This window comes from Piliocolobus tephrosceles, chromosome 14 (assembly GCF_002776525.5).
Source record: "Piliocolobus tephrosceles isolate RC106 chromosome 14, ASM277652v3, whole genome shotgun sequence".
Taxonomy (NCBI): domain Eukaryota; kingdom Metazoa; phylum Chordata; class Mammalia; order Primates; family Cercopithecidae; genus Piliocolobus; species Piliocolobus tephrosceles.
Genome location: NC_045447.1, coordinates 86,176,519 through 86,301,219, shown reverse-complemented (window position 1 = coordinate 86,301,219; position 124,701 = coordinate 86,176,519). Strand labels below are relative to the sequence as shown.

General features: G+C 40.5%; 1 protein-coding gene across 5 annotated transcripts; it reads right to left on the bottom strand.

Annotated features, from left to right (window-relative positions):
- Window positions 1–5,209: 5,209 nt before the first annotated feature.
- GDA (guanine deaminase) lies at window positions 5,210–119,629 on the bottom strand. 5 transcript variants are annotated; one of them, XR_002731858.2, is made up of 16 exons: window positions 119,298–119,621; window positions 62,912–63,000; window positions 53,498–53,669; window positions 45,248–45,335; window positions 43,257–43,362; window positions 38,143–38,170; window positions 34,313–34,420; window positions 32,146–32,253; window positions 29,925–30,022; window positions 27,935–28,002; window positions 17,772–17,918; window positions 14,102–14,232; window positions 11,624–11,651; window positions 10,668–10,802; window positions 8,207–8,299; window positions 5,210–5,522 (listed from the first exon to the last, which is right to left on the bottom strand). XR_002731858.2 is itself a non-coding variant. In XM_023213417.2 (16 exons), exons 1-16 carry the CDS (start codon window positions 119,418–119,420, stop codon window positions 5,474–5,476), a joined length of 1,503 nt encoding a protein of 500 aa, XP_023069185.1. In that variant the 5' UTR covers window positions 119,421–119,621; the 3' UTR covers window positions 5,210–5,473. The 5 variants fall into 5 exon arrangements, 4 of the variants coding, with proteins under 4 accessions (XP_023069185.1, XP_023069186.1, XP_023069184.1 ...); XM_023213417.2 differs by having other exon boundaries at window positions 10,736–10,802; XM_023213418.1 differs by lacking the exon at window positions 34,313–34,420 and having other exon boundaries at window positions 10,736–10,802; window positions 62,912–62,996; window positions 119,298–119,629.
- Window positions 119,630–124,701: the final 5,072 nt, after the last annotated feature.

Here is a 124,701-nt window from a genome sequence, read left to right as displayed (position 1 = left end):
GGGGTTTCACCTGGTTAGCCAGGATGGTCTCGATCTCCTGACCTCGTGATCCACCCGCCTCGGCCTCCCAAAGTGCTGGGATTACAGGCGTGAGCCACCATGCCCGGCACCGGGTTCAAGCGATTCTCATGCCTCAGTCGCCCAAGTAGCTAGAAGAAATATTTAATAAAATAAATGTTATGAGACCCAGGCCTTTGAGAGCCTTAACTGAAGGCAAAAAAAAAAAAAAAAATGTTATTAAGAGGCCAACCCAGCTTCTGTTTTTCTCTGGGGCCTTGAAGTCTCTTCCACTTCTGATTCTACCTGCAGTTTGAATCTGCTTTGTCATCTGGCCCATTGGTGGCTCCAAACAGCCACAGGCAAATGGGAAGCTTGGCCCCGGAATTCAAATGTCATGTGTGTCCAGTGACTCCAGCAAACTCTCTGAGCTTATTTGAGTCCTGAATCCAAATGCCAGTGTCTAGCTCATTAATAATCCTCTTGGAGCTAGTGTCATGCCAAAGGAGCATGGGGTCGGACAGAACCTTAGCTTTCTCATGTACTAGTTTTGCAGTGGCCTAACCTCTCTGAGCCTCAATTGACCCAACTGTAAAATTGGGGTAGTACAGATTCACAATTCTTATCTGAAACCCTTGGATCAGATGAATTTTAGAATTAAGAACTTTCCCCCCAAAATACTGTGCTTCGACCTGCAGGTTGAATCTGCTTTCTCATCTGGCCCATTGATGGTTCCGAACAGCCACATGCAAATAGGGAAACTTAGGTCCTGAATTCAAATGTCATATGTGCCCAGTGCCTCTAGCAAAGCAAACCCTTTCAGCTTATTTGGGTCCTGAATCCAAATTCCAGGAAGAGAGAATTGCACTGGTCTAGCTCAGATCAGTACTTATACTTGACCAATGAGCATGTATCTCATTTTTCCAAGACAGCATTTTCTCATTTCTTCTTAAACTTTCTACCCCAACTTCTAGCTTAAGGCCTCCCTCATCTCATACTGCAAACTGCCCTCCATTTATTTCATTAAACAGCATCTCACTCTCTTAGTGTTTCACCTGGGATTCTGTCATGACTGACTCATCCTTCATCCTCAGTATCTTTTTTTTTTTTGAGACCAAGTCTGGCTCTGTCACCGAGGCTGGAGTGCAGTGGTATAATCTCGGCTCACTGCAACCTTCATCTCTTAGGCTCAAGCCATCCTCCCACCTCAGCCTCCCGAGTAGCTGGGACTACTGGTGCTCACCACCACATCCAGCTTATTTTGTATTATTTTGTATTTTTCATAGAGAGAGAGTTTTGCCATGTTGCCCAGGCTGGTCTCGAACTCTCGCTCAAGTGATCCACCTGCCTCAGCCTCCCAAAGTGTTGGAATTACAGGCGTGAGCCACCACCTGTAATCCCATCCTCAGTATCTTTACAAAAGAACTGTCAGCAGAGGCTGGTCTGGGGTCTTGGAAGACTCCAGGTTCAGGCTCCAGGGGCCCAGTGGAAGTGGAGAACGGCATCTCTGGCCAGGCTTGCGGAAGGGTGGAGAGTGGTCACGTGCCTAATGAAGGAACAACAGTTTATCATTCATTTAAAAAGAAAATGGTCATTTCAAAGTTTATATCCTATCTCTAAAGAAGGTACAGAAACCAAGCTGGAGGCAACTTAAGCCAACATTGGCTATCAAGGTGCCCCACAACATGTGGAGCAGCAGGAGCCACGGCAGCCCTGGGGCCTCATGGGAATCAGGGAGTCACCCGTGCAGGGGCTACTCTGTCTGTCGCTGGTCCTAGAGTCAGGAAAAGGCCTCCGGGCATTGATGGGTAGGGTTCACGCTCTCAGGTTTCTGCATGTGGTGGGAACTTGGCCGGCATTTCCTTTCCCACCTGGTGCGGGAAGGCCTCTAATCAGCTGGGCACAGTAGCTCACACCTGTAATCCTAGCACTTTAGAAGGCTGAGGTGGGAGGATCACTTGAGACCAGGATATCAAGATCAGCCTGGGCAACAACAAAAAGTTATCTGCCAATGAATAGGAAAACCACCAACGTTCGTGAGACCCACAGTTGCTACACTCAGTGAGCCTGGTGCCTCCTCTTCATTAGCTTACACACCTGATTACACCTGGTCCTTGTCATACCCAGGATGGTTCTCCTCACTACACCCATTCCCTGACTATACCAAGGTATTTGTTGATAATACAAATTCTTGGGCCCCAGGCCAAACCTACTGAATCAGAATGTATAGGGACAAGGGCCTGGAAACCTTCATTTTGAACCAACACCCATGGTGATTCTTACGAAGACTGGATTCGTCCACTTCATTCTTACCTTTTCCAGAAGTCAAGTCTTTATGATGAGCTGCTATTGCTCATGCTGAATGCTCTGCTTGAAATACCTTTTCGAGCTTTCACATGGAAAATAAATTATTATTCTTCTTCCAAGCTTAGATGTCACTTCTGTGAAGGATTCACCCCCACACTTAGCCCTCTGTAATCTCTGCGGACTATATACCCAAAAGAACCTAGTTTCCCCTTTAAACACCCTTAGCTCTCTATACATCTGTCATAAACGTAATATATTGTCTATGTATTGCCTCTCACCTACCATCCCAGACTGTGAGTTCTTCAAAGAGATGAAAGTTATTTTTAACCCTCAGAACTGACCTGTACCTGGTATTTATTATGCATTTGATGCAATGTTGCTTAAATGAATGTTGATTAAAATTTACAACTTCATTAGTAAATTAAATATGACTTAGTAGGCCATTATTTTATGCTTTCTGCATGTACAGATTTCTGTCTTTCAGAAACCAACTAATTAATCATTTTTAAGTATGAAATTTACAAAGACATAAAAAGCATGAGAGAGCAGCCAAGTACACTTCAGCGCAAACTGACTAATTACAATTTCTTTTGGATTAAATTATGCCATGTTAAATGGTCTACAGTACTACAAAACAACATTAAATGAGTATTTTATATGCATTTATACTGACTTCTTATTTAATCAGGGCAATAATTTTCTAGGGAATGTGAAGATTTTCTATGAGTCTCATCATGAGTTTCCTCCGTAAGTTACAATAAATAATACATCCATAAGAGATTGCAAAATTGTCCTGGATGACATAAAAAGCCTATTACCCAGCTTTAATAAATAAACAAACAACCTAAACTCCATAGCTTCTCTTTTACCCCCATGTTTCTGAGTCACTACCATGAGATTTTACAGGATGGATAGCATGCCATTGCATTATGCCAGGACATATTTATGATGCTGGAGGGTTTGTTGTGGTTATATAAATTAGTCCAAAATACATAAGTTGCCAATTCATCTTTCATAGTTCTACTAAGAAAGTTTATGAATTGAAAGAAGTGTGCACTTGTATTTCTGAGCCCCTTAATTTATGCTTTTGAGTATCCTTTTGAGGTAGGAGACAGGCAGGACTTGTTTTCTGGTCACAACCTTGCTGACCAAATCAGGATCTGGTCTAAACAGGATGAAGTGAAGAAACTGGTAGGAACCAGCAGATGGCTACCAAAGCAATCCATAGATGCCCTCATTGCTCATTAGCATAAGACACTCCCACCAGCACCATGACAATTTACAAAAGCTATGACAATGACCTAGAAGTTACCACCCCGTTAGAAAATCCTAAACAAACTACCCTTCAATTTGCATTCACCCACCCCTTAATTTGCATGTAATTAAAAGTGGGTTTAAGTGAGTATACAGTTGCCAAGAACCCATATGTTGTCAACTTTAGTTGCACTGCCTATGAGTTATTCCTGCTCTGTAGGGAGCAGTACTATTCAATAAAAGATGCTGTCAAACACTGAATCCTTTCCCGGTTAACCTTCCTGGGCAAAGCTCCAATTTGAGGGCTCATTTGTTCTGCAATACTTTGATAAATTAAGCCTTTCTTGCCTTTATCTGTTTCTGTGCTTCAGTCAAGGTTTTCAAAGTGCTTTACAAACACAAAGCCATCCTTCACTTGTTCCTTAACTCAGGTGCGGATGAAACCAACTTTTGTGGAAGAAAAACAAAAACAAAAATCACCAAGGCCATTTGAAGTCTCTCAAGTGTTCCAGGACAGCAAATTTAGAAATTTGGAAAACACACACACACAAACAGAATTCTTGCTTGGGTTATTCATTTATGGGTTTTATTTGACAGCAGTTAACCAAAAGTCTGATCTGGAGAGTGACCCAGACTAAAAGGACAGAAATTAATTTCACAGTGAAGCTACAAGTTCCAGTTTTCAAGCGAGTGGATGTCGTCTGACCAAATAACAATCTTCCAGGGCCATTATTTCTGCAGTTTGATTTGACTGCTTATGACTTTGGGTTCTCTTTCTACAGACAGGGAACAAATGTTTGCTTGCTCTCTACAGAATCCAGGCAATAGCAGAGGGCTCAAGTGGACTATGAAATTCTGTGTGATCTGTTTTTGTTTTTTTTTTTAATTGCATTTTGTACCGGGGAGAAAACATTTATTTTTTACTTTTTTTAGTTACCACTGAAGAATTTCCCCAAAAAGTTTTTGTTAATAGAGAAAATGCTTTTAGCTCTCTATCTATATTCCTGCTCCAAAATTTAGATTCAACTATTATAGAAGCATGAACCATTTTTTAAGTATGATAAATGCAATGTAGTCTTACAATGATGTGGTAGTAGGTTAGGGCCGGGCTGGAGATAAAAGTGGTAAGTCTGAATTAGTTTAAAAAATTAATTACACTTTAAAATGCTGTCCTATCAAAGACAGAGAACATTTCTCTTTTGTCCTATTTTAAAGTAAGATTAAAACAAAACACCTGCTGCCACTGGTGAGAGTTACTTGTGAGTTCCGGTCCAGTAACTAAGTGGTCTCTTGATGGAGTCTTGAAACACCGTAACACAAGTCCTGTTTTGCTATTGAGAGGTGTTTATCTTATATCCAAATCTTTTTTTTTTTAATTTAAATCCTGAATTTAGTACCATGTAATAATCTGCACATTTATATATTATCTATTGTAATACCCAGTGTCCACAATGTGCAAACTGGACATACATTATTGCTAAATTATGCATGTGAAATTTCTTTTCTGGATATTTTATACTAAATTGATCTTTAGGAGAAAATAAGCGCTTAGTAAGTTATGGGAAGCAGTTTCATCATGCCCACTGTATCTGGGGACTGCAATTTCCACCCCTTGCATGAGTCTGGTGAGACAGAACAATCACACAGCAAAGTAAGTGAAGCAACTTTATTCCTCACAGATAGGCAGCAAGGGACAATACAAGCTTAATATTCATGGCAAGTCTGTCAAGGCTCAGGATAGTTTCCCAGGGCAGATAGAGTCAGCTACATCTGCACATAGCTGAGGGACCTTTGAAGCATGCTTCACCCTGGGTTTTATACCTTGAGGATACTTGACATGCTGGGCTAAGGCACCATAAGATCCTGTTTCAGGAGGGATGAGAACACAGTCCAGTCTGTTCTGGCTAGTTCCTCCTTATCTGAGAATGTTCCATTTCCAGCACATTCTACAGTTATTCTGAGAACTACAAGAGGAGGGGGGGGGATGAGCTGGGTCACCAGTGCAATTGAAAGATTTGTTCTGCAAGCTGCTCAGACATTGGAATGAATTTATAGACCTAATCTACTACTCTATGTTTCATATTACAAATAAAAAAAATGAACATACAATACTGTTGAAAAAATCAGATGCAAAGTGTTTCTATGTAAAGGAGGATCCATAATATTACTTGATTTAGATTGTAAAATATATACTGATAAAAATATTTATAAAATTATTTCTATTTTCATTTGGTCTATATTCATTTTTAGGATAATAGCTACCACATAGTGAGCACTCACTGTGTTCCAGCTGCTAGCTTAAGTGCTGTCTATGTATCCTTTGATTTAATCTTCATGACTGTAAAGCAGGCACTCATGTTATCTCCGTATCACGGAATTAGAAATGGACCCGTGGAGACTTAAAGTAACATGTCTGCCACCCAGCGAGGGAATGACCAAGCTTACACTCAAACATACTGGAATATTGCTTCTGAATTGCAGGTGATTCATTAGAAGCTCAAGAAACCAACTGGGGAATCATCCACAGCATTAAAAAGTAGAGAATAAAATAAAATGTCATAGAATAAAATGTATAGAAAATAGCCCAAATCTCCCTCAAATAGAGAAAGCATTATTCTGTGAAACTTTTGTTTTAAATACACATGCACATATGTCTGTGTGAACTGATTCTTCATATAGAGTGCATTACTCACTCTGGGTAACGTCTTAAAATATATAAAATATACACTATGCTGAAATCAAAAGCAATAGCAATCTGCTTCTAAAAGGCTGAACATTCGAGCTTAATTTTTAAAAGCTATGTATAGTGACTATCATAGGATGTTAGATACGTGTTGGCTCACAGCTAAGTATTCTATTCTATTTTTTAAAATTCATGCTAAAAGAAGAAAAACACTGTAAAATCAATTCCCCTTCCAGCAGATTGATAGAATTCACAACAAAACCAAACAGAGAGAACTCACAACAAAAAATAACGTAAACACAAAGTCTCATTTATTTTTGTCTGAAGCACATAGGAGCTCACTCAGCACAATAACAGTAAGCGAATCATACAAATATTGAGAAAAAATGTGCCTATGAATACATACATATATATTCTTAAGAGTAGCGATCAGGAGTTTAACAACAAATGTAAACTGGTTTTCTCTAAATAATGCTTTCTGACAGGCTTTTGGGTTGGAAATGGTATGGACAGGTAAATCACTGTCACATAACAGATAAGCTAAGAATAACTTCTGTTACCCTCATTGTGATGTTTCTGCCCCACCCTAAATGATCAATGTACTTTGTAATCTCCCCCACCCTTAAGAAGGTTCTTTGTAATTCTCCCCACGCTTGAGAATGTATTTTGTGAGATCCACCCCCTGCCCACAAAACATTGCTATTAACTCCACCGCCTATCCCAAAACCTATACAAACCAATGATAATCCCACCACTCTTTGCTGTCTCCTTTTTCGGACTCAGCCCACCTGCACCCAGGTGAAATAAACAGCCTTGTTGCTCACACACACAAAAAAAGAGTAACTTCTGTTACCCAAGTCATTTGAACCCCATGGACTGTGAAAGTCCTCTTGGAATTTACATTTAATTCCACCATTGGCCTAGTTGACTTCCACATTTCACTAAATTCAGACAAGATCCACAAAGCAACCCCTCAACTCTCAATCTCTCACACTCAGGGCTGTGGGAAGGAAGGTTAGGTGAAACCAGGTGTGAACACATGCATGGGGAACCAATGTCAGGATTTTCTAACAGTGTCCTTCTGTTTCCGCACTTCCAAAGTCATACCTAAACTGGCTAGTAGATCTGAAATTGCTAACATCTCCTTGAAGCCGTACAAAAAAAAAAAAAGCACTTCACAAATTCTTCACAATCCAAACAATTTAAAAACTATTTCAAGTCATTACTTTTTCATTTACCTGTTAATAACTCACACCATTGCTTTTAAGCATGTGAATGTTTCCAACCATCATCATCAATTTTAAAAATGGACAACAATGAAAAAGATGTCCAAGAGTCTCCAGAAGCATCCAAATTTTGGATCTCTCCCACGTATAGCACAAGGTAGAATTGATACAATGTGCCTTCCAGCTTGCCTTTAAAGCTCTCCATATGTCTGGTTCTGAGGTGAAAAGATTAAAAATAGGAAGAGCCTGGTAGGGAGTGAAGATTCAAAATGCATTGCTAGATCTCACACCCGTTACATTTCCTCTGTAAGATCTCAGCTGCAGTTGCCAGTGGGGATATTGGAGGGTACACTTTAAAGTTGGCTAAGCATTATGGGGAGAGTTTCCCACCATTTCTTTCCCTTTAACCTGTAGAATTCTTTCTGAAGTAAAAAAGAGTCTTAATGGGGGCTCAATACTCACAGCATTAACTTAGAAAGACCCCTGGCATGAAGGGAGCTTGTTCCAAGATCTCCTCTTGGGGTCTGATAATTCAACGAGAGAACCAGCCAAGAGAATAAATTAGGGAACAGTCTCCTTGGTCTGTTCAGGACAACCTTTCACATCCTAATCTTTTACTTCCCAGGTTTCCCTCTCATTTGAAAATGAAATTCACCTTAGCTGATCAGCCTGCTTTTGTGTTTTGGTTGCAAAAATATTTTGTGAATTTATGATAATCGATACTTTTGATGGTTTTTACCTTTCAAAGAGTAATTCTGTTGAAAACACCATGGAACATGAAGGAAATGGTGGAGGGTGGGGTGAGGAGGCTGTGAAGTTAATTGTTTCTTTCCTGTCAGAGAGCAAGATATTCAAACAAAAAGTGACAAATAAGATTGGCTTGGAAAAGTGCCACTCCAAAATTCAGAAAGTCAACCTACATTAGGCAAAGGCAACATTTCAAAGTGCAGAAAATCTGGCCCCAGGTATAGCTAATGCCTGTGGTACAGAAAAAAAAAAAAGCATACATAACATTCAGGAACACCGCACTTGGAGAAATAGAACACATAAGTTATAAGCGATGCGGAGAGATCAAAGTACATACAAACATTTCAACACATCCTATTTTTACCAGGAAAGATATTCAGGTCTTAACACACTATCAGAGCTAAATTTAAATGTTTAACAGGATGGTTGTATACGGCCATTGCTACTGCTTCTGATGCTACACTTATTTATATTTACTGCACATGAGTCCTAGGCCTACATGAAAACTGATGTTCAACATCAAAATGTACACCCTTAAAGAAGGTAAAAGTGTAGGATCTTGCAAACACTAGAAGCAGCTACTGCCTGTAAGTGGATATTACACATCTCATCTAAATTCCTAAGCCTACTCATTTGGTTAGACACCATGTCATCAAGTTCCTTTGGCAGTGATTGAGGGATAAAGCTGAAGATTCTTGCTAGCCCCGTAGAGAAATGGGGAGAAATTTGGCAAGGCCTCTTTGACATGGCTCAGGAATTAGAAATATTAGAAATACAGGCTAAGACTGGAAATTGGGTTTAATAAGCTACTTATCTCACGAAACAAACTCTGTTGTTTATTAAAAAAATAAAACTAAACTTCTGTTCCCTCTTTAGGTGTCACGTATATATAAGCAAATCTAAAAGTACTTCTATTAGGGAAAAAACCTGGGCCAATTACTGCTAAATTAGCGTTTAAGTGTGTGAAAATAAAATTTACACTATAGGAGGGGGAACTATGTTTTTTGTTCTGTAAATACGGAGTTAGCTATATTACATAAAGTTTTCTACTATAAGGTAATATTAAAGAGTCACCCCTAAGCTCTAGGAATGAGTGGTACAATATATTAAGAAAGTCTATTCCTTTTCCTTGCTCATTTATAGTATTTGCAATTAAATAAGAAAAATATAGAATTTAAATAACATTCACACCAATACTTAAAGATTTATCATAAGGTCATAATTTGGTTTTAATTCTAGGTTATGGGAAAACACACTGTGTTAGGAAGCATAAAAATATTCTTTGCTTTGTAATGTTCCTAAATATCTCGTAAGAATTGTCCTGTTAACGTAAATATTAAGTAGGACATTATGTACTCTTCATTATCCTAAAATTCTAATGTCCTAAAAATTATAGGGAGTTAAACAGAAAATTGGCTAAAATCAGAAAATAGAGTCCTTTCAATACACAGGGTTTAAAGATTTTTAACAGTATTTCTTTAACAGGATTTGTCCTTTATTTTAAAGTTCTAGCAGACTGATATCCGAGTATGGAATTTCCAGAAACTACAATATATTGTTTGGGTGGAATAGGCCATGGCAATGGAACCTGTCCTGTTAGTATTGGCGGCTCCTGGATGCCCATCACTTGCCCCGGTTCATGAAGACTCCAGTCTACATAAATTTCATAAAGCACGGAATTTGTTTCTCTTCTGATAAAATGGAAGCAATGACATCTCACAGTTATAAGTTGATTTTAAAGTGCACAAAAAATACAACTATTTATGCCGTGTAGTTACATGAATAATATTAAGAGACTTTAAATCTTTAATACCCAACTTCTGTCAAACACTTTGAAGCACAAAACTATATTAAGAAAGCATGTGGCATTCAATTTCTGACATTCATCCCCAAAGAAGGCAAAGCACAACACTAACACATCTCTGAAATGCAAATTCCATTAAGTGCAAATTTCTAAAACACAAGGTCAACCTAGAAACACGTTTTGAAATTCAACAAGTTCTCTTTTTAAATTAGTATGCTCGGTATATAATTTTCAAACACAATCTGAAGTGATTTTCTAACATTTGTTCGCAGTCTAACTTTTGCTCCCTCATAAAAATATACTCTCATGGGTCCATTTTCCGTTTTCTATTTTTTGCATTTATTAGCTCAAAATATCTAACTTTTTAGGAACATCTTTTCTTTCCACATTTTCAAATATGAAAAAGGCTTTGCTTCAGTTTTATCGTAGGAACACCACCAGTAATAGCATTCCCTTCTGTTTGAGCTTAAAGTACGTCTGAGCAGCTCCAAAGGGAGACATTTTCATGAAATTTATGAACCCTCTCAACCAGAGTTGAGAATTAGTGCAACTTCCTTCGAACTATTTGTCAAGTGAATACTGTAACTAGACACAGAAAGGGATAGTCATCCCAAGAACAAGGTACTATTTTTTGACTTTCTAACTCCACCTGGGCACAAGGGAGATGCAGAACCACGCTAATCCCAGGAGAATGTCGTAGATGCCCGAGGGTCTTACACCGAGCTGGAAAACGGAACCACCTGCTTTCCGCCCACATAAACCTCCTCAATATTTCGATCATCTCCTGAAAGAAAAATCAAGGAATCATGTATAAAATCCTTTTGTATCAATAAGTATCTTCCTTGCCATTGGGAGAGATTTTTTTTTAAGATACTTCTAGGAGAGGAAATACTAAAAGCTGCTTTCCCCCCAACCCTCAGATTGTTTATAGTCTGAACAGGAAGATGTGACCGGTAGAAAATGTCATAGCTAATTTGATGATTAGGGTCTGAATTCTGTGTCAGAGGCAGAAATCACATAAAGTTGACTCAACCCCCCATAGCTGTCCTTTCTCAGCTGAAGTGGTTGGTTTACATTTTGCCCCCACTGAGAAATAAATACTACTCTTTACGCTCCAGAATCAGCTCCACAAGAAGTAACACATGTGTCTTTCCATCTCGAATTCACTCAGTCCTGAGCTCACTCAACAGAATGGGAGAGAGAGTAGAATCTTCCGCATTACTGTTTCTGTCTCTGAATGGAATTGAATGTGAGTACATCACAAGCACATGTGGTGAGACTCTACTATATATTTGTCACAAAAACATGGTAGGGGAGAATGTCAGATACCAAATGAATACAAGGGGGTTGAACATGAAGATCTCTTCACCTTTGGCCTTCCATTCCTCAGCTTAGAATTTATGACTAGAGATTTCAAATAGAACCTTTAAATAATGTGCCACCAATGGGCTTGATGCTTCAGAGTGTTAAAAAAATAATGAATTAAAGCAAATTATCATACATAGAGTTTAATATATGGTATGGTAAATATATAGAGCCATACCCAAGAAAAAGACACGGAAAGGTTTTATTTAATATTTAGCATAGAGACATACATCTACCTACCTAGATAGAGGAACTTCTGGATAACAGCCTAAAATGGAAAATAAAAGTAATAAGAAAGACTAGTTTGTGCATTTAGAAAAGTAAATTCACAGGCAATAGTGGTTGGCAAAGCCCAGAAATATGAATTTATTTCTTAATGTCAAAATCTACTTCTATTAATTAAAAAAGAAGTGGCTATGGGCTTCATAAAAACCTCCCAGAACAACAAAATAATACACTGGCAACTCACAGAAGTTTACCTATTGTGGGAAAGTTCTGGGTATGTAACTTTTGAGTTATCAGAGAAATGGTATTATATAAATTAAAGAAATTAATTTAGTAAAATAATTCAAATATTTCAAGAGCGGTATGATATAAGACAAGCTCGTCCAACCTGCCTTATTTTGTTTTTGTTGTTCTGTTTTGTTTTGTTTTAGGCTTTTAGCAGCCTGAAGCCACAGTTTTTAGTTTCTGTCTCTACTGATAAGCAGAAAAGAGGGATGAGGGAGGGGGCTTTACTGGCACAACCAGAAACAGAAACTAGGACCCCATGACTGTATTCTCTCCCTTGGACACCCCTGATGTAAGAAAAATGACTAGGACTATTCCCTATAGCCCTATTCCCAGAAATGTACTCTAATAAGAGAGTAAAATAATAAACAATATGAAAACAATGATGGGGTCAGGACACATTACCTCCAATCAAACACAGGAAGGTCACTCTGACCCTCCCCTCCCCCCTCACCCAGATGCAGGTCGTAAGACCATTAAGTAAAGGGGTGCCCTCCCTATGCCAGATCTCTGAAGACAAATGGTCACAGAGAAGAATCTGAACCAACAGGCCTTGCTAAGTTCCCTCTAGCTTATTATCACTGGATCACACTCTTTGTCCTATCATATTTCTCTACAATTTTCCACTCTTCATCAAACCTAGCATAAAAATACCCAAGTTTACCTGTTTCTTTGGGTCTTCACTTCCTTATGAAGGCTCCTGTCATGTAAAATTTATATTAAGTAGGCCGGGTACAGTGGCTTATGCCTGTAATCCCAACACTTTGGGAGGCCAAGGCAGGTGGATTACCTGAGGTCAGGAGTTCAAGACCAGTTTGGCCAACATGGTGAAACCCCGTCTCTACCAAAATTACAAAAATTAGCTGGGTGTGGTGGTGGGCGCCCGTAATCCCAGCTACTTGGGAGGCTGAGACAGGAAAGCTGCTTGAACCCAGGAGGCAGAGGTTGCAGTGAGCTGAGATCGTGCCATTGCACTCCAGCCTGGGCGACAAGAGCAAAACTCTGTCTCAAAAAAATTTATATTAAATAAATGTGTATGCCTTTCTCCTGTTAATCTGTCTCTTGTTATAGTGACCTCAGCCTTTACCCTAAGATGGGTAGAGAAAAAGATATTTTTCCTCTTTTATAATAACAAATGGTACAAACGTCACATAATACAGAATTTTTCTTTTAAAAACTTTAATGTATTTATTATCACATTTACTCTCATAAGTAGATCAATTTAGAAATAGCAATAGTTAATTCTGTTTTTAGGAAGAACTCAATATCTTACAAGGAATCATTTTTCAGGTAAGATGAACTAGTATATTGTATCCATAGAAAAACATTTTATAATAAGAGAAACAAAGTTCATTTTGTTAAATTAAAACCATTGACATAGCATCGCGGTCAAGAGCCCTGCCTCCGGTAGTCAGAAAGTCCTGTGTGTGAATCCAAACTCTGCCTACTAATCACTGGCTATGAGTCTTTACGTAAATCACTTAACCTCCCTTAAGTCTCACTGCCCCTATAAATTAACATGGCAATATTAATAGTACCTACTCTCTTAGAGTTGCTCCGATGATCGAACAAAATTAGATATGGAAGTGCCTAATCCCATGCCTACCCAGCACATAGCAAATGTTCAATGAGTGCTAATTACATTATGGCTGTTTGTGGCCAAATACATTCAAATATACAAAAACATTCAAAATATAAAAGTTTCGTTGGCTGGGCACAGTGGCTCACGCCTGTAATCCCAGCACTTTGGGAGGCCAAGGCGGGTGGATCATGAGGTCAGGAGATTAAGATCATCCTGACCAACACGGTGAAACCGCGTCTACTAAAAATACAAAAAATTAGCCAGGCATGGTGGCGGGCACTTGTAGTCCCAGCTACTTGGGAGGCTGAGGCAGGAGAATGGCGTGAACCCAGGAGGTGGAGCTTGCAGTGAGCTGAGATCATGCCACTGCACTCCAGCCGGGCTAAAGAGCGAGACTCTGTCTCCAAAAAAAAAAAAAAAAAAAAAATAGGTTTTGTTAATACCATTATTTTTAACATTGCTGTCATAAAATTATAATAATTATTAAAGGGCTCTAGTGTCCCTTTTAAGATTTTTCCTGCATTCCATTAAAATGTTTCAGTTTCTATTTTCTTTTCTATAGGGAAGCTATTATGACAAGGACTTTATGAAATAAATGCCTTTTGATTAACTTTTTTTTTACTTACCTCCGAAATATCACCCAAAAAATCCCCATAAAACAGATCAATGGGAGAGTCGGATGCTTTGGGGTTGATCAGGAGGGCATCAAATTCCTTGCCTACTTCAAAGTTTCCAATCTCACCATCCAGCCCCAGGGCTATTGAGAACAAGTGAATAAACAGTCAGGATTGCAAGCCATCAGACCACACTAATGTCTCAGTTTGTAAGGACAGATTTTGCCAACATGTCGCTAGGAGAGAAAAAAATAGTATCTTAACAGTGAGACAGAAAAGCACTCTCATTCTAATAGGTCACAAGACTTCCACTTACATAAAGCGGAGTACGCACAGGAAAGCAAAATCTGAGAATAAAAACAGTTCTCTTCATTACTGTATCATAACTCTGATATGTCTCTATTTCAGCTCTACCAGTGCATTTCATTTCATAGCCCAGCTGGTCTATGCTTTTCATTTATCCCTCTAAGAAACGTGATGATTAACATAATACCTTTATTCTTCTTCCCTTCTATTCTCCCCCCAACACTCCAAACTCCTTGCATTGCCTTTTTTTATTCTTTCTGTTCCATGAAATAGCTGACAAGATTTATTTTCACGGAAGTGAAATGAACCTTGAATAAATAAAAAATAATTATCCTTTTGCATATTTGTCAATGCAGGCATATCCATCAGAAATTCCTTAGTTTAAATCCTTTGAATGGAAAAAAAAAAAAAAAGCTCACTTCTCAAAGTGAACAGATTCTGATAACGCAAAAGTCCCAATGGCTTTTGAAAATAGACCAATCTCTTTCCAACCCTGAAGGTTTTCTGGTCACCAGAGAAGAATGGTTTTCTAAAAGAGAGCACAGGCCAATAATTATCTATTGACTTGGCTCATCTCACAGCTACAACTCATGTTCCAAGATTACTGGATACCAAGGAAGAACATCTCTCATTTTTATGATTTAGTTTCAGAAAGATGGGGGTAGTTGGCTTTCCTCGCCAGCGGAGGTATTGGATCTAAAGTTCCTTAAAGCCTGTAATCTGAGGAAGGTGTACACTGGGGTCACAAATCGAAGCATGAATAAAAGGAAGGTTAACCAGAGTGCAGTATTATTTATTTCAATTTTCACATGTGTTTGTTGCATTCTATCACTGCTAAGATACACTTTCATGTTAAAATATTGAATCGATTACCTTTGTTAGGAAATATCTAATACATTATATTTCTACCTGTAGGTATCCAAAAGTTGTGGCATTTCTCTAAACACTGACTTAGAAATCTTACTTGTTCTTAAAAGGTTCTTTAAAGGGCAACTCTTTAATTCTCAGAAAAGAAAAATGGCTTTTTAGCTGAAGTACTCTCTTTAGCAAGACAGGGGTATGAAAATAATCCGAAATGTTAAAAGGAGCCAGGTGACTTCTTCTAATTGTACGGGGAAGGACTGAATGTAATAGAAAATCATTGGAAATTCTCTCCTCCTTCACTGATTACTCGACTTCTTTTTGCCCTTGACAAAGAAGCATGTCAAGTATAAGTTTTTAATGACTGACTTCAACATAAAATTGTTGCGCATTTAATAGACCAGATAACCAGGTGCAGTGACTAGGCTTTAGACAAGGTTGATGGTATATATAAACCAACTGGGTTGTTCAGTAGAGCCTGGAGACTTCAGGAATGAACTAACCAAAAAAGACACAATTCTTTTCAGTGAATTTGTAAACTGATATAAATAAAAATTGTTGCCCAGAGATCCCATTGGGCTGGTAAGTGACTCAAATGCATTTCAGGAAATGTGGTTTTGCTGCCTTTGGAGTAAATGTTGGTTCTGTGAAGATCATTTTTGCTCATCTTGATCTTCTTGAGAATGAATGTAAAGGCCATGGCAGTGCGGGGAAAATGCCACACTTTAAATACGGATCCATTCATCTCATTTTACTCTGACTATAGTAAAACAAACTAAGGAAGAGAAATTCCATGAGTAAACCCAGTGACCCAGAAAATAGATTTAAAAGCTACACAGCAAAGTACAAATGATTTCGTAGGCACTCATGCTGGCTTGATCAAAGAAAGAGAATACTGATGAAGTAACTCACAGAGAGCCTAGAATTCAAAAAGCATTATTTAAATACAACTCGTTTGTACCATGAACATAGATGGTAGAATAACTACTCAAACTCAAATTCAGATGTGAAAGGACAATGGTGGTGTGGGTGAAAGGTTGTAACACTTATTAAAATAGTGGGTGATTTGAAACTTGGGATTTTGGAAAATGAACCATAAGACTTTGGGAAATCAAAAAAAAAAAAAAAAAAACAAAACAAAAACAAAAACAACCCTGTATTTGTTTTTCTTGAAATGTGCTTATGGTGTTCATCCTAGTCCCCAACACTCAGAGAACATTTGAGAAGTTTCTCTTCCCAGGATAATCTTGGCTTCGATCATCCTCCAGTTGTAAGACTCAGGGCATCTATCATAAATCTACACCCAAATATCTTTCTAAATCTATATCTACATTTTAATTTCTCACTAGCTACCTATGGTTTCATGCTGTGTTTCACTATCATCCATTCCGATTACATTTATAATTCTAAAGTGACTTAAAGAAATACAATGACCAATTTTTATTTTTTTCCATAACAATACAGTTATACGTGAGAACTGGGAAAAGCTGATGAGCAATATTTGCATATCAACCAACTAAATTTTTACATCTTTATCCTTTAAAAGAGGTTTGAGGAATTAGTGTACTTAAGTATATGAACCAAATGCATGGTCTGGGCAGGGATTTATACAGGAAGTAGTGGAAGGGCAGAAGGTAAGAAATCTGCATGCTGGCATCAGATTAGGTGGATTCAAATCATAGCACACTGTGGCTTGATAGCTGTGTAAGCCTCACTCAGACTCCTTGTTTGTAAAACAAAATGAATAACAGTGGTTGTGAGGACTGAATAACAACACATATAAAGTATGTTGTATGATTCCTACCACAGGGAAAGAGCTTAGTAAGCCTTGGCTACTATTTTACTATTATGATCATCACTCAGGCCACTGGAGAGCAAGTTACCTGACTCAGTGGAAAAACAGATTCGTTAATTTATTTATTTGGAGACAAGGTCTCACTCTGTTGCCCACGCTGAAGTGTAGTGGTGCAATCACTGCTCACTGCAGCGTCTACCTTCCTGGGTTCAGATGATCCTCCCACCTCAGCCTCCCAAGTAGCCGGGACTACAGGCACACTCCACCAAGCCCAGCTAATTTTTTTATTTTTTGTAGAGACAGGGTTTTGTCACATTGCCCAGGCTGGTCTCAAACTCCTGGGCTCAAGGGATCTGCCTGCCTCAGCTTCCCAAAGTGCTGGGATTACAGACGTGAGTTACTGTGATTCTTAGGCGCTTGGCCTAAGAATGGATTATTTTAAAGAACTCATATCCATGTAACCAATGTAATATCCATTAAAACAATATGATAACTGTGTCTCAGACACCTATTCTACCAAAGACAGTGAAATCACTGAAGGAATGATTCCTCCGTCAGTGAACTTCACTTTACTGGCTGAGTTCTGGGTATGTTACATGAGATGAGATCATTATGAATATTGGATTTTCCTAATATCAATCATGCACCTTCACACTACATCCAAGGACGCAGATCAGCATGGTTGTATATTATGTGAGAGAAAAATGTAATAGTCATTACCTTGGCTTCCTCCAAGAGTAGCTAGTCTGAAGACTTCTTTGAGTGTGAGGCTTTTCTCATTTACCTTATTAATTAAAAGGATATTGGAAACCATCACTGCTCTTCTGATTGCATCAAGCATGGAATATGAATAGCCACCAGCCACGTCTACAGTAGGTAAAATAAAACCAAAACAGTAACCTTGTGAGGATAAATGGTATAATACATATATAGCATTGTTTTTATGACAGACATTCAGTCCTTAATATACTTTTTTTAAAAAGCTCTTTACTATAAACACAAGATAGCCATAGACTAAGATTTAAAGCAATTCAAAAGCTGCAATTAGTGTCAAACGCATATTTGTATTAATTTCCTACGGCTGTTGCAACTAATAATCACAAATTTTCTAGCTTAAAACAGCAGAAATTTATTCTCTCACAATTTGAAGGTCAGAAGTCTGAAATTAAAGTGTTGGCAGGGCCACAATTCCCACAAGAGCTCTAAGGAGGAATTCTCCTTTACTTCTCCCAGCTTCTGGTGGCTCCTGGCATTCTTTGGCTTGTGGCGGCATCACTCCAATCTCTGCCTCCATCCTCAAATAGCCTTCTTCTCTTCTCCCTGTGTTTTCTATTTGTCTATCTTTTCCTGTCTCTTCTAAGGGTATTGATCACTGGATTTAGGACCCATTCTATTTTAGAAGGATCTCATCTTGAGATCTCTTCCTTAATTATATCTACAAAGAACTTTATTCCAAATGAGGTCACATTTACAGATTCCCATAGACATATTTTAGGAGCCCACACACAACCCACCACAATACTCAAATGGTTTAAAGAGCCAAAAGAAACTCTTATCTCTGAAGAGTCCATGAACCCTCATAGAAATTGTTGAAATATGCCTGCACAGTTATAAAGATAATTTAGATAATATGTGGTTTAAAATAAGCTCACGGTTCTGTTCACTAAAAATTTATCCTAACCTTGTTCTAATCCAGATGAGAACTTTGGGAAATTAAAAAGCCACTTCTTTATAATTTTTATGAAGAGCTTTTAGAATAAACTTGTATATTTTGGGAAATTAGTGTAATAAATGAGCAATGCTAAGGTAGACAGCTCTATATTTTGGTAGGCATCATTAAATGAGGAATAAGATTTTAGTGATTTAAATAAAGTCCCTAATCATAATCAAATGAAATACAACCTTTAACAAGAATGAACATGGAGTTAAGTGAGTTTATGTAAATAAATTTCAAGTAAGTTAGTATGTTTTATTAAAGGAAAACACATTTATAGCTAACAAAGTAAGCTTCGTATTTCAAGTGTTCCTTCTGTCATTTCTAGGTAGACATACGTAATTGTTAGTGCCTCTATATATGTTGCCAAAACAAAATAATTGCCTGTTTAGTAGTAACTCTAGATTGTAGCTCAATTTTATGCTCAACTATCTTACATGTCCTTAAACTTGTATTTAAATCAGAGAATCACCCAGCTCTCTAAAAAATTTCATTACATCTACTTAAGTTACTAGTCTGTGTTAATATGTAGTAACCATCCCTTAAATCTTCATTTTTATCATAGCTAGGAAAACAAATACTAAGGAAACAAATACAATTTGGGAACAGCACACATTAAGCTTTGAAATATTCTGTCTGCTGCTTCCTTCTTTATTGTTAAAACAACAAAAATGTTAAATATAAATAAAAGTGGAATAAAAATTATATCACTATGTGGTATGAAAATATGTAAAGACTATATTTTATAATATATGGGTAAAGACTGGAAGTAAACATAGAGAAACGAAAGCAATGCAGTTAGGATGGTGTGAATATGGAAGATTTAAATACCTGCAGTTATAAAAATAAGGTATAAAATATCACAGAAAGTAGCATTTTCCTAAATACCTACTCAAAATTAACCTTACAGAAAGAATAAGGATAGATTAGGAAATAATGCTATGCAATTTACTGGAAAAAAATTGAGAGATGCCTTATGATGTTGATTTAATCATCCTATATTCTTCTGGTTGCCAATGTTATATCAGTAAAATAACTGTAAACCAAGAAACAATTTTGTGCTCATCAAAGAAAGAACCCTGGGCTGCATAATTTCATGGTATTTAGTCAGGATCATTTGTGTAAGAGTCAAGCCTTTTTTTCCAAGGATTTCCACTGTGATAGTAACTTGCTGATTCTTCCCAACTGGATTAGCTTTGTAGTTTTCCCCTTCCATCTGTAACACATTTAATGTCGGTGGAATCCCTACTTTATCATACGGCTAGAAGCACTGTGGTAGGCTGGAAGGAGAAATCATGAATATCTACATTTTATTGACCTGGTTTTAAACTGTGCACATGGACCTTTTGGTTTGTGGACCTTTGATCAGTAACTTAAGACCTATGAACCTCAATTTTCTCAGAAAATAGAAATAACATCACATATCTTAATAATTGCAGAGAAAATTCAGTTACATAACCAAAGTGCTGAAGAATGAGGGCCAAAGGGCGGAAACTGTGTGGAGGAGGGAGGAAAATTGAAGGATTTTCTCAGAAGATCTGTCTCCTTACCTCAAGACTACCCCAGGACCACCACAATGAAGATGGTACCATTACTTGCTCGTCAGAGTCAATATTTGGACACTATTATTTATAGAAAGACTTCAACAAAATTATACAAGAGCAAAAACTTAAGCCAGAGGACAATGGAAAGACTAAAAAATGATTTCATATGTACGTACTCATTTCCTAAGCATTCATTCACTTACTCAGCAATCATTTACTACACCCCTTACATGTACTTGATTTACTGAAGCACTTGTAAATAAAACCTATGGGTTCTCCACATGAATGAGCTAACTATCTTGTTGGGGAGAAAGAAAAGAATCATATAAACAGACACATATTAGCAATACATTTTTTTCACTTTAGTGATCAAGAAAATGGAGATGAAGGGCCCATATTGATTGGATGGTAAGACAAGACCTCTTTAAGGAAATGACGTTTTAATCTAAGACAAGAACGAGAAGAACTCAGCCATATACACAGAGGCAAAAAGGGCATTCAGACAGAGAAACAATGCATACAGGACTTTTGAGAGAAGGGAGTGCAATTTATAGAGAGGATAGCCAGGGTATTCAAAAAGCCAAATCTATTCATAAAAGATAGCCAGGGTAGGGAGGAGAGAGTAGTGTGAGATGAGGCTGGCAGTGGATGGGTGTCAAACCAATGTGGAGCTTTGTAGTCTTTGTAATGAGCCTTACACATTCAAAATCCCATTGAAGGGTGATGAGCACGAGGGGGTGCCATGATCAGATTTTCATTGTGATTCTTTTGTAAAGAGGAGAATGGACTGGAAGGCCCTAGGATGGGTATGAGACCCATTAGGAAGCTGGTGCAGCAGTTCAGCAAGAAATGATGGCAGCTTGCATCAGGTGGTAGTGACCAATGAGGGGAAAGAGGATGGTTCCAGGAGATACTAAGGAGTCATGAGGTTGGGCATCATGCTGGAGAAGAAGTGAGGAAGAAGAAGGTCCCAAAGATAATGACCAAGTTTCTAGTTAGAGAAAATGAATTCTCTAAAAAGGAGAGCTATTTTAGAGAACTAGGTTTGAATGTGTTTTGGGATAGAACGAAGTTTGGGGGTTCCTTCAGGAGGGTCTAAGAGAAGGGAGAATGTAGTTAGTTGAAAACATAGGTTTAGAATTCAGAGAAGTCTGGGCTGGATATAAAAACCTGTGTGTCATCTGAGTATATTAAATCACATGAAGCCATGGTTGTAGATGGTACCTCCTAAGAAGAATGTGTAAAGTCAAAAGAGACTGCCAAAGACTGAGCCTTGTAGCAAGCTTTCAAATGGCCAGGAGGAAGAGAATCAGCCTTCAGAGAAGACAAGGGAAGAACAAAGGTTCTTCATTGGATTCAAGATAAGATTATTTGGACAATGGAGAGAACAGTCAATCATGGCAAATACTGCTGAGAAGTCCCATTTGCATGGATGAGGATAGAATGGCAACCTTTGGAGTTGGCAGCAGAGATCCCAGTGGTATACCCACAGAAGAAAAAAGCAAAGGCAGTTGTCATGGAGGGTGGGGCAAGAATCCAGACTGAATTTGACGGAAGAATGGAAAAGAGCCTAGAAAGTGGTGACAGTGTGGATCCCCACTCTTTGAAGAAGCTTTGCCATGAAGGGAGGCAGACAGGTAGAGCAGGAGCAAGAGGAGGATGTCTGATTAATAATGGGTTTTGGGCTGGGCATGGTGACTCATGCCTGTAATCCCAGCACTGTGGGAGGCCAAGGCAGGTGGATCACCTGAGGTCAGGAGTTCAAGACCAGCCTGGCCAACATGGCAAAACTCTGTCTCTACTAAAAATACAAAAATTAGCTGCGTGTGGTGGCATGTGCTTGTATTCCCAGCTACTCAAGAGGCTGAGGCAGGAGAATCATTTGAACCGGGGAGGCTGAGGTTGCAGTGGGCCGAGATTGCACCACTGCACTCCAGCCTGGGAAACAGAGACCCCATCTCAAACAAAGAAACAAACAAACAAACAAACAAAGGTTTTGTTTCTTTGCTTAAATGTTTGTGTACCAGCAGGAATGATCTAGCAGGAAGGAGACACTGATGATATAGGACGATCTAGGGCCAAAGGAATTAGTTTATTGAGATGCTGGGAGAGGGAAAGACAACAGAACACATACTGGGGTATTTTGGTATTTTTGGCTTTGATTGGAAGAAGGGCTTTGTTGTTTTGTTTTTGCTGTGACAGGGAAAAGAAGAGAAAATGCCAGCAGATGCAGAAAGGTGTGTGAATTTGGTGGGAGATTGAGGGAAGGATTTCTGGTTAGTTCTATTTTCTCAATGACTTATGAGATGAGGGAGGCCTTAAGCTAGAAGTTAGGGTAGAAAGTTTAAGAAGAAATGAGAAAATGCTGTCTTGGAAAAAGGAGATATATGCTTATTACAGACTAATAACTGTCTCTATTGCCCAAGCGGAGGGCCATTTGGGATCTGAGAACAAAATTTAAAATGAAAGCCCACTGGACGATTTTCTCCAGCAACTTCCAGATGCTCCACTGAAGGCACTGAGAAGGGAACTTTAGAGATAGTCAAGGGTGGGGCTTTTGTGATGTGAATACCAAGAAAATGAGAGAAATATGGGAAGCAAGGATGTTTTCAAGGGAATGATGACGGTGATGTACTCTGACATCAAAGAATTTGAATTAGAATAATGGATTTTGAGAAAGCATGGAGTCACTGGAATAGCGTCTGTAAGAGATCAAAAAGCTGTTGTTTTTGTCATAATGGAAGTAAGTTCAGATAGGGAACTGTCACTGAAAAGTGAGGGACTGGCTCCACGTATGTTGCTTGTTTTAATGAGTTTAAAGGTCTTGTTGATGTAAATTTTTTCTATACGTTTAAATTTTTCCTTCAGATGACTATTTTTGGTTATTTGCTATGTTTTCTTTGTTTTTATTTTGTTCATATTTCACCTAGGAGGTATCCTATCTTTAAAATTCTTCAAGTAGTTATCTCTAATATTTTTATACTGAAAAGTCTATAGTAAAATATATGTAATTCCCTTTTTTTCTGACACAAGAATTTTGTGTGTGTGTGTGTGTGTGTGTGTGTGTGTGTGTGTGTCTGTCACCCAGACTGGAGTGCAGCGGTGCGATCTTGGCTCACTGCAACCTCCACCTCCTGGGTTCAAGCAATTCTCCTGCCTCAGCCTCTCATGAAGCTGGGACTACAGGCACGTGCCACCACACACAGCTAATTTTTGTATTTTTAGTAGAAATGTGTTTCATCATGTTGGCCACTTGCCAAATACATCCTCCTCTCAGCCTTACACATAAACGACAACTTCTTGGGTTTTGTTAATAAAATTAGAAGACAGAATTATGTATTATACTTGGAAAATTCTTTCTTGCAGAGCATATATTATTTTTTAAAATTTTGTGATAAAATACTGAAGACATTCAAATCACACAAGGAAAGCATAAAACCAAAACTCAAGGACGTAACACTCAGTTTTTAAAATAAGTGCCATGTATTTAGGTTCCAGGAACCTCTTTCCAGCTGAGGGAAACATCGTCCTGATTTATGTTGCCATTCTGATAGGTTTTTAACATTGTGACTATTCTCTCTTGAGATATATTTTTGGCTTTTACTTTCATTTTTTAAACTCCTTTACAATTCTTTGATCTTCTTATTCTGATTGATGTTAGCTTTCCATGACATCATATTGTACCATTATTTCCCCACATGGCCCTTCACTTGCCTCATCTTTCATTGAACGATGTAGATTTTCAAGTAAGTTTTTCAAAGGGTTCCTAGGGAAAATATTTTCCAAGTCTTTGTATAGCTGAGAATATTTTTGCCTTCCTACGTAAAGGAGAATTTGGCCAGATATATTATTCTTGGCTAACAACTGCTTTGTCTCTAAACTCTTTTCTTGCCTTTTGGTATTCTGTGTGCCAACAAAAACATCTGAAAGCAAACTGCTTTTTAATTGTTTTGTTGATAAGTGACTTTTTTCCTTGTGTCAATATTTTAGAATTTTTAAAATTGCAATTAAAATATTTTGCCACAACATGTTCAGTTATGATTTAGCGTAAAACAGGGTAAGCACTTTCAAGGCAGTTCTTTCTTAAGCTCAGAAGAGATTTACCCTTCAAAGCTCTATCGCATCTGTCCCATTTGTTCTGTGTGCTCCATCAGAAAAAACCCCATGTGTTGGCTCTGTGCTTTCTGGGCTTCACATCGATCATCCTCAAACACCCTCTATCATCTTTGGTTGGCTTTATTCTCCACATCACTGATTTGATTTTCTGCTATGATAATTCTGCTTCTCAGAGCTTCCTACAGGGTTGGTGGGTTTGTCATTTTTTTTAACTGAGGTACAACTAAAATATCATAATACATACAGAATTTAGATGTTGAGTTTGGAGAATGTTAACAATTATATAGCTTTAACTACTTTGCAAAAAAACTAAGATATTAAACATTTCTATCACCCCAGCAAATTCCCTCATGGCCTTTTCCTGTCAATTCCCCACATTCTTTCTTACAACATTTGGCAACCACTTTCTGATTTCTACCAATATCAGTTAGTTCTGTTGGTCTGTGAGTTTCACACATATGGAATCATGCAGTGTGTGCTCTTTAAGCCCACACACTGGCATATATTTACCCACATTTTGCATATATCAGTAGTGTGTTTTTTTACTGCTAAATAATATTTCATTATATGAATATACCTCAACTTGCTTATCCATCCTCCTGCTGATAGATGTTTCCAGTTTGGGGCTATTATAAATAAAACTGGTATAAACATCCTCTTATAACTCTTTCATTTATTTATTTATTTATTTAGAGACAGGGTTTCACTCTGTCACCCAGACTGGAGTGCAGTGGCATGAACACGGCTCACTGCAGCCTCGACCTCCCAAGCTCAAGCGATCCTCCTGCCTCAGTCACCCAAGTAGCTGTGACTACAAGTGCATGCCACCACGCCTCGCTAAGTTTTGTATTTTTGGTAAAGACAGGGTTTTGCCATGTTGCCAAGGCTGATCTCTGAGCTCAAGCAATCCTCCTGTTGTGGCCTCCCAGAGTGCTGGGATTACAGGTATGAGCCACTGCATCCGGCCTCATGCAACTATTTCTGCAAATATATATGTTTATTTCTCTAGGATAAATACCCAAGAGTAAAATTGCTGGGTCATATGTAGATGTATATTTAACTTTATAAGAAACTCCCAAAACGTTCTCCAAAGTAGTTGTACCATCCACTCTCCTTCCAGCAGTGTATAAGAGTCTATGTACTTTTTAATCCGATTTTTTTTTTTCAGTTTTCTTCCTTGATTTCTAAAATTTCTAGCACAATCTTTTCACAGTATCATGTTTTCCTGTACTCCAGGGATGATGGCAATTTTCTGAAATTTTCTTCTGGATCCTAAAGCAGATCATTTTCAGATATTTGTTCACACTCTTATTCTTTGTGGTATCATTTTATCTCGTTTTGCTATATTTCTGTTAAATTTCATGTGGGTTTCTTCTACCTAATATTTCTGCAAGTCAAGATCTGTCTGCACTTGTTATAGACAGTGTGTGAACTGCTCTTGGACTTGCTCTCTATTCATAGTATGAGGTATAATAATCTTCTAAAGTTTACAAACTGAAGGGTAAATTGATACATAAAAGTCATGCTTAGGAAATAGTGGAGTAGAGGGTGATTATTGCAAAAAGGACTAGGTAAAAATGAAACATCATTCTCTGAGTAAATAAGCTAACAGGTCATATTTAATCAAACGTTTGGTCAATACACCAACCTCGCCCTTTCTCTTTTAAGTCAATCTTTATTTATTTGTGTCATGTGTCAGGCAGGCACTGTGCTAACCATTTTGCATGCATTTTAAAATTTAATTATCTAAACAGCTTGTAAGATAGACACAGTTGTAATTGCTAGTTACTATTGTTGCAGAAATCAGGAAGTGAATCCTTTACTAACAACTGCTAGAAAATTAATTTTCTCAAGGTCTTACAGATAATAAATGACAGCTAGAACCTCGACTTGAACTTTATAGACCATCACTAAACAACCCAGAGTCAAGAAAGGAAAGCCATGTGATGAACTTAAACTATGGAGACCAAAATCCTAGAATATCTGAAAACAGTATCTGACTGATTTTTACGCAAATGCTAAATTTTTCATATTAACTGACTATAGTGTGTAACCAAAACTCTTGGCCATTTTTTTTCTTATCCCTTAAAGCTTTTTTGTCAAAGTAAAATCACTGACTTCCTCCTTTGACACCTGTGACTTTATGTAGAATTATCACAATCTTGATGATTTAAGGCTTAAATTAGAATTGTCAAAATCTTGATTACTTTGATTCCCGTAAAATTGGGAAAAACTTCTAATCTAATATATAGCTCTCTTAAAATACTAAAATCATTATGCCTATTGTGTTTTACCAATTAATTGCTTTGTAAAATGTCTCACTACAACAAACTGAGACTTGAGTTACTGCAGAAAGTTATAAAAACCACCAGTGTCAACATGCACATAGCCTGATGCTCTTAAATATGAGGAAGACAAAGGCATCAAGAACAGAAAACACATTCTCGTGCCCCATACCCATTAAAAAAATTTTAATTCAGTCATTCAGTCATAAAAGAAGCCTCACAGAGGACACCTAGACATTTGGGCCTGACTCATACTTTCAAAGCACGCAATGCTTGCACACTTTCAAGAAACACAACTAAAATGTGCTGTGGGGAAAGGAAACATCATGAATCCATCACTAATCCATATGCACTTAGAACGTCCCTCAGCCTAGTAGACAAGCAGGCTGCCTGTGGATATGGAGAGGTCTCATTTGGCTAAATATTGCTTAAAAGCAAAACCAATTCCTAACATACATCAGAATTCTCAATTCTGCCATAGACTGAATCTGTGCTCCCTATGGCAAGGACAAAAAAATTTCTTTTGAGACAGTATTTGTAAAGACACAGTTACTGAAAACTAAAAATATACAAATCCAAACCATTCAAATCTAGCCAGAAGAACAAAACAAAACGAAAGTCAAGGACTGTTTTTAAAATACCTCTGAAACACGTTAGAAGGAATTAATTATCCTTTATAGCCTAATCTTTGAATAATAAACAGGGATAACAGCTTTCAGGAGGTTAGTGTCATCAAAACTTCTCCCTTTGCATACATTTTCTTACTGCTTCTAACTCTGCTCTATTTTGTTAGATACTTATTATCAAGATATTTCTACTAGATAATAAAACTTTTTTTTTTTTGAGACAAAGTCTTGCTCTGTCGCCCAGGCTGGAGTGTAGAGTCACAATCTTGGCTCACTGCAACCTCCGCCTCCCGGGTTCAAGCAATTCTCCTGCCTCAGCCTCCCGAGTAGCTGAGACTACAGGCGCACACTGCCACGCCCAGCTAATTTTTTGCGTTTTAGTAGAGACAAGGTTTCCCAGACTGGTCTTGAATTCCTGACCTCGTAATCCACCCGCCTCAGCCTCCCAAAGTGCTGGGATTATAGACGTGAGCAACCGTGCCTGGCCCAAAACTACTATTTTTTTTTTAAACAGAACAGTCACCCGCAAATTAGTCACATTAGAAAGTGACACAGTAATCAACCACTTTGCCATAGCTCCAAATGGTGAACTACTAACCTGTACCCAGCCCTATCTTGACTTCATGCTTCAGGACTTCTAGCACATTTAGAAAACCACTGCTGAGCCTGTAGAGAGAGGAGACGTCAGAACAAGGAGATCCATGTGGTTCCAATAAAAGACGAACACTAATAACAACGATGGTGATATCACTGAAAATTACGCTTCCCAATATATCAGCTCTAATGTTGACACAAACATATTAGCCAAATCAGACCATCCAAGTCCTGGAGTAAACAGGATCATAAAAGAGCCTAATCCTTGGGCCAAGGTTAATCTCAGGTGGGCACAAAGCAGCAAGAGCCAGAAGGAAAAGCAGGGGATCGTTTGTATGGGAAAAAAATGAAGAAATCAAACCTTGCAATTAATACAAAAGTCTTATCTGTCTTTAATATTTTCTAACCAATACATCCCTTTATGTTAGGAAGTAGAAATTATAAAACATTACCTATTCTCTATGCCTGGAATAATTTGTTACCCTGAATGAGTAGTAACGTACAAGATCAAAAAAGGGGAGTACAACTGGAAAAAGGGGTGCAGCCTAAGGAGTCAGGACCTGACCAAATGCTGCCTCTGAAGACAGGGAAAGTACGAGAGATGGTTCCTGGGCTGAATTTGGGACCTAGTGACCCTGAGTTTAAGAGATGTGCCAGCTTCTTCTTTCTTTTGAGACAGAATCTCACTCTGTCACCCAGGCTGGAGTACAATGGCACAGTCTCGGCTCACTGCAACCTTCTCCTTCCAGGTAGGTTCAAGCGATTCTCCTACATCAGCCTCCTGAGTAGCTGGGATTACGGGTGCCCACCAGCATGTCCCGCTAATTTTTGTACTTTAGTAGAGACAGGGTTTCGCCACGTTGGTCAGGCTGGTCTCAAACTCCTGACCTCAGGTGATCCTCCTACCTCGGCCTCCCAAAGTGCTGGGATTACAGGCATGAGCCACCACACCCACCATGTGCTGCCTTTCTAAAGAGACAAAGGAAAACTAAGGTGATCCTTAGAATTCTAAAAAGTTGCAAAGGTCAAAGTGGTCTGCTGGAAGATGCACATAACTCTAATTTCCAAAGCCCCGGTGCATACACAATAAATCTCTCAGTTGTTAGAGAAAGAACAGCAGTGACCATTTAAACAGAAATATGTCCTAAAGAAATTTAACTTCAAAACTCAATTTGCAAAGCTAGATTGTGCTTTAATTTAGAGGATATTAACACCCAATGGGTGTTAAATCCTTCCACTATCAAGTAACTAGACCATAATTACAGTTACTAAGCTGTACACAGACAAGATTCCCTGTAATGTGTCACTCCTTTAAGTCTGAAAACTCAGACCCTCTGGGGTCCCTAAAGCACTCCAGAAATATGTCACTGTGGCTCTCAGCACCCTTCTCATAATGACACTGACATATATCTTTGGAATTGCAAAGTCCCTAGATTTCCAACTGTGAACGCCTCTAGCTCTTTGCCTAGGAGCTTTCTCAGCTCTCTCCTGTGCTAGAGCCTGCTCTGCCCTTGTTTGGGGAAGACCAGAAGTTCCAGGGAATGAATACTGTGTGGGCTGGCATTCCGTCAAGTCCAACAGGGTAACATACATCACAGTGTATTGACTTTGGTATTGCTGCATTTCCTTCTAACACTACAGCACAAACAGAAATGGGAGTGACTACCCTCTTCCTGAATTTTCTGGCTGACATATGGGTTCCCTTCAGTACTTTCACTAGAAATTTTTTATGTTGTATTCCCTATTGTCCTTTTTTTGTACAAACTCAGATTTCAGAAGATACTGTGCTCTTCACATGTGTCCTCTGAGACAAATACCCTCTCACGTGTTCTCTTTTACTACTCAACAGCACGAGTAAATGTCTATCTATCTGGTTCCTGTCAAACACAGAATAGAGGAGAGATCCTGGAGGAATGACAGAGGAAACAAAGGCATTTGGCTGCTAATCTGCAACCCAACCATTCGTAATCTACCAAAAATCATTGTCTACTTACGATAAATTAGAATTGGGACAGTGTGCGATGGACGCTCCTCGTTCGTGGAATACATTCAGTTCTTCTGCAGAGAGGTAGCAGCCGTGTGCCATCACTGTCTGGAGAGAAGAGTGCCCTACGTGGAGTTCACCGCTCACAAATGATTAAGTGGGTGCTTACTCACAAGGTATTTGAGAGAGAGACCGAAGCTGTAGCTTAACTGTAGGCATCTTTACAAGAACATTTATGATGATCTATATGTACAAAGAGGCTGGGTACAAATTATACCTCAGAAAAGGCTTGTAAACACATTGTCTTACAAAAATCTCAGCAAATTTGTGGTGTTTACTTAGGTTCTTTTTGTTGATCTATAAAGTAATGAGGGTTTTGTCCAGGTGATCTTTAGCACAGAATATCCATCCAGATGGAAGGAAACATGATTTTCTCATCTCTGCTTGAGAAGACTGTCAAGTTACTTTCTTTTCTAAGTTTCCATGGTGAGCGACTGGTAGGGTTGTGCTTGCTCCAATTTTAAACCCTTTTAGAACTGAAAGTCCCTTCTCAGTACGTGGAAGCTGCTGTTCTTTATTTCTGCCCCTAGCTTCAATTTAGGTACCAGTGACCTTGATATTTTCAACTAAATAGACTTTAACTCACCTATGTTTAAATTTTCATAAAAACTAGGAAATTTAACATCTTCTAATCACTAATTCAGAAAGTAAAATTGACCCAAGAAAGCAGGCACTGCACACATACGAGACCTCTCTAAATTTTTAATCTTGGTAGTATTGATTTGTAGATTTTCTTAAATAAGACTTTACTCTTTCAAAATTATTTCTCCCTCAGTACAAAACCTGTATCCAACTTGCTTTCTCCTTGGAGAGGCATGGTTCAGTGATTACACAATTATTATTTTTTTGAGACAGAGTCTCGCTCTGTCGCCCAGGCTGGAGTGCAGTGGCGCGATCTCGGCTCACTGCAAGCTCCGCCTCCCGGGTTCACGCTATTCTCCTGCCTCAGTTTCCCGAGTAGCTGGGACTACACATATCCGCCACCACGCCTGGCTATTTTTTTTGTATTTTTAGTAGAGATGGGGTTTCACCACGTTAGCCAGGATGGTCTCGATCTCCTGACCTTGTGATCTGCTCACCTTGGCCTCCCAAAGTGCTGGTATTACAGGCATAAGCCACCACGCCTGGCCCAGTGACTACAGAATTATTATTAAAATATAACTTTCCCAGTCTCTGTGCAAATAAAATTAACATGCAAATAGAAGGTTAATTTATTAATCATATGGAAATATATGTAAAGAATGAAAATTATGGTGTAGCTTTTACATGATTTATGCAGAGTATTAACCTTTTAAATCAGTTATATTCATATCTCCATTCACATAGTCACTAAGAAATTATTTGCTACAGTAAACTCTCCACGTGGTTTGTACATTTCATTGAAGGCCAAGGCCAAGTAGTACATTATTGTAATGAGGTCTCTTTACACATATTAATTTTAATTATAGAAGTAATGCATACTCATTTTTTAAAAGCACTCTCAGAGTATTTAAAAATAAAAAGCAGAAAGTTCTTCTGCTTTGTCCCTCAGGGTCATTTTTAATACTTAATGTATGTCTTTCAGACAGTTTTTTTCTAAGTAAGCATGCATCTATACATATGTACATACACATCAAATAATATTATACAAACATTCTTCCTTGTAAGCCTGTATACCTCTTTCTTTGGGAATGCTGGATAAAATCCTATGTATTCTCTGTAATTTAATTCCCCACCGATAACAATTTTTAAACCTTAATATATAATTAGCATCCCTATTCATATTAGTTACAGAGTGAATTCTTAGCAATACATCTGCTGACTCGAAGAAATGCACGTTTACATTCTAATAGATACTGTTAAAATGTCCTTGGACCAAATGACATTCCCATCTTCAATGAAGCCTTTAGATTTAACTAAGATGAAACTTCGGGCCCATTTTTAACTACACACACGCGCACACACACACACACACATATACACACACAGTCTGGGCTTTATTCTAGTTTAAGAAATGCATGCATATATACCCCACAGATCTATAAACCTTCTGTGTACCCACAAAAATTAACAATTTAAAAAGTTTTTTAAAAGAAACGTATTCATATAAGAAATCTGAAGACTACTATTGAGATTTTAAAATTTAGATAATGCCCTCCTTTAAACAGATTATGTCATGATATAAAACTTACCTTAGTTGTCAAAAGATTGTTTTTATCATACACATCTGTGTAGTTTTTATAATTGGGGTGTAAGTTTTTCACAGCTTCAACTTCATCACGGGTTTCACTTATATGGCTCTACAAGAAAAGAATAATGTTTTCATTTTTCTTCTGTAAAATACCATTAGAAATTACACTTCCTATCTCAAAATGGTGTGAATGGTTTTCTACTTGCATATTTAAGGGACCACATAGAAAGGCAATGAAGATTGCACGCGCATTTTATTAGAAACAATTATATACATCACAGATAATATAACGTATATGACAAAGAAACTGAATATCATGAACATGTAGTGTATGTGTGTGTGAGTGTGGGTGTGTATGTGTATGTGTACTCTCAAGACAAATATTTCCAACAAAGTCTTTCCAAATTCTAACCTACAGCTAGAACAAATATGAAGTCCTCCTTGTAGATAGTCAGGAGCCTAGCAACCTGCCTCTTCTGGAGCTCACCTTCTTTTTGTTTTGTTTTGAGATAGGGTCTGGCTCTGTCGCCCATGCTGGAGTGCAGTGGCACAATCTCCGCTCACTGCAACCTCTGCCTCCCAGGTTCAAGTGAGTCTCCTGTCTTAGCCTCCCAAGTAGCTGGCATTACAGGCATGTGTCACCACACCTGGCTAATTTTGTATTTTTAGCAGAGATGGGGTTGCACCATGTTGGCCAGCCTGGTCTCAAACTCCTGACCTAAAGTAATCTGCCGACCTCAGCTTCCCAAAGTGCTGGGATTACAGACATGAGCCATTATCCCTGGCCATGCTGGCCATTTAAGAAAAGAGCCCAGTGTTCATAAAAAAGCGGACAGTGGGGTTCACTTATATATGCCCCCACACTGAAAAAGGCCCGTAAGACCCTTTTGTAGGGCACCACAAAACCCAAGAGGGCATAATTAATACTTCCAATAATGGCAATGCCGTTTCTCTCTTTCCACAAGGTAGAACATGGATAACTAAATTTTTAAAAGAAAAAAATAGCAGTGTTCTGAAAACAGGTGTTTTACCCAGACAATGAACTCCATCCCTGGCCTTGAGGAAATCCCAGACCACTGATGAAATGCGTGGACAGCAATAGAAGATAGGCCAACCTGATGATTCGAATCATTTGGATAAATGTGAGTAAATGTGCATACATTCACATGCATCTGTCTGGCAAGGATAAACTTGATTTTGTTGTGTGTTCTTCTCATCTTATTTTTCATGTGTTTCTAAATGTTCATTGTATGTTATTTTGTCAGCGACAGAAACATTTTGTTTGCAAAGCAGAAACATCAGGTAAGTTTTGAATTTTATCTCCAGGAGAGAAATGTGTGGGACTGAATTAAAAATTCAAATATTATAGGCTGCAAATAATAATAATAATAGGGAAGGTGAGAGCAGTTAATGGTTCCTAAGAAAATAGATTTGGGAAACAAAAACCAAAGAAACACCAATCTATAAATGGTAAAGAATGAATGTGTTGTCTGCCCTGATCTGACCTTTCTTATAAGACCATCAACTCCTAAGAGGAGAAATTTTAGTACAGTATGTAATTAAGCTTGGATGGGAGAAGGGGAACTCTCAATTTTAACCCAGATATAAGCTTTAAAAAGTGTTTTATTCCTAAATTGCAACAACTTAATGACAAAGTAAGGTACACTTTTTTGTTCTGATTTTAAATTAAGAAACTCAGAACAAAAGGGGTTTTAAATGCTATTTTGTAAGGTGGAAATTAGGTTATTTTGGTTTTTCAAATAATAGCTGGTTTCTCTAAGAATGAAGGTACAGAACACACTGAGAAAGTATCAAGTAAAAGAGAAGTAGGAAATAAATGCATTAAATGTATCTTATGGAGAATAGATAACAGTCTGTTATTGATCTTGCCATTACTTATAAAGATTTTCTTGTCTTTAGAAGACTGATCAGAAAACTTTGAGGGTATAAGGAACTTCGGGTTTCTTATCTGCAAAAGCAGAGAATTGGATTAGGTGATATCTACAGAGGTCCTTTCTCTCCTGTTATGCTGTGACTCTAGGAGATCTCAGTTGAAGAATTAGAGATTACTCAGTAAAAGAACTATAGATTATTGGAGATGATGATTTAAGGGTGCTAAGAAATCTTGCAGGTCTGCATAGAGGCATAAAGAGAAGAAGAATACCCACCTGAATGTGCAAATCACGGGTTTTAGCAATGCTGCCGAGTTCACCCATCAAAGTCTCAGAGCAGGAGAGGGAAAAACGCGGTGTCACTATGGGCTTCACTCTAGAATACTGGAGATAATTAAAAACAATTGATACCTCTTCCTTATGCCATATACCAAAATTAACTCAAGATGGATTAAAGACTTAAATGTTAAAACGAAAACTATAAAAACCCTAAAAGGGCCGGGCATGGTGGCTCACACCTGTAATCTCAGCACTTTGAGAGGCAAAGGCAGGCGGATCACCTGAGGTCGGGAGTTCGAGACCAGTCTGACCAACATGGGGAAACCCTGTCTCTACCAAAAAATACAAAATTAGCTGGGCGTGGTGGTCATGCCTGTAATTCCAGCTACTCAGGAGGCTAAGGCAAGTGAATTGTTTGAACCTGGAAGGCGGAGGTTGTAGTGAGCCGAGATCGCGCCATTGCACTCCAGTCTAGGCAATAAGAGAGAAACTCGGTCTCAGAAAAAAAAAAAAAAAGAAAGAAAGAAAGAAAAAAAAAAACCTTAGAAGACAACCTAGGCAATACCATTTAGGACACAGGCATGGGAAAATACTTCATGACAAAGATACCAAAAGCAATTGCAAGAAAATCAAAAATTGATAAATGGGATGTAATTAAACTAAAGAGTTTCTGCACAGCAAGTGAAACCACCAACAGAGTAAACAGACAACCAACAGAATGGGAGAAAGTTTTTGCAAACTATGCATCTGGCAAAAGTCTAATATCCATCATCTATAAGGAACTTAGACAAATTTATGAGAAAAAAAAAAAACCCAATTAAAAAGTGGGCAAAGCACATGAACAGACACTTTTCACTGTTTTTCATATGATTGATGCAGCCAACAATCATGTGAAAAAAAAGCTCAACATCACTGATAATTAGGGAAATGCAAATCAAAACTGCAATAAGATACCATCTCATACCAGTCAGAATGGCTATTATTAAAAAGTCAAAAAAATAGCAGATGCTGGTGAGGTTGTGGAGAAAAAGAAATGCTTATAGACTGTTGGTAGGAGTGTAAATTAATTCAACCATTGTGAAAGACAATGTGGTGATTCCACAAAGACCTAGAGACAGAAATACCATTTAACCCAACAATCTCATTACTGGGTATATACCCAAAGGGAAATAAATCATTCTGTTATAAAGACACATGCACACATACGCTCACTGTAGCACTGTTCACAATAGCAAAGGCATGGAATCAACCTAAATGCCCATCAATGATAGATTGGATAAAGAAAATGTGGTACACATACACCATGGAATACTATGCAGCCATAAAAAAAGAATGAGATCATGCCCTTTGCAGGGACATGGATGAAGCTGAATGCCATGATTCTTAGCAAACTAATGCAGGAAGGGAAAGTCAAATACTGCATGTTGTCACTTATAAGTGGGAGCTAAATGATGAGAACACATGGGCCCATAGAGGGGAACAACAAACAGTGGGGCCTATCGGAGGGTGGAGGATGGAAGGAGGGAGAGCATCAGGAAAAATAACTAATGGGTAGTAGGCTTAATACTTGGGTGACGAAATAATCTGCACAACAAACTCCCGTGACACACATTTACTTTTGTAAACAAACCTGCACATGTACCCCTGAACTTAAAAGATTTTTTTTAAAAAAGGAAACTATGGATATCATGAATGTGAAGGGTACCCCAAAATGTGTATCATACAGCAAGATGATTTTATGTCTTTATTTTGGGGAGCAGTCCCCCATTCTAACAGTCGGTGGAAGTACTGGGTTTCATGATAACAGCTCAAAGTGGAGAATAAAGGAGGGTATATTCTTCAGCACCCAATTTCAACAAAAGATCCTATCCCAAATGACAGATGCTCCTCTGCCGCTACATTAAGGCTCCGACGAAGGCTAGACTGGGTAGTCTTTATGAAGAGAAGTGGAGGCTGAAGTTTTAAAAGAGTGCTGGGGAGACTAAAAGTGAAGTGATAGCCTATCCCCTTTTGGGAATACATCTTGTGCAGGTGTGCTGGTTACAGCCTTCCTGAGAACTATTCAGTTGTTGGATTGGCTCTGGTGCCACCTGAGGCGAGTGGCCAGGCAGGAGAGGGGTGGTGAGGATAAGGATCTACAAAGTTTCATCTAAATCTCCCAAGGTTAGATGGAAAGAAATTTTGAGATTTCTTATGATTTCTAATCAGGCCTCAAAAGATGACCAAGGAAGGGTCAGGCTTGCCAATCTAAGAGATCGCTTGATGGAGCCACGTGCAGCCTGTTGGGGTGGAGGCAGGAAATAGCATCGTCTCCATAGGCTCACCAACACCAGGGGACCACAATAGGGGGTGCCTGCTGCATGCCTGCAGCCCATGTGAGGTGTCACGCACATGGGGACCAAGACAGCCAGTGGCAGGGGCATCAGGACTGGACACTGCCTGTGTTGCAGAGCAGGCCAAGGGCACAAGTGGCCAGAGCCAATGTTGAGGTAGCCACCAAGCAGTCCCCAACTTCCAGGTGCCACCAGTCAGCCCATGCCCATCAAGCCCTCTCCCTGCTTGCCAGAAACCAATCCTGTGAAATCAGAAGATCCCAGAGGAGGGTAAGGAAAACCACTGAAGAAGGGAAATCTACCCTGAGACGGTAACTCGAACCTGGGTAGTGACTGAGATTGTCCTAATAAAAATCGGATCAACTAAAAGCTTAGTGAACTTAAGATGAAGTTTACCTGCCTGACAAAATTTAGTTTTTCTGTTGCATGTAGGCATGGGTTTGGGAGCCAAGAAAAGTACGCACAAGTTTAAGAGTAAAGCAAGCTTGATGTTTGCACATATGTGAATGGTGTCTAAACAAATCCACTAAAATCGTTAATATTTCATGATTTCAAAATTTATTTAAAACAAAACACAGAAAGCTAGGTACACAGCTGCCCCCCAGAAAGCAAAAAATGCCTGACCTCTGTTTCTGTAAGTTTGACTTTTTTTTAGATTTCACAAGTAAGTGATATCATGCAGTATTGCCTTTCCGTGGCTAACTTATTTCACTTATTGTAATGGGCTGTAGGTTCATCCACGTTGTCACAAATGGCAGGATTTCCTTCCTGTTTATGGTTGAATAATATTCCATTGTGTTTGTCTATAGACATACCCACTGCATTTTCTTTATTTACCTGTCTACGGACACTTAAGTTGTTTCCAGAGCTTGGCTATTCTGAATGATGCTGCAGTGAACATAGAGGTACAGATACCTTTTCAAGATGCTATTTTGCATCTTTTGGATATACACCTAAAAGTGGGATAGCATGCTGACTTATGTGGGTCAAAAGTGGGATTGGATATACACCCACCAAATCTCACATGCAAATCCCAAAAGTGGGATTGGATATACACCCAAAAGTGCGATTGCTGGCTTATGGGGGTCACCGTGTTAGCCAAAGATGATGGTCAAAGGGTAGAAATTTTCAGTTATAGCATGAACAAGTTCTGAGGATCTAGTGTACAGCGTGTGTGGGAATAGATGCGTTAATAAATTTTATTCTAATAATCATTAAACAGTGTATAAATATATCTAAATCATCACATTGTACACCTTGAGTGGATACAATTTTTATTTGTCAATTAAATATTTTAAGATAATTTTTTAAAAACGTCTGACTTCACTGAGCTGACAGTGACAGTCCACAGTGACACATCAGGCTCTAGGTAAATACTTCTTTATGCATGGGATAAGTCAATCGTACACAGACTAATCACTATCAAGCAACTTTACGAATCCTACAGCTAATGCAACGACAATCTAAAAGCGAGCTCTAAACAAAGTTACTCACGTTCTTTTGAAGCATTTCTGACACAAATCTGAAACAAAGCAACAAATGGGTTAGAAAACTTGAGCATTTTCTTTTTTTCTTTTCTTTTTCTTTTTTTTTTTTTCAGACAGAGACTGGCTTTGTCGCCCAGGGTGGAGTGTAGTGGCGCGATCTTGGCTCACTTCAAGCTCTGCCTCCTGGGTTCACGCCATTCTCTTGCCTCAGCCTCCCGAGTAGCTGGGACTACAGGCGCCCGCCACCACGCCCAGCTAATTTTTTGTATTTTTAGTAGAGACGGGATTTCACCATGTTAGCCAGGATGGTCTCGATCTCCTGACCTTGTGATCTGCCTGCCTCGGCCTCCCAAAGTGCTGGGATTACAGGCGTGAGCCACCGCAACCGGCCATTTTCAAATAAACATCTTAAAAAGGTAAAAATATGATTCTTACATATCCTGATTTTCATGCAAACATTTCTAATGCTGCACATGTTCCACCACTAATTAAAGATTAACAAGTAGTAATTACTCTGCTTTTTTACTTGCAGCCAGAGATGGAGTGCAAAATCACAGGGAAATGTAATCTTATCATCTAGCATCAGTTGGGCTGTTCTCAAATATTCCCACAGCACTCAAGCTGTTCTACTAGCTCAAGCTCTGTTTGGAGAAATGTTGCAATATACTGTGCTCTATGGATGTTAGAGTCATGAAGTCCTATGCACCTGGAAGCTTTCAGAAGCCATGAAGCTCTTTACTTCAAATTCTCCTAAAGTGGAAGCTACTTGTTCCCACAATATCACCATTTATTTCCAAGGGCAGAGTTATCTTGGGGATAAACACTGGAGTAATGCAGAAGGAATAGTCGAGAGGTGGTTGTGAGGTGCGTGGGGAATGGGATGGTAGTGATCCCACCAGTTTATGCCTGCAGGGATGGTGGCAACTGTAAAGACATTGAAATGGCTCCTTCTGCCCTGGCTAGGCAGCTGCAGTTCTCTGCCTTCCGGCGTTTCTTTGTTTCAGAACAAAATGAGAATTAAGCTTTACTATCACCACAAAAATGGATTAATAGATGAGCTGGGCTAGGCCAAGGCTAAAGGAAGGTGGGTACTTCCTCCTCTCTGCGAGCATATAAGCAGCCCCTCTGCCCCCTTTTCAGAGGACACTTTTAAGGGGAAAGAGGTCTGGGGAACAGAAAAAAGCTGAACTTCTAAAACTTGCATCAGAATAAGTTTGGTCTTGGGAAAGATTTATATCTAAAGCATTTTCTTCTGTATCTCTTAGATGTTGAACAGAATAAAATTACATTTTGGCCAGGTGCAGTGGCTCACACCTGTAACCTCAGCACTTTGCGAGGCTGAAGCAGGCGGCTCACTTGAGGTCAGGAGTTCGAGGCCAGCCTGGCCAATGCAGCAAAACCTCATCTCTACTAAAAACATAAAAATTAGCCAGGCATGGTGGCAGGGGCCTGTAATCCCAGTTACTAGGGAGGCTGAGGCATGATAATCATTTGAACCCGGGAGGGGAAGGCTGCCGTGAGCAGAGACTGTGCTACTACACTCCAGCCTGGGCGACAGGAGACTCCATCTCAGAAAAAAAAAAAAAAAAAAAAGAATACGATACAATTTCTTGCCAAATCCTTAAGGTACTATAGAAAAGCCATTTTAAAATATAAGAAAAGTATTTATATGGTCAGTAGAATCTCCTAATGTTATATGAAAAAGAACATAATGAAAATTCATAATCTCAAGCCATAGTATGACTAATAACCAAAAGTAATTTAACGAGCAGGCCGTATGTACTTAAAAGCAAATCCAATCTACAGGAGAAACCCTGATCTATAATAAAGGGTAGGGAGAGGGTAAGTCATTTACTTCATTTTACAAGAGGATTTACCCTGTGACTCCTATAGCAAGTTCCTGGAGGCTTTAAATATAATTTGTTACACAAAAATAATACTGACATGCAAGTTGGACAAACCCATACACTGACCTTGGCAAATGGAAGAATGCCTCAGTGCATTAATTCATCTTTCAACTTTAATTCGACAGAGTGTGTTAATACATCTTGAGCTTCTCAGGCCTTTTTGGTTTTGGCTTCAATGATGCGTGATTAAGGGAGAAAAGTGAGGGGAAGAATACTAGAAGCATCAAGAGAAGCTCTACTGTGCCACAGGAGAAAATCACAGAGAGCTGGAGTCTCTGCAGATATGCTCACAGCTATTTATTCTGTACAAAATCTTCTTTTTAAAAAATCTAATCACTTTCTACTCAACTCTTCTCTAAAGTGGATGTGAACTAGAAAACACAAATGAACACAAACACAATCTCACCCACATACTCCTATTGTTACAAACTATTTCCATCGAAGTATAATTTACATACCATAAAATTCACCTGTTTTAAGTGCACAAATGCATGATGTTTACTAGATTTATTGGGTTTTACAACCACCATCATAATCAAGATTTTGAACATTCTCATCACCCCAGTTAGATTCCTTGGGCTCATTTAATTAATAGTTATTCCTACTTCCAGCCCCAGGCAATCACTGGTGTTCTGTCTCTATGAATTTGCATTTTCTATATATTTCATATAAATGGAATCATATAATATGTGGCCTTTTGTGTTTGGTTTCTTTGTCTTAGCACAGTGTTTTTAAAAATCACCCATGTTGTAGTATGCATCAGTACTTCATTCCTTTTTATGGCTGAATATTACTCCATTGTACACAACATTTTGTTTATCCATTCACCAGTTATAAACATTTTGGTTGTTGGCTGGGTGCGGTGGCTCACACCTGTAATCCCAGCACTTTGGGAGACTGAGGTGGCGGATCACGAGGTCAGGAAACCAAGACCATCCTGGCTAACATGGTGAAAGCCTGTTTCTACTAAAAATACAAAAAAATTAGCTGGGCGTGGTGGCGGGCGCCTGCAGTCCCAGCTACTCGGGAGGCTGAAGCAGGAGAATGGTGTGAACCTGGGAGGCGGAGCTCACGCCACTGCACGCCAGCCTGGGCGACAGAACGAGGCTCCATCTCAAAAAAGAAAAAAAATTTGGTTGTTTCCGCTATTTGGTGCAAGACTAGTTCCCATATGGCCTTGGTGACCCAGTTTTTCCCCTTTTCTTACTTGTAGTTATCAGAATAACTGTAGAATGTGCTGGAAATGCAACCACCCTGAGATATGGAGAAATTGGTCAGAACAGCCTGGGCTCTGTTCCCATTCTTCCTAGAACAGGATGCTTTGCAGTGTTTTAGCTCAGTGAGTCCAGTTTCATCTGGGTATAAAACCACAGGTAGAGCATGCTCGCAGGGTCCCTCAGCTATGATGTGATGTGGGGCATGCACATATGAGACTGCTGAGCAACTTTCCTGAGCCGCGGAGGATCAGTTCACCTAGGCTTCTATTGTCCCTTGCTACCTATCTGTGCATAATAAACTTGCTTCACTTAACTTGTTATATAAGTGTGCTGCCTCACTGGACTCATGCAAGTGGTGTGCAGTACTGGTGAGGTGTTTGGAGTCCTCCTCTGGGACTAACACCTGTATTCAGTGAACCTGCTCCACATTTGTCTTCTATAAATAATGACACTACGAACATTTACCTGCAAGTCTTTATGTGGAAACACATTTTCATTTCCCTTGCACATCTTTACCTTTTATGAGTCTATCTGCATATGGTACCCTGTTCTTTGAGGTGGAAATCTTCCCAAAGTAGGCTGTCCACGACCTCTGGGAATCCAGCTCAAAGGCCAGCAGCAGCAGCGTGGGCCTTGTTCCCTCCCATGGTCTCTCTGTAGCCTGTGTCACCACAGAACATCCTCAGAGCCTTTATTACAGGCAGTAGAGTGAGGCCCTCCTCCCTGTGAGCACAGATGTGGAACCAAAGCAGAAACAGGAACCACACCTTCCCCCCTGTATGCCTGCACTTCAGCTTGCAGAGATGTTCTTTCAGGTCACCTTTGTGGAGAGGGGATATTCTAGCTCCCTACATTAGCATATTATGGCCATTCCAGCATACATCCAGAACAACTTTCCTGTTCCCAAGGTAGGACAAAATAGTAGTGAAGGATGCATATACTATCTTGAGAAAACAATAAAAGATACACAATTATGGTAACTTTTGGTGGTTTCATTACAAAAAAAAAAATTTCTTTGTACCTTTTTGTGCTTCTCTAAGTTCTGTACCATGGAAACATATATTACTTTGGTATCTTTTTAAAAAATCCTTTTGTAGTGAAAGTCTCATTAACCTGTAAATATAACTCATTTTTCCTAACTTCTTATATAATATTTTATTTCATAAGTAATTCTTCACTTCCATCATTTTTAAATTAACATATGCTATAGCAAGTATTCTTGCATACCCTCTATTTCTCTTTTATTCTCTTTATTTACATTGAATATGGGGTGAGATCTGTATCATGATAGAAAGAACTTTGAGCCGGGCACGGTGGCTCACGCCTGTAATCCCAGTACTTTGAGTGGCTGAGGCGGGTGGATCACCTGAGGTCAGGAGTTCGAGACCAGCCTGGCCAACCTGGTGAAACCCCGTCTCTACTAAAAATACAAAAATTAGTTGGGTGTGGTGGTGCATGCCTGTAGTCCCAGCTACTCGGGAGGGTAAGGCAGGAGAATCTCTTGAACACGGAAGGCAGAGGTTTCAGTGAGCTGAGATCGCGCCATTGCACTCCAGCCTGGGTGACAGAGTGAGACTCTGCCTCAAAAAAAAAAAAAAAAAAAGAAAAGAAAAAAAGGAACTTTGAATTTAGAGTCATAGGCCCTGGTTGTGAATTCTGGCTCCACTACTTAAAAGCTGTATGACTGTGAGCAAGCCTCTTAGCCTATGTCAGACTCAGTTTCCTTATCATAAAAGACAGATGCTTCATGGAGATTTCTATAAGGATCAAGTGTGGCACTACAAAGGAAAGCTCTTTGTAAATCATTAATGATTATCAAGTGTTTGATCAAATTCACTGTAGGCTAGCTGACTCATTGCATTAAACAAAGCATTCTGAGTATGTGCCCATCCCAAATGGGTGATAACAGTATCCTGTTTCCTTTTCCCATCTATAACTCCATCAGTGCAGCACAAGAACTAACCTGTAAGAAAAATCAAGACAAATAGGCTTTTTACCTCTCGGTTTCCTTGATTGATTCCTCAGTGGTCTCCTTGTATTCTGGAAAAGTGTCATTCAAATCCATGCAAACTTTGCCCACAAATGCCCGCTGTCCAAATTTATCTGTAAAGCATACACAAAAAGAATAAGAAGGTATGTTTGTTTCTGAAACAGTACTTTTTCTAAGCTTTTAACAATCAGTTTTAAATCAAAATCATTATGGAAAACATGAATGAAAATGTAAAAGAACATCCACCATCACACCACTTAAGAACAATAACCACCACAAACTCCCCACTATATTCAGTAAACAGTAAAAGTTTTTCTATTCATCACTTTAACCCCCTACCTCCCCCATCCCCATTCTCAGGCTGTCAGGTGGGTTTTGTTTGTTTGTTTTGTTTGTTTGTTTGTTTTGTTTTGTTTTTGAGACGGAGTCTCACTCACTCTGTCATCAGGCTGGAGTGCAGTGGCGCGATCTCAGCTCACTGCAACCTCCAACTCCCTGGTTCAAGCGATTCTCCTGCCTCAGCCTCCTGAGTAGCTGGGATTACAGGCATGCACCATCATGCCCAGCTAATTTTTTTATTTTTAGTAGAGACAGGGTTTCACCATGTTGGCCAGGATGGTTCAATCTCCTGACCTCATGATCCACCCACCTTGGCCTCCCAAAGTGCTGAGATTACAGCAAGAAAGTTGAGGCTACATGGGACAATGGTAATTGGTTTTACAGTGTCTCCATCTCTGTCATAAAGAGATTTTCAAAAACCTTTCTGCCTCTCTCCTTACCCTGTAATTCATTTGAATAACTGGCCATTAGATTAATCTTCCTTAAAATACCACTTTCATCACATCACTCACACCTAGACTCAGAACCTGTTTTGGGTCTTTGGTGCGTATTTGAGCTCTTCCACAATCTGAGCCCTCCCATCCCCCTACCTTCTTCTCCCACCGCCCCCAGGTGATGAATCCACTCCTCCCATTAAACTACTGTGGTCCTTGCATCCACTATTGACACTCCTGTTCCCATACCTGTGTCCACGTCATTTCCCCCATCCGGAAGACAGTTTGTCCTCTCCTCATCTTGTCTTTACTTCAAAGCCCAGTTTAAAGGCCCCTTTCATAAAGTCTTCCTAGATGTCCTAGTTCTGGGTTTTCTTTGCCTTCTCTGAAAACTGTACTATCTATTTTCAGAGTCACCCATTAGGTCTTTTGCATAAGCAAACAGTGGCATCAGTGTATCAGCCAACAGTATTTACTGAGCATCTGCTATGTGCCAGGCACTGTGCTGGTTGCAAGTTTTGGACTCATCAACCTAAATCCAGAATCAGCTCTTCTTACTAGCTGTGCAACCCTGGGCATGTTACTGTCCCTCTCTGAGCATCAGTCTAACCATCTGTAACATGAAGACGTCAGTAACCACCTCAGAAGGCTGTTTGCTGCTGAACTAATCCTTACAGAGTGCTTTGCACAACGCCAGATGTCTAGTAACAGCACCATAGAGGTTACTAAGGTTGGTAATCAATGTGTGTAGGTATTCTGTCTGGCTCCTCAAGGGCAGAGACTATTTTTTATCTCATTGTGTTCCCAGCATCTAGCACAGTGCCCTGACTCTAGTCAACAGCTCTACCAACAGCCACCATGTATCTGCTGAGGTAAGAAACTATTACCACAGCTAGAATTAGTAGTTTCCCTAAAAAGCCCTAAACTAATACACAAAATTCAGACTCATATATGTCATTCTATAACCAAAAATTGTAAGTAAATAATCAGAGTACTTAGAAAATAGAAAACACTCTATGATACAGTTTTCTATTTTCTAAGTACTTCAGAAAATTTTCTAAGGGCCACAGTGACACACAGACACTTAATTACTTGCAAAAGAATGTAATGCTCATGTTCTAGCAATTAAAAGGCAGATCTGCCCACAAGGACATGTAAGTTGTTTGCCACGATGGTCTGGCTGTCTTTGCTTGATGTGCCCATAAATCATGCTTCACTTGCTCACCTGTAATTTCAGCAAGGAGCAGAGATGAGTCAGTGTGAAGTGTTCCAAAGTAACAAGCTGTGGTTGTTCCATTCTTTAGTGTTCTCCTCTAAAAATAAATCACAAAAACCATGAATCACGTGTGCTCAGAAAAGTCACATGATACATCCAGAGGAAAACAGAATTTTAGTTTTTAATTTTAAAATGTTTTTATTTGAAGGTATGCCATCTTGATGTAGAGTAGTTAGGTAAATGGCAAAAAGTATTTATATTTCAAAAGTTAGCTGGAAGAGAAGCTGACACTTCTGATATTTTCGGGATTCACACAGTTCTGTGCTTCAGAATTCATTAAAATGTGATACTAATGAATTCCTTCTTTCTTAGGATTGCTTAAGGATATCCAAATTTTATTGCATCTGGGAGTACATAAATAAGATTTTTCTTCTACTACAGAATAAAAATATTCAGCCAGACTTTTAGCTCAACCTGCAAGGTTGATCGCATATACCTCCTTTCCTTCGCAAATTACAACTAACATAACAGTAAAGGAGTACAAACGTTATTAACCCACAAGAAGAACATGAGAGGAGAGGCATGAGCAGAGAAAATATTTCATCATCTTCTCAGAAGACAAAAAACATGGACAAGAACCTGGAAGCAACTTGGAAAGAAGGAGAGAAGTGTGTGGGTTTTAGCAGGGGATTGGGTGGAAGTTTGTGTGGGTATGATTGAACACTGGCAGGAACCTTGTTGAAATCAGCCAACCACCCTTAACCTCTTCCTTGTAGGAGAGATTTACTCTTTATAGAATCTGGATAGTATTTAGAGGTTACAAGCCCCAAAAGAGAAGGTAAAGCAGAGGTTTAAGTGAAAATCTGGCCAACCTCAAGGGCACTCAGTCATTTTCCTCAGAATACCACATGTACTACTCCCCCAACTCCTGGCAGCGGACTAGAGGATTCTTTTCTAGAGAAAATGAATGGCTCTAAAAGAAAGACGTCTTCACAATGACATTTGGGATCCAAATTCACTGCCTTCACTACTCATCCTATAATGAAGTTACCATCAACAAGTGCTACCTCCATCCAGATATTCCCATCAGCACCTTACAGCATCACAGTATGAATGTATGTCCAGGGTTTGATAGGCATTGGAGGGAATCTATTATCAAAAAGATAAGGAGGCGGAGAAAGAATCTGGAAAAAATCTTAGAGGAAACATAATCTATAAGGTCAAAAGAAAACAACTATGACTCACATCCTCAAAGAAATAAAAGACACTATTGCACCCACAAAACAAGAACAGAATGCTATGAAAATCAGAGAGCAGGAGCTCTCCAAAAGTAAAAATATTATAAATGAAATGTGGAAGCCAGTAGGAGGGTTGTAGGATACATTACAAGAGAATTGCTCAGGAAAAGGAAAAGATGAAAATCAAAGGTGAGAACATAAGAAAATTAGGCTCAATCTAGGCAGTCTGACATTTAGAATAAGAAATCTAAATTTTTTTTAATAAATGGAAGGGACAAAAATATGAAAAATAATACTCATCTCCAAAATTAAAATCCTCATAGAATTATCAGCACAGGGAATAAAAAGAGAACCCAAAGTAAGGCATATAATTTTGAGATATTAAGTCCGTAAGTATAGAAAAGATGCTAAAAACTCCAGGAAAAAAAAAAAAACTGGTCACAGATAAATGACAGGCCTCACAAAGACATTGGATTTCTCACTAACAATGCTGGAAGCAGAACAATGTCTTCATATTCAACTCATATATATCATTCTGTAACCAAAAATCCTAAGTAAATAATCAAAGTACTTAGAAAATAGAAAACACTCTATTATATAGTTTTCTATTTTCTAAGTACTTTAGAAAATTTTCTAAGGGCCACAGTGACACACAGACACTTAACTACTTGCAAAAAAATGCAATGCTCATGTTCTAGCAATTCAAAACGAGGTCTTCCCACAAGTACATATAAGTTGTTTGTCACAACAGGAGTTATTTTTTAACATACAATTTTATACCCTGGTAAATTATCAATCAAGTGTGAAGGTAGCATAGAAATATGATTAAGTACCGAATGACTTGAAAATGTTGCTCTCCATGAACTCTTTCTTAGGAAGTTTTTAGAAACTGTCTTTTAGTAAAACATGAAAGTAATCCAAAGAAAAGTAATTCCTGGATCCAGGGAGTGGGCATTAAACGCAGGAAAGAGGCAAAGAGAATACCAAGATTACCATAGTGCCAGAGAGAATGCTGACCAGAAACAAAAGAATGGGAGGAGGTGAGAAGATCCTCAAGAAAGAAAATGGAACTGATATTGCCTGACCTGTCTGAGCACTTGGAAAAAGGACTAGTGAATTGAATACTTTGGGGCATATCTTTAGCAGAAGCTTTTAAAGTGCAGAGGAAAACCCTCCAGCCGGTGGCTCTTGCTGATGTTTTGCCTGTTATTAGCTATGTGACCTTGAGAAAGTTGCTTACATTCCATGTTTCCTCCTTTGTGAAAAAAGAGGGTTTTCTTGACTAGTACAGACATCAGAAGCTCAAATGTCTGCAGGACTGAAATAGTTTGGAGTTAGGATAATAGAAAGGAATATGCCGTTCCTTGGACAGTAGCTTCTAACAAGATTCAGTGTGTTGCATTTTGTTGTTGTTATTTGAGGTTTTGTTTTTTGAGACAGGGTCTTGCTCTGGAGTGCAGTGGTGCCATCACAAATCACAGCTCACCGTAACCTTGAATTCTTGGGCTCGAGAGAGCCTTCCACCTCAGCCTCCCAAGTAGCTGGGACTACAGATGCATGCCACCATGCCTAGCTATTTTTTTTAAAGACAAGCCCTTGCTATGTTACCCAGGCTGGTCTTGAATTCATGACCCCAAGTGATCCTCCTGCCCTCAGACTCCCAAAGTTGTTGGAATTACAGGCATGAGCCACCGCACCTGGCCCAGTCAATTGTTTTAAAAAAGCAAACGAGAACTCAGCAACATTGGTTAGTCCCAAAAGTCAAAAGAATTTGGAAACCTGTCAATTTTTCCAAATATTAAGACAATTTTCATGTAAAACAAAAAGATCTGGCTACCAGTAGAGGATGTTTAGAACTTGTCAGTTACAGACAAGGATGAACTCTCCATCACAAATCCAGGTGAAAAGCCAATACCATGACAAAGGTATCAAATTTAATCTCCAGCAACTAGAAAAGTGTATTGGTTCTAGGAGGTGCTTAGTAAATATCTACTGAATGAACACCTGAGGAAGCAGAATTACTAAAACAACAACAGACATAAAATGAACAAAAAATAGCATACTTCGATGAATAGGACAGGATGTCGTATCCTTGAAAGAGGAACAGGTTATTATAAATAGTAAGAGTGAATTAATGATTTACAAAATTGGCCCATACCATTTCCTAAGAATGTAGTATGAAAGAAAAGTTTAGAGACATGAAAATAGAACAGAAGTCTCAACATTTTTCTAATAATAATTATCAAAAGAAAGAATATATTGAAGAGAGGAATATACTCAGAGAGAGACAGAAGGAGAAATAACAGAATTCCTAGAAACGGAAGGCAGGCGTTCTCTTATTGAAAGAACTATGTATTAAAGAGAATGAACTGAAGAATTAAACTGAGAATGAATTGAGATGATCAACAATTATAATTTCAAAATATCAGGAATGATGTCAGCACACTGGATGCTGATAAATAATTTCAAATAGAATTCTCTCTACAGCTAAGGCATTGCTCAAGAGTCACAAAAAAAAAAAAAAAAGTAAAGCCATTTTTGAGAATTCTAGGTTTTAGAATATTTATCACCCACCTGATTGGAAAGAATTGTCAGAGGATACATTCCAACAAAAATGAATGAAGACAGGGATCCAAGTTGCAAAATAAAAAGCAAAGTTCATTGTTAAATTATAATTATAATTATTATTGAGATGGAGTCTTGCTCTGTTACCCAGGCTGGAGTGCAATGGCGCACCTTGGCTCACTGCAACCTCCACCTCCTGCATTCAAGTGATTCTCCTGCCTCAGCCTCCTGAGTAGCTGGGATTACAGGCACCCACCATCATCCATCATGCCTGGCTAATTTTTGTATTTTTAGTAGAGGCGGGGTTTCACCATGTTTGCTAGGCTGGTCTTGAACTCCTGACCTCAGGTAATATCCGCCCGCCTAGGCCTCCCAAAGTGCTGGGATTACAGGCACGAGCCACTGTGCCCAGCTCTCATTGTTAAATTAAGTGCAGATGTTAATAAATAAAAAACTGGAATTAAATTGAGATAATTTTTTAAAATTAAAAAGTTAAATATTTCTTAAATACAGTATACATGGCAAAAAATGGAACTAAAATCTCAGATGATATAACATAGGACATGGCAAAAAGGGTAGGAATGAAGAGGGAACAGAATGAAAATGCTCTTGTCTCACCATTATGGGAGAATATGGAGCAAAATAATAGAACCGTTCAAGACTTTTAACAGCTTCATCTCATAAAGATAGAAAAAAATGTCAAATCAACAGAGAAAACACAGTCTTCTTTTAAAAAATTGCAGAATAATCATAAAAATTAACCTTTTATTGAGTCATAAATCTCAGCTATCCCCAAGAAAAATGACACATTACATTTACTAACCAAACTAAAATAAAACTCAAAATTAAAACAGACATGTAATTTAAATTTTTCTAAATTTTCAAAATTTTAAGCACGTTTCTACAGTCTTAAAGATGAAATCAAAATGGAAAGCAGGGGCTATTTAGAAGCACTACACAAACACTGACAGTAAGCCCCTTCCCTCAGTGTCGGGCCTAAACCAGGAGGCATGTGGCTTATGTGGGGAGAAGCTTTTAATGAATGAGAAATTGCAGCTTCAAATTGGACTGTGTTAAAGTAAACTAAATTTGGCCTGAGCATGCTTCTCAACTTTGAGTTCATAAGGAACTGCAACCTAACTTAGTATATCAACTCACTGAAAGCCTAATTAGTAATATGCTTTTGTAACAAATAGCTGAGTCTCAGCCAGTCACAGCAGCTGAGCGCTAGCCAGTCACAGGTGCCAAGTGATCAGAACAAGTTTGAATAAGGCAAACCCAGAGCTGTAACAATCAAGCTGTTGCTGTACCTCACTTACATTTTCTGTCTTTTTTTTTTTTTTTTTTGAGACGGAGTCTCGCTCTGTCGCCCAGGCTGGAGTGTAGTGGCCGGATCTCGGCTCACTGCAAGCTCCGCCTCCCGGGTTCACGCCATTCTCCTGCCTCAGCCTCCTGAGTAGCTGGGACTACAGGCGCCGGCCACCTCGCCCGGCTAGTTTTTTGTATTTTTCAGTAGAGACGGGGTTTCACCATATTAGCCAGGATGGTCTCGATCTCCTGACCTTGTGATCCGCCCGTCTCGGCCTCCCAAAGTGCTGGGATTACAGGCTTGAGCCACCGCGCCCGGCACATTTTCTGTCTTAAATGCTGCCTGCCCTCATTGCTGGGCAGAGTTCTCTGAACCTTTCCTGGTTCTGAGAGCTGCCTGATTCTGGAATCGTTCTTTGCTGAATTTACTCCGTTAAATTTAATTTGTGTGAAGTTTTTCTTTCAACAACTAGAATGAACTGAAAACACTAGAAAGTTCAGGAACTGCCCTAATTACAGTAAAGGGACGGGACAGGGAGACCCCTGAGAAAGGGAAGAAGGAAGGGAGGAAGGAAACCCAAAGCTACTCCTGTTTATTCCCACTGAGCCCAGCACATTGAGTAGGCTATGTGGCTAGTTAACACTTCTCAACACCCTTAAACAGATGTCAGCCATACCCTCAGTGCCTCCAGCTTAAAAGTTTGTGGGCCCACACTCATTCATTCTCAGACACATAAGAAACATAGGAGATGTGCTCTCTCTTTATTTATTTATTTATTTATTTATTTATTTATTTGAGACAGAGTCTTGCTCTGTCACCCAGGCTGGAGTGCAGTCGCCTGATCTTGGCTCATTGCAACCTCCTCCTCCTGGGTTCAAGCGATTCTCATGCCTCAGCCTCCTAAGTAGCTGAGCTTACAGGTGCATGCCACCATGCCCAGCTAATTTTTGAATTTTTAGTAGAGATGGGGTTTTGCCATGTTGGCCAGGCTGATCTTGAACTCCTGACCTCAGGTGATCTGCCCACTTTGGTCTCCCAGAGTGCCAGGATTACAGGCCTGACATCAAATACTTAAACCACCACCACACTCAGCCTGACATCAAATACTTGAACAAATCTCTGATGTCAGAAATAATTTATATGGAGTATTGCCCGAAAAATATATAGTCCTTGATACTCTATCTCTCTAAACATAAAAGAATGATCTATCTGGACTTTTTGGTAGTATAGCATCTTTACAATATATATTTTGACAGCATAGTGTCTATCCATACTAAGGAATACTGAGATTAATTTTCTTGAGTTTCAGTATGAAGCATAGATATGCTTTACCTTAACAAATGTGTTTTTTAATCATAAAAGCAGTGTAAATTTCGTAACTGATTTCCCTCTTTGGGTCAGGTTCTAGAAATGTAAAGCCAAATTCATGACAAACTAACAAATGCATGAACCCCCCCACAGTAGACATTGATTTCTTGGTTTTATTTTACTTTTCCCTCCCCCTTATTTTCTTTGCCTTTATTTCATGACTCATTTTCTTTTGTTGTGTATTACGTAATTTTCAGCTATCTCACATTCTTTTAGAACAATGTGAGGTATAAATACATTTTGAGAATAAAGATTTGGTGTGGTTAACACCATTCATTAACACAATGCGCTAGCTACTTTATACACAGCTTTAGTCCTTCTCAGCTTTTCTAGTGTCATGTGGTGCATGCTAAATGTGTAAGATCCACAATTGCACTGAATTTATAATTATGTGAGGCAAGCGTATAAATGTTAGCAACTGCTCGGCCAGGCGCGGTGGCTCACGCCTGTAATCCCAATACTCTGGGAGGCTGAGGCCGGTGGATCTTGAGGTCAAGAGTTCAAGACCAGCCTGACCTATATGGTGAAACCCCGTCTCTACTACAAATACAAATACAAAAATTAGCCAGGCATGGTGGCAGGTGCCTGTAATCTCAGCTACTTGGGAGACTGAGGCAGGAGAATTGCTTGAACTTGGGCGGCAGAGGTTGCAGTGAGCCGAGATCATACCATTGCATTCCAGCCTGGGTGACAGTGAGACTCTGTCTTAAAAAAAAAAAAAAAAAAAAAGTTAGCACTTGCTTTTACTCTTTAAGGCTGGAATGATGCAAGACCAAAAAAACTGGCAAGGTGGTTAGGTCAGTAGATGTGGAAGGCTTATAATACTGCCACCACCACATGTAGTGAACACCTTAGGAGGAATCAATGGGTCCGACAAAAATCCATGAGTGTTCAGACCAAGTGCGCTAAACACCCGAGACGTAATGGTCAGATAAGGCGGCATTTCTGCTTTAGCTCCTTTACTGAAGAAACTGTTTCTGATTCCTGAGTGGATTCTGGTTCTGGGCATAGGATTGGAGTACAAAGAAAGGAACTGATTTTCCTGAAAGAGGAGAAGGAAGGACACTTTCAGAGCCTTCAACATATGGCTGGCACACACTGCTGCCACTGTTCAATGACTGTACTAGCCCCAGAGTTCCCTCTAGTGGTGTCAGTGCTCAAGTCACATTACCAAGTGCCTCCTTGCAAAGCTCCCAGAGTAACACAATATCCCTTCTAACAGTAATTTAAATTTTTAATTTTAAATTTCCTTGCCTATTTTTAAAGCAAACAAATAGAGCTCTTACCATGTGCCAGGCACTATTCTAAGAATTTTACAAATATTAACTTGCTTAATTATCACGAGAATCCTGTGAAATAGGTACTATCATGATCTCTATTTTTTACAGATGGGAAAAGTGAGTCACGTAACTCTGCAAAGGTCACATAATGAATCCATATGGTCCTGAAAACAGCATTATGGATTGGCAGGAGTAGGGAAACACACATATTCAGTAAACCCAAATTTAGTAAAGTAAAACACAGGAAGTAAAAGAGTAACGTAAACCCACCAGATTGGGGTTTTGGAAACTTGGATTCAAATTCTCTCTTTGCCACTGACTAGCTGTGTAGGTGAGGTAGTCACAAACTCACTGGACTGTTAAAAAAAAAAACTTAAAAATTCTCTGTGGCCCATCTTAGGCTTAACTGCCTAGGTTTTATAATTTAAATCTATCCTAGGAAACTGATACTCCTATAGATGACCAAACAGAATATCATACTCACACACAAGATACTTACGACAACTCTGGTATATACTTCTTCCGCAAAGTCAGTGTTCTGGAATCTGTGTTCTGCAGGAAATGTGTACTTGGTCAGCCACTCCAGGAGTGGCAGGTCTACGTTACTTCCAGAAAAGGAATACTGAGAGGCATGGATGTGTGTATCAACCAGCCCAGGCATGAAGAACTCACTGGAAATTAAGATGAGAAGAAAAGTGTTTAATAATATCTTTAGTCATTTTCTGTATTTTTTAAATCACATTTTTTCCCAAGCATGATTTCACTGTTCACCCCACGCAGGTTTATAAGTGATGCAATCAGACAACTGTAAATTCTCCAATTATTTAGAGGTCAGGACATAAAAATGAAGCTCTGCTAGGAGAGATATAGCTGCTAGGTTGGAATAGCTGGTGGGGGGTTAACCAGTGATGATGGAGGGAGGGAAAACACAGCATTGAGAAGAGGCAAAGCAGCGGTGGCACAAGAAAGGAGGGGAGCCCTGATTTAATCCTGAGACTTCGTTCTCACAACGGGTGGCTGTAGGTCAGAGAGCAAGAATGGAAGAGGAGGCCTTTAAAACTTCTATAGCCATGCTGAGGAATATGCACACGAGTCACTAAGGGGGACTAAAGGTGAGAAATAGACCGGCTGCAATTTTAGACTCAGCAGTCATCTTGATCTTGTCTGACCACAAGAAACCTAGTCTTTTCCCAGGTGTTAGAGAAACTGAGTTCCGAAATAGAAGCAGCAAGAGCAAGCTGGTTAGGGACAGGCGATCTCAGGAGAGGGACCACAAACGGGCAGTGGTGTAAGTGGTGAAGTGAAGAGGGAGTTATGATGCTGTGGCAACCACGCTCAGGAGGCTTGTGATCACTAATGCTGCCACCATGATCCACCAATTCATATTCATATTTCTATTAATTCTTAAAATTAGAAAGTCCTGGAAAGTGTTCAGAAGCAGTACCCACAGAATCGAGGCAGTATGGTGCTGACAGACACTTACTGTTTTTCTACAGAGCTAATGCAGTTCACCACAGTCTCTATTAAGTATCCAACCTCATTCAAACAGATATTTGCCAAAAGATGGGACCCTCTACTGCCACCATTATCCTAGGTAAATATTCAATCACATAAGCAACTTGAACTTGAAACCTGACATCACAAAGAATTCCTCATGCTATCAAATCAAATGTATACATACCACCTAACTGTAAGCCTAATAAAGCCATGAGTAACTCTCAATGCTTTATTTTAAAATAAGAGCAAGGAATGGCAGACTCAGTGGTCATCTTGATCTTGTCTGACTATAAGAAAGCCTCTACATCACATGGAAAAGACTAGCTTTTTTGTAGTCAGTTATTATAATAATGATGGGGACGGCAGCTAATGTTTCCTGAATATGTACATTCACTAGGCACTGGCACAGCGTTCTACCTACATCATCTCATCTGCGGGCAGCAGTTAAGTGTCTACATTCTGGTTTTGGCCTGCTTAGATCTGAAATCAGGTTTGACCATAAATCAGCAGTTAGATATTTGACATATTTTTTATTTTTAAATTTCTGTGTGACTCAGTTTCCCCTTATGTAAAATGGAAATAGTAGTAGCATCATAGAGCTGTCGTGAGGATGTATTTAGTGTGTGTAAGAACAATGCCTAGATAATGGAAAGCATCAATAAATGTTATGGATGATGATGATGATGTAATGTTCACAAGAAACTTACGAGTGTGAGAGTACTGTTACCCTCCTTTACATAAGGGTAAGCTAAAGCTCAGGGAATTTATGTAGCTTGAAAAAAAGTAACTGTTAACCAGTCAGCTTTGGAGCTGAGATTCAAACCCGGGCAGCTTGTTGGTTCAGTACTCTTGGTCACTACGTGATGGAATTGCTAATTCACTAACTATGGAAATAAAGAAATTTTAAGGACATCAAGAAGTCAGCATTAAGTGGGCCTATAATGTGGGAAGCACTCCGAAAGGGAAGGTGGAGTATGGATTTCTCTCAGATATCAGTCACTGACCTCTCCACAATGTCAGTCCTTTGGGTCTTTGCTTTCTCTCCCATCATAAAATGGAATAGCAGTGTAACTTCCTCATGCAGTTAAATTGTTTAACCAAATAATATTTCCCAAATGTCTACTATGTTTAGGAAACTCTGCCAAGCCCTGTGGAGAGTCCAGAGAAAAATAAGGCATATTTCCTCAAAGACTTTATAATCTAGTTGGGGAGATTATAGGGTGAATGAGGGAAAGAGAGAGGAGGAAGAAACAGGAGGAAAAAGAAAAAGGAGAGGAGGAGGAGAAGAGGAAAAGGAAGAGAAAGGAGGAGAAGGAGAAGAAAAGGAGGAGGAGGAGGAAGAGGAGGAGGGAAGAAGAGGAAGAAGAAAAGGAGGAAAAGGAAGAAGAAGGAGAAGGAGAAGGGAGAAGAGGAAGAAGAAAAGAAGGAGGTGGAGGCCGGGCGCGCTGGCTCACGCCTGTAATCCCAGCACTTTGGGAGGCTGAGGCAGGCAAATCACGAGGTCAGGAGATCAAGACCATCCTGGCTAACATGGTGAAATCCTGTCTCTACTAAACACACACACACACACACACATACACACAAAATTAGCTAGGCATGGTGGCGGGCGACCGTAGTCCCAGCTACTCAGGAGGCTGAGGCAGGAGAACCATGTGAACCTGAAAGGTGGAGCTTTCAGTGAGCCAAGATCGCGCCGCTGCACTCCAGCCTGGGTGAGGGAGCGAGACTCCATCTCAAAAAAAAAAAAAAAAAAAAGGAAGAGGAGGAAGAAGGGAAAAGGAGAAAAAGGAGAAAATAGAGAGAGGTAGATCTGGTCTCAGACATAAAAAGTCTTAGTGAGCAATTTCACTTCTATTTACCCAAATGCAATAAAACATAGGTTTAAGAAAAGAATTGTACGAGAATGTTCACAGAAGTTGTATGCATACTAGCGCCAAACTGGAAGCAATGTAAATATCTACCACCAGAAAATATGGATAAACAAACTGTGGTTCAATGTAATACTATGCAGCAATAAAAGTGAATGAACTGATAGACACAACAATATGAATATGTCAAAAACGTTAGGTTGAATGGAAGAATTCAGACACAAAAGAGTACATATTGAGTTATTCTATTTATATGATGTTCAAAAATAGTCAAAAGTAATCTGTGTGAGAGAAGACAAACAATGTCTGCCTATCGGGGCAGTGGAGACTGGAAGGGGCTCAAGGGAACTTTCTAGGATAAGAATGTTTTACATCTTGACTGGTGCGCTGGTTATGTGGGTATATACATATTTGCCAAAACTTATCAAATTATGTATCTGAGATCTCTGTATTTTGCTGTATAAAAAGTTTTCCTAAAAACAAGAAAAAAAGTTTTTTTAAAGGGTTTTGAATACTCAATTTAGTGAATTAACATACATGTGTTATTGGGGAACTAAGACAACGGGGATCATGAGAATATGTGTTTGTGTTTTTTTCCTTTGGCAGACTGTGACATATTGAGCTTAGGGTTTAGGATGATGAATCTAGGGGTGTGGCCACGTGTTGAGTGACTCCCGAGTCTCCCAATGGGGATACTTTTAAATAAAAACCATGGTGGTGGATACAGAAAGGAAAAGGATGAATATGAAAAAAAAAAAAAAAAAAAACTTGATGTTTTATTAGCTCTAGGAAACAAAGGAGAGAAGTAAGTCAAAGTGAGTAAGGTTTTTGTTTGTTTATTTGAGATGAAGTTTCACTCTTGTTGCCCAGGCTAGAGTGCAATGGCACGATCTCGGGTCACTGCAACCTCTGCCTTCCGGGTTCAAGCAATTCTCCTGCCTCAGCCTCCCGAGTAGCTGGGATTACAGGCGCCCACCACGACACCCAGCTAATTTTTTGTATTTTTAGTAGAGACAGGGTTTCACCATGTTGTCCAGGCTGGTCTCGAACTCCTGAGCTCAGGTGATCCACCTGCCTCGGCCTCCCAAAGTGCTGGGATTACAGGCGTGAGTCACCTCACTTGGCTGCGAGTAAGTTTTTGAGTACGTGAGCATGAACATATGACATAAAGAATAGAGAATCTAGAAGGAAAGTCTGTTTTTTATGGCAAGAGGGTTATGATGCCATATTAAACCTAGTGTCAAAGTGTGACTGCCAACTGTCCAAGAAGTAATTGGGGATGTGGGATAAGAGGTCACATAAGAGTTAAAGAAAGGATTCGGGGCCGGGCGTGGTGGCTCACGCCTGTAATCCCAGCACTATGGGAGGCTGAGGCCGGCGGATCACGAGGTCAGGAGACTAAGACCATCCTGGCTAACATGGTGAAACCCCGTCTCTACTGAAAATACAAAAATTTATCCAGGCGAGGTGGCGGGCGCCTGTAGTCCCAGCTACTAGGGAGGCTGAAGCAGGAGAATGGGTGAACCCAGGAGGCGGAGCTTGCAGTGAGCGGAGATCGCGCCACTGCACTCCAGCCTGGGAGACAGAGCGATACTCCGTCTCAAAAAAAAAAAAAAAAAAAAGAAAAACGATTCAGATTTGAGGGTCTTCTCTATATAAGTAACTCTAGAAGTTGGTGATGCCAGAGATCTCTGTGGAAGGAAAAAACAAACCAATATCTTAAGGAGCACGTTCGACTTCAGGAGTAAGACTGAGAAAGAGAAGATCAGGATCAATCTTGGCAGAGTTACTATGAGGAGGATAGAGGGAACCCAGGATGGAGAGGTGTCAGGGACAGTAAGGAAGAGACATTCAAGAAGGAGCAGGGAAGTGACTAGTGCCAAAAACTGCAAGGGTCAAAAATGCGTGACCTCAGGAATAATCCTGAGACCCCAGTGCAATCAACAGGGGAGACACCCGGTTTCAGAAGGATTTAGTTCTTCATTTAAAAAGTACTCACTTGGTCTCTAGAATGTTTTGATTACTGCACTAAGTGCTAAAAAGAGAATGTTTGAAAAAGTCCTGTGCAGATGGAGAGTTCCCTTTTAAAATATTTGATAGTGAAAGTTAGGATGCAGAAGAGTTCAAGTCACTCTATGTTTTTCATGTAGGGGAAATGAGCATGTTCTTCATAGCTGAGATGAGAGAGTTAAAGATGATTCAGAGTACAAAGTCTTCAGAGGCAACAGAAGCGCAAGGATTTATTGCATCTGAAGTGTGATTTTTTTTTTTTTTTTTCACCCAGAAAAGTTACAATCCTTTTAAGGAAATAGTAAGCATTGTGAAATGATTATTAATAAAAAGATTCTGAGAATCAAGGTTACAGTCCAGGATTTATTACAGATATATCTGTACACATAGAAGCATGGAATGTGAGAGTGCACATGACATTAGAGGTCAGCGAGTTCACCTACTCATTTTACAGAGAGAAGAAAAGGAAGGTCTGGGATTGCAAGTTTATTTTCGACTTGCAATTTGTTGGTGGCTCAGCCAGGATTCAAACTCGGTTCTCCACTCACAACATCACTTATGGCTAAATTGTAACTACTAACAGCCCAGCTGCAGGCAAAGCAGAGAAGAGAACCGAAGGCTGCAGCAGAAGGTAAAAAAGCTCTCCTTTCTCCCTTCTTTTCAGCTTTCCTCTTCTCACTTTACTTAATCAGCATCATAATTTCCTCAGAGAATCTCAACTTCCCCCAGGTATTCCAAATCTGCAGTGTTGGCCAAGGCACATCATAACCGGAGCAAAAAAAATTATATATAGATATATCCCCCATATATGCTTATCAGAACATCCACCCATCTTTTCACCAAATGGAAAACATTAATAAAGTTTTATCATCAAAAAACAATACAGGTATGTATGAATACATGTGTGTATTACCCAAACCATCATCACCCTCATCAACCTGCCCTACCAGTAATGCAATGGCCCCATGGGTCTGGGAATCCAGGTTATTTGAAAGTGACTGTTCCATTGCACAAAAAAAAAAAAAAAAAAAAAATGCATGGCTGTACAACAAACAACATCCTGTCTTTATTTAAAATGTTGGTGTTTTGTTCATCATGAGTTTTTGCATTTTTTTTTTTTTGAGATGGAGTCTCACTCTCTGGAGTGCAGTGGTGCAATCTCGGCTCACTGCAACCTTCGCCTCCCAGGTTCAAGCAGTTCTCCTGCCTCAGCCTCCCGAGTAGCTGGGATTACAGGCACCTGCTACCACACCTAGCTAATTTTTTTTTTTTTTTTTGAGACAGAGAGTCTCACTCTGTAGCCCAGGCTGGAGTGCAGTGACACTATCTCTGCTCACCACAAGCTCCACCTCCAGGGTTCACACCATTCTCCTGCCTCAGCCTCCCGAGTAGCTGGGACTACAGGCCCCCGCCACCATGCCCAGCTAATGTTTTGTATTTTTAGTAGAAACGGGGTTTTGCTGTGTTAGCCAGGACAGTCTCGATCTCCTGACCACGTGATGCACGCCCACCCAGGCCTCCCAAAGTGCTGGGGTTACAGGCATGAGCCACCACACCCGGCCCACACCTGGCTAATTTTTATATTTTTAGTAGAGACGGGGTTTCACCATGTTTGCCAGGCTGGTCTTGAACTACTGGCCTCAAGTGATCTGCCCGCCTCGGCCTCCCAAAGTGCTGGGATTACAGGCGTGAGCCACTGCACCCGGCCATGCATTCATTTTTTTATTTTAAAATATTGCCTGAAAAGTATTGATCTTGGTTACTGAATTTTTGCCCCTCCCCCGCTGCTTTTAAATTTTGTGCCTGAGGTGAATGCCTCACTCCCTTCACCCTAATCCTGGCCCTGCAAACCTGTCCACGGTCCATGGCCACCGTCTGATTCACTCCTACCACAGCACTGCCCATGGTACTCCAGCTGTGATTTTCATTTTTAAAAAATCCACACGGTACTGAGATAGACTTGTAGACACACTGTGTATTGGGCCAAGTCTATTAAAAATTGTCTGAGACATCCCTTTATGGTATTTTAATCATGACTTAAATTCAACTGCACATAACTTGTGTGCTTGCTGTAAGAATCTCTTTGCATTTTAAAGATAATTTTTCTTCAAAGACTTCAGTCTTCTACTAAAATTTAAATTATTTCTTATGTTACTACTTCTTTGTGTGCAGTGCTTACATACGGCCCCCAGAATCTGCGTTTCTGATGGATTTAATTTCAAAAGCAACCTCATAAAGAGGAAGAAAAGGACGTGAAGACCCACAGTTACGTTTACCCTCCTCCCCATCCTACAACCACTTCCACCATTCTCTCATCCCATCTCAGCCTCCACTTCAACTAGTTCCAAGCCTTCTTCTAATCCTGCATCCCAAAGACACACAAGGAGGAGACTATCAACGTCAGTTGTTCCTCATCACAGATTCTCACGTGAAAACCTGGGAAGAGGAGGTAGACGGTAACAGCAGAAGCTACTATATTCATTACCATGCCCACCACCCACACACTTCCAAGTCCATGGAGAGGCAGCAGGGAGAGGCAAGGAGGCAAGGGATGTGAGTAGAGCTGCAGGTGGAGTGAAACTTTATAAACAGTTACTCTGTCTCTCTGGACTATGACCAGAGATGAGCTTCATAGTCTAGATGAGCTCAAAGAGGGAAAGTGGCTTACTTCACATTTAACATCTGCAAAAGTAGTCTGTGGATTCAAACCAGGTATTTTAATTCCTAGTTCAATGTTTCTCTATTATGTGAAACAATGTTCCTCTATATTATGTGAAAGTCAATTTCCAAGTTATCAGTGTTATCAGAATATAAATGGTACCACTTTTATTGGCCTTGGAACTTATTTGGCCTGAAACAAGATAAAATATTTTAGCTTTAAAAACATCTTCCCATTCATGTCCTTTGCAGGGACATGGATGATGCTGGAAGCCATGACTCTCAGCAAACTAACACAGGAACAGAAAACCAAACACTGCATGTTCTCATTCATAAGTGGGAGTTGAACAATAAGAACAAATGGACACAGGGAGGGGAACATCACACACCAGGGCCTGTTGGGGGGTGGGGGGCAAGGGGAGAGAGAGCATTAGGACAAATATCTAATGCAGTGGGGCTTAAAACCTAGATGAAGGGTTGATAGGTGCAGCAAACCACCATGGCACATGTATACCTATGTAACAAACCTGCACATTCTGCACATGTATCCAGAACTTAAAGTAAAATAAATATCAAATAAAATAAAATAAAAATTATAATCAAAAAAAGGTTTCCCATTTCCATAAAACATATCAAGCAGGCTATGAGGAAACAGAGTTTTTTTTGGTTTTCTGTTTTTTTTTTTTTTTTTGACAGAGTCTTGTTCTTTCACCCAGGCTAGAGTGAAGTGGAGTCATCTTGGCTCACTGCAATCTCTGCCCCTGGCTTCAAGAGATTCTCCTGCCTCAGCCACCCGAGTAGCTGGGATTACAGGTGCCACATGTGCCACCAGGCTAATTTTTGTATTTTTAGTAGAGACAGGGTTTCCCCATGTTGGCAAGCTGGTCTTGAACTCCTGATCTCAGGTGATCCACCCGCCTTGGCCTCCCAAAGTGCCAGGATTATACGTGTGAGCCACCATGCCTGGCCCAATCATTTCTTTAAAAACTGTATAACATATATTAAGTATATGTTATATATAAAATATAACAAATATTAAAAACCACTAAAAGTATTTGATATATAATATCACAGCTCAAGTGGGCTTCTGAACTTCCCCAACCAATTGATTCTCAAATACTCTTTTCTCCCTACTTCTTTTTTTTTTTTGAAACAGAGTCTCGCTCTGTCGCCCAGGCTGGAGTGCAGTGGTGTGATCTCAGCTCACTGCAAGCTCTGCCTCCCAGGTTCATGTCATTCTCCTGCCTCGGCCTCCTGAGTAGCTGGGACTACAGGTGCCCACCACCACACCTGGCTAATTTTTTGTATTTTTCGGTAGAGACGGGGTTTCACCTTGTTAGCCAGGATGGTCTCGATCTCCTGACCTCATGATCCGCCCGTTTCGGCCTCCCAAAGTGCTGGGATTACAGGCGTGAGCCACCACACCTGGCCTCCTCCCTACTTCTTAATAGTTAACATCTATCATACCCACCCCACCTTGTTCCCTTCCTCTGTAGAAGCTACCACAATCTACCATGGTCATGCTCAGGTATCTGTTTGCTTATTTACTGTCTTTGTCCCCCATGAACTGTAAACCCTGTGAGGACAAGGACTTTGAAGATCTTTTTCACCTCCAGACCCTAGGTACTGCACATAGCATGCTCAACAAATATATGCTAAAGAAATGGATGGACGATGGCAGCCTCTAGCTCGCTTAAGTTTCCATCCTTCAGCTTACTATTTACCTTTTCCTTCCCATCTCCTCCCTTAACAAATAATTCATAAAAAATAATTATTTTAAAATTAATATATTTTTAAAGCTTCTCTGTCTCTCAAAGCAGGTGTTCTATAATTTAAGCTTATTAGTGGCACCCAGTAAAAGGGAAGAAGTAACAACTTACTGGTGGCTCAGTTCTCTGATTTCACATGGCTTGAAGCACCATTCTTGGGCCAGTTTTTCTTGTTGAGATGCTTCTTCTAAAAACACTATCTTTAAAAGAAAGAAAGAAAAGAAAAGAAACACATATTAGTGAGTCATAGTCACTTGTTTTTATTAAATATGTAAATCTTCTTAAAAGAGACTATACTATAGCTGAGTTAAAAGGTATTTGATACCAAATGGAATTGCGTTTAGAGGCAAAAAAAAAAAGACAAGGGTTTGCTTTTGGTCATCCAAAGACAAGCTGTGTGTGATTTCTCCTTTTCTGCCATAATATTGATGTAAGTGAGACTTCAAAAATTCTCAGTTGAAGATACAAGGTATTAAAAGTGGCTAATTGGAGAGGCGGAGCAGGATGGCAGAATAGAAGGCTTCACCAATCACCCCCTGCAAGGACACCAATTTAACAAGTATTTATATTAAAAATACCTTCATAAGAACTACAAATCAGGTGAGCAGTCATGGTACCTGGTTTTAACTTCATCTCACTGAAAGAGGCACTGAAGAGATGCAAAAGCCAGCCTTGAATTGCATATGCCACCCCTTCCCTACCCGCCAGGTCGTTGTGGTGTGGTATGGAGAGCATTTATGGGCGCTGATGGAAGAAGAGCATAGCAATTATGAGCCACTGAACTCAGTGCTGTTCTGTTACGGCAGAAGAGAAAACTGGACCAAACTTAGCTGATGTCTGTCCACAGAGGGAGTATTCAAACCAGTCCTGGCCAGAGGGGAATTGCTGATCCCAGCAGTTGGGACTTGAGTTTCCACAAGCCTAGCCACAGACCACAGCGGGCTAAAGTGCCCAGGGGCCCTAATAAACTTAAAAGGCAGTCTAGGCCACAAGGACTGCAACTTTTATGTGAGTCCTAGTGCTGAACTGGGCCCAGAGACAGCAGACTGGGCAGGGGGGACACAACCTCCCGAGACACAAATTGGGGTGGCTGCAGGAGGGGTGCCTCCCCTCCCCTAACTCCAGGCCACACAGCTCATGGCTCCAAAAGAGAGTCCTTCCTTCCACTCAGGGAGAGGGGAGGGAAGAGTGGGGAGGATTTTTCTTGCATCTTGGATATCGGGTCAGCCACAGCAGGATAGGGCACCTGTCAGGGGTGTGAGGCTGTCTTTCCAGGCCCTAACTCCTTGACAGCATTTCTAGACATACTTTGGGTCAAAAGGGAACCTGATGCCTTGAAGGAAAGGACTCAGTCCTGGTAGGATTCATCACCTGCTAACTGAAGGGCCCTTGGGCCCTGAATAACCAGCAGCAATACCCAGGTACTATGTTGAGGGCCTTGGGTGAAACGCAGCACATTCCCAGCTGTGGTGGCTACGCGGCAAGACTCCTTCTGCTTGAGGAAAGCAGAGGGTAAACGGAACCTTGTCTTGCACTTTAAATACCAGCTCAGCCACAGAAGAATAAAACATCAAGCAGGCTCCTGGGGTCCTCAATTCCAGAACTTGGCTCCTGTACAGCATTTATGGATCTGCCCTGGTCCAGAGGGAAGCCCACTGCTCTGAAGAGTGAATCCCAGGCCAGGCAGAATTCACCCCAAAGCAGATATATCTTAGATCACAACACCAAAGTCTTTTGAAATATCTGGAAAGCCTTCCCAAGAAAGACAGGTACAAGCAAGCCCAGACAGTGACAACTACAATAAATACCTAACTCTTCAATGCCCAGGCACAGACAAACATCTACAAGTATCAAGACATTCCAGGAAAAAAATGACCTTACCAAATGAACTAAATAAAGTACCAGGGACTAATCCAGAAGAGAGAAAGATATGTAACCTTTCAGAAAGAGGCTTCAAAATACTTGTTTTGAGGAAACTCAAAGAAATTCAAGATAACACAGAGAAATAATTCATAATTCTATCAGATAAATTTAACAAAGAGATTTAAATAATTAAAAAGAATCAAGCAAAAATTCTGAAGCTGAAAAATGCAATTGGCATAATGAAGACTGCATCAGAGTATTGTTGTTGTTGTTGTTTGAGAAGGAGTCTTGCTCTGTCACCAGGCTAGAGGGCAGTGGCGCCATCTTGTGTCACTGCAACCTCCACTTCCTGGGTTCAAGCAATTCTTGTGCCTCAGCCTCCGGAGTAGCTGAGATTACAGGCATGCACCACCACACCCAGCTAATTTTTGTATTTTTAGTAGAGTCAGGGTTTCACAATGTTGGCCAGGATGGTCTTAATCTCCTGACCTCGTGATCCACCCGCCTTGGCTTCCCAAAGTGCTGGGATTACAGGTGTAAGGCACTGTGCCCAGCCCAGAGTATTTTGATAGCAGAATCGATCAAACAGAAGAAAAAATTCATGAGCTTGAAAATAGGCTATTTGAGGCCGGGCACAGTGGCTCATGCCTATAATCCCAGCACTTTGGGAGGCCAAGGCAGGTGAATCACGAGGTCAGGAGTTCAAGACCAGCCTGGCCAAGATGGCGAAACCCTGTCTCTACTAAAACCACAAAAATTAGCTGGGCATGGTGGTGCGCACCTGTAATCCCAGCTACTCGGGAGGCTGAGGCAGAGAATTGCTTGAACCTGGGAGGCAGAGTTTGCAGTGAGCCGAGATCACGCCACTGCACTCCAGCCTGGGCAGGGAAAAAAAGGCTATTTGAAAATACACAGTCAGAGGAGACAAAAATAAAAGAATAAAAAACAATGAAGCAAGCCTGTAGGATCTAAAAATCCACAAATTCAGTAACTCTTAGATTTGCCTCTAAAGAGGAGGCAGGAAAAGAGATAGGGATGGAAAGTTTATTCGAACGGATAATAAAGAACATTCCAAACCTAGAGAAAGATACCAATATCCAAGTACAAGAAGGCATAGAATACCAAGCACATTTAGTCGAAAGAAGAGTACCTCAAGGCATTTAATAATCAAACTCTCAAAGATCAAGGATAAAGAAAGAATCCTAAAAGCAGCAAGAGAAAAGAAACATGGCCAGGCACAGTGGTCATGTGCCTGTAATCCAAGCACTTTGGGAGGCCGAGGTGGGTGGATCACCTGAGGTCAGGAGTTCAAGGCCAGCCTGGTCAACATGGTGAAACCCCATCTCTACTAAAAAATACAAAAAATTAGCCAGGCATGGTGGTAGACACCTGTAATCCCAGCTATTGGGGAGGCTGAGGCAGGAAAATCGCTTGAACCCAGGAGGCGGAGGTTGCAGTGAGCCAAGATCGCACCATTGCACTCCAGCCTGGGCAACAAGAGTGAAACTCCATCTCAAAAAAAGAAAAAAGAAAAAGAAACAAACAACATATAATGGAACTCCAATATATCTGGCAGCAGGCTTTTCCATGGGAAGCTTACAGGCCAGGAAAGAGTGGCATGACATATTTAAAGTACTGAAGGAATATCAAATATTAAAATAATACCAAAAGATCCTTTTATCCTAGAATAGTATATCTGGCAAAAATATCCATCAAACATGAAGGAGAAATAAAGACTTTCCCAGACAAACAGAAGCTGAGGGATTTTATCAACACTAGACCTGTCCTATAAAAAATACTAAAGGGAGTACTTCAATCAGAAAGAAAAGGATGTTAATGAGTAATAAGTAATCACGTGAATGTATAAAACTCACTGGTACTAGTAAGTACACAGAAGAGCACAAATATTGTAACACTGTAACCGTGGTGTATAAACTACTCTCATCCTAAGTAGAAAGACTAAATGATGAACCAGTCAAAAATAATAACTGCAGCAACTTTTCAAAACATGGACAGAACAATAAGATACAAATAGAAATAACAAAAAGTTAAAAAAGGGAAGGGTGGTAAACTTCAGGCATGGAGTTTTTATTAGTTTTCTTTTATTTGTTTTTTCGTTTGTTTATGCAAACAGTAATAAGTTGTTACCAGCTTAAAATAATAGGTTATACGATAGATACAAAAAGATATAAAAAGATAGATATATGATAGATGATAAATAGCAAGAAACTGAATCACATCACCAGAGAAAATCACCTTCACTAAAGGAAGACAGGAAGAAGGAAAAGACCACCACAAAACTAGGAAACAACAAAATGGAAGGACTAAGTCATTATTTATCAATAATAAGTTTGAATGACAGGACTAAGTCTTTACTTATCAATAATAGCATTTAGTCCATTTACATTCGATAAAAACATTATTACATTCGATAATAACATTGAATGTAAATGTACTAAACTCTTCAATCAAAAGACACAGAATAGCTGAATGGATTTAAACACACACACACACAAGACTGAATGATCTGTTGTCTACAAAAATCACATTTCATCTATAAAGACACAAATAGACTGAAAATAATGGGATGGAAAAAGGTACTCCATGCCAATGGAAACCAAAAAAGAGCAGGAGTAGCTATATTTCTATCAGGCAAAATGGATTTCAAGACAAAAACTGTAAGAAGAGACACAGAAGGTCACTATATAATGATAAATAAATCAATTCAGCAAGAGGATATAACAATTTTAAAAATACATGCACCCAACACTGGAGTACCTAGATATACACAGCAAATACTATTAGAGCTAAAGAGAGAGATAGGCCCAATAAAATAATAGCTGGAGACTTCAGCACCTCACTTTCAGCATGGGAGAGATCTTCCAGCAAGGAAATCAACAAAGGAACATCAGACTTAATCTGCACTATAGATCAAATGTATCTAATAGATATTGATAGAACACTTCATCCAATGGCCGCAGAATATACATTCTTTTCCTCAGCACAAGAATCATTCTCAAGGATAGACCATATGTTAGGTCAAAGAACAAGTCTTAAAACACCCAAAAAATTGAAATGATATCAAGCAACTCTGACCACAATGAAATAAATAACGAGAACGTCTGAAAAGTATACAGACACACGGAAATTAGATAACATGCTCCTGAATAACCAGTGGGTCAATGAAGAAATTAAGAAGGAAATTGAAAAAGTCACTGAAACAAATGATAATAGAAACACAACATACCAAAATCTATGGGATACAGCAAAAGCAGTACTAATAGGGAAGTTTATAGCTCTAAGTGCCTACACCAAAAAAAGAAGAGAAAAACTTCAAATCAGTAATCTACAACGCATCTTAAAGAACTAGAAAAGCAAGAACAAACCAACCGAAAATCAGCAGAAGAAAAGAAATAATAAAGATCAGAGCAGAAATAAATGAATTTCAAATGAAGAAAACAATATTAAAAAATCAGTGAAACAAAAAGTTGGTTTTTTGAATAAACAAAACTGACAAACCGTTAGCCAGACTAAGTAAAAAAGAGAGATGATCTGGCCAGGTGCAATGGCTCACACCTGTAATCCCAGCACTTAGGGAGGCCAAGGCAGGGGATGGGGAGGCGGATCACGAGGTCAGGAGTTTGAGACCAGCCTGGCCAAAATAGTGAAACCCTGTCTCTACTAAAAAATGAGCCAGGCGTGGTGGCAGGCACCTGTAATCCCAGCTACTCCGGAGGCTGAGACAGGAGAATAGCTTGAACTCCAGAGGTGGAGATTGCACTGAGCCAAGATCGCACCACTGCACTCCAGCCTGGGTGACAGTGCGAGACTCTGTCTCAAAAAAAAAAAAAAAAAAAAGAGAGAGAGAGAGATGATCCAAATAAAATGAGATATGAAAAAGGTGACATTATAACTGATACTGCAGAAATTCAAAGGATCATTAGTGTCTACTATGAGCAACTATATACCAATAAATTAGAAAATCTAGAAGAAAGGGACAAATTCCTAGACACATACAACCTACCAAGATGGAACCAGGAAGAACTCCAAAACCTGAACAGACCAATAACAAGTAAAGAGATCAAAGCTGCAGTAAAACATCTCCCTGTAGCGGAGCTTGCAGGGAACCGAGATCACTGCCACTGCACTCCAGCCCGGGCAACAGAGCGAGACTCCGTCTCAAAAAAAAGAAGGAAAGTCTCCTTGTAAAGGAAAGCCTGAGACCCAATGACTTCACTGCCGAATTCTACCAAATATTTAAGAAAGAACTAACACTGATTCTATTCAAACTATTCTGAAAAATAGGGAAGAAGGGAGCACGTCCAAACTCATTCTATGAAGCCTGTTTTATCCTGATACCAATACCAGAAAAGACACATCAAAAAAAGAAAACTGGCTGGGTGTGGTGGCTCACGCCTGCAATCCCAGCACTTTGGGAGGCCGAGGCAGGCAGATCACAAGGTCAGGAGATTGAGACCATCCTGGCTAACATGGTGAAACCCCGTCTCTACTGAAAATACAAAAAATTAGCCGGGCGAGGTGGCAGGCACCTGTGGTCCCAGCTACTCAGGAGGTTGAGGCAGGAGAATGGCGTGAACCCGGGAGGCGGAGCTTGCAGTGAGCTGAGATGGTGCCACTGCACTCCAGCCTGGGCAACACAGCAAGACTCTGTCTCAAAAAAAAAAAAAGTATCTTCAATAAACGGTGCTGGGAAAACCAGATGTTCATATGCAGAAAAATGAAACTAGACCCCTATCTCTCACCATATACAAAAATCAAATCAAAATGGAATAAAGACTTAAATCTAAGACCTCAGACTATGAAACTACTACGAGAAAACATTGGGGAACTCTCCAGGACATTGGTTTGGGCAAAAATTTCCTATATAATACCTCACAAGCACAGGCAACCAAAACAAAAATGGGCAAACGGGATCACATCAAGTTAAAAAGCTTCTGCACAGCAAAGGAAACAATCAACAAAGTGAAAAGATATCCAGAACATGAGAAAATATTTGCAAACTACCCATCTGGCAAGGAATTAATAACCAGAATATGTAAGGAGCTCAAACAACTCTATCGGAAAAAAAACTAATAATCTAATCACAAAATGGACAAAAGATCTGAATAGATATTTTTCAAAAGAAGACATACAAATGGCAAACAAGCATATAAAAAGGTGCTCAACATTCTGATCAGCAGCAAAATGTAAATCAAAACTACAGTGAGATATCATCTCATCCCAGTTAAAATGGCTTATATCTAAGACAGGCAATAACAAATGCTGGTGAGGATGTGGAGAAACGCAAACCCTCATACATTGTTGGTGGAAATGTAAGTTATTAAAACCACCATGAAGTCTGGAGGTTCCTCAAAAAACTAAGACTAGAACTACCATATGATCCAGAAATCCTATTGCTGGGTATATACCCAAAAGAATGCATATCAATATATCGAAGACATATCTGCACTCCCCTTTATTGTAGCACTATTCACAATAACTAAGATTTGGTAGCAACCTAAGTGTCTATCAACAGATGAATGGATAAAGAAAATGTGGTATGTATACACAATAGAGTACTATTCAGCCATAAAAAAGAATGAGATCCTATCATTTGCAACCATCTGGATGGAACTGGAGATCATGCAGTAAAATAAGCCAGGTACAGAAAGACAAACATCACATGTTCTCACTTATATGTAGAATCTAAAAATCAAAACAACTGCAATCATGGGCATAGAGAGTAGAGGGATGGTTACCCGAGGCTGAAAGAGGTAATTGGAGCAGGGATGGGGGAATGGTTAATGGATACAAAAGAGAAAAATATAAAGAATAAATAAGACCTACTATTTGATAGCACAACAGGATGACTGTAGTCAATAATAACTTAATTGTACATTTAAAAATAGCTAAAAGAATAGAACTGTATTGTTTGTAACACAAAGGATAAATGCTTGAGGGGACAGATACCCCATTCTCCACAATGTGATTATTATGCATTGTGTGTCTTTATCAAAACATTTCATGTACTCTGTAAATATATACAGCTACTATGTACCCACAAAATTAGAAATAATTTTTTGGGTTTTTTTTTTGTTTGTTTGTTTGAGATGGAGTCCTGCTCTGTCACCCGGGGTGAAGTGCAGTGGCACAATATCAGCTCACTGCAACCTCCGTCTCCTGGGTTTAAGCAATTCTCCAGACTCAGTCTCCCAAGTAGCTGGGATTACAGGCATCTGCCACCATGCCCAGCTAATTTTTTTTTTTTGTATTTTTAGTAGAGATGGGGTTTCACCATGTTGGCCAGGCTGGTTTCAAACTCCTGATCTCAAATAACCTGCCCACTTTGGCCTCCCAAAGTGCTGGGATTACAGGCATGAGCCACTGCGCCCGGCCAGAAATAAATTTTTTTTTTTTTTTTTTTTTTTTGAGACGGAGTCTCGCTCTGTCGCCCAGGCTGGAGTGCAGTGGCCGGATCTCAGCTCACTGCAAGCTCCGCCTCCTGGGTTCACGCCATTCTCCTGCCTCAGCCTCCCGAGTAGCTGGGACTACAGGCGCCCGCTAACACGCCCGGCTAATTTTTTGTATTTTAGTAGAGACGGGGTTTCACCGTGTTAGCCAGGATGGTCTCGATCTCCTGACCTTGTGATCCGCCCGTCTAGTCTCGATCTCCTGACCTCGTGATCCGCCCGTCTCAGCCTCCCAAAGTGCTGGGGTTACAGGCTTGAGCCACCGCGCCCGGCCCAGAAATAAAATGTTTTAACTGGTTAATTGGCATCTATTTCTCCTCTACCTCTGATGATTAAATGAAACAATTATTTATAGACCTTATACCTTATCTCATATGATTAGTAGATTTTTTGTTAAGCTGTTATGGGAAACCCAAGAGTGCAACCATAGTGGTATCACGGAGCAATTTAACACTAAATATAACTACATGTAATAAATGCCTGACAATTGAGTCTTAGTATAAACGCTGTTGATTTTCTGACACTAGACATCTGCGATACAGAGGTATTTTTCAAGCACCATGTGTAATAGACACTATAATGAGATAAATAAGAGAATGACTTCAAGTTAGGCTTATGAAGTGTGACGCCCACAGAGAACAGCGGAGCAACCGTGGCTGGGTCTCTTAATCTTCCTTCACTAGGTTTTCCCATCTGCAAACTGGGAGTAACTCAAGCACACATTTCACAGAACTATCGTGAGGACTAGCTATGATAATTCTGGCAAAGAAGTTAGCATATCCCCAGAACATGTTAAACGCTAAATAAACTATTGTTGATTCTTTTTTTAGTGAAGTGTGATTGCTTTCTCTAGAAAAATAGATTGCAGAGCAAGAAAGGACAGGAAACAACAAAATTTATATGCAGGAAATAATCCTGTTTTATCATTAAATGTAGTATTATGAGAAAAAATATCCTATGGAACATGAAATAGTGAAAAACTGGAAGTTTTCCCAAACCAGAAGAAAAAATGAAAGTATAATTCTCATGATTAAGGAAAAGTAATTTGTTGATTCTAAAAATATATTAGAATCAATAAATGTTAGAAGAATCATAAACATCAAAGCAGATATGCAATTAACCAAAAAACATAAAACCAGAATTTATCAATGCATCTCAAAGCTGATTTACTGTAAACTCTATAAATAAGCAAAGCACTATACTCACACATTTGAAAATATATTTGAAAAAAAGACTTTTTGTTTGAGACAGAGTCTGGCTCTGTCGCCCAGACTGGAGTGCAGTGGCTTGATCTCGGCTCACTGCAAGCTCCGCCTCCTGGGTTCATGCCATTTTCCTGCCTCAGCCTCCCAGGTAGCTGGGATTACAAGTGCCTGACACTACGCCAGCCTAATTTTTTGTATTTTTAGTAGAGATGGGGTTTCACCGTATTAGCCAGGATAGTCTCCATCTCCTGACCTCGTGATCCGCCCACCTCGGCCTCCCAAAGTGCTGGGATTACAGGCGTGAGCCACCGTGCCCGGCCTTTTTTTTGAGGCAGAGTTTTGCTCTGTCACCCAGGGAGGAGTGCAATGGTACAATCACGGCTCACTGCAACCTGTGCCTTCCAGGTTCAAGTGATTCTTGTGCCTCAGCCTCCCGAGTAACTGAGGTTACAGGCCTGTGCCACCATGCCTGGCTAACTTTTGTATTTTTAGTAGAGATGGGGTTCCACCATGTCGGCCAGGCTGGTCTCGAACTCTTGACCTCAAGTGATCTGCCTGCCTCGGGCTCCCACTGCTGGGATGACAGGTGTGAACCACTGCGCCTGGCCAAAAAACAAAAATTTTTGAGGAAAATATAAATGATAGAAGTTTATTCTGGAGAGAGAGAAAAATTCAATGAACCAGTAAGTTTAGAAGAAATTAAGAAAGTTTCATTAACCCTTTAGGAAAACTCACGGTTCAGAACAGTGCCATCTAATAGAAATACAATATCTGTTGTCCAGGCGTGGTGGCTCATGCCTGTAATCCTAGCACTTTGGAAGGCCAAGGTAGGTGGATCACGAGGTTAGGGAGGCTGAGGGAGGCGGAGGTTGCAATGAGCTAAGATCATGCCACTGCACTCCAGCCTGTGCAACAGAGCAGAATCTCCGTCTCAAACAAACAAACAACAACAACAACAAAAAAAAAAAAAAACAAGAAAAGGAAAGAAAACATTAACAACCTACTCTCACAATAACTAACCCACTCGCTTCATAATGGCATTAATCCATTCATTAGAGCTTCATCCTTATGACCCATTCACTTTTTAAAGGCCCTACCTATCTCTTAATACTGTTACAATGGCAATTAAATATTAACATGAATTTCAGAGAAAACAAACATCCAAACCATAGCATTCTGCCCCTGGCCCTACAAAACTCATATCCTTTTCACATACAAAATATATTTGTTTCTTTTTCCTTTTTTTTTTTTTTTGAGATGGGATCTGATTCTGTCACCCAGGCTAGAGTGCAGTGGCATGATCTCGGCTCACTGCAACTTCCACCTCGCAGGCTCAAGTGATCCTCCCACCTAAGTGTCCGGAGTAGCTGGGACCACAGGTATGTGCCACCATGCCTGGCTAATTTTTACATTTTTGGTAAAGAAGGGGTTTCACCACGTTGCCCAGGCTGGTACTGAGCTCAATTGATCTGCCTGCCTTGGCTTCCCAAAGTGTTAGAATTACAGGCATAAGCCACTGCATCTGGCCTAAGATAGATTCATTTTATCCCAATGGTCCCAAAAGTCTTAAGTTGTTCCAGCATCAATTCAAAAGTCCAGAGTCTCATGCCAGGCATGGTGGCTTACACCTGTAATCCCAGCACTTTGGGAGGCTGAGGCGGGAGGATCAATTGCACCCAGGAGTTTGAGACCAGCAGTATAGCAAGACCCCATCGCTACTAGAAAATCGAAAAAATTAGCCAGGTATGGTGGTGGATGCCTGTAATCCCAGCTATTCAGGAGGCTGAGGTGGGAGGATCACTTAAGCCTGGGAGGTCAAGGCTGCAGTGAGCTGTCATCACACTACTATAGTTCCAGCCTGTGTGACAGAGTGAGACCCTATCTCCAAAAAAAAAAAAAAAAGTCTAGAGTCTCATCTATATCAGATGTGGGTGAGACACCACACCAGACAGGATTCATCCATAGGCATATTCCTATAGCTGTGAGCCAGTGAAATCAAGTAAGTTATCTACTTCCAGAATACAATGGTGGGGCAAGCATAGGATTGACAGTCCCATTCCAAAAAGGAGAAATAGGCAAAAAGAAAGGAGTAACAGACTGCAAATAAGTCCAAAACCCAATGGGAGAAAACACTTTAAGCCCTAAATTTAGAGAATAATCTTTGACTCCATTTTCTGCATCCTGGGCACACAGGTTTTAGGCAGCCCCACTCCTGCGGCTTTCCTAGGCCCAGCCCACATTTCAGCTCTCACAGGTTGGAGTCTCCTGCCTGCTCCTCTCACAGGCTAGTAACATGCCAGTAACAGGCTAGTAGCGGGCTAGTGGTATGCTAGTAACTCCATGATGCTGGAGTCTCAGTGGCAGTCCTGCTCCCAGGGTTCCACTAGGCATTACCCCAGTGAGGATTCTCTGTGGCATCTCTGGCACTAACCCCAGCCCCACATTTCTGTGTAGTATTGCCATAGTCGGGGCTCTCTGCAGTGGCTCTGCTTCTGTGACAAGTCTCTGCCTGGGGCTCCAGGCTATTTGCAACACACTTTGAAATCTAGGTGGAGGAAGCCATGCCCCCATAGATCTTGCATTCTGCATGCCTGCAAACTTAACACCACATGGATGCAACCAGGATTTGCCACTTGCATCTTCTGAAGTTGTGGCCTGAGTCACACATGGACCTGCTTGAGCCATGGTGGGAGCAGTGAAAGAGCACTGTGCTGGCATGCAGGAAGCAGGTATGTGAGGTGGGTCTGGGCACTGAGCCTGTGTAGGTTGCTCCTAGCCCAACCCCTCAAACTATTCTGCCCTCTTAGAGCTCTGGGCCTGTGATGAGCTGGGCAGCCTCAAAGATCTCTGAAATGCCTTCAGGGTCTATCTCCCATTGTATTGATGGTGGTTCCCTTCTGTCTGTGTTAATCTCCTCAGTAAATGGTCTCTTGGTTCCACACTAGAATGCTTTTTTTGTTGTTTACATGGCCAGGCTGTAAATTTTCCAAATCTTTTCACATAGCTTCCTTTTTCATTATAAATTCCATCTTTAAATCATTCCTTTCCTCTAGCATCTTACTATAAGCGGTTAAAAGTAGCCATGCATCAGCCTGAATGCCTTGCTGCTTAAATATGTCTTCTGCTAGATATCCTATTTCATCACTTTTAAATTCCACCTTTCACAAAGCCCTCAGTTATAGACACATTTCAGCCAAGTTCTTTGCTACTTTATAACAAGGATGGCCTTTGTCCCAGTTTCCAATACCTTGTTCCTCAGTTTCATCTGAGACCTCATCAGGATGGCCTTTACTGTCCATACTTCTAGCAACATTCTGGTCACAACCACTTAGGTAATCTTTAAGAAGTTCAAAACTCTCCCCAGTCTTCTCTTCTTCTGAGCCTTCACCAGAATCACTCTCAATGCTCCATTTACAGCAATCTAGGCTTTTTATAGCCTGCTCCTCCGAATTCTTCCAGCCTTTACTCATTACCCAGTTCCAAAGCCACTTGTGTATTTTCAGGTATCTATTACTCCAACAATGCTGGTCTTGGTACCAATTTTCTGTCCCAGTACATTTTCTCCTGCTACAACAGAATACCACAGATTGGTAATGTATAAAGAGCAAAATGGGTTTGGCTCACCGTTTTGGAGGCTAGGAATTCCAAGAGCATGGCACCAGCATCTAGCCAGAGTCATTGTACAGCAGAAAGGTGGAAGGGCAGGCAAGAGCATGTGAAAGAGGGAAGCACGTGAGGCCAGACTCCTTTTATAACAACTCACTATCACGATAACCACTACCATGGTAACAAGATTAACCCATTTGTGGGAGCTCTGTCCTCACCGCCTTATCACTTCTGAAAGGCCTCACCTCATAACACTATTAAAATGGCAACTGAGTTTCAACATGAGTTCCTGAGAGGACAAACATTCCAACCATAGCAGGTGTCTAAATAATGACAGTGGTTATCTCTTTAGGAAAGAAGTTGAGAGTGACTCCACTTTCATCTTTACTCCTTTTTAGATACAAAGTTGTTAATAATACATGTCTTATTCTAGCCAATATAATACAAATATGCATTAAATGTATATGAAAATGCGAAGTATGAAAAATAGAAATACACATGCATAGTCTCTACTCATGGAGCTTAAGGTTGAGGAGTTAAGACAGGCAGAGGTAAAAAATGAATTAGACATGAGACGGGAGGATGAGGAAGTGCAATGGCCCTATGGGTTCCAAATGGAGAGATAGTAAGTGTGATCAGTGAAGATTTCAAAGAAAAGGAAGAACTTGGACAGTGACTGGTAGGATTTGGTACTTGGTAAGTATCTAGGGTTGAAGGAAAAGGGATGGAAGGGGTAACAACAGGAGCAGAGGCAAAGAGGCAAAAAACTACAAGATGTGAAATGGACAGAAGAACTCTAAAAATAATGTGGAAGCACTGGGTTGGGGAAAACTTTAATTCACAAATCAAGTACTTAATAGATTTTTGTCTTGCTTTCATTGATGTTTTCACTCAGAAAATACTTCCTGAGTGTTTCCTGTATGCTCAGGATTATTCCAGAGATTGGGAACAATAAATTGATAAAGATATACTGCATAGTGAGTGTTATGGTGAAAATAAAGGGAGGTAAATAGACTAAAATGTGGAGTGTGATGGTTTCTCTCAGGAATGAAGTTTAAGCAGAGACTTGCATAAAAGGAGAGAGTGAACTACTTAGATATTTGGGGAAGAGCATTCCAGGCAGAGGGAATATCTAGCAAGGACCCCAAAATGGGAGTGTGCTTGGCAGGTTCTGAAACACCAGGGAGGCTAGTGGGGGATACAGTACAAGGACTACAAGAAGGACTGATAGGAGATCAGATCAAGGAGGTAGCCAGGGATCAGCCCGAAGATTTATTTCCAGGAAATCTCTAAAAAAAAATTGGAAAGCAAATGTGGCAAAATTACAAAGTATGATTGATGCTTTCTTCATGGGGCTACTGGTTTTTCATCCCAAGGTTTCCTGGATTTATGCAGGAAACCTGTTCACTCATTCACCATCTAGTGGGTACCCACCATGGCCAATGGGCCTTCCCCTTCACAGGCCACATTCTAGGTGGGCTGTTAAGCATATACACAAGTCATTAAAAACCAAGTTTCACAAAATAATAAAGTCATGGATGGTCCCAGATGGCAGGTACCTTCTCAACTGACCCCTTGTTTTCCAGATGAAATTGAATCCCTTCTGCTAAGCAAACAACTCCAAGTGCTTTATTACTTGAAACTGAGACTATTTAGGATGAGCAATAATGAGAATGCTGGGAATACTAAAGCCAAAAGCAGATGAGTAATGGCTGTCAGCTAATGAAGAAAACTGCTGCAAGATACAGGCTTCAAACACCAGATGGCAAATTTGGGCAAAAGGCTTGTTGCTATGGAACAAAGTAAACTGCTCTTTGAGCCACTGTGAAATAGCTCAGCCATCCAACAAAATAAAATAACATATTTCAATCCATTATACAAAATCCACTCTTACGTCACTGTGAGAGGAGATAAAACCAGATAAAAATATGATGTCTCAAAGATTTCTTGAAGTTTTTGAACAGAGACAAAAAATGCCATATTAGCTCAATTCATGTCAAACATATTAATGGAAAAGAGAGATGAAGTGAGATTGCCTTAAAATAAAAACCAAAGGGGGTGGGGGAAACCCTGTCGGACTAGTACAATGAGGTGAATAATGTTACAAAGGCATCAAAGAATAGTATGAGGCATGAGGGACTTAGATCTTCAGATCCAATATTCTCATTTCATAAATAAAGAAACCAGCCAGGTTATTTTAATTGCCTAAGGTGCAGGGGAAGCCAGGAGTATCTCCTAAACTAGACATGTCTTCCCACAGATTCTTCCAAAAGTTTATGATTGCTTCTCTAATAGTATAAACTGTTGCGGGAAGTCAGGGACCCCAAACAGAGGGACCTGCTGAAGCCGTGACAGAAGAACATAAATTGTGAAGATTTCGTGGACATTTGTTAGTTCTCCAAATTCATACTTTAATTATAATTTCTTATGCCTGTCTTTACTGCAGTCTCTGAACATAAATTGTGAAGATTTCATGGACATTTATCACTTCCCCAATCAATACTCTTATAATTTCCCATGCCTGTCTTTACTTTAATCTCTTAATCCCGTCATCTTCATAAGCTGAGGATGTATGCTGCCTCAAGACCCTGTGATGATTGTATTAACTGCATAAATTGTTCCTAAAGCATGTATGTTTGAGCAATATGAAATCTGGGCACCTTGAAAAAAGAACAGGATAACAGCGATGTTCAGGGAACAAGGGAGATAACCAGTAAGTCTGACTTTCCGCAGCAATAAACCAAGGATCAGCACAGTTTTTCTAAAGGGTGAGGCAGTAAATATGTTAGGCTTTGTGGGCCATATTGTGTCTATTGTACTACTTAAATCTGTCGCTGAATTGCAAAAACAACCATAGACAATATAGTAGCAAATGGCTATGGCTATATTCCAATATAACTTTATTTACAGTAACTGAAATTTGCATTTTATGTAATTTTCATTTGTTATAAAATCTTCTTCCTCCTCTTCCTCACGTTTTTTCAACCATTTTAAAACCATAGTTAGCTCACAGGCCATATAACTCAGGCAGGGAGCTGGATTTGGCCTGTGGCCTATAGTTGCTAACCTCTGATGCGAACTCCTAAAAAGATGTATGTAAATTAAAATTATATAACTTGAAAATCATCCCAGTGGCTTTCACTAGCATTTCTCAGAAGCTTTATATTTATTTATGATTAGCTTCCAGATAGAAATAACATTTAACATTTTTCTTTTTTTTTTTTTTTTGAGACACAGTCTCGCTCTGCCACCCAGGCTGGAGTGCAGTGGCACAATCTCAGCTCACTGCAAGCTCCGCCTCCCAGGTTCATGCCATTCTCCTTCCTGCCTCAGCCTCCCAAGTAGCTGGGACTACAAGTGCCCGCCACCATGCCCGGCTAATTTTTTGTATTTTAAGTAGAGATGGTGTTTCACCATGCTAGCCAGGATGGTTTCGATCTCCTGACCTTGTGATCCACCCGTCTTGGCCTCCCAAAGTGCTGGGATTACAGGCTTGAGCCACCACGCCCAGCCTTAACATTTTCCTTTAACATCAGGGACTGATCAAATGCCCTTGGAAGAGTACAGACTCTGGTGGCTTACAAGTATCATTTTGCAGTAGAAAACACACACTCCTTGATAGATGAAGGATGTACCTTTAGGAAGCAACCAAGATGTCCTTCAGTAGAAGAATGGATAAATAAACTGTGGTACATCCAGAAAATGGAATATTATTCAGCAATAAAAATAAATGAGCTATTAAGCCACGAAAATACATAGAGAAACTTACATGCATATTACTAAGTGAAAGACCCCAATCTGAAAAGCTTCATTATTATATGATCCCAACTATATTACATTCTGGAAAAGGCAAACTATGGAGACAATAAAAAATCAGTAGTTGTCAGGGGTTGGAGGGGAAAGGATGAATAAGCAGAGCAGAAGGTTTTTAGGACAGTGAAAATACTCTCTATGAGACTATAATGGTCAATACATTATTATACAAGTGTCCAAAACCACATAAAATATACAAATCCAAGAGTTAGCCCTAGTGTAAACTGTGGACTTTGGTTGATCATAATGTGTCAATGTAGATTTATCAGTTGTAACAGATGTAGCACTCTGGTGGGGGATACTAATAATGAGGGGGCTGTGCATGTGTCCAGGCAGGGGATACATGGGAAAGCTCTGTATCTTTCCGGCAATTTTGCTGTGAACCTAAAACTTCTCTAAAAATTAAATGTTTATAAGATAAGCGCAAAGATTCAAGATTTGTAACAGTAATTTAATGTAATGCTTATGTTGCAAACTGGTATAAGGTATAGACAGTCAAATCTGAATAAAGAAAATAATATTCATGGCAGAAAAAAAGTAACTTTAAAAATTCTTCTGATCTTTGCAGAAGACACCATTAATAAATCATTGATATTTAACAAATTTTTATTAGAAATATAAAGCAACATATTATAAAATGATGGGATGTCTGATAATAATAAAAGGATTAAATGTATTTCCTATGTGCCAAACACCATCCTACATACTTTACATGCATTAACTTGTTTAAACCTCATAAGAACCCTATGAGGCACTATTACTAGCCCCATTTTGCAGATGATAAAATTAAGGCACAGAGATGTTAAGTACCTTGCCCAAAATTACACATCTGGCAGGTAATAAATCCTGAATTTGAACTCCAGTCTGCCTACAGGCTAAGGGCTATTAGACACTATATATTATGTATTTTTTCATATGAAATATTAAAAAACAAATAGCCTTTTCCTTTTCTTTCCTTTTTTCTTTATAAATTATTTATTTGTGCCTTTCCCTTCCTTTTCCTTCCATTCATACGACCCCAGCAGGTGGGCCTGGTGGATCCAGGAATGCAGAGGCAGTTGGGGCTAAGGGAGCAGTCAAGGCTGAGAATGCTAATAGGGTCAGGGGAACTGGGGTTGGAGAAGTGCAGTGTCAAGAAGGCAGGTGGAATGGGCAAGGCTGTAGCCGAGGAGACAGCTGCCAGGGACTCATTACATATAGGAGTAATATATATTTACATATATTTACATACACACATATACATTACACGTACACACATAATAGCTTTATCTGCTGAGAGGCCTAGAGACAATGAAACTCAGATGCAATTAGCACCCCTAGTTCTCAGATCTTGGTTTCTAAATAACATTCTCCACTAAACAGAACCAAGTGACTCCAGGACTCATTCCAGGGCTCTGGTAAAGAAAATACAAGTTGAGAAGATGGCCGAATAGGAACAGCTCCAGTCTCCATCTCCCAGCGCGAGCGACACAGAAGACCGGTGATTTCTGCATTTTCAACTGAGGTACTGGGGTCATCCCACTCGGGAGTGCCGGACAATCCGTGCGGGTCAGCTGCTGCAGCCTGACCAGCGAGAGCTGAAGCAGGGCGAGGCATCGCCTCACCTGGGAAGCGCGAGGGGGAAGGGAGTCCCTTTTCCTAGCCAGGGGAACTGAGACACACAACACCTGGAAAATCGGGTAACTCCCACCCCAATACTGCGCTATAACACTGGCACACCGGAGAATATATCCCACACCTGGCCGGGAGGGTCCCACGCCCATGGAGCCTCCCTCCTTGCTAACACAGCAGTCTGCGGCAATCTAACCGCAAGGCAGCAGCGAGGCTGGGGGAGGGGCGCCCGCCATCGCTGAGGCTTAAGTAGGTAAATAAAGCTGCTGGGAAGCTCGAACTGGGTGGAGCTCACAGCAGCTCAAGGAAACCTGCCTGTCTCTGTAGACTGCACCTCTGGGGACAGGGCTAAGCTAAAGGAGCAGAAGCCTGTGCAAACGCGAACGACTCTGTCTGACAGCTTTGAAGAGAGCAGTGGATCTCCCAACACGGAGGTTGAGAACTGAGAAGGGGCAGTCTGCCGGCTCAAGTGGGTCCCTGAACCCTGAGTAGCCTAACTGGGAGACATCCCCCACTAGGTGCAGTCTGACACCCCACACCTCACAGGGTGGAGTACACCCCTGAGAGGAAGCTTCCAAAGCAAGAATCAGACAGGTGCACTCACTGTTCAGCAATATTCTGTCTTCTGCAACCTCTGCTGCTGATACCCAGGCAAACAGGGTCTGGAGTGGACCTCAAGCAATCTCCAACAGACCTATAGCTGAGGGTCCTGACTGTCAAAAGGAAAACTATCAAACAGGAAGGTCACCTATACCAAAACCCCATCAGTACGTCACCATCATCAAAGACCAGAGACAGATAAAACCACAAAGATGGGGAAAAAGCAGGGCAGAAAAGCTGGAAATTCAAAAAATAAGAGCGCATCTCCTCCTGCAAAGGAGCACAGCCCATCGCCAGCAATGGATCAAAGCTGGTCAGAGAATGATTTGGATGAGATGAGAGAAGAAGGCTTCAGTCCATCAAACCTCTCAGAGCTAAAGGAGGAATTACGTACCCAGCGCAAAGAAACTAAAAATCTTGAAAAAAGAGTGGAAGAATTGATAGCTAGAATAATTAATGCAGAGAAGGTCATAAACGAAATGACAGAGATGAAAACCATGACACGAGAAATAGGTGACAAATGCACAAGCTTCAGTAACCGACTCGATCAACTGGAAGAAAGAGTATCAGCGATGGAGGATCAAATGAATGAAATGAAGCGAGAAGAGAAACCAAAAGAAAAAAGAAGAAAAAGAAATGAACAAAGCCTGCAAGAAGTATGGGATTATGTCAAAAGACCAAATCTACGTCTGATTGGGGTGCCTGAAAGTGAGGGGGAAAATGGAACCAAATTGGAAAACACTCTACAGGATATCATCCAGGAGAACTTCCCCAACCTAGCAGGGCAGGCCAACATTCAAATTCAGGAAATACAGAGAACGCCACAAAGATACTCCTCCAGAAGAGCAACTCCAAGACACATAATTGCCAGATTCACCAAAGTTGAAATGAAGGAAAAAATCTTAAGGGCAGCCAGAGAGAAAGGTCGGGTTACCCACAAAGGGAAGCCCATCAGACTGACAGCAGATCTCTCGGCAGAAACTCTACAAGCCAGAAGAGAGTGGGGACCAATATTCAACGTTCTTAAAGGAAAGAATTTTAAACCCAGAATTTCATATCCAGCCAAACTAAGTTTCATCAGTGAAGGAGAAATAAAATTCTTTACAGATAAGCAAATGCTTAGAGATTTTGTCACCACCAGGCCTGCCTTACAAGAGACCCTGAAGGAAGCCCTAAACATGGAAAGGAACAACAGGTACCAGCCATTGCAAAAACATGCCAAAATGTAAAGACCATCGAGGCTAGGAAGAAACTGCATCAACTAATGAGCAAAATAACCAGTTAATATCATAATGGCAGGATCAAGTTCACACATAACAATATTAACCTTAAATGTAAATGGACTAAATGCTCCAATTAAAAGACACAGACTGGCAAACTGGATAAAGAGTCAAGACCCATCAGTCTGCTGTCTTCAGAAGACCCATCTCACATGCAGAGACATACATAGGCTCAAAATAAAGGGATGGAGGAAGATCTACCAAGCAAATGGAGAACAAAAAAAAGCAGGGGTTGCAATCCTAGTCTCTGATAAAACAGACTTTAAACCATCAAAGATCAAAAGAGACAAAGAAGGCCATTACATAATGGTAAAGGGATCAATTCAACGGGAAGAGCTAACTATCCTAAATATATATGCACCCAATACAGGAGCACCCAAATTCATAAAGCAAGTCCTTAGAGACTTACAAAGAGACTTAGACTCCCATACAATAATAATGGGAGACTTCAACACTCCACTGTCAACATTAGACAGATCAACGAGACAGAAAGTTAACAAGGATATCCAGGAATTGAACTCATCTCTGCACCAAGCGGACCTCATAGACATCTATAGAACTCTCCACCCCAAGTCAACAGAATATACATTCTTCTCAGCACCACATCGCACTTATTCCAAAATTGACCACATAATTGGAAGTAAAGCACTCCTCAGCAAATGTAAAAGAACAGAAATTATAACAAACTGTCTCTCAGACCACAGTGCAATCAAACTAGAACTCAGGACTAAGAAACTCAATCAAAACCGCTCAACTACATGGAAACTGAACAACCTGCTCCTGAATGACTACTGGGTACATAAGGAAATGAAAGCAGAAATAAAGATGTTCTTTGAAACCAATGAGAACAAAGATACAACATACCAGAATCTCTGGGACACATTTAAAGCAGTGTGTAGAGGGAAATTTATAGCACTAAGTGCCCACAAGAGAAAGCAGGAAAGATCTAAACTTGACACTCTAACATCACAATTAAACGAACTAGAGAGGCAAGAGCAAACACATTCAAAAGCTAGCAGAAGGCAAGAAATAACTAAGATCAGAGCAGAACTGAAGGAGATAGAGACACAAAAAACCCTCCAAAAAATCAATGAATCCAGGAGTTGGTTTTTTGAAAAGATCAACAAAATTGACAGACCGCTAGCAAGGCTAATAAAGAAGAAAAGAGAGAGGAATCAAATAGACGCAATAAAAAATGATAAAGGGGATATCACCACCGACCCCACAGAAATACAAACTACCATCAGAGAATACTATAAACACCTCTACGCAAATCAACTAGAAAATCTAGAAGAAATGGATAATTTCCTGGACACGTACACTCTCCCAAGACTAAACCAGGAAGAAGTTGAATCCCTGAATAGACCAATAGCAGGCTCTGAAATTGAGGCAACAATTAATAGCCTACCCACCAAAAAAAAGTCCAGGACCAGATGGATTCACAGTTGAATTCTACCAGAGCTACAAGGAGGAGCTGGTACCATTCCTTCTGAAACTATTCCAATCAATAGAAAAAGAGGGAATCCTCCCTAACTCATTTTATGAGGCCAACATCATCCTGATACCAAAGCCTGGCAGAGACACAACAAAAAAAGAGAATTTTAGACCAATCTCCCTGATGAACATCGATGCAAAAATCCTCAATAAAATACTGGCAAACCGGATTCAGCAGCACATCAAAAAGCTTATCCACCATGATCAAGTGGGCTTCATCCCTGGGATGCAAGGCTGGTTCAACATTCGCAAATCAATCAACGTAATCCAGCATATCAACAGAACCAAAGACAAGAACCACATGATTATCTCAATAGATGCAGAAAAGGCTTTTGACAAAATTCAACAGCCCTTCATGCTAAAAACGCTCAACAAATTTGGTATTGATGGAACGTACCTCAAAATAATAAGAGCTATTTATGACAAACCCACAGCTAATATCATACTGAATGGGCAAAAACTGGAAAAGTTCCCTTTGAAAACTGGCACAAGACAGGGATGCCCTCTCTCACCACTCCTATTCAACATAGTGTTGGAAGTTCTGGCTAGGGCAATCAGGCAAGAGAAAGAAATCAAGGGTATTCAGTTAGGAAAAGAGGAAGTCAAATTGTCCCTGTTTGCAGATGACATGATTGTGTATTTAGAAAACCCCATCGTCTCAGCCCAAAATCTTCTTAAGCTGATAAGCAACTTCAGCAAAGTCTCAGGATACAAAATTAATGTGCAAAAATCACAAGCATTCTTATACACCAGTAACAGACAAGCAGAGAGCCAAATCAGGAATGAACTTCCATTCACAATTGCTTCAGAGAGAATAAAATACCTAGGAATCCAACTTACAAGGGATATAAAGGACCTCTTCAAGGAGAACTACAAACCACTGCTCAGTGAAATCAAAGAGGACACAAACAAATGGAAGAACATACCATGCTCATGGATAGGAAGAATCAACATCATGAAAATGGCCATAGTGCCCAAGGTTATTTATAGATTCAATGCCATCCCCATCAAGCTACCAATGAGTTTCTTCACAGAATTGGAAAAAACTGCTTTAAAGTTCATATGGAACCAAAAAAGAGCCCGCATTGCCAAGACAATCCTAAGTCAAAAGGACAAAGCCGGAGGCGTCACGCTACCTGACTTCAAACTATACTACAAGGCTACAGTAACCAAAACAGCATGGTACTGGTACCAAAACAGAGATATAGACCAATGGAACAGAACGGAGTCCTCAGAAATAATGCCACACATCTACAACCATCTGATCTTTGACAAACCTGACAAAAACAAGAAATGGGGAAAGGATTCCCTATTTAATAAATGGTGCTGGGAAAATTGGCTAGCCATAAGTAGAAAGCTGAAACTGGATCCTTTCCTTACTCCTTATATGAAGATTAATTCAAGATGGATTAGAGACTTAAATGTTAGACCTAATACCATAAAAACCCTAGAAGAAAATCTAGGTAGTACCATTCAGGACATAGGCATGGGCAAGGACTTCATGTCTAAAACACCAAAAGCAACGGCAGCAAAAGCCAAAATTGACAAATGGGATCTCATTAAACTAAAGAGCTTCTGCACAGCAAAAGAAACTACCATCAGAGTGAACAGGCAACCTACAGAATGGGAGAAAATTTTTGCAATCTACTCATCTGACAAAGGGCTAATTTCCAGAATCTACAAAGAACTCAAACAAATATACAAGAAAAAAACAAACAACCCCATCAAAAAGTGGGGAAAGGATATGAACAGACATTTCTCAAAAGAAGACATTCATACAGCCAACAGACACATGAAAAAATGCTCATCATCACTCGCCATCAGAGAAATGCAAATCAAAACCACAATGAGATACCATCTCACACCAGTTAGAATGGCAATCATTAAAAAATCAGGAAACAACAGGTGTTGGAGAGGATGTGGAGAAATAGGAACACTTTTACACTGTTGGTGGGATTGTAAACTAGTTCAACCATTATGGAAAACAGTATGGCAATTCCTCAAGGATCTAGAACTAGATGTACCATATGACCCAGCCATCCCACTACTGGGTATATACCCAAAGGATTATAAATTATGCTACTACAAAGACACATGCACACGTATGTTTATTGCGGCACTATTCACAATAGCAAAGACTTGGAATCAACCCAAATGTCCATCAGTGACAGACTGGATTAAGAAAATGTGGCACATATACACCATGGAATACTATGCAGCCATAAAAAACGATGAGTTTGCGTCCTTTGTAGGGACATGGATGTAGCTGGAAACCATCATTCTTAGCAAACTATCACAAGAAGAGAAAACCAAACACCGCATGTTCTCACTCATAGGTGGGAACTGAACAATGAGCTCACTTGGACTCGGGAAGGGGAACATCACACAGTGGGGCCTATCATGGGGAGGGGGGAGGGGGGAGGGATTGCATTGGGGAGTTATACCTGATATAAATGATGAATTGATGGGTGCTGACGAGTTGATGGGTGCAGCACACCAACATGGCACATATATACATATGTAACAAACCTGCACGTTATGCACATGTACCCTAGAACTTAAAGTATAATTAAAAAAAAAAAAAAAGAAAGAAAATACAAGTTGAATCTGAAACATAATTTTGTGCCAAAAGTAAGGAAGTGCTAGAATATGGTCAGAAAGTAGTCAAAAGGACAAAGAAGCCACTCTAAACAAATTCCCACTAGGTAAATCTGGGCGAATTTGAGCATCAAAATAAATAATAATACTAACAGATTAAAATTCAATGAATAATATGGGAATCCATAAGTCCACAACGGTAAGTAAATGAGTACTTGAGTGAGAATGTAGAGTTCTTTCTTCCAGTAGAATACCAACTAATATATGTAGAAGAAATGACACAATTAGAAAATGAGCATTTGGCATCCATCATCATGGAAAAAATGATTCATGCAGAAATCATCAATGAACACTAAAACTAGTGGGTGAAAACTTGCTGAGAAACAGGATATTTATATAATTATCAAAGTATCTCCCCACAAAGTTTATTTTACAAAGAGAAGTGCAGAAAGCTGGCCCACACCACTTCAGCCAAGTCACCAAAGTTAACATCACCAATAACAGGACAATTTCACATCCTGTGCCTCCTGATACACTGCACCAAGATCACAGCATCATTTCGCTGATGTCCCTGCCAAAAATGCACAACCTGAATCTTAAATTGTGAGGAAACATCAGACAAACCCAAATAAAGGGACAGTTTGAAAAAAGAAGAAACTGTTCTATATTCTTGAAAATCATCCAGAGCATGAAAGACAAAGAAAATCTAAAGACTCATTACAGATGAAAGGCAACTAAAAGAATGTGATACATAAATGGAGCTTGTGGTTCTGGAGTGGATTCTAAACAACAGGAGGGGAAATAGCCACCAATGGCATTATTGGGCCAGTGGGCAAAGTTTGAATGGGTCTACGGATTATGTGGTAGAATTATACCTATGTTAATTTCCTGACCCAGCTAATCATACACAATTATGTAAGCCAGTATCCTTATTTTTTAGGGAAAAAAATAAAGTATTTAGACTCCAACAGCATGTCTATAACTTATTCTCAGTCCAGAAAAATACGGTGTGTGTGTGTGTGTGTGTGTGCATGTGTATGTGTGTCTACCTATACATGTAGAGAGAGTAGAGAATAATGAAGCAAATTTTGTAAAATATTAACACTGGAGAATCCGGGTGAAGTGTATAGGAGGGTTATTTCGTATATTCTTGTAACTTTTTAAATCATTTTTAATGATTTAAAATAAAAATTTTTAACTGAAAAACTAAATATATTATTTAGAAACACAAATATAAAAAGTGAAAGTATAGGCTCGGCACAGTGGCTCACACCTGTAATCCCACACTTTGGGAGACTAAAATGGGAGGATTGCTTGAGCCCGGGAGTTCAGGGTTGCAGTGAGCTACCATCACGCCACTGTACTCCATCCCGGGTGACAGAGCAAAACTCTGACTAAAAGAAAAAAAGAAAGTGAAAAAAGATAGTGAGGCCAGGAGTGGTGGCTCACGCCTGTAATCCCAGCACTTTGGGAGGCCAAGGAGGGTGGATCACCTGAGGTCGGAAGTTCAAGACAAGCCTAGCCAAGATGGTGAAACCCCATCTCTACTAAAAATACAAAACTTAGCCAGGTGTGGTGGTGGGTGCCTGTAACCACAGCTACTCAGGAGGCTGAGGCAGAGAATTACTTGAACCCAGGAGGTGGAGGTTGTAGTGAGCAGAGATTGCACCACTGCACTCCAGCCTAGGCAACAGAGTGAGACCCCATCTCAAAAAAAAAAAAAAAAAAAAAAAAGGATAGTGAAAGTATAAGTAAAAGGACATGATAAACATAAAATTTAGTATAATGGTGATAAGGGAAGGGATTGGATATTGAGGACACACAGGGCTTCACAGATAACCACAGTTCATCACATCCTTATTCATTACACCTTATACAGACATTAGAACTGTACTTTCTTTACCCAATGAGTTAACTAAAAAGAATAATCACTTCAAAAAAAAAAAAAAAAAAGTACAATGCACAAAGATCACCAGAAAAACATATGAGCAAAACCAAATTTTCTACTCACAATAAATGTTATTTTAAAAAAATCACAATCTGGCCAGGCGCGGTGGCTCATGCCTGAAATCGCAGCACTTTGAGAGGCTGAGGCAGGCAGATCATGAGGTCAGGAGATCGAGACCACAGTGAAATCCCGTCTCCACTACAAATACAAAAAAATGAGTGGTGGCGTGGTGGCAGGTGCCTATAGTCCCAGCTACTCAGGAGGCGGAGGCAGAAGAATGGCTTGAATCCGGGAGGCAGAGCTTACAGTGAACCGAGATCACGTCACTGCACTCCAGCCCGGGCAACAGTATGAGACTCTGTCTCAAGAAATAATAATAATAATAATAATAATAATAATAATAAGTAAAAAATCAAAATCTATTTAATGTGAAATGCACACATTGGTAATCTGTGGAACACCCAAATAACCAAAAGGAAAAAACCACAGGAGAAGCGAAGGCAATGAGGAAACACAATGATATAGGTCTTACATTGGTAGCACCTCAACACCAGCAATCTAAAACAAGGTCATAATCAGTTCCGTGTTTTGATAAGTAGTTGGTAATATGCTAAACAACCCTTGAATATACTTGATAACTTGTGAATCACTTTGGGATGCAAATTGTTACTGCCTAGTTTATTTTTTTTCCCTAAATTCAGAATCCCTTGATGCTTTAACTGACTTACAGAAGAAGGAAACTGCTTAGATGTGTGTAAAATTAACACCAAGCTTGGAGTGAAATTCACCACAAATCTCAGCTCTAAAGTTAAATGACACATTTGAATCCTGAAATCATCGAACAAGCAAATAATTTCAGCAGCTGCCTCACAAAAGACGTCCTCAGAGACTACATTCAGCAAGTAGACAATTAAGAATGAATTTAGGAAAAGCACTCACTCTCTCTTGAAAAACTGAATGGCAGTATCAACTGACCATAAAGTTGATCTCAACAGACTATATCAGATACATAGACATTGATTTAAAAATGCAGGCACACACAAAAGTACTCCCTACACAAGCCTATATTCCTTTGGCTTTTTTTGTTTTGTTTTGAGACGGACTCCTGCTCTGTTGCCCAGGCTGGAGTGCAGTGGCACAGTCTTGTCTCACTGCAACCTCTGCCTCCCAGGTTCAAGCTATTCTCCTGCCTCAGCCTCCTGAGTGGCTGGGATTACAGGTGCCTGCCACCATGCTCGGCAAATTTTTGTATTTTTAGTAGAGATGGGGTTTCACCATGTTGGCCAGGCTGGTCTCGAACTCCTGACCTCATGATCCTCCCCTCTTGGCCTCCCAAAGTGCTGGGAAAACAGGCGTGAGCCACCGTGCCTGGATGGCCATTTTTAAAAAAAAAAAAACTTGAAATCTGCCTTAAAGACCTAGTATGAGTTGAACCTCCCCTTCCACCCCAATTTAATATGTTACAGTCCTAACCCAACCAATAATTCAGAAAGTGACCTTATTTAGAGATAACATCTTTACAGAGGTAATCAAGTTAAAATGAAATCATTAGGATAGGCCCTAATTCAGTATGACTTGTGTCCTTTTGGACACAGGAACACGCATAGAAAGAAAATGATTTGAAGAGACATAGAGGGAAGACAACCATCTATGAGCAAAGAAGACAGGCCTGGAACAGATCCTTCTCTCAAAGTCCTCAGACGAAACCAACTCTGCTGATTCCTTGATCTTGGACTTCAAAATTGTAAGGCAATAAATTACTGTTGTTTAAGCCTCCCTGTTTGTGATACTTCATTATAGCAGCCCTGGGAAACCAGTACAGACCCTATAGGAGGACGGTTATAAGACTGATCTGTCCAAATAAATCAATGATGGGAAAACACTGCAGAAACTCCCTTTTTCTTGCCTGCAGTCACTTTATCTGAGATAGTTTGAGATGGTCAAACATACTGGATTTACTGAAGGATCAAGATTCTGCTATTTACTAGCTCTGTGAACAAGAGCCAATCCCCTAACCTCTCTGATTTACCATTTTTGAAAATAAAGTAATGATATCTGCCACATCTCCCTTCAAATCTATATAAACAAAATGTTTTAAAACAGTGATACACCAAACACTCCAGTGAACTGTGAAAGTTCTCTGTATACATAAGGTATTATCCATAGTGTTAATTTGTGGTAGGGTATCCAGAGTGGCATTTCAGGACACCACTATTGGTACAATATACTTTGATTTCAGAAAGGCATCTGATAGCACCAAACAGGTAACTTTGTTGGACAGGCTTGAAAACATCAGGCTGGATGATAGCAGATTTGGGAAAATTCATAGCTGCTGTATAGTCCTACTTAAAAGGTTGATTAATAGGATGAGGGAAGTATGGCCGGAGAGCTCTTAGAGAGCTCTGGAAACATATCATTGAGCTCAGCCTCAGTCATGTTCTTGCTAATGACTTACTGTGAAAAGGATAACAATTTGGAGAAGACAGTTTGTTTACTAGATAGCACAATCCAGCTTTAAAAAGACAAAGACCCCACAAATATGTACAAATATTATGTATCAGAAAATTTTTAAATGTCAAAAATACAGCCACAAGCTAACTGGAATGTATGTAAAATCCTACACTTACATTTTACACAATTCAAATGCATAGGTAAAGACATATGAGACTTGATCACAGTGAGGACCATGAGCTTAAAATAAGCAGCATAGAACAGTCGCCCACAAAAATCGATTACGGATCGGGCACGGTGGCTCACGCCTGTAATCCCAGCACTTTGGGAGGCCAAGGCGGGGGGATCACCTGAGGTCAGGAGTTCAAGACCAGCTTGACCAACATGGTGAAACCCCGCCTCGACTAAAAATATAAAAATTAGCCGGGCGTGGTGATACATGCCTGTAATCCCAGCTACTCGGGAGGCTGGGGCAGGAGAATTGCTTGAACCCAGGAGGCGGAGGTTGCAGTGAGCCGAGATCACACCATTGTACTCCAGCCTGGGCAACAAGAGTGAAACTCCATCTCAAAAAAAAAAAAAAATCGATTCCAACTCCAGACCAATTCATACGCCTACAGGCAGACTTGCTTTGCATGAATCTTATACACATAAATTTTCAATGCCATGATTTAGTTAAATACTGGTCCCCTAACAATATGGTTCAAATATCAATTACCATGGTATATTAACTGTGAGTAATTGAATGAAGTGCAAACTTAGCTTCTAGTTCTGCAGTCCACAAATCATTACATACAAAATAGACGTGCACCATGATCAGTGACCAACCACACTCCTTATTCCAAAGTATGTGTGGCTAGTCACTGTGCATCTGTTATTCAGGTCACACAGTGATATCAAAGCATGTAGCTGTGTTGCTTCCTTGCTTCCCAGCAGTAAACCCATGTGGCATTTTATAAGAATGGATAATTGAGACAGTGAATTGGTCAACTAAGATGAAAGTACAGCAAAGAAGTGAAAAGTGATAATACAGTAAGTGAGGTGGGAATCAGACCTACATGTAATTATACAGCTAACCATGGCAATGTGGTCACTGCCACTGTCAGAAACTCTAAAGTCTACAGCCAGAGGAACTTAGCAAAGGTGAACTTACCAACATAAATGTGGACAGTGATTAAAGTTGTCTCCAAGGAAATGATACCAGCAAAAACAACTTCACATTAAAGGAACTCTCAAGAGAAATATCTCAGAGATGTTTTATAGCACTGAAAGCTCAAAGGATGTAACGTTGAAAGCTGATACAAATTTTAAAAGCAGGATGACGATTTGCCAAAGCAAAAATACTCACTCTGTATTATAAGTTATATACCAAGAAGAAGGAGGCAGCAAGCACTGTTCAATCTACTATTGATGTTTTTGTTTGGTTGGTTTTTTCTTTTGCAAAAGTATTTTAATTCTCTGTATTTTAAATTCTCTATTTTTAATGTAGTATGTGATATTTTAATTACAGAATACTAACAAATACTAAATGAACACTAGTTTTACTAATTTTTGCATTTAAATTTGAAATAAAATTTTTAATTTTATTTTAACAAGTTTTAAAGTTTTGAAAACAGATATTTTATTTTAGCCAGGCACAGTGGCTCACGCCTGTAATCCCAGCACTTTGGGAAGCCAAGGTGGGCGGATCACAAGGTCAGGAGTTTGAGACCAGTCCGGTCAACATAGTGAAACCACATCTCTACTAAAAATACAAAAAACTAGCCATGTGGTGGTGTGCGCCTATAACCCCAGCTACTTGGGAGGCTGAGGCAGGAGAATCATGTGAATCTGGGAGGTGGAGGTTGCAGTGAGCCGAGATCATGGCACTGCATTCCAGACTAGGTGACAGTGCAAGACTCCGTCTCAAAAAAACAAAAACAAAACAAAACAAAAAAACAGAAGTTTATAAAGGTCTCACAGTGATCATCATTTTTCCCATTAAGGTCATTTTGCATTATTTCAGGTTTCACAGTCATTTTTCAGTCCTCCACTATTATGCAAAGTAAGGAAACCCTTGCTGTGTCCGTTTATACTTAGCTCGGGCTACAGAATTAGTAGTGTGTTTTCAGTTTTGGAAGGATAAACTGAATCAGAATGTTTTCACAAGGAGGTGACCAGAATGTGGAAGAAGCTTGGAATTAAAACATGAGAGGAAGCTCTGAATGGAACAGAAAAAAATTCATCTGGAGAAGAGAAAAGTTAAGATTACCACAGTTGCAAATATTGGAAAAGTCATCATGTAAAAGTGTCATTCTAGAGTAGCAGAACTAGCTTTAATAATGGAATATCCACAATAGAGCTTTCAATTTCACGAACAGAAAAAGCTTCTAATGATTAACACTGGATATATATGGAATTCACTAACTCACAGTGTAGTGAACTCCTCGTAGTTGGAAGTGGCAAGCAGAGGCTGAATGACCATCTGTCAGGGATGCTGTACCCGAAATTAATTCCTACACAGGGTGAGAGGGAAGGCCACCTCCACAGCTCAGATTTCAAACACCCATGTGGTGTTCTAAAACATGCCCACAAAATCTTCAACACTCTTCCCTTCAGAAAGTGGAGCCAAGTTCCCTCCTTCACCCTTGAGGTGGGCCAAACATAGTGACTTGCTTGGAATGAAGCACTCACCACACTGTGATTTTTAAGACTCGCTCATAAAAGGGATGGCTTCGCATCTGGCCCTCTCACTGTTGGGTTGCCTAGGGGGAGCTTTCTAGTCATATGGTATGGACACTCAAGTCGCTCTGAGAGAAGCTCTTGTGGCAAGAAACCAAGGATTCCTGTCAACAGCTAACACTAGCTTGCAGTCATGTGAATGAACTTGAACCTCAGAAGTGGATCCTACAACCTCAGTCAAGCTTTCTTGAAGCACTCGCTGACATCTTGACTGAGACCTCTTGCCTCCTGAGCTCAAGCCACTCAGCTAAACTGCTCACAGATTCCCGGATGCACAGAAACTGTGAGGACAATACATTTTTATTGTTGTTTCAAGCCCCTAAGTTTTGGGGTAATTTGTTATACAGCAATAGCTAACAAATACACTCCCTTTTGACTTGAACACTGAGGTTACATTGCAGTCTTAAGAAGCCTTCTCACACAGCTTTTTTGTTGTTTTTTAGTCTTGCCAGTTTCCCTGTAAGAGACTCAAATCACAATTTCCAAAAACTAGTTCCTATTATTACAGGATAAATGATTATCCAATGGTATTCTGTTGTAAAAGTAGAAAGTGGGGAAGGACTCTAAAATTAATTCTTCCCACTCTGACTTATTTTCACCCCACATTCAAATCTATAACAAAAGATTAATGCAGTCTCATAAGTAGAACTTAAAATTCTCCTGAGCATGACAGAAGTCCTTCAAAAGGTGCATCTTTCAATTGCAAAAAGGCAATGAAACAAGGGCTGAACTTAAAGGCCCAGCCCAGACATCTTCTATGAACTCCGGATCCAAGTATTTGAACTTTTCCTTCACATCTCATTTGTGTTTCTCAAAGTCAACAGGTCCAAAACAGAGTCCATGGTCTTATTCCTGAACGTGGTCTCTTTCCTGGGTTCCCTTTTGCAGAGAATGAGACCACATCAATTCAGGGAACAACCCAGAAACCTCTGACACATCTCTGTCATTCCCCGTGAATAGAACTTCAGTGGGGCTGGGTGTGGTGGTTTACCCCTGTGGTCCCAGCACTTTGGGAGGCTGAGGTACGAGGATCACTTGAGCCCAGGAGTTCAAGGCTGCAGTGAGCTATGATCATACCATTGCACTCCAGCCTGGGTGACAGAGTGAGACCCTATCTCAGAAAAATGAAACAAAACAAACACCCAATGGCAATGGCTTGCTATTGTATTTATGATAAAGAAAAACGTTCATAATATGGCCTATAGGGTCCTGGGTGATTTGGCACCTACCTGCCTCCCCAGCCTAATCCCACTGCAGCCGAATCCTGTATCATGTTTCTCCCTCTGCCTTTGCTCTCTCAGCTCCACCTGGTCGCATTTCAGACCCCCTAAGCACTCTGCTCCTCGCCTCCATATGGCCTTGACACATGACCTTCCCTCTGGATGGAACACTTTTCCTTTCTTCTTGTCCAATTAATGCCAATGTATACTTCCAACTTCAGTTTAGCTGTCCCTTCCTTAGGAAGCTTTTCCAATTCCCCATTCTCTCTCTCTCTCTCTATATATATATATATATACGTGTGTGTGTGTGTGTGTGTGTGTATATATGAACTGTTGAGGATATATAAAGAGAGAGAAGATATAAGATATATATAAGATATATGATATACGATATATATATATAAGATATATAAGATATACATATATATCTTCTCTCTCTCTCTCTCTCTATATATATATATATCCTCAACTGTTCCCAATACAGTTCCAAACAGACCCGGCATACCACCAAGTTGTGTACCCTCCTCAACACGTCACCCATGAGGCACTTTTGCTTCTCTCTGTGCTTCTTTCTACCCAGACTGCACTCCCAATTAATGATCCTCATAGCACCAGGCACTTCTCTTTTATCAAAATATGACAGTGGTTCCATATACAAAATCTGGAACCAAGCTACCTGGCTTAAATCCTCTCCAGCTGTGTGAATTTGGGCAAATCACTTAAACTTTCTGTGCCTCTTTTCTCATCCATAAAGTAGGAAGTAGCAGTTATGAACAAGTTCTGAAGATTATATGAGACAGTATATGTAAAATTCTTAGAATGATGCTAGATGCATGGCAGGCATTACATAAGTCTGAGCTGCTGTTTTATTGTAGTTGCAATTTCACATTTCTTCATAATTATTATTTTATTCATATCTGTCTTTCCTATTAGACAGCAAAATCCGCAAGGGTGGACAAGGCTACTTTTACCCACTATCCTACTCTAAGTGCCTGGCACAGTCTTAACACATAAGAAATCCAGATGAATAAGTAAATGAAGTTGATATAGGTCTTGAACTCCCGAGAACCTTCAAGTGTCATGCTAAGGAGTTCAGAATTTATTCTCTAGAATTCTTTAAACAAGGGTCACATAGAACAGTTAATGGAACAATGCTTGTAAGGTAAGTTGGGGGGACAGCTGAGAGACAGGGAGAACCCTTAGCTGACCATTTGAATGTTTATCCGAATAAGGGCATCAGCCAGTGTAGAGAGGAGCAGAGAGAGAGAAGAAAAAGAAATGCCCCATGGGTGCTATTTTGAGGAAGGACTCACACAACCTGGTAGTACACCAGGTCTGGAGGGAACTGTTGAGGATACACACACACACACACACACACACACACACACACACAATGAGAGAATGAGGACAAAAGAACAGAACTATACAAGTTAGGGATTTATGAATGTTGCCTTATATGGCAAAAGAGACTTTACAGACATGGATAAATTAAGGATCTTGCTATGGGAAGATTATCTCAGATTAGCAGGGTGGACCCTAAATACAATCACAAGTGTCCTTACAAGGGGAAGTCAGGGCTAGGCGTGGTGGCTCACGTCTGTAATTCTAGCACTTTGGGAGGCCGACGCGGGTGGATCACTTGAGGTCAGGAGTTTGAGACCAGCCTGGCCAACATGGTGAAACCCCACCTCTCCTAAAAACAAAAAAATTAGCCGGGCATGGTGGCACACGCCTGTAGTCCCAGCTACTCAGGAGGCTGAAGCTGGAGAATCACTTGAATCCGGGTGGCGGAGATTGCAGTGAGCTGAGATTGCACCATTGCACTCCAGGCTGGGCTACAGCGAGACTCCATCTCAAAAAAAAAAAGGTGGGGGGGAAGTCAGAGGAAGATTTGACCAGAAGGCAATGTGATTACTTAAACAAGATGCTGCACTCATGGCTTCGGAGATGGAGGGAAGTTCCTGGAACTGAGTATGCAAGGAATGTGGATCTAGAAACTGGAAAAGCAAAGGAGAACCTAGAGATTCTCCTCTAGAGCTTCCAGGAGACTGCAGCCCTGTTGACACTTTGATTTTGGACCAGTGAAACAGATTTCAAATTTCTGACTTCTAGAAATGTGAGAGAATCTGCATGTGTTGCTTAAGCCATAAAGTTTGTAATAATTTGTTTTGGCAGCCATAGGAAACTAGTACAAGCACTTAACTCACTGTGTTATAATTTGCAGTTAGGATATTTGTCTCCCCGCTAAAGTACAACCTTCTCAAAAGACAATGATGTTCTTGTACCTTGGTATTTCCAGCACCAAACAGAATGCTAGACACACAAAGGCACTCAAATACACGTTTTGCAAGAGGGTTGGAAGGAAGGAAGAAATTAGAAAAAGAAGAAAAGAGAAGAGGGAGTTTCAAAATAGAGTAAGTGGCTAACAAAAGCTTATCCTTAAACATATGAAACTAACTAATATGGATGCAGAGAAGATGGGCAAGGTTGATTTTCACGCCCTCCATCCCATTCCCCAGGAAGCAGCAATCCTAAAACACACTGGCACAGGCCACATCCAGACATGGTGTAGGGGTTAGAGAGGAGATCCTAGCGCAAACCCTAACCCCAGCCTTTACTCTAACTCTTGTCCTAATCCACTAGAGAGGAGCTAAAGATGTCAACCCCCAGTCAGATCCCTGTGAAAAGCCAAAGTGTGCAGGCCCAGGAACCATGAAGACTTGGGTTTGAATCCTAGCTCTGCTTCTTACCATCTGCAAATTCTTGGACAAGTTACTTAACTTTTGTAATACTCAATTTCTCACTTACAAAATAAAACTAATAATTCCTCAGAAGAATAAATGAGATAATGAATGAAAAGTAACAGGCATAGAGTAAGTATTCAAGAAATGTTACTTTTTGTTATTTTAATTTTTCTAGCAAAATCAGACACATAATGTATAATAAAAATGATATACTATAATATATATACTTGATTGTGTGTTTTGTACATGATCCGTAGAAAAATATGTAAGAAACTGGTAATAGTTGCCTCCCGGGAGGGGAAATGGCATGTCTAGGGCACAGGAACAGAAAAGGACTTATTATTCACTAAATTTCCTATCATGTGCATAAATATTTTAGGTGTTTCTTACAATCCCAGTTCTATTCACTGTGTAACATTATCAACTCGTGTAGCATGTATCAGCTGTGTAACATTGGCAACCTGTTTCTTAATCGCATTGCACCTCAATTACTTCACCTGTGAAATGTGAATAAAAATGTTACTTTTCCTCATGAAGTTGTTGTGAGTGTTCAATGAGCTAACACAAGTAAAATGCTTAAAAGAATGCTTGGCACAGGGTAAGCATTCAATAACATCAGCAATTTCACTTTTAGAAATATGGTGGGCAAGATACCCTACAGAGCCCTTCAAGCTGTAAAATAACATTATAATGTACAAGACCTTTTAGGTGGCACTTTGCAGGACCTAAGGAAGAATATGATGAAGGTTAAAGGAGAAAAAAGAGGAAGAAGAAAAGCGATTCTAAGCTCAAATGGGAGCAGTGAACAATAAACTCAAACAAAATGCATGGCGGCCCCAATGGTCACTATCTCTGAACAGGGAAAAAATATATATATATATTTTCTGGAGAATCACATCTTGAATTTCAGCCTCCAAATTTTCCCAGGTTAAGATTAACCAAAACTGAACCCATTAAAAAAAGGTCACCACAGTCAAAAGGAATAAACCATCCCACGTAAAGGCTAGCTGAAGCTACAAAGTCCAGATTTAGAATCTCAAGGAGTCTAGATGATCTGATACAAAGTATACACAAGTATACATGGTATGCTTAAAGAAATAAAGAATGGAATCATGAAATGGAATAAGCAACAAGAGACAATCAAAAATGATCAAGCAAATTTGAAAAAGAACTAAGTGGAACTTTAGGAATTAAAATTATAGTTGTTGCTGTAACAAGGTCAACAGATGGATTATACAATAGATTAGACAAGATCAACAGATAGAATATACAATAGCTGGAGAAAGTATACATGAACTATAAGAGCTGAAAAAATGACCCAGAGCACAGTGGACAGTGGCTCACGCCTGTAATCCCAGCACTTTGGAAGGCTGAAGCAGGAGGACTGCCAGAGCTCAGGTGCTTGAGACCAGCCTGGGCAATGTGGCAAAACCCAGTCACTAAAAAATATACAAAAATTAGCTGAGCATGGTGGTGCATGCCTGTAGTCCCAGGTGCTCAGGAGGCTGAGGTGGGAGGATCACTTGTGCCCCAGGGGATTGAGGCTGCAGTGAGCTATGATGGCGTCACTGCACTCCAGCCAAGGTGACAGAGCGAGAGCCCATCTCAACAACAACAACAATAGTAATTCACTGGCCTCACTAGATGTCATGGGTAGAGAGACAAGGCGCCTTCATCTTTGCGGCCCCTATCACCTATCGTGGCTCGGTACACAGCAAGCACTCCTTAAATGTTTGCTAACTTGTAGCTCTTGCCGATTTGCTCATGGGAAAACAAAAGAAGTACTCTAAAATGCAAAGGTATCAGGAGACAAATATTTGAAATGGCTGGAAAGGAAATAGTAAGCCTCCCCATATTCATTTCAAATGAGGGAGACAGGCCCACTGACAAAGGATACTGACTAGCCCATGACCACACAACTCCTTGAGTGATACAATTCCTTTTTTATAGCTCAGCTATCCCGGCTTGTGCCCAAATATATTTTTCACATTATTTAATTTGTACAATCCACAAAAATCTAGTTATGTGCTAAGAAAGATCTATACTGGTATGAAGACAGCTATGAGCTTTATTTTTCTCTTTGTCTATATATACATTCGCTGCTTCTTGCTGTATCTTTTATATAGAACTAGAAGAGCCATTTTTGCCAAGCAGGCTTCTATCTTTAAAAGTAATATGCACAAGTGCCCCAGAAGCTACTGCACTTGGTTCATTCCAAGAGCTCAGGAATAATTACGTGCTTTTAAAGCACAGCTTCATTAATCAAATCTGTGGGTCTAATTCAACTTTACTCTTGTATTTTTATGGCAACCTGAAAATGATCTTCTTTGTCATATCCCCTAATATTAAAGGGGAAAAAAATCTTTATGCCTCATTGGGTTTGTTTAATTTACAGATTGTCTCTCTTCATTGCATTTGGTCACTGGGACACAGTTGTATGGAATACAGAGAACACTTCCTCCTGGACACTTAGATACAGAGGACCATTATCTGTCCTCAGAGCAGAAGGATGCATTTTTTAAATTAATTTTTTGGTCTATCATATACGGTGCAATTGAAAACATCTTTGCTTCAATTTTTCTTCTGACACATTAATTACAAAACCATTCCCAGTTCCCCTGGAAAATCAAATGTTTTATAATTTCTAATTCTAGTGTGAGCTCATTAGCCTGTTTGTTATCAAATTGACTGCATATAGGAAGTTGGACGATAACAGAAAAGCAAAATGTTGGTCCAGTTTGTTTCTGCCAAACAGAACTTCCAACACTTCGTGCCTGCAATTTGAGAGAGCTCTTTATAGAGTCGCATCAGGGTATTTAGTCCACAGTTTGATTTACAAAGCCTATTTAGAAAATTTATATCAACCTGCAAAGAAATTATAGTGGCCATGGATAAAGCATGCATTCAGAGTAGCCACGTTAAGTTAGATCATGGCTCTATTTCCAAAAGAACAGATTTAAAACATAAAATCCGAGTTCAGTAAGAAATATTTTATGTGACTTGACACTCCCTCCCTCCTTGTTTATCTATGTCCTCTTCACGGTGGCTCAGAAATAGACTTGGCATTACGTTTCACATGATCAGCATATTGTGAGCTTTATTTACTTAATTCAACAAGCCTAACTCCTGAAACTAATAAAAGAAACTCATAACAAGCCCAGCTACTTGCCTTGCAAACTCCTCTCCTGTATAAAGACGCTAGCCATGCATCAATTACTAGTCAACTTTCCCCCACTCCCCAAAACCAGTATCTATTTCACCTGCTTCTAAAACCCTGACATGAAACAATGTGATAGCGTCAGTGAAAACTGCTTCAGAATTAGCAATATGGCAGTCTTAGAAGGGTTTAGAAAGTTTACTAACAAATTGCCAGAATCCCTTAGGAGTTTGCCTTGGCAAGACAAAAGACAAAAGCAAAAACAAACAACAAACTTGTAACAGGCTGGTGACTATATCTTGGGGCTTTCATGTCCTCCCACATATCTGAATAGCAGTATAGCATTTAATTTATTCCATATGAGAGCTGCTAAATGTAAAGCCAGACCATGTGGATTATAAATCATAACTCTACCAGTAACCAGCTATGTGACCTTCAACAAGGCATGCAAACTGTTGGTGACAACAGTTTCCTCATCTGAAAAACAGAGATAAATAATAGTTAATTTATAGGGTTGTTGCAACGATTAGGTGGGTTAATATATGTAAAAGATTTAGAGCAGTGCCTGGCACATAATAAGTGCTATACATTCTTCATTTGTTTGAAGACAGGGTCTCAGCACTTTGGGAGGCCAAGGTGGGCAGATCACTTAAAGCCAGGAGATTGAGACCAGCCTGGCCAATATGGCAAAACCCTGACTCTACTAAAAATACAAAAATTAGCTGGGTGTGGTGGCGCATGCCTGTAATCCCAGCTACTTGGGTGGTTGAGACACAAGAATCATTTGAACCTGGAAGGAAGAGCTTGCAATAAGCTGAAATCACATCACTGCACACCAGCCCCAGCGACAGAGCGAGACTCTATCTCAAAAAAAAAAAAAAAAAAAAAAGACAAGGTCTCAGTGTATTACCCAGGTTGGAGCGCAGTGGTGCATTCACAATTCACTGCAGCTTCCTGGGCTCAAGCCATACTCTACCTCAGCCTCTTGGGTAGCTGGAACCCACAGGCATGCACCACTATGCCCAGCTCCTGTTTTTTTGTTTGTTTTGTACAGAGGGATCTCACTATATTGCCCAGGCTGGTCTCAAACTCCTGGGCTCAAGTGATCTTCCTGTCTTGGCCTCCCAATCTGCTGGGATTACAGACACAAGCTACCTTACCCTGCTCAATCTTTTCCTTTTATTAGAGAGAATCATTTCCTTATTTAGCCATTCCTCAGATATATGTTGAGCACATTCTATCTCCCAGGTAACGTACCCCAGCACTAGGGAATGATGTGAGTAAGACCTAATCCCTGCCCTCAGGGAGCTTATAGCCTATGGCAGCAGCAACACTAGTAAAAATAAACTACTTTGATAGGTGCACATCTTCATTTGGTCAGCAGTTTTCTCAAAACCACTAACACTTTACTAAAATGCTAAGCTTTGATTATTTTTCAACTACTTCTTGAGAGTTTCTGCATATATGACAAGGGCAAGAAATTACACTGAGGTATTGATGCTGATGAGCAGCAAGGCTCGCTGGCTGGTGAAGGGACACTGATTAGCGCACCAATGTGCTGCTCTTGAATACACACCTCCACAAAATTACAAATTATATTCCAGGTTCATTTGTGAAAGTTAGACCTGTGCATTCTGAGGGCCTGTGAGAGGGTGTATGCCAATCACACATTGCAGGCAGAGGCTGGGGGCAGAAACACTAGGACTGAACAGAAAGTTGCTTAAGCTGTGCTTCTTAGACCAGTTTTTGCCATGTTCAGAAATGCAGCATTTCAACTGATAACAATTCAAGGAATTCTATATTTCTTAAATAGATGCCCATGAAATTGCTAAGGGTCCAGGTAAATATAGAAGAAATTGTTACCAAAACATCGAGACAATGATTATGGGTGCTGCAGCTGAGGAGATGGGAGATCAGTCTCAAATCTGTTTCCCTGATGGACTAAAATTAGGGGTTTATATAGCAGGGAAGAAAGGTATGAGAAAACAGGAACTCCAGAGGGGTAAGGAAGCAATCATGATGAATGAGAGGCCTGGCATTTCATTGTCTGGGAGTATCTGGTTAGTTTCAGTTCTTTGATACTTTTGAGAGGCCTGGGGGTCATTTCCTGAACAAGGAACTCAGATAAAACAAATGTAAGTCTCAGGCTTTAAGACCAAAAGTGTCAATTTTTATGTTTATCAAAAAGAAAAAAAGAAAACCCAACAACAACAACAACAACAACAAAACCTGTCTGTGGAACTATTGGGTCAGTTTCAAAATTATCTTTGCCTTTCAAGAATTTACTTTCTGGTAAAGAAAATTAAATTTACACGCCTATGAAAAATCGAGAACAATGCACAATGATATGTTTCTAAGCACCAAATTGGCATTATGGACTGATCTGTGAAAACTCTGAGAAAAATGAAATTGGTGAGGACAGAATAACCAAAGTGTTTCTGGAGGAAGCGATGAGTCTGGTATATATAGGCGAGAAAACAGAGTAAGGGCATTAAGAGTGTGAACAATAAGATGGAGAAGTCAAAAGACATGAACAAATATAAATTGATACATAAGTTTATATTGGCACAATTAAATTTTTAAGTTTTTTTACGGATAAATATTTTACTTATTTATAGGGTACCTGTGATATTTGTTACATGCATAGAATGTGTAATGATCAAGTCAGGGTATCTGATCCCTCATCTTGAGTATTTATTATTTCTATGTGTTGGGAACATTTCAAGTTCTCTCTTCTAGCTACTTTGAAATGTGTAATAAGTTTGTTGATAACTTCTATCTAGCTGCGCTTGTACCCATTGACTAACCTTTCTTCATTCCCCCACCCTCACCCACACATCCTTCCCAGTCTCTGGTATCTATCATTCTACTGTCTACCTCCATGAGGTCAACTTTTTCAACTCTTGCATATGAGTGAGGACACTGGCGTAATTGTAAAATCATTTCCTTTCCAAATCTTGTTCTCTTATTGTCTTCTCACTTACTCTACCTGCTCAGTGATTTGGCACTTTTGAAACATCCAATCCTGTCTACATCACAGGGATTGTTTTCCTTCTAATTTCCACTGAAATAAATCTAGTAAAAATCTTATTTTTCTCCTTCCCACTTGATTGTCAGGACAGTGGAAAAAAAATGATTATACAAACCTCCATTCATACATACAAAGGTTGTATATGAGTCATCTATGTATTGTTTTTCTCAACTAGATTAAATCTTCATTGTACAGTCATTCACCCGGAAGAGGGGAACAGAAGGAAGGGTAAGATTTTCTCTCTTCCCTTGGGGAAGGGGTACATCTTAAAATGCTTCACTAGGAACAAGCTGCATTTTTTCTTTTTTCTTTTTTTTTTTTTTTTTGAGACAGAGTCTCGCTTTGTCACCCAGGCTGGAATCACCCAGATCGTGCAATGGCACGATCTCAGCTCACTGCAACCTCCACCTCCTGGGTTCAAGCAGTTCCCCTCCTTCAGCCTCCCAAGTAGCTGGGATTACAGGCACCCGCCATCATGCCTGGCTAATTTTTGTATTTTTAGTAGAGACGGGGTTTCACCATGTTAGCTAGGTTGGTCTGGAACTCTTGACCTCAGATGATCTGCCCACCTAGGCCTCCCAAAGTGTTGGGATTACAGGCATGAGGCACCGCGCCCAACCCAAACTGCATTTTAAAATTTATTTTTATTTTATTTTTAGCTATTCCCTATACATACCTCACATACCAATCGCATTTTTAAACACAGAAAACATCTGCTTCTATTGTCTTACCTGGTTTCGCTTGTTTTCATTTCAAACAAGCTCACATTTATAGGAAAATAATGCCTTACTTGCTTAATGTTAATAAAACGAAGTGTTTCACTACTGGTATCCTGTACTTCCAAACAAAAATACTGACTACCTACCGAGACTTCCAGTTATGCTGAAATGCTAGATTATATTTCTGAGATAAAATAGTAAAATTATTATTAAGAAGGCTGTAACTAACTCTAAGCTCTGACACATATATTTGTCAATGTTTTGGCATCCTTTGAAATTAAGTATTTGTAAATGGACAACAGCAGCGTGCTTTCTTAACTTTTGAAACATCTTTGGAAAGAAGTTATTCACCATACAATACAAGAAGGCTGGGAGAAATCATACAAATACAGGAATATGAGCAAAAATGAATTGTATTTTTAGTAGAGACGGGGTTTCACCATGTTGGCCAGGTTGGTCTTGAACTCCTGGCCTCAGATGATCCACCCGCCTCGGCCTCCCAAAGTGCTGGAATTACAGGCATGAGGCACCATCCAGTAGATTGAATGTGCACACTTAAGTCACCTGAAATTTAAAGATTCACAGAAACCTAAGCAAAGTATTTGAAGAACAGAAGACAGCCAGAGCATTTTTGTTTTGTTTTGTTTTGAGACAGAGTCTCACTCTATTGCCCTGGCTGGAGTGCAGTGGTGTGATCTCAGCTCACTGCAAGCTCCACCATCTGGGTTCATGCCATTCTCCTGCCTCAGCCTCCCGAGTAGCTGGGACTACAGGTGCCTGCCACCATGCCTGGTTAATTTTTTTTTTTTTTTTTTTTTTTTTTTTTTTTGTATTTTTAGTAGATACAATGTTTCACTGTGTTAGCCAGGATGGTCTTGATCTCCTGACCTCGTGATCAGCCCGCTTCAGCCTCCCAAAGTGCTAGGATTACAGGCGTGAGCCACTGTGCCCGGCCCACCCAGAGCATTTTTTCCTCAGAATGCTACAAGTGCACATGTTTGTATAAAAGTCCTCTGATAATTTAAGCAATGGGGGGAATAAAATGTATGTAACTTATTTGTATTTTATTAATGTTGGAAGCAATTAATTATTTTTCTCATATGATAAAACATTACACATTTTTTTTAATCTCAAAAGAGTTGTCTGTGATTACTTGTCCTTGTCTTCCACTCTGCATGTCCTTGTCTTCCACTCATTCCAAAACCCAATCCAAGCTGATTGCCACCCTCTCTCTGTGCTAAAATAAGCTTCCTAGGGTCAACAGTTACCTCAGGTTTCTAAATCCATTGGATATGTTTCCACTGTTGTTCTTACGTCTCAGTAACATGACAGCTGCCCTACTCCCTCCATCCTGAAATGTCCCCATCTCTTGCAAGCTTCTAAGACAATACCCTCCTGTGTCTTCCTCTGACATTTGGGTTGTCCTCATCCTACTCATTCTCCTTTACTCTAAACTCAACAACAGGAATTAGTCTAGTTCCTGTTGTCTTCTCAACCTTTACTCCATATTTTCTATCGCCCATTCAGATATCTCCTCTGAGCTGCAGACCAGCAAGTCAACATCTGCTTCAAACCTCCATGTAGATCTCAACTCAGCATGACCAAAGCAGACCTCTGGATCCCCCCTCCCTGGCTGGACCTCTTCTTCTCTTCCCTATGTGAAAGTTAATCAAGAAATGTGTCATTCTTGTCATACCCAACTAAAACAGAGAGATCAGGGGTAAAAGCACTCAGGGAACAAAACATTGCTCCAAGAATGTAATTCTGTGCAAGCCTGGCTGCTGAAATTGCCTCCTGCACCTGAAACTGCCTCCTGCACCTGACACAGTTTTATCTAATAGCTGCTGAAACAATCTCCTGTGACTTTAAGAATAGTTGGCCGGGGTGGTGGCTCACACCTGTAATCCCAGCACTTTCAGAGGCACACATGGGCGGATCACAAGGTCAGGAGATTGAGACCATCTTGGCTAACACAGTGAAACCCCATCTCTACTAAAAATACAAGAAATTAGCCAGGCATGGTGGCGGGCACCTGTACTCCCAGCTACTGGGGAGGCTGAGGCAGAAGAATGGCATGAACCCGGAAGGTGGAGCTTGCAGTGAGCCTAGACTGCACCACTGCACTCCAGCCTGAGCGACAGAGAGACTGTCTCAAAAAAAAAAAAAAAAGAATTGTACTTGTTACTGTCACTTACCAATCAAAACTTGTCAGCTCCCTCAAACCTTATTAGTGCCAATGAACTTTCTCAAAGAGCAATATGCAACATTTCTCTTTTTATAAAACTTCTAACTTTCTCTTTGTTCATGGGACATACTGAAGGCCAGTCGGTCTGTGTGCATGCCCCCCAAATTGCAATTCTTTCTTCCCAAATAAAATGTTTTCATTTCAGAGATTTGTCTCTGTATTTTATTTGACTTCAATAACTCAGTGATAGCCACCACATCCATCCAGTTGTACAAGCCTAAAACCCAAGAAAGCTCTTCCCTCTCCCTCCCTATCCATTCATCATCAAATCCCATTGATTTGCCTCGTTCTCCTCTCACAGGTCTGCCTGTTTCTCTCCATCCCTAGCACCATCTTTTGGTGGTCCACTGCAGTCATTTTCTAACTCAGCTCTTCCAGCAGCTAATCTTGCTCTGCTCCATTCTGCTCCTTACTCTGAAATTATTTTTAACATATTTTTAAATGTAAATCTGACCCATCTTCCTCTAACACCCTTCACAGGCTTTCCATTGCTCTTGGACTAATGGGAATGACTATTATTTCTCTCTGCCCTCATCCAGTTCCACCACCTCCTCTTCCTCCATTCTTTGCCACATGGTTCCTGGTTCCTCCTCCCCTCTGGGTCCTCCCTCTCTGTGCCTAGTTAATTCCCATTTAACCTACAGACTCCGCTCCAACATGACTTCTTTGGGGTTACGTTCTTGAAGCATCTCCTCAAAATAAGCCAAGTCCTCTGATTTACATCTCCAGAGCACTCTGCAGGTTTTCCTTTTAGAAATTGTATACTGAGCCATACTAATTTGATTATTGACTCCAAGTGCAAATAAGGCAGGAACCGCATCTCTTTTGCTTACCATTTTATGCCTAAGACCTTGAGATCCTTGCTCTCCATCAGCTATTGTCAGCTCTCATGAGCTCCAAGCATAGTAGCGTCACAGACCATTGAGTCCACGCTCTGCAGGAAGGTGAGGAGGCACAAGTGTCCCCACTCATGTAGGAACCCGGCATGGCTTCTGTGTTTTGCATTTCCAAAAAGGGTTAAAGGGTACATGAGACCACTCCACACAGGCAGAAAGGAAATAATTTATCGGTTAAGTAGCTCAGGAGAAAAATGCTGCCTCACTGTGTGGAAGTCACCAACAATGTTACTTCTTGTGTTGCACCTTCAAGCACATTGGCTACAACCACCTGAGAATGTCGATTAACTATTTTTTGTCTACTCTGTGCAGAGCATATACCCATTCTGTTCATTGTTTCATTTAAAAGCATGTATTGAATGTTGATTTTGCGCAAAAGCACTGTGTCAAGTACTGTGATGGGCAGGCGATGGATAATAAGAGCTATTGCTTATGGAGGGTCTACCATGTTCCAGGACTATCAATTTTAAGTGGCATTTACAAGCAACATTTCAAGTAAATTACCATCTTATGAAAAAGCTAATAATTAATAAACCATAACAAAACCATAATACAAAACCAAAAGAAGCAAGCAGGCCTTTATAATCTTCATTATTGCAGGTCCTTAACATAGTCAGAGTTAAAGGCCTTTGACAACTTCATGAAGTCTCAGAGTTCTAATTAAAATGTACTCTTCTAGGGTTCTTAATTACTCACCAGGACATAAAACTAATTACAGCTCCCAGTAGCCAAATACATTGGCATTAGACTAGAAAAAAAACAGAGTTCTTATTCAAACAACTGGTTATTTGGATGATAACCTGGTTATCCTGTGGTGAAAAAAATCCAAGCACCGGTTATTGAAGAAATATTCATCAGAGTGCCTACCATGTGTTAAGGGCTGTAAACACAAAGGTGATAAAGTCGTGAAGCAGCCTTCAAGGTCAGGTTTGGGGAGACTCATGAGATCAAGTAAGAGTTGTAAAGAGACACTGAGTAGAAAGTGGGACACAGGCCAGGGGCAGTGGCTCACACCTATAATCCCAGTACTTTGGGAGGCCGAGGCAGGCAGATCACCTGAGGTCAGGAGTTTGAGACCGGCCTGGCCAACATGGTGAAATCCTATCTCTACTAAAAATACAAAAAAGAAAGAAAGAAAGAAAGAAATTAGTTTGGTGTGGTGGCACACACCTGTAGTCCCAGTTACTTGAGAGGCAGAGGGTGGAGAATTGCTTGAACTCAGGAAGTGGAGATTGCAGTGAGCCAAGATCGCACCACTGTACTCCACCTGTGGAAGGAAGGCAGGAAGCTATGTCAGCAATGATCTCATTGAGGAGGTAACACCTAAATTGAGTCTTGAAAGGTGTATCCATCCAGCAGATGGAAGGTGAAAAAGGAGCATGGACACAGACACAAAGGAATGTAACAACATGAAGGTTGGGCAAACAGTCAGCAAGGCCAAGCCTGGGTTTATCACAGGGTTAGGCAATGGGAAGCCATACAAAGATTTTTTTTAACCAGCTGGTTTTTTAAACATGTGCATGAAATATTTATAGCAGCACTGCTGACAAATAGCTAAAGGGCAGAAACAACTCAAATGTCCATAAATTGATGAAAGGATAAACAAAATGTGGTATATCTACACAATGGAATACTACTCAGCCATAAAAAGGAATGAATTGTGACACATGCCACAACATGGATGAGATTTGAAAACATTATGCTAAGTCTAAAAAGCCAGACACAAAAGGTCATGTATTATATGTGTCCATCTCTCTGAAACATCCAGAACAGGCAAGTGGATAGAGAAAGCAGATTAGTGATTGTTGCAGAGGAGAAGAGAGGAAATAAGGAGTAACTGCTTAATGGGCCACGAGTTTCCCTTTGGGGTGATGAATACATTCTTTTTTTTTTTTTTTTTTTGAGACAGAGTCTCACTCTGTCGCCCAGGCTGGAGTGCAGTGGCACAATCTCCACTCACTGCAAGCTCCGCCTCCTGGGTTCACACCATTCTCCTGCCTCAGCCTCCCAAGTAGCTGGGACTACAGGCGCCCGCCACCACATCTGGCTAATTTTTTGTATTTTTAGTAGAGACGGGGTTTCACCATGTTGGCCAGGATGGTCTCCATCTCCTGACCTCATGATCTGCCCGCCTCGGCCTCCCAAAGTGCTGGGATTACAGGCATGAGCTACTGTGCCCGGCCCAATTTTTGTTTTAAATTCATTAATCGATGGGCTGCAAATAAACTGATATTGGCACAGTTGGATTTTAAGGTGGGGTTTGCTGAGAAAGGTTTGTTCTATCAAACTAATTTTTTTTTTCTTATTTTCTTTTTTGGAGACGGAGTCTCGCTCTGTCACCCAGGCTGGAGTGCCATGGCACAATCTCGGCTCACTGCAACCTCCACCTCCTGGGTTCAAGCAGTTCTCCCCCGTCAGCCTCCCACGCAGCTGGGATTACAGGCACCCGCCATCATGCCAGGCTAATTTTTGTATTTTTAGTAGAGACAGGGTTTCACCATGTTGGCCAGGCTGGTCTGGAACTCCTGAGCTCGTGATCTGCCTACCTCGTTTTGTATTACACATCACATTCAACACACTTTACTGACTGCCTACTTTGTGCTAAAACAACATGACAATGTTGAGGGGGCCTTAAAGACAAGAGTTTTGGCCCTCTCCATGACAGAAGACAGCAGGGACTCCTGGAGAGCACAGACCTTGGACATCAGACAGGCATGGCTCTGAGTCTTGCCTTTGCCACTTATTTGCTGTGACTGCAGCCAAATAATTCTCTGAGCCTCCATTTCCTCATTGGTAAGTAGAGATGATGATGATGATGATGATGATGATGATGATGATGATGATTTGTAAGGGATTTGGCAGAGTGTCTGAAATACAGTATAACTTAGTGTTACCTTTTCTCCAGTTCACCTCTCTTTTTCCAAAAACTTTAAATCATTTCAGTGAGTGAGAACATTCTGTAAAACTAAGTATAATCCAAGGCAAATTGGAATAATTACTTCAGAGAAAGAAAAATAACAACACACTATCTCACTTGCCTCACAACTCTATCAAGGTGCTATTAATCCACATTTTCTTTCTTTTTTTTTTTCTTTTTTTTTTTTTTTTGAGACAGAGTTTCGCTTTTGTTGCCCAGGCTGGAGTGCAGTGGCACAATGTCGGCTTACTGCTGCAAGCTCCGCCTCCCGGGTTCACGCCTTACTCCTGCCTCAGCCTCCCAAGTAGCTGGGACTACAGGTGCCTGCCACCACACTCAGCTAATTTTTTGTATTTTTAGTAGAGACGGGGTTTCACTGTGTTAGCCAGGATGGTCTTGATCTCCTGACCTCATGATGAGCTCACCTCGGCCTCCCAAAGTGCTGGGATTACAGGCGTGAGCCACCGCGCCCGGTCTTAATCCACATTTTTAAATGAGGATGCTGGGGCTCAGCTATGTCAGAAAATTTGTCCAAATAAGTAGAAGAGTTTTGATTTGAGTTCACATAATCGGACTCTAGAAATCATGTTCTTAACTACCTGTAAAATACTGATTTGAAATTTATGAAAAATTTTATGGAAGAACAGAGGAAGGGGCAATTTATTTCAACTTGGGAATGGTGGTCAAAAAACCTTTGTGAAAAAGAGAAGATCAGAGCTGGGCCTTAAAGGGAGAGCAAGATTTCATTTTGATAGAAGTAAAATGGAAATAGGGATATAAAAAGGAGGACTATTCCAGGCAGAGAAATTGGTGCCAACAACGTGGAGGCATAAAAAAGGACATGATGTGCTGGAAAACAGGGAGAAATTTGCATGGATAGACATCCCTTGGCTCATGGATACAACATGGTGTAAACCAGTCTTGGTAATCCTATTCCCACTTGCCAGACAGAGAAATGATGTAACAGAAAGAATTAGAGAACATGTTGGGGCCAAATAATGTAATGTCTAGAACATCTTCCAGGACATTTGAACCTTAGAGGCAATAGTGGGTCATAGATGGCTATAGAAGAGGGAGATACTTGATACTACCCATGGTCCAATAAAACAATTGTCAGTAATGTGGGGGAAATATTAGAAAGAGAGAAAACAGTTAAGTGTCTCCTGACATATTTTAGCTCAGAGACAGTAAAGGGCTGGATGGGGGCAATGGAAGTGAATATGCACACAGATATCCCAGAGGAAAATTGGCTGGGCTTGACTATTGATATGGGTGCCCAGAAAGGCCAATAAGGAGATGAAGGAGAAGGTAGCTATTACTGTAAAGTGTAAAATATTGTTCATTGAAAAGCAGTGTAGTAATGAGGGTGCATTGGGCTGCAATGAACCGTACCCAACTAACAGAGATTTGGACAATAAAGACATTTCATATCTCACAAAAGAAGTCTGGGCTGGGTACGGTGGCTCACGCCTGTAATCCCAACACTTTGGGAGGCCAAGGCGGGTGGATCTCCTGAGGTCAGGAGTTCAAGACCAGCCTGCCCAACATGGTGAAACCCCACCTCTACTAAAAATACAAAAAATTAGCCAGGCATGGTGGTGGGTGCCTATAATCCCAACCACTCAGGAGGCTGAGGCAGGAGAATCGCTTGAACCCAGAAGGCGGATGTTGCAGTGAACTAAGATCACGCCACTGCACTCCCCAGCCGAGGCAACAAGAGCGAAACTCCATCTAAAAAAAAAGTCTGCTGGTAGACAGTTCCAGGGGTAGTTCAACCGCTCAGTGATGTTAGAGAATGGGCTGCTGTCTCTGAAATCCCCTTAACCTTTTCTTCACAGTCTCACATGGTGGAAGCAGCAGTTCCAAGTATCTTCTCTTCATTTGAAAGTATCCAAAAAAGGCAGGGCTTCTCTTCCTTCATATCCTAGAAGTTTCAGAGCAAACTTCCTGTATGTCAGAATGTTACCACTAGCCACCCTCAGCTACCAGGAAGCTGGAAGAGTAAGTATCTGGTAAACGGAGATAGGATTACCATGACTGGCTTACACCATGACGTATCCACAGGCTGAGTCTATTATGGGCTGATCAAATTCAGGTGTTAATAACGAAAAAGAGGTCATCACTGCTGAGTGGGTAGCCAACAGTGTTTGCCATGAGCATTTTGAACAAGCTATCAGCCTTCTAGAAAATGGGAATTTGCAATATGATCTTGTGATAATTGGGAATGAAAGCACCTTTCTGATGAAAGCCAAGCTCCTAATCAGCAGCCTCAGAAGGGAGGTCTTAGCCCAATTTCCTTTCTCAGGACGAACAGCATATTTTGAGTTGCTGAGCTTGGCAGGAAGGTGGAGGAAAGGATGATACACAATAACTAGGATTTGTGATTCAGCCTGAGAGAACTTCTGGTAAAGCAGTCTCAGGTGAGAAAGAACTCTTTCTCCTCCCAGCAGTCTTCAGAACTAAAGATCATTGACTCACTCTTTTCACCAGGGCTATATAATCCTCTTTTGCATATTCCAGTCCTAACAGGTCCAATTCAACTACCACTTCCTTCAGGAAGCTTTTCCTATCACTGGTCAACTTGTACCCCACCGTACTATTTACAAACATTTACAGACATTTTGCAACCACTCTTGATGCACTTGCCTTCCAACCTTACATATGGAAGCTATCGTCAAATCCAGTCAACTTGATCTTAATAGCTACTGATTCTGTCCACTTCTCTCCATCTTCATTGCTGACAATAACTGCTGAAGTCTAATGGGCATGTACTACATGCCAGGCATTATTCTATATATTTTACACTTATTAATCCATTTTATCCTTTCAACAACCCTAATTAGGTAGACCATCATAATTACTTTATGCATAAAGAAATTTGGAGATACAAATGATAAGGAACTTGATCAAATTCACATAGGTAGTAAGTGATAGTGGTACTGTTAGGAGTTCATATCTCAATTGATAACTACACTGCCTCTCTCATTTAAACCACATTCCATTTTACCTAAATACTGCAACAGACTCCTATCTGACCTCTTTGTCTACACTCAACTTCTTTTCAACGCATTTACCCTGAAGTTAGAATGACCTTTATAAACCACAAACTATAATCATGACACAATTCCACCATCCCCGATGCCCTCCATAACGTAGCCCTGCCTACCTGTCCTGCCCTACCCTGTGTTAGCCTTCTCCTCAACCTTTGGACTCTAACTACCTTGACTGTTTCATTCCTTCTTACCCCAGGGCCTTTGCACAGGCAGTTCTCCCAACCTAGAAGGCTCTTCTTTACTTTAAATCCTGTCCACCTTACCTACTGATATGGTTTGGATGTGCCTCCATCCAAATCTCATCTTGAATTATAATTCCCACATGTTGTGGGATGAACCCAGCGGGAGATAACTTGAATCATGGGGGCAGTTTCCCCCATACTGTTCTCGTGGTAGTGAATAAGTCTCACAAGATCTGATGGGTTTATCAGGAGTTTTCGCTTTTTCATCTCCCTCATTTTCTCTTGCCACCATGTAAGAAAGTGCCTTTCACCTCCCACCATGATTCTGAGGCTCCCCAGTCATGTGGAACTGTAAGTCCAATTAAACCTCTTTTTCTTCCCAGTCTCGGGTATGTTTTTGTCAGCAGCATGAAAATTGACTAATATACCTACTTAACTTCTCATTGTTCACATCACAATTTCAATGTCACTTTTCACTAGGGAAAGCTTCCCCTAACAAGTTCAAGTTCTGATAGGTCGTGGAAGATTCTGTTAATTTATTACTAGATCATCAACCTCAAAAGGGCAGGGCAGTATTTGCATACTTTGCTCATCAATTTATCTCCAGCAATAAGCCCAGTGTTTGGCTCAGGAATGAGTCAACTTTTACTACAGCTACAAATCTTAGCTCCCTTGCCAAAGTGCAGATTTGTTGAGGTCTGGGACTGTGTCCTAGAGAAGCAATCAGCTATAATAAAGAGAACATGGCCTTTGGCCCATACTAATTCAAAATCCAGCTACACCACCACCACATCTGAATGCATGACCTCATCTGTTAGTGGGAGTAATGGCATTGTCAAGTCTAAAAGAGATACTAAAGATAGCATGCTAGTGAATCTAGCACTAAATGCTTCTTGATCTTTCTTCCCGGGTGCATCTTTGGGTCCCAGAGGGTCAATGACACAAGCAGTGAGAAGAAAAAGCTAAGGTTCTGCGACTACCCCATACAGTTCATCACAGGCCATGGCTTCCTTCTCTACCACTTGGCATGTCACCCTGTGAAAACGTGCAAAAATGTCACAGTGAGCAAGAAGTTAAGGATTTGCTAGGAGGCAAAGGGAACAGAATGAACATGGTACATGTTAAGTGGAATAGAATGAACATGGTACATGTTAAATATCCACTAAGTGCCAGGCATTTTCATACATTATCTCATTTAATACATAGCAAAAGGAAATCTGACTCTACAAATGAGGAGACGGAGGCTCAGTCAGGTTAGATCTCACCTACGGTCTCAGCACAGGTAAGTGGTAGAGACTCTGACCTGAACCCAAGTCTCTATTTCTCCACTGGACTTGCTCCTGCCACCCCAGGGCACAACCCCAAAATTAATCTCTTCCTCACTTGTTTCTGGGTAAGTGTGCATTAAAAGGCCCAAGGCATCTTTATGCATCTTTACCGTCAACCCAACCCTGATATGTGTGGGAAGAATCAGGCAACTTAGTAATATTTGAGCATGCAATATCTCAAGATTAAATATTTGCAAATGAATTAAACATGTTAGAGTCTATATTCTTAAAAGCTACATGCTACTTGAGCAGGAAGTCTAACTCTGTATTTTGCTTTATATCAAAAAGTTGGCTAGATAATTTCTTTTAATTAACCTGCTTTTGAATGAGCTTTAATTTAATGTATTAAGAGCAGTTAGTCATTAGCATTCTCTGGGCCTAAATGAAGTTACACAAAATAAGGAATAAAGTCTAAAAGGGAGACCAGAAGGACAGAATAAGCTGTGTGCCCTCTTGCTGAGATGCTACCCCAGATCTGAGCTTGCAATGGAGAAATAAGCTCCTGATACTTCACACAACTTGTTCCATCACAGGAACTATGTGCTACAGTTATTCAAAATGTAATCCACCCACTACCTGCATCTGAATCTCCTGGGATGCTTGTTGGAATGCCACTTTCTGAGGCTTACTCCAGGTCTATAGATTCAGTCTCTGAGGATGATGCCCAGAAATCAGCTACTATCAAGCACCCCTAGATATTTCTGATTCATTGCAAGGTTTGAGCTCCTAAGAATTTAGGAGTAAAAATTTACAGATCATTGGCCAGTGCAGTGGCTCACGCCTGCAATCCCAGCACTTTGGGAGGCCGAGGCGGGTGGATCACGAGGGCAGGAGATCGAGACCATCCTAATATGGTGAAACCCTGTCTCTACTAAAAATACAAAAAATTAGCCAGGCATGATGGCAGGCGCCTGTAGCCCCAGCTACTGGGAGGCTGAGGCAGGAGAATGGCATGAACCCAGGAGATGGAGCTTGCAGTGAGCCCAGATTGCACCATTGCACTCCAGCATGGGCAACAGAGCGAGACTCTGTCTCAAAAAAAAAAAAAAAAAATTATAGATCATAATAATTCAACATATTTCTTTATTCCAAAGGGATATTTTCTTTTTTGAACCTTGAAATGTTTAAATAAATATTTATCCCAGCAACTCTAAAAACAAGACATTCTCCATTTCGAAATGGGGGATGTCAAGTTTTGAAACATGTATGGCAGGCCGTCTCTTTAAACACAGCCAGGCATCAACTGCCTTGCACCTAGGAGGAGAGGAGAGCAACAGTTAGCAATCCACTGGTTCAGGAGCTCTATATCATACGTTCCAGCTAGTGACTAACTCACCTTTGTATTCAATTCCTAAGTAACTTTGTCGCGTGGGGAAGGGCATGTTTTCTAAATTTATAATTTCAGTATGATCTTTAGTTAGGAATAGACTCCCTGACTCAACTCAACTACTAATTGCATGTTCAGGAAACTCTTTTTTTTTTTTTTTTTTTTTTTTTGAGACGGAGTCTTGCTCTGTCACCCAGGCTGGAGTGCAGTGGAACCATCTCAGCTCACTGCAAGCTCCGCCTCCTGGGGTCACGCCGTTCTCCTGCCTCAGCCTCCCGAGTAGCTGGGACTACAGGCGCCCGCCACTACGCCCGGCTAATTTTTTACATTTTTCAGAGATGGGGTTTCACCGTGTTAGCCAGGATGGTCTCGATCTCCTGACCTCGTGATCCACCCTCCTCGGCCTCCCAAAGTGCTGGGATTACAGGCATGAACTACCGCGCCCGGCCAGGAAACTCTTTTATTCTTCTTCTGTACAAGCAACACAAAAGGTATTTTTTAGACAAATTACTTCCTTTTCTTATTCCTCTCCACTGGTAAAGCCAGTCGCCTGCTACCCTACCAATTAAAATTCTGGATATGGGAAATTAATTTTTAAAAAAGAAACCTAACAGTTGAATAGCTTCTTGTGATTAAACTAACACCTCTAATCTTACACCAGTTTAGCAATATCCGTTCCTTTGTTGAATAGCTTCTTGTGATTAAACTAACACCTCTAATCTTACACCAGTTTAGCAATATCCGTTCCTGTGCTTCCTGGGTCTTGCCCCAAACCTGAGTTCCCTGAAACTTGAGGACCAAGTCCCCAAGCATAGGTTCATCAGTCTCAGGGTTTACCAGAATCTCCCCATTTGGGAGAGCTCTGAGTTTTATCACCTTGGAAACACAACAGCAGGCTCCCTGACCATGCATAGAAAAAGTATTTTTTAAAGCACCATGAGAAAACAGTGTTTAGTTACCCCCAAATGTAAGAGTCACGATTCAAAACTGTCACCGACTCAGTGGCATCTTAGTCAAGAATAGTATCTTCAACTTGACAAATCACAAGTATGTGTACTTTTGCTAACCAAACTGGTAGTTGGAAAACAGCTCAAAAAATCCCATCTCCATATTTATTTTATCATTTTTTTCTTCTAAAAATGGAATGGCTTCACTTATCAAACTTGCCAGGCCATGGCTGATATAGTCATTATATGTGTGTATGGAACAGTAAATATTAGACATCAAGTTACCCGTGTCATTTGTAGAAATCCTGATTTTGGAAAAGGAAGTGTAAAAGATACATTCAAAGAAGACATTTTGAACGTTAAAATGGAACTGCTTGCTTTGATGCAAATGGCTATGGAGTGTGTGTGTGTGTGTGTGTGTATAAGAGAGAGAGAAAGAGAGAAAGGAAAAGAGATGGATGAATTATTTATTTCGGACTATCCCGTCTAGTATTACAAGTTGTGGAGCCTGCATCGTTAGTATATTATCTCTGTTGAATGATAGGGTGAATGAAATCAGTTCTATTTGTTCTATGTTCTTCTATGTTCTGGACACGCTAAACAACATCGATCAAATGACCCCTCCTCTTATTTCTTTCACAATAAATTCAACCACATTTATGGAGAGCCTCCTGTGCCAGGCACAGTGCTAGGTGTTGAAAACAAAGATGACTGAAGCAAGATTGAAGATTATTGCCGGTATTTTAGGATTGGAACGGGGGGGGGCGGGGGGGCGGGGGAGCGGGGTGTGACATCCTTGCTCCCGGCTCTACCGCAGCCCGGACTGCTGTCGAGCCAGTTGTGGCGTTAGCACGCCACTGCTCCTGGCTTCTGGGAACTCCCCAGCCAGCCCACGAGCCTAGCGCCAGGGTTCTCTCTGCGTTGCCCAAGAGCCAAAGACTCAAGTTCAACTCCGGAGCCGCGGCGCTCCCTGCGCATCGAGCGAACCCCGGGCTACGCGGAGCACCGCGCCAGGTTCCTTGCACCTGTCCTCCCGCCCGTCGGAGTGCGCTCGAACCCGCGCCTGCTTACTTTGCCGCTGTCGCTCACGCCGAGGAGGTGATCCCGCAGCACCTCCATGGGGCAGGTCCAGGTGGAGTGGACGAACGTCCCTCGGAAGATGTGAGCCAGGGGCGGCATCTGGGCGGCACACATGTCAGCGGCGGAGTGCAGCGCGGGTCTGCGGGGCGAGGAGGGCGCACGCGGCGGAGGCGCAGCGGGGCTCTCTGCAGCTGCGGGCGGCTGCCTGGCGAACACCGGCTCCGGCCTTGTCCTGCCCCCGCTTCCCCGGGCGGTTGCCGGTACCCTGCAGGCCGCGCCCAGGGGCTGGCTCCCTACCTCCTCAATGCCAATAGGATTTTTCTCCCGCGAGTTGGCTCCGCGCTCCCGTGGGGTGTGGTCTTTCTCCCCACCCTTGCGTTAGTTTTGGATGTGTTAACTCTTTGAGTTATCAAGATCAACCACAGCTGAGGCTCACAAGATCCGCTTCCTCCACTTTCTATGAGTTGTGTCAGCCTGGCTGCTCTGACCCTTCAACTCTTAGGATCACTTACTTCTTCAACCTGTAGCACTCAGGTCCTGAACTTGCATTAGTTCAGGGACAGGTGAAAGGTCAGCTGGGGCTGCCTACCTTATGACCAGTTTCATTTTCGGTTTCTGTGGACTGCAGAATTCGTATTGGTCCTCACCTGGAAGGTTCTGGAAGCATGTCTTACAAAACCTCTCCCGGGAACTGGGTGTCATTGTGGACCCCAAGGTTCCTCTCTTCACCTTGAGGCTAATGTTTTTGGTTCTTGTGTTTGTCCGCAAACAATTCCAACACCAATTTTTCTCGTGTAAAATGAATCTCTTTTATTTACTTCCAGTTGTACAAGGGGAGAAAATTAAGTTCTTAAGTCAAATAGGCAGCAATTGTAGCATGGGCTCGGGTGCTGAATTTGGGAATCAAGAGACTGTGGACAAGACACGTGGGACTCGGTGTCCTTATCATCCCCTCTTGTGAAAATGGAGCTTGGACTGGATCATAACTAGGGTCAGCGTTCCCACCCTAAACAATGACCACAGGGTCCTCCACTAAGTTCCTCCATGAAGCCCAGCTGGCTTCCATTCAGGGCCCTCTAACGTGCGCTTCCTTCTGCCCATAATGCCTCTTGTGGCTCTTCACTTGGCGGCTCTTCTCACCACTGATTTGTCTCAAATGTCAGGCTCTTTGGAGTCACCTTTCCTGACCACCAAGCTAGTGGCACCGGACTCCCAGCAGTTTCTACTCCACTAATCCATCTTGTTTCTGCCATTGCATTTATTGTATCCATCATTATTTATTTTGTGTTTTTTAGTTTACTCCTGTTTCCCTCTCCCCAGTGTACACACACACACACTCACACACACACACACACACACAGCAGTAACAGAAGCACCACAGGAGCAGGGGACGTGTCTTATGCCTAGAACAATGCCAGTGTTCCATACATGTTTATTGAATAATGGATAGTTTTTCTGTGAGCAGAGCCATAGCCTGAGACAAATAACTATTTTGACACCTACATAAAGGGTGAGGGTTTCATTGTAGTGTGTGAGCAGTTTTTCTCTGAATTGCTGCTTTTATGACACAGAACCGGCTTACAAAAATGATTCATTCCCTTGTCAGTTCCTTCAGCTTCCCCATAACCAATGTCTAGGGTGACCAACTCATCTGGGTTTACCAGGCACTTTCCTGGTTTTAGCACTGAAAGTCAGGCCATGCAGGAAAACCCTCAGAACCGTGCACACAGATGGTTGGTCACCCTACCAGGGACTCAGAATTAGGAATCTCTGCAGCTGAGGTCATTACACTTGTCCCTGCTCCTTGTCACTTTCTCCTGATTCTGCTGACCACACTCCCTCCCGGCAGTACCAACAGCCAGCACACTGAAAACATTCCCTTGACTTTGTATACACAAAAACCTCGAACAGAAAGGTGAAGAAAATGGTCACTTTTGAGACGGGATTCAATGAGATGTTTCCGACAGATGTACTGCTTTCCTAAAACAGATACAGTTAATAATTTTTTTTAACGAAAACCTAAATGTCAAAAAAAGAGACTAGTTTTATGAACTAGAATGTATCTACTTGATATTTTACAGTTATTAAAAACAATAGGGGAGTATAGAGCCACAATGTTAAGCTTTCAGAAATGGCTTCTGGCCCAGCATGGTGGCTGACGCCTGTAATCCCAACACTTCGGGAGGCCGAGGTGGGCAGATCACGAGGTCGAGATTGAGACTATCCTGGCCGACATGGTGAAATCCCATCTCTACTAAAAATATAAAAATTGGCTGGGTGTGGTGGTACGTGCCTGTGGTCCCATCTTCTCAGGAGGCTGAGGCAGGATAATTGCTCGAACCCCAGACACGGACGTTGCAGTGAGCCGGGATTGCGCCACTGCATTCCAGTCTGGTGACAGAGTGAGACTCCGTCTCAAAAAAAAAAAAAAAAAAAAGCTTCTATACTATGATTAAAATCGTGAACAGCTATAAGCATATTGGCCAGAATTGAAAAGGTACATCAAACCATGTTATTCTGTTGAGATAATGGAATTGCTAAGTAGAGAATTTTGTTTTGATGTTTTTTAATGTTGTTACTATGTGATTTATAGGATGAGTAATCATTATGATGCTTTTAAAAAATTAATCATCTTAAACAGAAGGATTGGCCATGAACCTCCAGGTGACATGACATTAGTGCTCGTCAGGTAAATTTTAGTTCTTTTGAGCAATGCATAGTTCCGCTTCCATTCCCAGTCGAGTTGTCAGTACCCAGGATCCAGAAGCCCTGGGTGCTATACTGCCAGGCAGCATGGCTCAACCACGCGTCAGAAGTCTTGGCTTCCCAGCCAGGCACGGTGGCTCATGCCTATAATCCCAGCACTTTGGGAGGCCAAGGCGGGTGGATCACTTGAAGTCAGGAGTTCGAGACCAGCCTAGCCAACATGGTGAAACCCCGTCTCTACCAAAAATATAAAAAATTAGCCAGGTGTGGTGGCACACACCTGTAGTTCCAGCTACTAGGGAGACTGAAGCAGGAGAATCGCTTGAACCCGGGAGGCAGAGGTTGCAGTGAGCCAAGATTGCACCACTGTACTCCAGCCTGGGCAACAGTCCACTCTCAGACTTGTCAACTCCTTTAAATTGCTGGTCCTCCTGCAATTTTGACTCCCATTCTGGTATCCCCAGGGGAATATTATCCTGGCTACAGAGGTTTGGAGGAAAAAGGGAATACAGAGCTTTCATATTCACCTTCAAAACACAGCCCAAGAACCATTAGTGCTCCACCCACACGTATCACTTCCTTCAGAAAAAAAGAACCCCGCCTTGGCATGGAATATTCCCTGGCTGCTTCTTTAGGTTTGGCTACCTCCACTCTTCCAGATGCTCTGAATCCGCTTTGCTCACACTCTTCTCTCTGCCTGTGGTGCCCTTTTACCACCTCATACCATGTCTGCCTCATTGTCCCACCCACTCCCTCCACCCCCCTCACCTTTATCCAGGATATCTTTACATTTCTGCTCTAGAGTGTTAAGTCTTCCTCCCCTGAGTTTGTGGGGGTGCTGTAATTGTTCCATTACTCATCTATACCCCAAAGAAGATTGTGTTTTTCTGAAGGACCATGTCCTCTTTCTTTCTGTGTATCCCCTTAACACAGTCCCTGGTCACTAGGAGGTGCTCCATAGATTTATATGAATATTGAATTGCAGGAGATGGCTGTACTGCCTATATTTTAACGATAAAAATTAAGAGGCTATAGTGGACGTGTGCTAACGGTGAAGAATTCACTGGGACTAGAACTTAAGGATGAGTTTTATTTCATTTATTTAGTTTTCCAACATTTTATGAGAATGTTCAAACATACAGAAAAATTTAAAAGCTTCATTTCTTACAATCTCAATTTTCTCTATTTCAAACGGAGCCAAGTAGTCCCCAAACTCCTCAACTACTGGGGTGGGATCAGCGGGTTCTAACCCTCTAATTGCCTGAGGCCAAAACCTAGACCACAGCATGATTCGCTTTGACATTTTGATCATCTCGTGAATGTAATTATACCTGTAGCTTTGTCTGTCAGTCCTTCTTGCTAAATAGAACCTGACTGTTTGAAAAGGCTTTCTCCTCTACTATCTAATTTTGAGCCTCTCAACAACCCTATAAAATAGGAAGAGGATGTATTTTAACCATTCCACAGATGGGGAAATGGGTTCAGGGAGGTTGGCTTGCCTGTGCAGTTAGTATAGGATGGACTTGGATCTTGAGTCCAGTTGTTCTCACACATTGTCTCATCACAGTAAACTGCCGGGAATGGTTCATTCAGTTTTGCCATGACTCACTTGGCCACTGCACTGTGGGCTGTCATCTACAACTTTCACATTGTACATGGTTTTCCAACAGTTGCTGGTGACACTCAGATCTAGCCTGCAGTAAAACTAAAGGGAATAATGGACCTTGAGAAAAACAAGAATCCAATCAGCGTAGGTCAGTAGAATGGGCCAGCAAGAATGACTCAGGTTTTCACGAGGTACAGAGTGCAGGGAAGCAGTTTAAATGAGAAGCCACTTTTCCTCTCTTATCTAGGAGAGAAGTTGTCATTGTACAGTGAAATAAATGCCTGCCTATTTTATTTATTCTTTTCGTGTAGCTAAATCTATCAGTTTCCATGGTGCCCTGTGTTCACCATGGAAACTCTGACAAGCTCGTTATGCTTTAGAGAAAAAAAAAAAGATACACCAAAAATTTGAGATGGGATAAATGCATTCCTTTTAAAACTGTATGTTCTTCTGAGTAGGAAGCCTTAATGGATAGCAAATCATAATGATCTCCATTTTCCAGTTCTTAGATGAGAACCCGGGTTTGCCTATCCATAGAAGCAGCACCCTTGCCCCCCCAAACTACTTTATCTGTACAGTGTAGTTATGCCTGTGAGTATCCCACCTTTGTTTACTGACAATAGAGAGATGGCTCAATCCATATTTTGTTAATTTTTATGAGGATATAGTGCTAGTCCCTATAAATATTCTTTAACAGTTTGTTCACTTAACAAATATTTATTGGACATCTATATTATGATAGGCACCATGCTAAGCACTGTGGGTATGACTCTATGAAACAGATATTGTCTTACCCATAAGGAATTTACACTAATATATTTTCTCTCTGCCACCTCTAGGAGTAGGAATTAATAGCTTTCATAGTATTACTGTAACATTTCCCTAGCATAATTAGTGAATGTCGTATTATTATATATACTACATGTCAAATCTTAAGTGATACGAATATAATAAAAGGCACTTAATGATTGATGCTGAAGTGACACATTGATAACAACGCTCTAGTGTACTAGTTAACATTACTTGTTTTAAAGAAGTCTATTGTTACTATTATTAGTATTCTGAGGCAGAGTCTCACTCTGT

Bases quoted from the DNA above. Each gene is read 5' to 3' on its own strand.
- GDA (XM_023213416.2), bottom strand. From the start codon at position 119,420: ATGTGTGCCGCCCAGATGCCGCCCCTGGCTCACATCTTCCGAGGGACG. The intron at 38,171-43,256 runs GTAAAAAGCCTA...GCTTTGTTTCAG, and splicing joins TCAATCAAGGAAACCGAGAG to ATTTGTGTCAGAAATGCTTC. The intron at 11,652-14,101 runs GTAAGTAAAAAA...TTTCCATTTTAG, and splicing joins TTTTGGGTGATATTTCGGAG to GCTGTTATCCAGAAGTTCCT.